Genomic DNA, 118260 nt, shown 5'->3' with positions numbered 1-118260 from the left:
CACGTATTTTTGTTTCATTTTTCAGAATAATTTAAACTTGTTACTTAATGTCCAACAGCTCTGGATTACAATGTTAGGCAGTATGCCAACATTCACAGGAAGGCCCCTTAACGTTTTGCAGGCAGTAAGATTTTGCCAAAACATAAAACATCGAAAAATCATTGACATAAGCAAGTACATCACTTTCATGAAACCTTTCTGATTACACATGCAAATGATGCTTATCCCAACAGATCACAAAATGGGCAATGCTAAAAATACAAACCATGAAAGTTTAAAGAAACAATGCTATAGAAATAGAAAAAAACGACACCTGTTACTGTGTATGTAAGTTTCAAAACCCTTTGTAAAAGCAAAATATACAAAGAAAAAGTGATACAAAGACAGTTTCCAGAGGCAAAGGGTGAATTCACAAAAGGTTGGAAAAGTTCTTCATGACTAAGTTGGGAAAATAGAGTGTGTTGGCAGATAGTCCTCCAACAGTCTGGATGCATTAGTTTTGCTCAACGACATGCTCGTTACTATGTCTCATCATACTAACATACAACCACAACAGCAGGAAATTGACACTTGTTCTGTTCATGATAACATTATTAGTGTTTAATTTAGATTTAAAGCACTTACAGTAACAGCAGTCAGAGGGACAAACCATCTGCTGCTTTTTTTTCCCAAGCTTTTGTGAGGTCAACTAATAAGCGTTCAACGGAAATGGCAAGAGCTTGGAAACCCGTGTGCTTGTGGAGAACTGCATTCCTGTTGTCTCTCATCACAGCAATTTGATTGTGAGCTGCTAGCTTCCAAGTGGGATGCAGGGATACTTAAACACAGTGACACAGAGTCCCAGAAGAACAGCTATGTCTGAAGGAAGTGGGGTACTGGCGGACTCACTCTGCTATAGATTTCATGGAATCCATTCCACCTTTTAATTTGCAGCGTCCTGCATCAGATAGTAGCCCTGTCATATGGTAGAGTTTATGAGTAAAGCATTAAAATTACAAAGAGGAAAAATACTGTGTAGTATTTAGTTTCCAGCAGTCAGCAGTGATCAATAGGCATAACAACCAGTAAGTAGAGAAATTACACTTGTCTTCAATAAATCATAGCCTTTAAGACCCCTGTATAATAAAAATGTTACGTATGGCATAATAAGTATGCTGGGGTGGGCAACACTTGAATCTAAAGACATGCTCGTTATATCCCAAGATTACCAGACTTTAGACCACCAAGGTAGAGATGACAGGCAGCAGACGCACTGAAAGTCCTCTTTCCCCATAAAACATTCTACACTTTTCAGACATTTCCGGCTTCATTTAGAGAAAATAAATCATTTAAAATGTTTTATCTTCTATGCACCCCAAAAGTTCAATATCCAAATACTTTGCTGTGTTATGAATAAGTCTGCACTATCGCCTGTAAAGGAACTTTTTAAATATACATATTAAGATGATTGTATCAAGAAGTATCTCAAACATTTTTGTAAATCTGTACTACAACAAACACATTTTTCATTTACGAGCTCCACCTCAGCTTGTTCAATTTTTTAAAAGTTCATAGTTGCCAGACTTTATGGGGACCCACAGGGACTCAAACCCTACATTGTCCTTGCACTCTTGTGTGTTAGGTAAGAAAACCAGTTGGAAGCAGTTTAATCACTCATCAGAGACCCCTACTGACCAGGTGCCCATAAGGCAGCAGGCAAGGTGAGGCAACATTAAAATTGGGTGAAAAACAGGGGTCATCTTGATTTAAAGAGTTGATCAAACATGTTAATTAAAACACCATAATGGAGCAATCAGGGATTTTTTTTTTTATTCTCCCCCTTTGAAAAATGTCCCAGACTTAAACATGAAGGTGGAGCAAAATACTGTACAAAGAGTTGTACTAAAAATTATAAAGCTGAATAAACCAGATGACTTAAATCAGACACTGACTGTTTTGTGTTTTGCTCCAAGATTTTTAAGGGAGCTGAACTAATTCAAGTGATCCCTAGTAATTAAAAAGCCTGAATGCATGATCACAGATTCCAAAATAATGTATGATTTCACTTGAGCAAGACAAAATGAGAAAACTGCAATCATCTTGTTTATTTAGAATTCCTTTCATAAACAGGGTAGTCATTAAAAAAAAAAAACATTGCAATCCTCATCATAAAGCCATCCTGTGAACACTACACAAGGTAGCTTGAGCCAGGATCAGTTAATCAATTCATTAATAATGCATTCTGTAAACCAGCAACATCATGAGTACGGCAGGTCATCAAGTGTGAGGTGCGATTATATGGAGAATTAGCCTACAAAGGATACATTAATGTGTATTTATGTCCAACACTATTGTGGTACTTTCATATAGATAAATACATACATTTGGAGTACATGACTTGATATCCTAGCTCTGTAACAATACTACTACATTATAACTTTAGACACTGGCATTATTGCAATCATTCCTGTCAAACTTCCATAAATATTATGAAAAACGACATATACATGTAGCAGCATTGAAAAAATACATCCAATAATAAACTATGAATGCTATATTAATGCTGAAGACAGGCTGTTACTCCAAAATGAGACATCAAATGCTTCTCTTGTTGTTCAGTCTTTTGCTTAACCAGTGAGTAGAACATTTTGAACCAGTTGTAAAAAAAAAAAAAAAATTACATCCATGGCTTCACCTGAAAGAAAACACTGGCGTGACAATTTTAATTATGTTTCACAATTAAAAAATACAGGGTCCTAACCTAGTTTAATCAACTTTCTATAGTGTGCAGCTTTGGGTGTGGACAACACATTGAAGTAAAAACTTGCTCACATGCCTTTCACCACTCCACTGTAGAGGGCAGGGGGGGGGGGGGGGGGGGGGGGGGTTTACACATTTTATAGTAAGTGTTGACATATATTACTAATTGAAGAATACATAAACTTTGTTTCACACAGTACACTTTCTCTTTTGCCTCTCACCTATGGTAAGGTACACCTCTGTGTCACTAACCAGAGCGCAATTCCCGGCTCCATTTTGAGTGTCTTTTAACTTCTTACGATCTGCTTCGCTTGTGTCGCAGACTTTTCTTGGCTGTCCGTCGTATGAGTGTGACTGCCTGTGCAGTATTGGTGTGTCTGTGTGTGTGTGTGTGAGTGTATTGTCTTTCAGCCTACACCTTCAGGGAAAGCACTGGGGCACAGCTTGCCGCCCTGTTGTTGAGTGGCTCTGCCAACCGTCATTCACGCAGCTTAGGCAAAAAAAAACCCAAAAGAGTCAAAGCCAACTGTCTGTTCCTCCATCAGGGCTCTGATCTAGCCTTCCCCGCTGTTGAGTGGACATTGTCAGCTGCCTTGGCCCGCCCACCTCTGTGCTTTGGGCCTTGAAAAAAAAAAGAGGCTTTCCACCCACCTTCCTTTGATTTGGAAGATAGGAAACTGAATTCTCTCTGCCCAATGAGGGCACCGAGCAGAGTATATGGATATGATGAAGGTGCTGTGTCAGTCTGACCAGCTCTCCATTTGCCATGGTGCAAGGACCCTAGGGCAAGCACTCTTGAAGCAGCAACTGGCCCAATGGATTGTGGATACAGTATCGACTGCTTATAATGAGGTTGGCCTACCCCCGCCAGGGTGGCCAAGTCATGGGTGCTCTTTCGAGGCACATCATTGACTGACACTTGTAGTGCGGCTAACTGGGCATACATTCACCGGGTTCTACCAAATCAATGTGGTACATCCCTCTACGCCTTCATTAGGCACAGGGGTTCTTGAGGGTGCACACTACCAACACTAGCTGGCAGTAGTGCGGTGTCCCTCGTATGCTGTCCGCTTACGCATCAGTAGCATTCGCAGGTTTGATGCAAACGAGAAAGTGAGCTCTGCAGAAATACTGCTTATTCCCTCGGCAGACAGAACCAAGGACATCATTCCTCGGAGGGGCCTATCGGCAGCTCTGACATAAAATGCTCAGTGAACACCTACCTAATGTAGGCATATCCCAAAAGTATTGGTGTCGTCTTCTCTTTCAGGGAACCAGGGTTACGGTAAGTAACCTAACTATTTGTGTCCATGCCAGCTCAATAGAGGAAAGTCTTCCTGACAATCTTTCTAGTTTAAGTCATTTGAGCTTGTACAGGCTTTCCCTTTTATGGTTAACAGTTTCACAGCATAGGCAGTATTTCAGTCTCACTGGTCTAAAAATATTATAACAATACTGCCAAAGAATTCAAGCATGTAAGGCAACATAATTGCCTTTCTGTATGCTCTGTGTCATGATACTTTCTGAATTTTTGCAAAACTATTGTGCTTAGCAGGTTTCCAAATAACTTTAATGCTGCAGAAGATCCGTATGACACAAGAACAACAACAGCCTATACAAACAGATTTAATAAACTTGATACTAGACTCAAACATACCCTCCCATGGCAGTAAATGTAAACTAACAGTAACATGACCTGCATACACATTATGCTCATAGTATAAGCTTATTTTTTGTAGTTTAACAATTAAAAAAAATAAAAACTGTCACAGACATATCTACCTTAAACCAGGGAAAAAGTAGGAAGCACACTGTGCAGTAATATTTGGCAAATATCAACATAAGACCACAAGGAAAAGGTTGGTATGGTTGAAACCTTGACTGAAAACAAGTTGTAGCTGGAAAATATAATTCATTCACACAGCATAATTACAAAACACACAGGTTTTACTAACAATTCAATTTAATAAAAACTAACAGTTTTCCTCACACAGGACAAGCACACACACACACACACACACAAACACACACACATCACTACTAAACACACACAAAAAAGAAATGATTGTATTTTAGGCATTCAAAAGTAAGTTTTATTTTTTGTAATCGCTTTTTATGGGAAAAAAAACAATCCACTTTTAAACTATATGCCTAAAAACATGGTAGAAAATGTGTGAGTGTACAAAATGTTGCAAAAATGTTCACCAGATGTAATCGCTTCTTCCAGGCATTCTTTTTTGAAGAACAAAGAAAAAAACCAAAACATAAGAAACTATTCCTGGTATAAAGATAACATGTATATTACTTTAGAAGCATAAAATAACACTAGACAATTAAATATACAAAAAACACTGGGGTTTCCAGTTTTAAATATCTGAATAACTTCTTTTTGTATTTGTTATCATATTTAAAAATGTCCATAGATTTGCTATTGCTTTTGATGACCTATTTGGCTTAAGACTTTCTCTTCCTTTTCACCACACTGTCACTGGTTTCTGATTCAGAAGTCAAATGCAGTTTTTTCACCGGAGGGGAAATCCACTCATCTGAGCTGTGGATGGAAAAACAAAGTTTTTTTTTTTTTTTTTTTTTTTTTTTTACCACTAAAAAAACAAAACAGATTTACCAGATATAAATTCATATTAAACCAAATCTACCTCAATATAATTTAATTAAAACAGTTATACTTTACATACAGTAGTTCCTTCCTTTAGTACAATGGCCCCATTAACTAAAACACTCAATTATACAGTATACCTGCGTCAATAAACACCCATAAAAAATTAATGGCATGCCTATGGTCTTTCCACTGTGTACTTTTTTTCACACTTGTCATGTCTATTTATAGCATCTGTTTGCTATTTCAACAGTTTTTTTTTTTATTGATTTATTATTTTTAAGACTCCTGCAAAAATGTTTTGAAAATACCCACCTAAATGTTTTTCGTGAATTGTCTCGTCTTGTTCTTTTTGTACAGACTGGAGAACCATCAGCCATGTCCAATACTGTTGGTTTGAATCCAGAGCCATTGGTTCCCCTTGCTGGTGTCATACCTAAAATAAAAAATAAATAAATAAATAAATAAATAAATATTGTGGCTCTATACATGTTTTATAGGTACAAACAGAAACACAAGGTTTAGTGAACACAAACAAGCATCCTTGATGACATCCATATAAGCATCCATCCATATATGACAGAATGGTTTATAAAGACGAGAACCTAATTATTTTATTTTGAGGCAGGGGTTATACATAGGGCTTGTTTTCCGGTGTTTATAAAAAAAATAAATAAATAAAACCCCACAAAACATTGGTGTTTATTTTTTAGCTATTTTAGAGTTTCATGTAAATGCCTTAATTGTTTTTTTTCGGGGTTTTCACTTTTAACATACTTTATTAAGATTGCTTTTCGGTCACTTCCCCAAATTCTCTTAACACTAATTTTTCTAACATGAGTGATTATATGTAGAACACATACTTTCATTTCTGTCAAAGCTTTCTTAAAGCAGCTAATGTTTTATAATTAAAAAAAACAAAAAAAACAAACACTAACCATTAACTGAAGAAACATGTTCCCTTTCCTTCACACTAATATTCCAAGGCAATGTAGTCAAAAAGTACAATGGTTTATGAAGTTAACAACTGTCAATATTCTCGATCTAACTGTAACACGGCTTTAAACCTTGCGAGTGTTTACAAGCATTTACTTCTTTATCACGCAAGCGTGTAATGTTGGGGGTGAAAATTAGAAGCCCTAATTATACATTATAAAGTGAAGTAGATTATTCATGGTAATTAGGGGTTTTCTCAAGAGTAATTCAAGAATGTATAATAACATTTACAAATCTTTTGAAGACTGAACATTTAATACTTTTATAATACTTGTACATTTAAAAGTCTAATAAAAAAAATACCATGTACGTGAGGTTTATACAATGAAGTACTATATGTTCTTGTTATTGTCTGAATGTGCCAAACAGTATGAAAACAGGGTATTACTTGATTTTGAGTATTTAAGCCTGTAAAATGAACAATTCAACCCTGTCAGAGAAATGAAGATTTTTTTTTTTCCCTGGTTGATTAAAAAGCACGGAGGCATGAATTCTGGTCTGAAAGTCATTAAAAAAAAAAAAAAAATCTCCAGCCTGTTCTATACAGCTTTTTGCCTTGGTGTACAAAATCCTGAAGATTTTTTTTCTTAAGCCTCACACTCGCATGCCCCTTGCGAGTTATGAAACATGATGAACTCCAGATGCACTGAGTACAATACTGCTGCCCCACCCTCCCAAAAAAAGAAAAGAAAAAACAGACAATTTCTATTATTGGAAAATGACAACATACCTAATTTTTTTTCAATATCTTTGAGTTGTTTCTCTTGCGAGTTAAGTTCATCTCGTTTCTGAAGCATTTCTGGTGAACGGAGGTAGTTCAGCTGCAGATCTAGTTCTTCTTTCACATTACCAAGTTTAATTACTGCACTGCGGTACTGCTGAAGCAGATCTGTAGAGAAAAAAAAGTATGTGTGACAGTGATGTCAACAGCATTGCCAATATGTACAGCACTAAGCGACACAGACATCCCTACAGAAACAGCAGTATTTTAGGGCTGGGCAACAACAAAAGCCATGCAAAATTAAAGCCATCTGAATCACTAAAGTAGATCACCAGGACCTACATCCACTACAAACAACCTGCAATGTAAATTAGTATCAGAAAAAAAAAATTACAGTAAAAATTACTGAGTTATAGGGTTAAAAAAAGTGCAGTGTACTTTGAGTCACGGTAGTTACTACTGACAGGCTGAAATCAAAGGGATCAACCACATACAGATGTAATAGCTTAAAAAAAAATGTACTGTGACACTCTATACATGACCAAACACTATGGAAAAGCTTGGGCATAGCCACAAATACTATGAATAAGTACTGAAGGATATTTTGACAACAATTACTTCTGACAATTCAATTATTATTATTTATTGTCAGTCCAGTAAGCTAGTTTGTAATTGTTAGAATTTTATATATATATATATATATATATATATATATATATATTAGATATATATTATATATATATATATACACACACACACACACACACACACACACACACACACACGTGCTCAAATTTGTTGGTACCCTTACAGCTCATTGAAATAATGCTTCATTCCTCCTGAAAAGTGATGAAATTGAAAGCTATTTTATCATGTATACTTGCATGCCTTTGGTATGTCATAGAATAAAGCAAAGAAGCTGTGAAAAGAGATGAATTATTGCTTATTCTACAAAGATATTCTAAAATGGCCTGGACACATTTGTTGGTACCCCTTAGAAAAGATAATAAATAATTGGATTATAGTGGTATTTCAAACTAATTAGTTTCTTTAATTAGTATCACACATGTCTCCAATCTTGTAATCAGTCATTCAGCCTATTTAAATGGAGAAAAGTAGTCAATGTGCTGTTTGGTATCATTGTGTGCACCACACTGAACATGGACCAGAGAAAGCAAAGGAGAGAGTTGTCTGAGGAGATCAGAAAGAAAATAATAGACAATCATGGTAAAGGTAAAGGCCACAAGACCATCTCCAAGCAGCTTGATGTTCCTGTGACAACAGTTGAAAATATTATTAAGTTTAAGGTCCATGGAACTGTAGGCAACCTCCCTGAGCGCGGCCGCAAGAAGAAAATCGACCCCAGATTGAACAGAAGGATAGTGCAAATGGTAGAAAAAGTACCAAGGATAACTGCCAAAGTGAAACAAGCTGAACTCCAAGGTGAAGGTACGTCAGTTTCTGATCGCACCATCCGTCGCTTTTTGAGCAAAAGTGGGCTCCATGGAAGAAGACCCAGGAGGACTCCACTTTTGAAAGAAAAACATAAAAAAGGCAGACTGGAATTTGTTAAAATGCATATTGACAAGCCACAATCCTTCTGGGAGAATGTCCTTTGGACAGATGAGTCAAAACTGGAGCTTTTTGGCAAGTCACATCCGCTCTATGTTCACAGATGAAAATATTAAGCTTTCACAGAAAACACCACCATACCTACAGTGAAACATGGAGGAGGCTCTGTTATGTTTTGGGGCTGCTTTGCTGCACCTGCACAGGGTGCCTTGAATCTGTGCCGGGCACAATGAAATCTCAAGACTATCAAGGCATTCTAGAGCGAAACGTACTGCCCAGTGTCAAAAAGCTCCGTCTCAGTCGCAGGTCATGGGTCCTCCAACAGGATAATGACCCAAATCACACAGCTAAAAGCACCCAAGAATGGATAAGAACAAAACATTGGACTATTCTGAAGTGGCCTTCTATGAGTCCTGATCTGAATCCTATCGAACATCTATGGAAAGAGCTGAAACATGCAGTCTGGAGAAGGCACCCATCAAACCCAAGACAGCTGGAGCAGTTTGCTCAGGAAGAGTGGGCCAAACTACCTGTTAACAGGTGCAGAAGTCTCATTGAGAGCTACAGAAAATATTTGATTGCAGTGATTGCCTCTAAAGGTTGTGCAACAAAATATTAGGCTAGCGGTCCCATCATTTTTGTCCATGCCATTTTCATTTGTTTTATTATTTACAATATTATGTTGAATAAAAAATCAAAAGCAAAGTGTGATTTCTATTAAATATGGAATAAACAACGGTGGATGCCAATTACTTTTGTCAGTCTCAAGTTATTTCAGAGAAAATTGTGCATTCTTCGTTTTTTGTGGAAAGGTACCAACAAACTTGAGCACGTCTGTGTGTGTGTGTGTGTGTGTGTGTGTGTGTGTATATATATATATATATATATATATATATATATAATATTATTTGTAAAATCACTGCATTTGCAATCCCCCCCCCCCCCCACAATTAATTCTGAATTTGTGTAAAAACTTTTTTTTTTTTTTTTTTACACATTCCATACTAACCAATTTGTTTCCCCAAAGTATAGTATATGGGTGGCAGTGGCGATCCAAAAACCATTCCCCTAAGCTTGTCCATTGAAGGCGCTTTGTTCTGAAGACCTCCAAACTTTCCATTGCTGCGAATACGGTCCCCTTGCCTTGTCAGTAAGGTAGGACAATGCGTTATTTTAACAACCTGGGAGGGTTGAAGATATAACAAAGAAAAAAATATATATTAAATGCAAATTTAGGATCTACTGCTTCAGGATGAGGCATGCTTGCATTTTAATATCAATATTTTATTAACCTTCTGCTTGGCGTATTCATAGGGCTGTGTTTTGTTCATAGTATAAAACTGCTTATTTCACCGTGTAAAAATAGGTATTTCAAGATATTTCACTATTAAACACAATATTTATTAAAACAGAAAAAAGTTCATGGTCACATTAAAAAATCAGTTATTATACAACAAATGTTCCCAAATGTTCTTAAAAAATGCTTTCCTGAAAGAGTAAATACTAGAAATTTTAGATTTTGTTTTATGTCCATGTTTTAAAAGACTTTTTACAATCAGTCAATTATCAAACAATGTAAAAACAACAGACACAAGACATGTCCCCTTCTTGTACTGGATAGTGATCTTTAGCAGAAATATTTCTGAATTAATGCAGCTGGTGTCATTTTTTAAAAATTGTGCAGCTGTAGGCTTCTAAATGCAGTGTAACAGGTAGTGCGTTAATAAGGCAAACGTTTGCTGTAGTTCTTCATAAAAAAAACCTAAAAAACTATTGGCCTATTTACAATATTATTTCAGAAATGGGGATTTTCACAGATAACTAATGTTTTCTATGTCAAATTTTATACCATCAGCAAAGCAGCTTGAACTATTTTTATCCTATTTACAGCAAATATGTTTTACATACCTCTTTCCTATAACTGTTTGAAGCATCCAAGTCATCAAGAATAATGGTGTCTCCAAGGAGCATTCCAAAGACTAAAACAGCAGGAAATAGGGCTTCATTAAACAAAGCAAACAAAAACTCCAATCCACAACAGAAAGTTAGACAATAATAATTTGTCTGTATAAAGGTAATTAGTATGTTAACAATTGTATGCAACCACAATATAATAATGCTTGGATTTCTCTGAAGTTTCTGTTTTCTTGAAGATCTATTACACTATGTAACACAATTTTTGTTCCTGGGTAGTAAGTGTTATTTCCTAATTGCTTATGCCTCAAAAGTATAGAAAATGGCTATTATTCCCCACAAACTTTGCTTTTGTGACCAGGACAGTGATATTTCAAAATATCACTATTTCTAATGGGAAAATGGGCAAATGTGTGTCTCTTTGTAAATACAGTATAATCGTAAATCTCGAAAAACTACTCACTTCTAAATCTTTTGTAGTCATTTTTGTATTACTTTAGTATAAATACATGTTAATTTGGATTCATATGTTGTTTTTTTCTGACTTTATGTGAACTAAAAGACACACATTTGCCTGTTTTCCCATTGGAAATAGTGATATTTTGAAATATCACTGTCCTGGTCACAAAAGCAAAGTTTGTGGGGAATAATAGCCATTTTCTATACTTTTGAGGCATAAGAAAGAAAGAAAGAAACAGTCTGGAAATATTTAGACTAAATTTTAATTGAGCCTCACTTTGACTGAAAACATTTAGAAAAACGTTTTTTTTTTTTTTTTTTTTTTTTTAAATTAAATTAAGCATCAACACAACTTCAATTGTGAATACATCTGCATTCACATCTTTCTTTCACTACAAAAAAAAAAAAATAAATATAAATTTTTTGTCTTCACTATACACTGGGAACTGAGGACAGACCCCAGAACACGTTTTGCTCTCTAAACATCCTTTAGGGGAAGATCTCTAAACATCCTTTAGGGGAAAGGTGTCCTTTATCTGTCAAGACCGTCACTAAACTGAACCCCAAGGCAAAACTTTGATCCCACAGACATTTCTTATGTAATAAAAAAAATATATATATATATATATTGAAAGCCAGCTCACAAGTTTACCACCAGGAAATGGCAGTCTTGAAATGAGCCCACAGAGGTTGCCAGAAATGATCAGATGGACCTGTGGGCAGCATTTTTTTTGTCAAGGAGTTAACGGACCGACAGGCTGCAGGTGTGGTTAGGTAGGCAATTAGGGTTTGACTATTGTTAGACTATCATTGGCCTTTTACACCTGTAGCCTGTAACGGCCAAATGCCTGGCTGGTAAAAGGGAGCATGTGCCATTTAGTCTGTTGGGTTTTTTGTTTTTTTTGCCTGCCTGAGAACTTCTGAGGACTATCTACAATAAGATCGGAACGGGATAACGTCTGGCATTCACATCTTTCTTTTTTGTCTTCACTATACACTGGGAACTGAGGACAGACCCCAGAACACGTTTTGCTCTCTAAACATCCTTTAGGGGAAGATCTCTAAACATCCTTTAGGGGAAAGGTGTCCTTTATCTGTCAAGACCGTCACTAAACTGAACCCCAAGGCAAAACTTTGATCCCACAGACATTTCTTATGTACTTTGGTTTTTTTTGTTTGAAACCTTGTTTGAACTGTTTATTTTCTTTTGGACATTGCAATATAAGAGCCAGCTATATATATATAAAGATTTATGGAAATATCGTGTGCATATATATATATATATATATATATATATATATATAATATATATATATATATATATATATATATATATATATATATATATATTTGTTGTTATTCATTACACAGAAACAGTAAAACCAGATTAATGCAAACAGAGTAACCACATCACACGTTTTTACATTTAGTGTGCATATGCATGTGTATGTAAAAATTGTATATGTAAAGAAAAATTAAAATGCAACCAAAAAGTAAATGAAAACAAGTCAAAATGTTAGATATTTCAATTAACTTTCAATGGTAACTAGCTTCATTACCTGTCTGACAGTGTTTCACATTTTCTGGAAAAATAAGGAGATCTCGAGCAAACACAGGGTTCCCCATGGGTTCAAAGTGACATTTCCCATTCCTTAGATGTGGTAACGGTCTAGTAGAAAATGACAGAAATATGTAAAAATAAAAATAATATTCACAAGTACTTATTCTCATTTAGAATTGGCAAACAATTATCTAAAATCTAGTATGTGTGCATTAAGTCTAATATATTAATGTCTGTAGTTTAAAACTTAAATTTTAATTTAATAAATCAATAAAACAGTAGTCAGGGAGCAGCAGCTAATAAGGGTTCCCTTCCTTTTATTTTGTATTCCCCACTAATGTCCTCATCCAAAAAGCCAAAACTTAAAAAAGCAAGTTTTGAACTTAATGATTCAGTTACGTGTTTATAAATGGCATTTGAACTACAGACATCAAGAAGGGTTTTGAACTGTAACTATGAAAACAGCTATCCCATACTTCCATACTTAACCTTTAGTGAGAAAAGTGAAAATAAAGATTTTCAAAAATAAATTACAAGATGTATAGTGTTTTAAAATAACGATACAAGCAAAGAATCAAACTATAAGCAGTGTTATGTCCAAAATTATCATGGGTTTCTTTTAATATGGCCCACGGGATGCAGACACATATTGTAAATTACAGAAGCATGAATCCTATTTCCAATCAACACTGAAAAGCCTATCCACTGAAAATGTAGTAGCTGGATAGGATTAAACTCTGAACTTACAAAACCAATCGTTACTGATTAAACAGAATGCTGAAGTTTGGGAACAATACACATACGAGAGGCAATATATTTGTTTTCCCCTGCCATCGAAAAGGTTTCAGATGTAATTATATACATGGCTACTGCCCAATTCCTGCTGTCAGATATCATAACGACAATTACATGACGACAGCCATTACATATTGTACAACTATACACATATCGGGGTATATGTCTGTACAATGCATACAAGCCCCGGCATTTTACTTCAAAGTGATTAATTAACCAAAAAATAAAGTAAAACATTTTTCTTCACCAATTATGTGTTTTTTTTTTTTTATTTATTTTTGAAACACTGCAACTATGAAGTCAGTACCACAAATGGTCTTGCTTAGCAGTGGCTTTGTAAAATTACTGCCACAAAACCATATGGAAGCCTTATCAGGTCACAGGTCAAACTGATAGGTACTGTTACATTAACAACATCGGCATCTCAAGCTGTTTGAGTAGTTGAAAGTGACATCCCCTTCCAGTGACGCTGAATTAGCTAGCCAGAAGAGCAAATGGATCACATCAATGATGCAGAGAAAGATTACACCTTGAGGGTAAGGTTGACAAACACCAACACCTCCTGTAGTGGGGATGAGTAAAATATATTTTGGTATGATGAATCAATTAGTGTAAATGTCAAAACCTAGTGCAAGTATCAAAACCTGCAGAGGGTAGATGGAAACTTAAACAAATGTATCTTTCCTCCTTACCTGTTCCACAGTGGGAGGTTCTTCATGTAGATTGAGTCAAGTGGGAGCACTTGCTGCCGTCCCTGTGTGTCCTTAAAGATTTGACGTGCTGAATCTGTGGTCAAAGTAACCACACAGTCCATATCACTTGCTAAGTGCCAGGAGATGACCTTTGCTGCCTCATTGTTTTCAATTTGTGCCAAGTGTGCAATCTGAAAGTTAAACAAACATTTGCAATTTCTTTCTTTCTTTTTTTTTTTTTAAACTTATTTCCTCAAAATGTGAGCTATCCAATTATGCTTGAATTCTGTTTAGATAGAGCTGCCTTACCATTATGTTTGTGTTAAACATTTGTGTTACATACAAACCCCACAAAGCTCTGAATGCAAACAACCTAGCAAACAATAGTTGGCTATAAAAAGCTACATATAGATTAGAACAAAAATAAGTCAAAGTTACTTGTAAACCACATGTCTGCTGCATCTACTGCAGTTTGAACATGTGGTAATGCAAATGGGCTTACATGAGATTTTATTTATTGATGGTGAAATACAAACACAAACAAAAATTCCATCTGCCTTTTCAGTGCACTGCAATAATATGTAAATATTCTATTCATTTCAAAATGTAGTATTTTCTACAAGGGAGTTTTATAAACCAATGACTTTGAAAAATACAGTATTTTTTCTTCAACATTGGGCCAAAAGAGACAACAGTATCCACTGGTTCCCCTTCTGCTAAAATCAGACTGTGTTCTAAAGGGATATAATTCACTTAAAACAACTAAAAGAGTAAGCAGCAGGGTTCAGAAAATTATAGCATAATACATCCCCACGTGTTGCTACAACTGTTTAAATAACCTACCTGTAATTTTCTTTTCAATGAACACATACATTTTAAAGTCTGTTTCAAAGTTGTTTTCAAAATGTGTGCTCTAGTGCACCGGGGTTTAAGATCTGTCCTCTAGATCACCGCAGGAAGAGCAATTAAAATAAATAAAAAGTGCTCTGGCTTTTGTGTTCTGTACCACTTCTTGGATCGTTAATGCTGTTTGACAATGTCGGCAATATACTCCTTACATGATGTTAAAAACTAGTGTCTTACTCTACCTCAACAACTGAAATACCCAAAACATGCCAGAGAAATACATAGATAATTTAGGAAAGTGTGTTTCTGGAAGTTTCTGGCAGTTAACTACATGAAGCAAACACTCCAGGGAAATCAAAATACAGAAGAAAACCCTTATTGCCCTTAAATGATCAGTTTTACACAGCATTCCACTTCAGTTAGTCAATCCATGTGTAAACTAATTATAGAAAATGTTGAGTCCTTCATATAAATGATTTCCATTTTCTACACTAAATAAGCAAGTGGTTATGTGGCGGATATGAAGGTTTTCAAATAAGGATTTTTTTCATTAGCTATAAAACAAAGTACACAGATATTAGAACCAATTTTAACCTTTCAAAAACAAAATGTGGTCTGCATCAATCAAAACCATGCCAGTTTATGGTCATTAAGGGAACTACTGAAGAAAACAAACATTTACAGAATTTAGGTGACTCGTATGGAAATACCAACAAAGGGAGCTTTCATGCATTCCTTAATCTGTCTGTTCTTGTTTTAGTGGTTGATTCAGTCAACCTATACCCCGACTGGATAAACCACAGCTGGATTTTAAGCCTTTTATAGCCCTGGGCACACCACTCTTGATTGCATCAACCACCTATCCATGGTTATCTTGGGATTACCACTAAAAATAAATGGCTAAAGCAATACAGGTGGATTCCCTGGCACTAACATGCTTTAAGAAAATGAGGCTGTAGTTTATTCCAGAGGGCTATAGGGCAATCAAATAAAATCCTAAGCTAAAACATGATTACAAAAAGTTGGCAGTGATGGGGGCTAAAACATTTGAGAGCAGAGACTAAAACATATAAAAAGGCAAATTCTCTTTTACAAACAACAAACCTTTCCAAGTACATCAGGGTTTCCTTTAGGAGCCATGGGGATGGTGCATGTTCTTCTAGGTTCCTTCAATATCTGTTCTCTTTCTGCACTCTTTTGTTTTATCATTTCTTCAATGTGTTGGACCTGCAAAATAATTATTGCACTTATAGAGGTGGTGCAAATAATTGCAACAAAAAAGAGCTACATACTCTTTTCACCCTGGACAAAAACAACCCCCCTCCCCCCAGGGTACATTGTAAGATGAACAGTATATCTGATTGAATGGTATTTATTTTATTGAGACAATCCTAGAATATAGCTTTTAAAGATATGGCACTGGAAAGTTCAATGTTCACAGGACACCACCTGTAATTGAACTGGATTGATAGAATTACAGAATACAACTGTGAACCAACTATAAAGTCCCTACGTCAAAAAGCATGTGATCTTTATCATTAAATTAGCGGCAGAGGATTTATTTAAATCAGGGATGGGCATGTGTAAACATTTATTCAAGTAATCGATTAGAAAATTAAAATTGCAAATTGTATAAATCTATCTTGTATTGCAAAAAATATAAAATGATCTGACCAGACACATTAAACATGTTAAAATTAACAAACATATCTATAAACACATATTAAATAAATCATTATTTCCACGGATCAAAATTTTCCAGCACTTGAGAGTATATTTAAATATTTAATGCAATTAAAACGAATTATTGTATTTATACTTCTGTGGTTAACAGGGTTCTCACCAGGAATTTTTCACAGTGGGGTGGTGAGGGGGAGGGGGGGGGGGGGGGGGGGGGGAAGCATCAAGGACCCCGCTGTTCCGCGCGAAAGAAACGGAGATCCTCTCAACCCCCTGCAGGCGAGGCAAGACAAGTCATGCACATGCTTACGCTTTGAGGGAGTAGTTGTCAGCATATATAATATTCTACATCTATGCACTTCAACCACAATTTGTGTATGGACATGCAATTCTATCATGTTCATTATTATTATATTACTGTACTACAAAGAACAACGAAGCATAACTGTTAAAATGTACAGCAGAATAATAAATCGGTCAAGCAGTCCACAAATTCTTCATTAATATTATCAGCTACTAGTATTCTTCTTTAAAAATACATTTTAAATAGTTTAGCTACACTTTACAAATAAATTATAATAAAATCCAAGCATAAATTTAGCAAGAAGCTTGCTTTGACATCGTAGGTTTGAAACTGTTTTGGTTTTCAAGGCACCAAGTGTACCATCACACACAAATGATTGTTAATTCCGATTTGAAAGAGTTTTCTCCACTTAATTAATTTTTTAAAAAGCCTATGCAGAAAACAAATGACAGCGCTGTCACAGGCTGGCAAGTGGATAAAGGCCCAGAGACAGACTGCAGGTCAAAAAAATAATACTTTTATTAACAAGTAAACACAAAACAAAAGGGCATAAGGGCCAAAACAAAGATATTTAAAACACAGCTACCAAAACACAAAGCAAAATTTACAAAAATAAAGGTTTCCAGGCTGGGTGATGCCTTCACTGGATCAGAAAATTCAAAAACCCCCAAAATCAAAAACAGCAAGCACAACCATCTGCTTGCTTCCTCTCCCTAAATGGGAAGCTGAGGACGCCTTTTATTTCAGGAGGCTGGGTGCTGATTGATCGTTAATTACTCTAATCAACCCTAGCCACCTGAACACAATAAACCCAGGCAGGTAGGGGAATTTAACCCCATCTCTGCCAATCTATAAAGGGCAGAGCTCTGCTCTGCCATACACCCCCCCCCCCCCCCTTTTTTTTTTTTTTTAAACCCAAGCCCTCCTCCCAAGAGTCCCATTATGTCCCTTGGGTGGGCTATTTCGGTGGGCGGTGGCAGGCGGGGTTGATGTCGGAGCCCCTAAGCCTTTTTTGGTTGAGGGGGCCCCAGTTCTCCAAGGAAGTAAGGTGATGTTGTCATGGGACCTGGATCCTCCAGCAGATGCAGAGTTGGCGGGCAGGCAGCACCTCTGGACAGTGTGGGTGTGGCATCCTTGGACAGTGTGGGTCCCCCTAGCAGTGTCAGACCCTCCGGTGGTGTCGGAATCTCCAGTGGCACTGGACCAGCGGCCTGGCTCCCTCCGTTGGCGGAGGTGGGGATGGCGGTCCGGCTCCCTCTGGTGGCCGAGGCGGGAAGGGTGGCCCGGCTCCCTCTGGAACAGCAGGTGGGACCGGCAGACCCTCGGGAACAGCAGACAAGGCTTGTGGCCACACCGGTAGCGCCAGTTCCAGCTCCTCTGGTGGCAACGGCTGCAGCCCCTCCACCACCGGCGGTGGGGGCTGTGGCCATTCTAGTGGCCTCTGAGGAAGGGCTGGTACCTACCGTAACGATCGGGTGCGCCTCCGCTGGGCTCCTCTCAGCAACACATGTAGAGGCTGCTGTAGAGCGTCAGCCTTCTCCCCTTATGGCTCCCTGGTCCATGGCTCCTCCCCTCTGGGCTCTTGGGGGCGGGAGATCCTCCCCTCTGGGCTCTGGGAGCCGTGGCTCCTCCCCTCTGGGCTCTATTTCTTGTCGATCCCCATTTAGTCACTGCCTCTGTTGATCAGTGGCATCTCACTGCCTCGCCAGTGTTTAAAAAAATGTAGGATTGTGGCGCCTGTTCCCTAAAATTAATTGTGTCTTCGACTTCATCTTCTGTTTTCAGCGGCAGTAGCACATGTTTACCTTTTCATACGTCACTTCCAATTTTATTCTGGCCAGCATGATTTTTGAGTAGGTGTGGCCATACATCACACAAAATTAATCATATCTTTGTTGTTTATTAATATTTAACCGCATAAAAACGGTTATTTTATTTCTATTGATGAAATCTACTCAGAAGTGTATTGGTGTGTTTGACCTGCAACACACACTTTAACGATTACCTCATTAGCATAAAGTTTTCATCGGTCTTGAGCGTCAACCTGCTATTCATAAGAGTGAACGACAGCAAAATCCTGACAATAACTAGGTGTTATTGAACGCTTTATATAGTCAAGTCTAAACTAACGACAGCCTCGGCAGACTATTTTTTTTAAAGACATATTTTATTGCTACACTTGCTGCATTATACAGTTTGACATACCCGTGATTAACACTGTCTATTTTTAAAAAATATATAAAAATCTGTAGCTTTTATATGAAGGTACTAGGCAGTCCGAGGCTCGATTAGTGTTCCAAAGGGAGTCTTTTTTGCACGCCACAAAACGATCCCTTTTGTGTACAGTATGGCGTGAAACTCCCACTGATTCATAAACAAATTCGCCCAATTGATTCCCTGCTTTAAGCAAGGTTTATTATTATTACTAAGAATTTGTAAGATTAATAAATTTTCAAAATAATACTAATTATTATTATTACTACTAGAATTACAGTATTATTCAAACATCCTCCTACAGTGATTTTTGTTCATTTTTTTTTTTTTTTTGGTCCTGCAGATAAGAATGAAAATCTTATGTGTGCGTATGGAAATGTGTTTACCAGCATTGCCAAACAAAACGAAAATACAAAGTATTTATTTTAAAAATACCTTTTTTCTTCTAAATTATGACATGTCCTGGATTTTTGGCAGACATGACAGGGGCATCGGAATCAGGTTTTGCAAACTGCCCGTGACTGGTAGCTGCCGACAGGTTTCAGTAGTAAGCTACTGTCAGTGGATTCCGTTTTGTTTTTTGCAACCACTACCGACGCCACCCAGGGAACATTAATAATGCTGATGTCATCAAAGAGAGGCGGATTTCGTTCTTGAACAATTGTATACCTCATTTATAAAGTATTTTGCGACACAGTGTCTAAATTAGTAAATTACTCAATGCCCCAAAACCTTACCTGGAGTGCTAAGTACCGCTATATACTTGAATTCTAGTATTATGTAAGCATTATCTTTTGCCAATAGCATGTTGATGTAAAGTATAATAGTGTAATGGTTTAATCACTAATAAATTAAGTGTATACGTTCATTAAAAAATATGGAAATGCCCATCTCCAACTAAAACATATACGTTGCATAACTATGCTTGACTTTAGCAAAGCATTTCTGTTCTTTAACGACTTTGCTTCATAAAACTGTGTTGCAATGTACTTTTTCATTAAGGGAATACTTACAACATTCACTTGTGGTATTTCTACTTTAAGTTTGTTCAGCTCAGTTTTCAGTTGGAGTTCCTTGACTGAGGCATCCTGAGCCTGACCTGAAAAAATAAACAAACAAAAAATAGAAAAACACAATACTATACATAGAAGACACAGTTCTCTGAATACAAAAATGTTTCCATAAACTTTAACAGTATTTTGTTCAAATTTAATTTCAAAACTGGTCAAACTTGAAGTACAGCTTCTATAAAATAAAGCAAGTTGAGGTTCCAGTTTAAGAAGCTTATGTCACACAAGGCTGTTATTGATATAGCTGCTGCCTCATATGAACTTCATATTCTTTCAACATTTGCTTTTAAAAACACAAATCACAACATTGTATAAATAACTTACATTTCATCTCACTGACAAGTTGATTGGTGGTGTCAAATAAACTCTTGTAAGCAACAATTGATTGGGATATCTGGTCTTTTTCCCTTGTTAGGGCTGTCATTTGCTGTTGCTTTTTGAAATCTAAAACAAAAGAAATGTATATAATATAAAAATCATATTTTATATGTTTTCAGGTCAGTCATTCAGTTTACCAAAGGCTACATTTTATATTATATTATATGTTTATACTGGAAAATTAATTTAAAAAAAAAAAGTTTGGTTAATGCCTGGCCTGACAGAATTGTGGTGTGCATATGCTGACACAAGGTTGTTTTGAACAGTGTACCATACAATCCTAGAAAAGTAATATGTCTTATTCTTTGTATCACAACTGAAATTACAAAAAAGTGTCCACTTCAGTCTAAATATATTTATTTAGTTACAGAGCCACAGGCAGAAGGGCTATTTATCCAGCAAATGCAATGACCAATTTAGAATATCTCAGCTGGTATTGTCAGAACAAATCCCATAGTTTACACATGTTAATTCCATTTAATTTACAATACTATGACTTGTCACCTGACCTCAATATGGAAGCCACTTTAGGTCTGAGTTAAATGTCATGTTCAGCAACACATTTAGCATGCAGTTTTTATATAACATCGCAAATATGAAGTCACAACCTCAATTGGTTTCTGAGATAGGCAGAAGCTTTCCAAATAAACTCACAGGAAACAGTTCATCCTTCTTCAATAACACCCATGACTGAACTTGATCTACTCTAGGTCCTAGAGAATCACATAATACAGCTCTGCATGAGTTTGAGGCCTAGAGTTAGGTCTTTATCAACACCGAAAATATGAAGTTACCACTTAAACAGTTTTAAAGGGATATTGCCTTGGTTGACCTTGTAATATTCAACTGTTCGGCAGCAGCAAGGTCTTTACACCTCTGGAATAAAGCCCCACACATTAGTATAAAAAGGTGAAAGTACTCTGTATAGCTAGTTTGTTTCTCATTTTAAATTTTTGTTTTGCCCTTTCAGAAAAGTTTGGCAACTATAGCAATAAAATTAAACTCACCATTTGAAAACATGAAACACAGCTGAAATGCTGCCAATGTGGCTTCTTTCAGGTCTGGAATAACTGGGTCAAAATGAAGGATATATTCAGTGCCATCAACACCAAGGCTATTTTCTGCAAGAATAAGGTTCTGAAAGGACATGGACATTACATTAGATTATAGGACCATTGTTTACGCACGAACTACAATTTTGCCAAACAGTGTAAAATGTTTCATTATCATGGCATATACTAAAGTGAGTAATGTATGGGGGAGAAAAAAAGATTCTAGCTCCATTTATGGAAAAGTGTTCAGCCTCCATGGAAATAGCTTGCTTGTTTAAACAGTCAGATTCTGAAAACTGTTTGCTTCAAGTACTAACATTACAACTGAAATAATTCTTAAAAGTACATGGTGCTCACAAAACAATTCCATTAAACACATGTATTACCGATTACATATTTCCATTATTTTATAGGTCTCGAATTTTCTTAAATAAAAAATGAACACATTATGGTAAAAGTGAATTTGAGTTTTTCATGGTAATTTATTTGAAGCAGTAGGTATCAAAATCACTCCTTGCAAATACTTCAAAATGTCACAACTTAAAGTCAGCATTTAAAAGAGATCAGTTATGGGAAAGAAGTGCTTGGTACTCAAATGTAAAGCCTGGGATTATTGTTCCTTTACAGCAAATAAGAAAAAATGTAGCATTATTTCCTATTAGTGGGACACAGGCAGTCCCTGATGTTTTGTTTAATATGTTTTCTGCTCTATTTTGCCACCTGGTGGTAGGTGCCAGAACTAATGAAGTGCAGCAGATCCAATGTTGGTCAGAAAACACAGGATTGCAAAGCTGCTTCATTTTTGCGTTATCACATTGCAACAGGTGAAAGGCTGTATTTATCTACGTATGTATGTATGTATGACTAAATAAATAAAAATAAATCAATCAATAAATAAAAAAACAAATAAATACACTGGCTATAAAATAACTGAAGTGTGCCACCTGTGTTCCTTCAACTGTCCAAATAAATACAATTACAACCAGAGCCCATGCAGTCCAACAGTTCTATGCTGGTTCCTCATAGCTGACTGACCTCAAACTTTTGTCAGGTTGGCTCTTAAAGGATCCCAATACTCCAGCATCAACAACCCTATACCTAACCCTAATCTGTATCTGTACAAACAGTATACATACAACTATGTGTGCTCTTGTTCTCAATTATTCACTAAAATATTGTATTGTTTAGTTCTATAATATCAGATATTAATTCTAAGTAAAATAAATAAATAAATGGTGCATGCAAAAATCACAAGTTTTGGCATACAACGACCACAACACAGTAGCACTGAAGCCGAGAAAATAATCTTTCAAACAATAAAATGTGCCTTTGTGTATAAATCTAGGGTTAAATTCCTAAAATAAGCCATTGATTACTTTGTTTACAAACACTATGGAAAACATAATTAAAATACAAAATGCATGTTTACCATAATCTGTGCATCATTCATATAGGAAACTATGAGATCATTCAAAGTTATGGTAATACATATCAGATAACATTTGCTGAAATTATATTGTTAGCCCATGTGTACTTAACCACTCATTCACAACATGCACCCACAAAAACATCCTGTTCTGAGATATGTATCTTTATACAGATACTTACATTTTCTATCTGCTCTGTCTTGATGATGTGCCTGTTGATGTCATTTTCAAGGAAAATGGAATGTGTACATGCAAAAATGTGACAGTGTGCTGCATAAGGGGTATAAGGCAGTTGAATGTCTTTTTTTAAATGTTATTTAGCTTAGTACCATGCGTTCCACAAGAATATCAATTTGTACATTAGGATGAACTCCTGAAAAGGGGCTGAAAGATTCTTTCTAAAATTACAGAATCGTAACTGGTAATTGGTACTTTTTTCATATTCACTACAAGTTTAATACGTCACACAGGCTCAGAGGATTTGAGCAACAAATGTTTAGTTTTTCATCAGATGTACACTTGCCAAAAAAACAATTATATTTCGGGTGTGAGATAATGCGGATGGTATCCCCATTAAACACAACAAGGCAGCAAATGATTTACATTGTTCTACATAAAGTACACGTTTTTTCCTCTTTTTAATTGTACTGACTCTATACAAGGATCCCATCTACGTTTACATGTGACAGTAGCAACTGAAACATTTATTTTATTTTATTTATTTTTTTTAAATGGGAACAGGGTTATACTTACCGAAATCTCAGCGCAACCTTTCAAGAGTTTAAATTCCACAGATTTAACTTTCCCCTGAAACTGGGGAATCTCCTTGACATTCCGATTTGGGCTTTTAATGGTAACTACCACTTTCCCATCCAGGTCTGTACAGGTGGGGTTGTTATATTCATCCTGAAATAGTTTAAAAAAAAAAAAAAAAAAGGCATGCTCATGATATAATTTTACTGCTGTATTTGCAGAAACTGATCAAGTGAACATCACAAAGAATAACAGTGATGGCATATGAGTGAATTAGTATTGTTAGTACAGTATGTATTTGTGATTTTTAGAAACATTAGTGATTGACGACAAGAAAACGCATGTGCTTTTATGTTATACAACAGTAAAATGCCATTCTGAGGTCCATCTGCCTTCGTGCAGCTTTTTTGGCTCCAGAGATTCCTGCTATTTTCCCCCGAGAGGGGTTTGTGTTATACTAGTTGGGGGCAGAAGAAAATAAGATGAGGCCCATCAAATGTTACAGGTGGCAGGAGAAACTATCCTTGGGCCTGGTTATCCTTACCCTGCACTATACCTAGACTGAAAAAGTATAAAAGTATAATATTGTCCGTGTTAACAGTGGTCGCACATCACTAGAAGTGGAGTTGTTACCTGTGATGTTTTTGTTAAATTTATTAAAAGTTCAGAACTGTTGCTGTATTTTAGCAACACGTTACAATATATCTGTGACAGAGAAAGAATGAATCTTGGTTATAAATCTCCCTCCCAACCTGTGAGGGCGCTCTGTAAAGGGAACAGTGTACCCCAGACTGGATGGTTCGACAGTTCATTCCAGGGTCAGTCGGAAGTCGGCCATCCAGGAAGGGAGTGGAGCCACAGTACATCAAGACATCGCCCCAGACGGGAAGCGATATGGCAATTGTGGATTGGAGGAAAAACGACTGCACTCACTAACCAAGGGGGCGTGGCTGAAGGTACAAAAGGGGATGTGGCAGAGCAAACTACTCCTTTCTTATGGTTACGAGAGAACCGCTGAAGGACTGTGATATACTGTGAGTGTTTAGTGTTTGTTTGTTGTACGAATTGTAAACGTTTGTTCTTGTTAGAGGGCTAACACGAACCAAGAGCTGTCGCTAAAGGCCAGCACTAACTTGGACAACACTGCACCGCTGTTAACAAATGTATTTCATAACTCGCACTTCAAAAGCACTCACTTTGGACTAGTGACCATGTTTGTGTTCTGTGTGTGTATTTACTGTGATTATTATTTTGGGACTGAACACTGTGGGGGTTTTACTGAGCAGTACAAATAGCTGTGTGTTGCCAGTGATTATTACTTATAGTTGTCAAGTGACTTTGGATTATAAATAAACCATCACTGCACTGTGAATGTTGTTTGTCATTACTTGAGCACTGCATAACCTCTACACCTGCGCATTGCAAACCACTTTGCCACAATATCCTATGAATTAATTAAACCAGAACCCCTTTAACCTAACTCAACTATATGTATGTGCAGTCTGTCCTGGAAAAAAAAACAAAAAAACACAAGAATGAAATTACCATGATTTTAAGAGTCAAGTTTTGAACCAAAGTCCGACTGGCAATGGAACGGATATTTGAAACAACTGGAGTTGGCGGCTGTTCATCTGGTATTAATTTCACAGGCTCATTAGGTACCACATTTAGCGAAATCTGAAAAAAGCAGGAGTTGAATAACTGTTATTAGTACTATCATGTTCTACTTAATGTACAAGATATTAGAACTGAACCTTTTATAAACTGCTCATTTTCCTGTTTTATTAAAAACGATAAAAAATACTGAATAAAACAATCTAAACTTAACTATTCAAAGAAAGCAAGCCAGTTAAAACTAAAGAATTTAAATACAAAACCTATTTATGTTTCATTGTTTTATGTATTATTTGCTGCTATAATTTTGATAAATACCATAGATGTAACAAGCTTTTGATCTTAAGGGGTGACTTAATCAGGATAAGACGACAGATTTTTCTAGAGCATGGTATAGTTCCAGCGAATCGACTTAACTTATTTTATTAGTGTCCTAGTTAATGGATCTTTGTTCGATTGTTTATTAAATGAAAAACTTTTTAAATCCCTGAAAAGAGATTAGAGAAAGGATATAAACATACCTGGTCACTGCACAGCATATTAATTTTGTCTACCATATACACAAACTGAATGGTGTAGACCCCAACTCGATCAGGAATTACTTTGTCCCTAACAATAAAATACAAAAGGTTATGGAGTTAGTAACTAGTTTCAACATTTCAGAACTTTTTAACAAGTTCATTATTATATGATGATGCTGCAGTAAAAAGTGGCATCTTGTTGATTTCCCAACAATTTGCATCTTTATATATATAAATAAATAATTGCAGATGCAAAATTCAAATTGCACTGCAGCCATGCAATTATTTTGCACTACGCTCTATGTTAGATTAAGGGAAATGCAAATTACTCAAACATGCAAAAATAATGATCACAATTATGACAATGAAGGTCTCAATAAAGTGCATCGGTCTATTTAGCGGCCACACTTGCAGAGTTAGGAGTACAGAGAGCAGTAGTCACTGTATGACATTTGTGGAATATGGAAATACAAACCAAAAGAAAATGTCACAAAAAGGGCAGCAAAGTCCTTGGAGCATTGAAGAGAGAAGTTTTCTGAGAAGGAGCTGAGATTCCTTATGGCTGAGGTCATTCAGCATGAAATTGAGTTGTTTGGAAAAGCCTCAGCCAACATCAGTTATGCTAGTATTCTTACAAAATTATATGTATTGGCCTGCCCTTTTTAGCATGACATCCGGAAATTTGCCCTGCAATCTAGAAAAGGTGGATTGGGCTATCCTTCCAGACATTCCAACTGTGGTCTGAAAAAAAACAGAGGCTAAGTAGTGCAGACAACATGTGCAGGGATAGCTGGGGTCTAGCTCACCCCTCAATTCAGCTATTAGGTCTAGGATGACCTGTGGAGTGAGACGATAACGCTTTAGCAATGCATTCTTTAGCATCCCAAACAAAGTGACCTGATTGAATATGCAAGGCCTTATTCGTCTTGCCCTTCTCCGAACATGTTCCTGCCTCTCCTCAACAAGAGCGAAATAGTGCAGTATCAGGAAGTGTACCACGGCAGCCATTCTGAAGCCAATGACAGGTTTTTGCAGGTGTGTGCTTTTAAACATCTCTTCGTTGCTCGCTTCTACAATGGTTTGCACATTGTAAGAGAGGCGTAAAGTTTCTGGAGGGTAAGCAATTGCCCCAGTGCAAGGCAAAATCCTTACATCACATTATAATGTTGGCGCCCGCTTAGTATCCAGATCCCGTCCAATTCCACGCTCTTTTCTTCATTTGAATGCATTTCAATATAATTGTAATGGATTAATGATGGCAAAGTGCACTTTTGACAGTGGGTGCAGAACACCATTCTTTACATATGCAACATTTGTAGCGGCTGGTAAAATCAGAATTTACGGCAGCAAAACACTACGACAGCATTATGGGGGTTTTGCAACTGCAAATCACTTTGCGCGTATCCTTACCCCACAGTACGCTGTAGCCAGGAGCCATATTTTCAAGCCTGTGCTTTTTGCGTTCCACCTTATGAGAATAAAAGTGTTTGTTCACAGGTTCTCAACCGGGGGTACACATTCAGCACAGCAAAAATTATAAAAGGGGTAGAGTTTAACAAATAAATAAATAAACAGGTTTAAAACCACTGTGTTAGTGGAATGGCATTATGGGACAAATACGAGCCATGGTCATGTTGTCTTATAACGCAGATTCCGCAGTATAAAGGGCACTTTATAGTACACTGGACAACAAATTAGTACCCAGCTTGAGACCATAATGTGCAAGATAAGTTTGCAGAGCATGACCTTACACAACTTCCTTTGGAAGACCAAAGGTGATCCTTCTCATTATTAGGCCAAAGGGGATCCTACTCAACAGAAAAAGGTATGCTGTTGTAGACAATCTATACCTCAACCACCCGAAAAATGGGCTGTCACAGTACAACCGCACACCAAGTGTGATACTGGGCTTATATAATGGAGACTCCGATCTGTGCAGTTACGCCAAGACAATTGAATTTTTGTTCAGGCCATCTTGAAATGGTATTCAAACACAAGGCTATATCAATCATCAGCTATCTGGTCAGCTGGACCAAAACAAAATGTACAAAAAAAATGTGTACATTATAAACAAACAAACAAACAAATAAATAAATAAATAAATAAACAAACAAACATACACATGCTAGCACTAGTTGGACATGTTATTGAAAGTAGCACATGGCTTTACTACAACAGAAACAAAAACTCCACACTGCATTGACAAACAGATGTAAATTATCTATATGATGTAATACATGTGCAAAGAGAGGAATTTTTATGTGTTTAAAAAGCTACCCTCTGACAGTGCTAGTATTTATTGCACTTCATCATGCTTGACTTTCCTTTCCCATGGGCCTTACACTTTATGAGATTCAATAAAATAAATGTTTCCTTTGCCAGGAAGTTAAGCCCCTTTGCAATTATTTTCCTCCCTGCTCACTAGATTTTAAGAACCCAAACTAAGATTATTATTTTTGCAACCTGCAAGCAGACCTAATTGTAAACAAAATGAGTGTGTTAAAACATGAAGATGACATATTAATTTCCATCTACAGAAACATAAACAGTGATAAACAAACGCAATCAACACAGCAGGCAGTACATCCATGTGTCTCTCTTTACACGTGTAATAGTACCTGAAGTAAAAACAGTCCTCTTTTTCATTCTCCTTTGGTTTGTTACAGTTGAACACTGTAGCCTAAGTAAGGAAAGAAAGCAACAAGTTATAACAAAGACAGTGATTTCAGATGGTAACAAAGAATTAAAATATATATATATATATATTATATATATATTGTATTTCATGAAAATGGTACGTTTAGTATACTGATAAGTAATTCATAGGCTAATTGCAACTTTTATGGTGATCCTATTGTAATCCAGAGGTTTGCAAACATGGGTTTGACAGAAGTCTGCTATTGATAACCCATCCAATGTAACAAACAATAAGCTGCATTTTTTATGTAATGGTGCTGTAGCTTTGTTAGCAATTTTAGTTTGACAATTTTGGGTCATGCCAATCAAAATCTGATATTCGTTAATAGCACTTTGCATGTCTCTGGGAATTATTCTGGCAGCAGGGGTTGGTTCAGAAGTAATTAGGGGTGTGAACATGGTTTTAAATATAGCATGAAATCCCTAAACAAACAGATATGCAAGTTTAACCCTTTGCAGCCCTATGTCGGACCAGGTCTGACATTACAATTTTCCCTTTCCAGTCCGATATCACTAAAAAGACATAAAGCACAAGTCTCTAGTAATTTTTTCTCTGGAAAAATCTGAGTCAAACCTTTCAACAGCCGAGTGAAACCAATAGGAGCCAAATGAAGCCAAAAAAAAAGGGCGTATCTCATAGACTCATGCAGTACAGAGATAACATGGACATACTGCAGCTTCTGCACCCAGCGCTCAAAGAATATCACAGACATTTGCAGAGCTTTTTGAGATGTTATAGTGACAAAATAATGACTTGGATCGCATTATTGGGGAGTTTGGTGATAAAACGAGTAATCAGGAGAGGATTTATCAGCATGCACGTCTATAAAAAGGTTTGTGAAAAACACAGCGAACAAGAGGTGGGGCTTGGCTGGAGATACAGTACTGAGTGTCCTTTTGTGATTCAATGCCTTTTAAACCTGACAAGCGCTGAATAATGGACTGCAAAGGGTTAACAATGAACTTTAGGGCACCAATAAAACTAATTTTATACAGTTTCACAACATTCAACAAGATCATGCAAGTCCTGCAGCAACAAAACATTGTCTATCACAGTCTATTTCCCCCCTGGGCATATTTCCCATCAAATGAATATGGGATGAGCTTGGTAGAAAAGGGTTGTTCTTGACTGCCCCATAAAAGTATAATGCCTTGGTAGAAGTGCAAAACAACTGCAAAAGCAAGCATAGAGATTTTGCAATTTTGACACACCACATTTAAATGGTTACAAACTTTGTTTATGAAGTAGTGCTTTCAGAGATGGGATCATATACAGCAGGGGTAATCAAATTATTTAATGTGAAGGTCAAGAATTCTTGGTTACAGCAAGGCAAGGTCCGGAACAACATTTCCACACTGACTCCTTTTGCAATATCCATAAAAAAACACATACTGTAGCTACACAAATACAGTTATTACTAGGGGTGCATTGATATACTAATGTTGCAACAAGATGTATCGCGATACAGGTGATGGTCCCGAATGGCTGCTGGTATGATACATAGCAAGATCAAATCATCATTTAACAATGGACAATTTAGTTAAAAATCCCCTCTAAAATTAGGGCCGTTCACACTGCAGCACTGCCGCGTGGCTAAAGCAATTGTTTTCAATGAAGGTGGTCACGCGCAGTGGCAGAGGGAAGAGGCACTCAAGCGGCACAGCAGAGCGATGTGCAGGAGATAAAATATTTTCAACTTTCGCAGCGCCGCGCCATGACGTAAACTACCAGCAAACGATCTGGGGAAAGTAAAAAAAATGTAATATATACAGTCAGAAGTTTTAGACTAGGCTAATACTCAGTCATTGGGAGAAGTGGCAGGTTATGAAGGGCCTCTAGTAATGGAGGCGCTGCATGTGAACTGCAGACAGGCACATTTTTAATGGCAAATGTTGCAAGGCTGACCTGGATCACAAAATTTGCCAATTTTGATCACCATTACATCACCAGATAGCATGTTTTGGTGGATCATAGAATTATACAATATCAAAGTTAGGTTATTGGTCATGGCCGGAGTTCTAGCCATTGTGCTTCCATTTCTTGCAAGTGAAGTATCATACAACACTAGCAGTACACTAAGTACAATATTGGGTGCTATCCCGTGTCAGGAATAAGTAACCGAATAACAGATACAAGTGGACTTGTACATGTTATTAAAAAGATCACAATATTATGTTTTAACAGTGATATTTATTTTAAATCTACTTAGAAAAGATACTTAACAATATGGGCTTTACTTTGTCTCTGTGATTGGTTTGAGTTCAAGATAATCCATACACAGGGTTCGGTGTTAAGGCTTGTCCGTATGTCCGGGAGAGTAACAAAATTGTACGAACAAGTACTTCCAATGTATTCAGTAGTGTGTAGGACAAGTGTTTTACAAATACATCCTTTTTGTCTTTTATTATTTCTAGTAGCACACTTTATGGTAAATACTGTATTTCATGTTTGAAAGGTTAAACAGCCTTAAGTATGTAACAGATCTTAGAGAAATTATTTCTTTTTTTTTGCCATTAAGTTCCCTGATGTTACTTTATTTCCAAATTCACCTCAAATGCTGTAGCATTAACTACCACCTCCTTAGTTATTTTACACATTGACTGCTGAGCTGGTGAATCTACACATATACTGGTTATTTTATAGATTGACCACTTAGCTGGCAAATCTACACATTTACTGGTTATTTTATAGATTGACCACTTAGCTGGCAAATCTACACATTTACTGGTTAATCTAGATTGAATGATTTTATACCTGAACCACAACATGCATACATGCATATACGTACCAGTCACAGCTGTATACAAAATTAGAACAATTAGTTCCATCACAAATACTTGTTTCACCTTCTGACTAGCAATTAAAAAGACAAGCAGAAGGACTTTTTAAAATCATAGCTTTTCAGAATCTTTATATTTTTTGTAAATAACTTACACTAGCTGGCAGTCGAGATCCATGCCCCTGTCCCTTCCACATCCGCATTGTTATAGCAGCCGGGTTCACATGTCTCATTGGCTTGCCATCTTCTGAAAGAACGCTTACCATAAACACTGCAAGTAAATAAATACATGAATAAATAAATAAATACATATATTTATTAAACTTTGTCTTGCCTAAACAGTAGAATAGGAATTCATGCAAAAAATGTTAAAAGAAATAACTACAATAACTTGGAATACCATGAATTAGACACTTGTACTCTTCAGTGTACCTGTTAAAAATCCCCCTGCAGGAAATGATGCCTTTTTGTCATAATCAACAGAAAGACCAACAGGTTTGTTTTGATCTGGAATGACATTCAGTTTTACGACAGGTCCCTCCAACACAACTTTGTTGTAAGTGGCTCTAATTTGAAATTGGTTTTCTCCCCTAAAATAAACAGAGAATATTTATTAAACATACAAATAATAATACATTTGTGTAGATTTAAACAAACTATTTGCAGTTTGTGTTGGTACTATGCTAAATTCATTGTGAATCTGCAGCAGTCAAAAACAATGACACAAAATAATAATGGTTAATGGTTAAAACAGAAGGTGGTTATTTTAGCTTTTGGTACGTGTATTTTATTGGGGTGCAATTTATGAGTGTCATGATGCAATTTGCTTATTGCATCCTTGTGTCGCCATTTTTAAAAGGTAAACCTGGTGCATTCCTGGAATTGTTCTCTATGATATTTGATTATCCTCCTTACCGTGATTATTTTGCAGTACTTACCTAGGTGCAACGATTGTAAACACCCCAAAGTCTGCTCTCCCATTTGGATCTGTTTTAAGTACTGGTGGTAATGGCATAATCTGTGAGCATCAAAAAGAGCAAGTAAGCCAAATTTACGAGAGAGAATGAGAGAGCACACCAATGCAGGCAGTTAACGGTTTGTATCTGTGACAGAGAGAGAAGGAATCTGAGATGCAAATCTCCCTCCTCACCAGAAAGGGTGCTGTGTAAGGTTGGTTTTATGCTTTCCCATAGACAGGGCATCTCTATGGTTGGTGGCAACCAGAAGTCGGGCATTTTGGATAAAGCGCGTAGCTGCGAGTTTACTAAACAAATCCACTATGATCAGCTGCGGGGCATACAGTGATTGGACAGAGCGTGGCGCTGGGATGATCACAGGGAGGAGTTTGGCAGTACAAAGGGGACGCAGCTACGCGAGTACAGCCCCTTACACTGAAAGTTACTAAAGTGCCGGAACGCTGTGTCTGTTTTTGTTTTGCATTGCAAAAGAACAATAGCCAGGGAGCTGCAGCCACGGATTGTATACAAAGAAATACTGCATGGTACAGTATTGGCCCTTGCATCTTGAGTGTTACTGAACCATTCTCACTTTTGTAAGTTAAAAGCCATCATAGCTGATCAACAATGCACTGTAATCCAAAATATTAGAGTCAGCACTCTCATATCCGACCCTATAAAATTTTAACTTCAGTGACGGTTAAACAAGTGCGATACATATCTAATTATTTCATTCTGGCCCGTTTCACGGAACACATAAAAGATACAATATTAAATATATATATATATCTGACAAGACTGTTTTAAAAGTAGTAGGTTTCCATTTCGATGTACTGTATTGGTTTTGTTGATTTCAACAGAAGTATTTTAATTCAGAACGATGTGATTCTAAAAACTTCACTTGCCAAAAGAGACGACACGTGGATTGTAATACAGTACATACTTTTACATCTCATACGTATTGTAGTGGTATGTTCACTTGTAAATGAAAAAAACACATCACAGTATCAAAAACTGTTTAACGATTAACCGTTACATTACCGTAGCTTAGTTTTGGCTGCATTTTCGTCAGGTGAAACTGGAGGAAGCGCTGTTTTACTGCACAGACTGATGCAGAGAGAGAAAAAAAACGGGGCTGCGACGGATATTCAAATAAATTGTAACACTGAAGAGATGGGCTTTGTATCAGAAAAATAGTGACAGAGTCGGAAATTGTGTGCGACAGGCAAGTGCATTAATTTGTTACATATATATATAACGGGGATTGATTTTATTCTTAATACAAGGGCGGTAAATCGCGACTGACGTGTATCTATGTAACGCATATCCGAGTGCTGACTAATTCATTATTAAAGCATAAAAAATTACCTTCATGTTGTTACCCTTCACCAATGAGACTTTGACAAGTGGTTCAGGTGATGGATTGCCCCATTGATCACACAGCTGGACAATGAATGGCTTATCCAGTTCTTTTCCATTAACTACCACTACAAGCTGTAAAAAATAAGTAAAAAGATCAAACTAAAACCTATAGTCAAAAAATGAATTTTAATCCGATTTACCTGCAACAAATTTTGACGTTTGTTTTCAGTAATAGATGGTATGGATGAAAAAAAGTTACATTAAAAAGGTGTTAATGCAGATTTCCTGTTCCACAAATAAATAAATGCAAACAATTTAACCACCAAACACCTAAAAATATGGATTACATATATATATATATATATATATATATATATATATATATATATATATATATATATATATATATATATTACACAAATTTGGTTTAATGTGGACAGCTATTTGAATAATGTGTTTCTTTTTTAATCCAATGTTAGCAATTATAGTTTTATTACTGTTGCAAAATTACTGTAAATACAAGCCATCATTATCTATGCATTTGGAAAGTAAAAAGCTTTGTTTTCTCTATCTCGTGATTTATTTGTCAAGGAATACAGCCTTGCTAAAGTTAGGAAATCCCACAAGAGGAAGTTACCTCATCTTCTGGCCAGTCAACAAGACTGATCTGTGCTGGGGGTCCTGCCATCAAATTGACTCGAATATACTCTGCAAACTCTCTCCAAGCAAAGCACAATTCTTTGGAACCAGGAGCCCCAGGAATAAATTTTATTCCTTGAACCAGTATTGTTTTTGTGTTCTCCTAGTTTCCAAAAGATAAATAACATAAGAAATGCTTGACAACCATAAAAAAAAAAAAAACATCAATATATTTGCTTCATATACTAATTTAGAAACACATGACATCAGACAAAATACTGTATATACAGTACTACTACAATATACTTTAAATAAAATAACATTTTAATGAGACTGAAATAGAACACTTTACCTGCCAGGAAACCTTTAAGCTAGACTTGTCAAGTCCGTCCGATGAGATTCCCAGGGAATTCACACAAGTTGATGTCAATGTCTGAATTTTATTTCCAAACTGATCCGTAATGTCTAATTCTGGGTTAAAAAAAAAAAATAATAAAAAAATACACAACGTTATCTGTATTTTGTTCAGCAGTTTTCTGAAGCATAACTAATTACATTGATTGAAAACAAGCAATAAAGGAAAGCTGTTTAAATACATATTAATTGCAAAGCAGATGAAGTACCAACACCTACCATTGTTAAAAATAAATAAATAAACAGAAGTGCAGTTTTGATACAGTCCTGATAATGAAGTGGCAAAGACAACACAAATTCAAACACACACTGTATATTCTTTAATGTACTTACGAATTTCCCCTTGTAACTCTTCACCCATTCGAACGTTGTAAACACCTTTCAGTGAAGCTTTTAGTAGCTTTGGCTCGTCTGCAATGGGCCTAAAATATAAGATATAAGCTTAATTTAAAAGAATTGTGCCCATTAAAAACAAAACAAAATTAAATCACGTTTTTGTGTGTTCTTTTATTGTTTTACATACTTTATGCTAAAAGCACTATCCAGTGATGCATGGTCATCCTGGAAGGACACTTGGCAGTAACGGACATCTTTTACAGCAGTTGGTACCTTTACATCAGGCAAAAGTCCCTTAACCAGTTGTTCCTTATTAATATTGGGGGTCCAGTTAACCTAAGACAAAACGTATTGGAATTAAGCATTAGACAAGTGCAATTTACTTGGCACTGCCAGGATTGTAATTTAGAACCAAATAAAGTAGCCTTTGCATTAAAATGGCTGTATGGGTTATAGGAAGCCACTGGGGTAGATAACTAAGGATTTACATTTACTGTAAACCAAACCCCTTTTTATTAGCATACAATTCCTCATTTCACCAACTTAACAGCTGCTTGAATGAAACACAATAAACCTGTATGTGCTACACACCTTAATCTTTTCTGCTAAAGCAGGTGTCACTATGATTTCTCTATCCCCCTCATCATACATTTTGAAGATAAGATTCTGCAGACTGTCCCCAGCTGTCCAGCTGATTTCATCCTGGTGTTTGATTTCAATGGCTTTCTGTCCCTCAAGACAGAAGATCTGTAGCTTGGCTGCTCGAGTACTGGGAAGCAGCTTGATTGTCTTTTCTATTGGAACTACAGCTTTGCAGCTCTGTAAAAAAAAATGTTCATAAAAATAGTCAACAGAAATAATTTTGTATAGAATGAAAAAAACAAAACAAACAAACAATAAAAAAAACACAGATTCCATCAAGAAAGGTTAGGTAAAGTGAAACATCTACTTACCGGTATTTCAAATATTGCAGTTACATACTGGTCCTTCTCTAGTTTCAATGCATGCACAACTGGACCAGTTAATATTCCAGTGCCAGTATTGCTGCAATCCACTGTGTAGACAGGCAAGTTAGGTGCACCTAGGAACTGGGAAAAAGCCACACACCAAAGCACATTCCTTTGTAATATGATGTCAGTTTATTCTTCAGATTATAGTAATACAGTACATGGTAATTTACTGAGAAATTGCAAATAAAAATAGCTAAAAAATATTGTTTATTCAGTACTCATGAATACTGCATGGTTACCAAATGTATGATTATTAATAGACTGCTTTTACCTGTGAGGCAGCCTGAAACATGAACATGTTGCATTGCCCCTCTGAGAGGCTCCTTGTTTGAAAGTTGAAAGTAGAATTGTATGTGGCGAGTGATAAAAAAAAAAAAAAATTTTGACAATAATAAGTATAGGATTGCTATCATGCTGAGAGACCAGGGTCAAGGTTTTATGCAGATCGCTTCAGCCAATTCGTCCCTAAATTAACACATTGTGCGTACAAGTACACGACCTATATGACTAATATCACGACTACATTTCTAAAAGATAATGTGCTGTAGTTTGTTCAAAGCACAGATGCCACAGACAGTTACAACTGAAATAAACCCCTGAAATAAAACAATTTTACAAGTAAATCATTAGTAGATTAATTACTAGACTATTTCAATTTGCATAAACAAGTCTGTGAGAATAATGGATTTTGGATGAGTAGTCCTGTGCAAAAGTACTAAGGGGTTCATAAAAATGTAGCCACATTGTATACACAATCAAAAGGCTTTCAGTATTACAGAGTTTTTTAAGTCTAAAACATACAATAGAAGTACACTACTTGCTAAAATCAAGTCAGTGAACTGGATTTTCACTGTTTTCAAATCAAATTAAAACACTAGATTTGGTACACAGGCTAGTGTATATGCAGTGCCGTGAAAAAGTAATTGCCCCCTGTCTGATTTTCTGCATTTTTCACATTTAATTTGGTCAGATCTTTTTGGGGGTTGTAGTAGTATATAGAGAGAGTCTGAGAAAAAAAAATGACACCAAAGTTTGGTGCTTCTTTCATTTGTTTGGCGTGCAAGGTAATCAAATATGCAATCTTCAGGTGTGAAAAAGTTATTGCCCCCCCCCCCTATTTAACTTAACCCAATTAAAGGAATAATTAGGGTCAGCTGTTTGAATACTTTGGTTAACAATCAGGTCTGATTTGGGTCAGCCCTGCCCAATATAAATCTGACTAACTTTGGCCCTTACCATCACAGTGAAGTTGTCAGCACACAGGTTCTAGAGGTACATCATGCCACGATAAAAAGTAATTCCTGAAGACCTCCAGGAAAAAAAAGTTGTTGCTGCCTACCAGTCTGGAAATGGTTACAAAGCCATTTCTAAGGCCCTGGGGCTCGACCAAACCACAGTCAGAGCCATATTGTCAAAATGGAGAAAGTTTGGGACAGTAGTGAGTCTTCCCAGGAATGGCCGTCCTGCCAAAATCTCTCCAAGAGCAAGGCGTAAAATCGTCACAAAGAACCCTAGAACAACATCCAGGGATCTGCAGACCTCACTTGCCTCCGCTAAGGTCAGTGTTCATGACTCCACCATCAGAAAGACACTGGGCAAAAATGGGATTCACGGCAGAGTGGCAAAGCTGAAACAACTGTTCACTAAGAAGAACATGAATGCTCATCTCAAGTTTTCCAAAAAGCACCTGGATGATCCTCAAGAGTTCTGGAAAATGTTCTATGGGCAGATGAGTCAAAATGGAACTTTTTGGCCAACATGGGCCCCATTATGTCTGGCAAAAACCAAACACTGCATTCCATAGTAAGAACCTCATACCAACAGTCAAGCATGGTGGTGGTGTCATGAGTTGGGGATGCTTTGCTGCATCAGGACCTGGATGACTTGCCATCATTGAAGGAACCATGAATTCTGTTCTGTAGCAGAGAATTCTACAGGAGAACGTCAGGCCATCCATTCGTGAGCTGAAGCTGAAGCGCAGCTGGGTCTTGCAACAAGACAATGATCCGAAACACACAAGCAAGTCTACATCAGAATGTTGAAGAACAAGAAATTTAAAGTTTTGGAATGGCCTAGTTAAAGTCCAGACCTAAACCCCATTGAGATGTTGTGGCAGGACCTGAAACAAGCAGTTTATGCTCGAAAACCCACAAATGTCACTGAGTTGAAGCAGTACTGCATGAAAGAGTGGGCCAAAAATCCTCCACGGCGCTATGAGAGACTGATCATTAAGTACAGGAAATGTTTTGTTGCAGTTATTGCTGCTAAAGGTGGCGTAACCAGTTACTGAGTCTAAGGGAGCGATTACTTTTTCACACGGGGGCATTGGGTGCTGCATAACCTTCTTTAACAAATAAATTAAATTAGTATCAAAATTTTGTGTTATTTGTTCACTCAGGGTCCCTTTTATCTAATATTAGATTTTGGTTGAAGATCTGATAACACTGAGTGTCAAAAAAATGCAGAAAATCAGGACAGGGGGAAAATACTTTTTCACAGCACTGTAACCTGAGCAGGCTACAGATTTGATTTATATATATATATATATATATATATATATATATATATATATATATATATATATATATATATATATATATATATATATATATATATAAAAAATACAGAGAGAGAGAGAGAATCTGTATCCTGCTCAGGTTTGTAATTAATAAGCAAACTGGGGATGCAGATTTTATATGGTAGCTGGAAAACAGTGTTTCTAGCGCTAGGACAAATCTACGAATATTCAAATTAACAAAAATAAAATGTCTGTGTGCGCCAAAAATTACATAATTGATAGAAGATAGAAATACAATTTGAATCTGTTCTCTGTTAATATGCCATTAACTTACATAAACCACCAACTTTCATATGCATTGAGTATTAGGCATCAACTTTGCCATCAACTGTGTGAACTAGTCTGAAGCAATGAAATTTGGTTAAAAGCAATTCCTATTAAATGTTTTACATAAAGTACTCAAAGGTGTGGCAGTGTACAAAATGAACACATGTATAAAGATAGTTAGGCATATGTTCTAGATTGTTAAATTAAGCTTTAGCTCACTTCAAATGAAATGAATGCTCCTTTTTTATCACCCTGCATTTTCATTCACATGTGACCACCCCTTTTCCTTAACTTCATATTTTCCATCGATTGCATAGCTAGTTGGAGCATAAGACTTGTAGCCAAGTGTTACCGAATTCTCAGCAGATGTAGAACATGAACCCATTTCATTATTCAATCATTTGTTAAAAAATCTTGCATCCAAAAAGAGACACAAGCTTGATCAGGCAACTGAGAATGTCTGTTGTGCTTTATAAAACACATACAATATATAAGTCCTGTAAAATGCACATTTAACTTCCAAGACAATCAAGGTTCAGTAATGTACTTTTGTACTATTGAGCCCCCCTCCTCCCATGTCATTTAAGCCACTATTAATTTAGAGCAAAACTAAATTATACAGTAAATGCTGGTGCACGCAAATACAAAATGTAAAGACATTTACCTTACAATTCACCACCAATTTTGGCTGAACTGTGGTATTTCCTGCTTCATCCAGCACCTCAACTTGAAAAGGAAAAGCTGTTCCATTTTCAAAAATTAGCTTTTCAGAATCAGGTTTTACTTTCAGTGTATGAGGAGGACCTAAAAAAAACAACACACAAAAAAAAAAGTTATTTTGGCAAATTAAGATTCACGGTAGTCACTCCAGCCATAACTACCTTACAGGACCGAACTTTATGGGAAATCTTGGATATCGCCAGAGTTTTCCAAGTTGTTTCAGCACTTTTCAAATTACTGTATTTTGCTGGACAGCTCATAAAACAATGTGTACAATGCAGCAGCATGATTTATTTTTTGTTAACGGTAACCTATAGGCACCAGGCAGTCACTTGATTTTACCTCTGTACTGTATACTATACAGGCCTACTGTTCTATTTTTACATAATGTAATGAGTACAGAAAACATTTGAACGTTATTTCAACACAATTTTTTTATATATTTAAAATAAACTGAGCACTATAAATGAGTGTGTGCGATAATTTTTTTATTAAAAAAACAGACACCTCTTATTCTGGACAATCTGTGTCTCCCGACATGTCTGTTTTAGCGAGGGACTACTGTATCAAGAGGGTCAGTCAAAGAGGCAACACATATAGTAAAGGAAGATGGATCTTCATGAAACTGCACATTTCTGGGGAATTATATAATTTTGTATTTTCTGTGATCACATTATGTTAAATAAGATATCTAAATGATGTTCATATAGTTTTTTATTGTTTCAATCCTAAAAAAAAAAAAAAAGCTGTCTAACAAGGATGAGCAATATTTGAAGATAACATCCTTAAGGACTAGAAAAAAGACAAGCGTTGAATTAACAACAGAACTGGCAGAAGGCACTACAGGAATTACTAAATTATGAACAATAAATCAATCTGTATCTTAGAAATAATAAAAAATTGCAAATACAACTTTATTTAGCGATGCCCGGCCTAAATTTACTTCCTTGCCAGTACTTTGTCTTGAATCATAAAAACTCAAAAATCAAGATTACTACACACATGTGGAATGTTGGTAGTCTTTCACAAGTACAAACTAGTTTCTTATTTAATCATTTATTTGTAAGCGACAGTCGTGTACACTACTATGAATTGATCAATAAAACTGTCAAATGATCACATTTTTAACAGCTTTGTTAACTAAAGATTTAAAAGGTCATTGCATGTCAATACATTTATCTAGTGCATTTAATTACTGTACATTAAAAGCACTGTACCAGAAGTAAACAGAATACAACTTACCCTGCGAATTAACTTACAGCTTAGTTTAATGGTTTGCTTCTGTAACTGCTTGAGCGAAAAGTAGATGCCCCCACAATATTTTAATTAATAATTATAAGTGTACTGTGTGCTAAGAAGTCATATTGCTAGCAAAAAAAAAAAAATAAAAAAAAAAGTCTGGGCCACCCAGATATGTACTGTATAATCTAATGCATCACACAACATCAGGTGTTGCTAATTTGCAGATTACCAAATGCTAGCAGGTATAAAAAGGTCACAGATCTGGTAGCTCTTAATAACAAACGGTTGTCATTTGCATAAAAGGAGCTATACTTACAGCAAGGTTGCATGTGTACTGTAAAACGACAAGGGCTTGCATTGGCTTCAAATAAAACAACCAATCAAGTAATGCACTGTAACATTATGCACACATGCCACACAAAGGAAACCAAATATTTAAGATACAGATATTTAAGATTCACCTGCAGCATTGTAAATAGTGACCACAGAACCTTCCCAGTTTAATGATTAAATGTAAATGTTGGTACAGTATTAAGAATCTACTTGATTGCAAATGTATTTTAATATAGTTAATTCAACTTTAAAACTGTTATTTTACAAAAGTAATGATGACATCTAGTGGTCGTTTAATGACTAACATGGTAATACAACAATAAATCAAGGCAGCTCTTACTTTTGTTTAATTTTGATTCTGCATCAATAGCCCCAGACAGACATACAGACAAAAGAACAAACAGCAAGTGAAAGTAAAATGAGCCGAAGAAACTAAGCCTGTCAAAGATATTTTATTTGGGCTTAAAAATAAATGTTTGGCAAAAGTACTGAAAACTGAAAAGACTGTGTACAACTAAAATCGATAACATCTACACGACACAAATACTGTACTTACTTTGCCAATTTTGGTCAACTGTTACTAGTGAGAAAAGTGGCACTTACTCCGTACTACTTTGTTAAAATGTGACCAGTGAAGGCAGCCCCCAAAATATTAATTTGTAAGCCTGTTTTGAGTATCATTCTTGATGACATTCATGAATGAAAAAGCTGGACTAACACATGTACGTTGATACGAACATTGAGAGCACAAGGAGGCGGAGTTTAAGGTTTGGATACTTCTCTGTGTTCAGATGTTCCCGAATGTTATGATTTCTGTATTTTGTCAACAAAGCTATATATTTTAAACCAATACGGTGATCATGAAATATTGCTATTTTCGCATCGACAGACTCAACAAAAAACAAGGTACACAGAAAGGACAAGTACACAGAAAAGGATTAAAATGTATTTTTTGTGTGCCTGCACAAAGTGGGGTGTAGCCCCCTCAATTTGTTTTGTTCTGCCTGCGCCACCACTGATTGATGTACTTTTATACAAAAAGAAGGGAAATTAGATGTCCATTTTAATTTTATAGTTTTAACACTAGAAGCACCTATAATTTTTATCTACATTTGAGTAACACATATGGGGGCTGCACGTTCATATACCTTTCTGTGCATATGTATTACATATTCTCACAAAGCATCAAACAGTGCAGAAATAAAGGAAATATAATACATTATACCTAAAAGCCCAGAGACCAGTCACATTGATTGCCACACAGAAAACAACTGTATTTTGATTATACAGAATGGTATTCTACTTTATTATTTTTATGTACCAGTATGCAATGTGTTTAGCTGTAATTAGAACCATTTACAAATGCAAGCCATCAAAAAATGTACTCCTGCTCAGTAGTGAAAATGATCGCCCTGTGGCCCCCCCAACATTTGGACACTGCCTTATCTGGCCCTCCAGTGAATATACCACTGCATTAGGGTGTGCAAAACCAATAAATATATTAAGTGGTAAATTTAAGTTTATTGAAAAGTTGTCTTGGCAGTAAAACAGTGAATTGGTCACGGAATCTAAATTTACGCAAAGTCTGAATCATGAGACTATACTGGTAAAATTCAGTTTATTTGTACAAAAGTCTCTCTGACACGGGGATCACACACTGCACTGAGACATACAACTCCAACATGAAAGTTATTCCTTCACACAAATGAAACTAAATATCTCATGGGACCCATCAACTCACTCAAAAAACACACCGCTCGCAATGATTACATGTAAGCAATTCAGTTACCTGGAATCAACAAAATCAAACACATAATAAAATGTAATTTACACAAGTTGAATATAAACTTTCTGGCACACAATTATATTGTCCTTACCAGGCATCAGTCTCATTTTCAACATCTGTGTGTCTTCTTTCAATCCAGGCAAGATGACTTTTACAATGTAGTTCTGTAATAACCAAACAAATTATATACAATATTACAAAAAAAAAAAAAAAAAAAAAAAAAAACACAGTACTAATTAACTGTACAGCAGTTATTCAAATTAAAATTAAATACGTTCCTACAAGGGGCCAAGATATAGCGACAAGGTATTTGTACTTTACTTTTACCTGTGGTTTCACAGACCCCGATTAGCACTAATCTTGGACTACCTTATGTTACCTTAGTCAAGGTAGTCTAACATTAGTGTTAATCAAGGCCTATGAGACCACCCCTTAATGTCTGCAAAGCAGAAGTAAATCAGAAGTTCACACACACCTTTCCCTGATAGTTGTTCACGGGACCCTTTGCTTTCACACCTTTAATGATGAAGTTATTTTTTTTTGTCATTGTCCCATTGTGACTAAGATCCAGAGCACTGCAAGAAAGGTCAAGCAATTATTAAAACACTGAACACAGTATACGGTCTACAAAAGAAGCTTACCTTCAGAACTTCACAGTTATACTGATATTGATAAATATGTACTGAAGATCTACTTTGTGGTTCTTATGGAACTCCCTCATCTTCAGTAGTTCTGTTTTAGCCAGATCTTGTTGTACAGATCTAAAGTAGATTTAGACATTGTGCGCGTAGGTGTTGTCTAAAGTAGAACAATTCATAATACAGAAGCCCTAAAACTGTGTGCAACAGTAGCTTATGGGATATTCAGAAATTATCAATATACAGTCTATACAATGCAAATCAACTAGGGACAAAGTTTGGTAGAGTTTTTCTAGCATTTAGCATCAGATGGAGGTTATAACTGAGATATTGTAAAATATGTATACCTGCACTCTAGGACTGGCTTGATATCCAAGGTTGGGTGTGTGGGATGCCCAAATTCATCAAGCAGCTCCAATGGAATGTTAAAAGGTACACCTACACGAACAGGAGGGTCCAAAGTACCAATAGAAAACTGTTCTGCTTTGCCCTCTTAAAAGAGAAAATGAAAAAGCAAGAAAAGTTTATTTTCATTTCAATCCACTTAACACCAGCATGCTGATCATCATACTGTTCAAGAACAGTAAAATGCAAATAGCTGTTTTTTGCAAAACATCTTCTACCCAGTCTCCACCGGCACAGCCGACCTGTGAGGGCTCAGTACGGTATGGGTACTGTTGGTTCTCCATTGGATATTTGTCGAGCCGAGCGAGAACCAAACCGTGAAACTCTGGCCTCAAAACACATCTGACTCTAGCTTGGAGCCAAGCCAGGCCAGGGGCGGGGTTAAGGATTTTCGTCATTAAGTTGCATCAGTCAGTACACTCCAGTAGAAAAACAACAAACATGGCGGGCAGCGAGTGTGATGAGAGAAAACTAAGCCTCGGACGCTGAGGTAGTGCAGGCTAGTTTCTCTGTGGGCAGATATAAATGTTTAGGAAGATCTGGAGTCGTGTCTCAGAAATGAGAACGTTTGCGTCCACATTTGTGACGATTTGAAGCAAATGGACAAACCTCAGGTACATACACTTAACTCACACACTGAAAAAAACACAAAATTCTACCCAATTTCTCATCCTTGACCTTTACTATGTTAATATTAAAAAAAAATAAATCAATAAAAAAATGAAATTCTACACTTAAATTTACAAAAACCTAGTCAAACAAAATACTGTACAGCTGTACCATACATACAACTACAGCTCTAGCTGCAGTCGCAGCTTTTTTTTTTTTTTTTTTTAAATAGCCAAACAAAAAACACTTATCCTGAAATATATCTTTGGCAAATCATACTTTTAAACACCCCCACCCCCCTTTCAACAGAACTAATTGAATTTTAGTAAGTCGATGTAAAATCAGTAAAATTTGTGGATTATAAAGAAATTCCTAAATATATTTACAAAATATAACGATACAAGATACTGCTGTACCGTCGGTCTATTAATTAACACCATTTGTTTGAGTATTTTTTGGTAAATTGAGTTAACTAATAACAACTGTCTTTCGTTGCGTGTGAGCAACACAGCTCAGCTCTGCAGTGGAAAAACAACCTAGGCTCACTTAACTGCACCATGAGGGCTCGGTATGGCCCTGGAGTGATTAGGCTGTACAGTGGAAAAGACAGTGTAGCATGTGTTTAACATGTGTAGCAAGTACAGAATAGTCATCCTATAAAACAAGTTTTAAGTTTGTTTAAACAATGCCTTTATGAATAAAAGCATGAAAACTTCAACAGTCTAGAACAGTTTCAGGAATCTCAAACTGGATTTTACTCATGAAAAAAACACTCTATAAGCAACTCAAATCTAAGTTAAAGATTTGTGAATAGAGGCTGTAGTGATATATAAAAAAAACATATACAATCACATATTAGTTGGAGCAGAAATACACTGTACATTCGCATTGTTCCATTTGTGCAACCCACAAACAAGTTCAAATAATATCAAACTTCAAATTGCTTAAAATAAATATAAAAATTACCAATCACTGAGAATTCAAACTTCAGAGAAGGGAGAGGCCTTCCAGCATATGTGTCAGCATTGCTCTCATTTAATACAGTCTGTAGATTCAAAGTATACTTTCCAAGTTTGTTGATATTTTCTGAAGAAAAAAAAAAGTTTGACAAACAAATGGACAATGAGAGACAACACTTTCTTTCCCTCTAGACACAAGGTTCTTTAGACATACAGAGATTGGCACAGAGTGCATATAACACAGTGCAATGGGAAAACAAAACCCTACAGGGGCTCTGCTGAGTCCAAAATGTGCATTTTCTGGTTAACAAGCAGAATATTTTGCTCCAGTGTCACAGGAAATAAGTTAGCTGGGAAATAAGTTAGCGTTTGCCTTTTTGAGCCTTTCTACGCATGCGCAAATCTTAGAACTTAAAGGCAAGATTCATTATAGAGACTCATCCAAAGTGACAGGACACCATATTGTTTAAATATGTTGTCGAAATGAATTGCAGACAGTATTTTTTTGTTTAAAACATGTATCATAATGTATATTTACATTTAATTTGTATTATAAATATATTTTTCTTATCTTCAGGAAATTGCTCACCATTTCATTTTTTTAAAAAATTTTTTACAAATAAATATTTTAAAAACATTATTTTGTTGGTATAATTTATGTCTATGCACAGTTAAAATCACTACTTGCCAAATGTGCATTTCCTTTCAAAAATGTTGCTTGTGGACATGTCATATACTGTCCAGCAAATAAGTGTCAATAACTGTTTATGTAGGCTCACTTTAACAAAGTTATATTATTTTCATTGTAAATTGCTTGGTGACTTTGCACCTTTTCAATAAATTGAGTGGGAAAGTGGGTACAAACACTTTTCTTCATGTAGAGAAGAATGTTTTTGATGTTGTAATCAAGTCTACATAGGGTATCTCTAACATCTGTAATCCTAGCTGACATGGTGGATATACTTGCACAGCACCAAATACTGTAATAATTCAGACAGCTCTCCAATTTAATGTGGTACCCTGTGCAAATCTCTCATCCTCACTTCTACAATGAATGTCCCCACTCACCTGTCGTTATATTTCAAGAAAGATAAAACATCATATCACAGGTTATATTTTTTACTTGCAGATTATGTGAAACTGTGTAAGAAAAAAAAAATATATAAGTTTATGTAATCCATATTTTTAGGTGTTTGGTGGTTAAATTGTTTGCATTTATTTATTTGTGGAACAGGAAATCTGCATTAACAACTTTTTAATTTAACTTATTTTCATCCATACCATCTATTACTGAAAACAAACGTCAAGATTTGTTGCAGGTAAATCAGATTAAAATTCATTTTTTGACTACACACACACACAGTGTCTTGCAAAAGTATTCAGACCCCTGACCAATTCTCTCATATTACTGAATTACAAATGGTACATTGAAATTTCGTTCTGTTCGAGATATATATATATATATATATATATATATATATATATATATATATATATATATATATATATATATATATATATATATTTTTTTTTTTTTAAACACTGAAACTCAAAATCAATTATTGTAAGGTGACATTGGTTTTATGTTGGGAAATATTTTTAAGAAAAAAAAAGACTGAAATATCTTGCTTGCATAAGTATTCAACTACCCACACATTAATATTTGGTAGAGCCACCTTTTGCTGCAATAACAGCTTTAAGTCTTTTGTGGTAAGTATGTACCAGCTTTGCACACAGTGTCGGAGTGATTTTGGCCCATTCTTCTTGGCAGATTTGCTCCAGGTTGTTCAGGTTGGTTGGACGACGCTTGTGGACCGCAATTTTGAAATAGTGCCACAGATTCTCAATGGGATTGAGATCAGGACTTTGACTGGGCCACTGTAGGACATTCACCTTTTTGTTCTTGAGCCACTCCAATGTTGCTTTGGCCTTGTGCTTGGGATCATTGTCCTGCTGAAAGGTGAATTTCCTCCCAAGCTTCAGTTTTTTAGCGGACTGAAGCAGATTCTCTTGCAGTATTTCCCTGTATTTTGCTCCATCCATTCTTCCTTCAATTGTAACAAGATGCCCAGTCCCTGCTGATGAGAAGCATCCCCACAGCATGATGCTGCCACCACCATACTTCACTGTAGGGATGGTGTGTCTTGAGGAATGGGCAGTGTTAGGTTTACGCCACACATAGCGCTTTGAGTTTTGGCCAAAAAGCTCTATCTTGGTCTCATCTGACCACAAAACCTTTTCCCACATCGCAGCTGAGTCACTCTCATGCTTTCTGGCAAACTCCAGACATGCTTTCAGATGGTACTTTTTGAGTAACGGCTCCTTTCTTGCCACCCTCCCATACAGGCCAGTGTTATGCAGAGCTCTTGATATGGTTGACTGGTGCACCATTACTCCACTCCCAGCCACTGAACTCTGTAGCTCCTTCAAAGTGATTGTTGGCCTCTCTGTGGCTTCTCTCACAAGTCTCCTTCTTGTTTGAGCACTGAGTTTTGAGGGACGGCCTTTTCTTGGCAGTGCCTGGGTGGTGTGATGCAGCTTCCACTTCCTGATTATTGATCCAACTGTGCTCACTGGGATATCCAAACACTTGGATATTATTTTGTACCCTTTCCCTAATCTATGCATTTGTATTACTTTATCTCTAACTTCTGTAGAATGCTGTTTGGTCTTAATTTTCCTTCAGATTCACAGCCTTACCAATGATCATTCAACAGTGGGGTTTTTATCCAGAAAATGTGACAGCAACTTTAATGGTTCACAGGTGGAGGCCAATGGTAAGTTAATTGTGTCCTCGTTAGGCCAATTTCTTTCATCGGTGCAAACTGGGAGCTTCCACAGCACAGGGGTTGAATACTTATGCAAGCAAGATATTTCAGTTTTATATTTTTCTTAAAAATATCTCCCAACATAAAACCAATGTCACCTTACAATAACTGATTCTGAGTTTCAGTGTTTAAAAATAAAATATCGAACAGAACAAAATTTCAATGTACCATTTGTAATTCAGTAATATGAGAGAATTGGTGAGGGGTCTGAATACTTTTGCAAGGCACTGTGTGTGTGTGTGTGTGTGTGTGTGTGTGTGTGTGTGTATGTATTATATGTATATATATATATATATATATATATATATATATATATATATATATATATATATATATATATATATATATATACACATATACACACACATATACACATATATATATATATATATATATATACACACACACACATATATATATATACACACACACACACACACCACACACCAAATATTACCAATATATCTATATATATATATATATTTTTGGCAAATATTTTTAATATGTAGATAATTTTTTAAAAAATATTACATTGTAAAATGCATTCTTGTTTGACCTAATTCAATATGTATGGCCACAACATGATAACATATTTATTTAAGAGAATGACAGGAGAGCGCAAGGAATAACCCTCCTATAAGATAAGGCCTGACAGCTGTCACAGATCAATCAGGCCGGGTGATGGGAGCCATCGTCCCATGAAAGGGAGATAGACAGAGATATATATATCTATCTATCTATCTATCTATCTATCTATCTATCTATATCTATCTATCTATCTATCTATCTATCTATCTATATATATATATATATATATATATACACACACACACACACACACACATACTGGTAAGCTTACACACACACACACAATGTTTTTGGTCATATGCATTTTAATAGTAAGCAACAAAAATGTCTGTTCTCAATAACTGTAAACATGGAATTGTCCTTTGACTGTGTTACAATAAGCTAGTAGTGACATTTCTTATATATTTATTAAATATTACATTTTTCATTATTTTTGAAAATGTATGAAAGTGTATTTACATCGCTCGTTTTATTCCAGTGCAGTTCTAAATCTTGGAGTGAAGAATTTCACTACTTGAAACAGGGAAACCTCCTATACAAGTTAAGTTTCTGATAGCTTGACCGGCATTTCAAAACTGGCTGATAGCTTGACCGCAGTATATAGCTGTACATCAAAATAAATCACAAAACAAATGCATAATGATTTCTGATACAGTATGTCAACACATACAAATTATACACGTATTTATCTTTCTCTTTATTATTTGTACGAAGAAAACCTAATATAAATATATGCAGTGATTACAAATTTAAAATGACAAATCTGGGGAGAGTTTGCCACGTCTTTGTAAACTGGGAATTAAACTTAACAGCTATTATTAAATAATAGCTAATATGTCGTATTAGAAACGGTTATTTTAAACACAAACATAATTGCTCATAAAAATAAATTGCACGACAAATGATTAATTATTTCTGCTTATGTCATAACCCATATACAAAATAATGCTTGTAGTGTATTTATTTCTCATTTCGCCAATACTTGCAAACATATTGCAAGTACATGTACAAAGAAAACCTATAATATAAAATTACCAGCGATTAAATGTAATCTTTGTAAACTATGTAGCCTAAAGCCTAAACAACTTGTTTTCGATTTTTACCACATATAATGTAGCTTTTAATAAAGATCCTGACAACATTTTTAAGAGTAAAACAATTAACTAGACACATTGGAAAGATTGCAATAACAGTCTTCTTAAAGTTCAAATATAGAAAAACTTGACGGCTTACCCTGCCTTTACATTCTAAGATTTGCGCATGCGTAGAAACGATCAAAAAGGCAAACGCTAACTTATTTCCCAGCATACTTATTTCCTGTGACATCGATATTAACATCACAGAGTGATGAGATGCAGAGTGAATTAGCCGGGGCTTCAAACAAGCAACACATTTCTGTGCTGTACACACTGTGTTGGGTTGCCTCCAATTAATCTTTTCCAGGGATACAAAGGAACATAAAGGAACATGAATCCCCAGCAGGAGGTAATTATATTGCCAAATTATGAAACTGACAGAAAAAATGTGATCCTATTTTTAGAAATTATTTCAAAACAGATATTACAGATATGTTAAAGAACTACTAACCCATCTTTTTAAACCAATATGGCCACTTTCCACCATGTTGACTGATGTGTGAAGTTATTTCCTTGTCTCCACTGGAAGCTGCAATAAACAAACATTTGTTTAAAACAATACAGAAGTTGTCATCGGCCGGAATGCAACAGAGGCTTTCTGTATCTATTCCTGATGTGTGTAACATAACAGAGCAGTGTCTTTTAACCCTTTGCCGTCGGACCATTTTAATTTCGTGCATTTTTCACCGATGACGCGCACTGTGTTCTGTGATGTCTCACAACAATAATAAGCCGTGTGGTAATCAAACCAGTCTTTCTGAAGCTTGCTACTGAGTAAACCTAAGCTCTAGAAACAAAAAAAAAACATTTTTCCCTCTGTGCATTTTTAATGACACACTTCAAGAAAGTCGTGTACAGGAAATGCGATCGGCAGCGCTGACTTTGAAGCAGAGTTACATAGGAAGTTCAAGATATGCCATATAAACACAGCACGAAGATAACACAGACATCTCATCTACGCCTGTTTTTGAAGGTAAATATCTCATGAATTTATAATTCAATACGTGTTTCAATTCAATATGTAATACTGAATTTTGTTTGTGTTATACACAATTTTTTCTTTTTTTTTTTTTTTATAGACACTTGAAAGCGGATGAGCTGCCTGTGTTTGATGGTGACGGTACATTATTTGCTTGCAAAATTGGTTTGTATTTACTTTGTATTACATGTATTGCTTTTATCATCAATTATTTTTTTCTATCTACTTTTTTTTCTTCGGCTGAACATATACTTTATTTTTACTTGCCATGGTCGCAACATGTAAGCTACGTTATTCTGCTTTACACAAAACAACTTGTTTTCATAATTGTTTTTACTATTTGTGGTTGTATTGAACTTTTTTCTACAATGTTTGCATATAATATAGTAATACGATTAGTGCTTGCTGCATGCTTATTTATTTTACAGTATATGTTGAAATGTGCTTTTCGTGCACTTTGGTAAGTGTAAGAAAAATACTTTTAATAATAATAAAACATAAAAAAACAACTGCATTTTCACTTGTGTGTATTTGCATATTTTCAGTGTAAAAGGTTCTGCATAAGACTTGACAGAGTACTTTTGATATTTTGCTTAGTCAGGTCAACTTCCCTAAGATGGCACTATTTGGGGCATTTTTACATACAGTAGGGTTTGTCTGAACCGTTGCAGCTTGTCAACGGTAAAAAGTATTTGAAAACTGTTTTTATTTGTAATCCTCATAACATTTCGCAACTGATACCCAGGATTTTTTTTTCTATCCAACATGGAAAGTGGTCGATATTAGCAGTTTATTATTATTATTTTTTTTTTTTAATTTATTAATAATTTTTCGTTTTTTATGGGGGACGTGGCTTACATATATTTTTTTTTATATTCCACTAGTTAACAAATTATATCATTGGAAACAGCTACTTCAGACCTTTCTACTAATATATTGCGTTTTAAATTCTGATTTAAGTTTACCAAACAATAAGCAATAAAACACAACACGTTCATGTGCATGTCCAAATATGGGAATTCTGATTAGGCGGCAAAGGGTTAAAGCGCAAACACTTTTTTTGATTGACATCACCTGCCCTTTTCAATGGGGAGAAATATACAGTACAAAAGCACATATGTATGTCACTGAGTAAACCATAAAATAACTACACTTACAATGCCAGATGACCTTTAGTTCTACCAGCAGTTTCTTTGATCCACTGTGACTTGTGCCAGGGAGCTTTTGCATTGCTTCTCCTTTCTTGTTCAAGATCTCAATCCTAATTGCACCTATGTACAAAAAACAAAACAAGATAAAAACATAACCAGTCAAGGATATACATATTTGTGTCAGAACTAGTTTTTATTTATTATAAAAAGCAGAGAAAAAATAGTAGTTCAAGCCACTGAAATTAAATCAAACTAATTAGTATAATAGTCTTTTTTTCTATTCCTACAGTGGGTGACCAGCTTAATCGTGGTAACTAAAATATAAGCTAGCTCATTTTAAAACAAACAATCTCAAAACTCTTAAAATGATTGTGATGTGTTACCAAAAAAAAAGTACCTATAGGAGTTCCAGCAGAACGGATGTCATTTTGATTCAACTCCTCTCCTTCAGGCCATGTCACAGACAGCCTATCTGGGAGCCTGTTAAACAATTCAATACATATTTCAAAGTTTTAAAAACAGTCAAACACAAAATCAGAAGAAAAATAAAATGTAATAATGAATACAGGATCGTTTTATTGTTCACCTTGCCATTTCGTCCTCTACATACTTCTTGATAACGCTCGCAACAGCATTCCTGTCCAGTTTAGATATCGGAATAGTTTTTACTTCATCATACAAAGCCTGGGGCTCCTGGAAAAGCAAACCACAGAATAAGAGTCAAACTTTCTTTTTTTCTGTAATATGACAACTGATCGGTAGATTGAAGTTTTGTATGTGGGATGTGCCAGTATTTGCAAAATAGACAGATCAAGGTTATTGTCCACCCTGAAATAGACAGAGGCCGCAGGGCGCTTTTGGAGAATCTCTTAAAATAGAGTGGTTCTGCTTTTTACTATAGTTATAAAGTGTAAACGCATATATTACAACAGTCTTTAGAAATGCATTATTTAGAATCAAGGGTAAATGCAAAAATCAAACTACTGTATAATTTACAGTATTTAAAAAACAAATTCTTAAGTATTAATCCTTCCAAACTGTACTTTTCACAGCAATTTTTACCACAGCAATCTGAACAACTCCTCCAGTCGCATATACATCTCCATCATGATCCCCATAAAGAAGGAACCGGACTATACTGCCATACAATATGGGTGCAGTTTTGGTTGTTTTCACCTGGAAATACAAAATATAAATAATGTGGATAGTCAGAGTACTTAACATTGTGTATCATACTGCATCTATAACCTTAGATATGACATCTAACTCTACATCACAGACCAAGTTTAAGAACTGTAATCTAGTACATCAAATAAAAGTAGATTGCTTTACGTTGCAATTGATAACATCTGAAGTAACTAGTATTTAGTTCTAGATCAGGGGTGTCCAATCGGGGTCCTGGAGGGCAATTCCACTCTAGGTTTAACAGGTAAAATGTTATAAGAAGTACTTAACGGTCTGAATTGTTTTACTTGGTTCACTTAAACAATTTAGAATAGGTTTGGGACACAGACCAGGGCTTATATTATCAATCTTGTGTGCGCATCCACATTCAAACAGAAAGTGTGTGATTTATCAACACAGAGGCTTGTGTGAGAATGTGCGTGAGTCTACAAACACTCTGGACCATGCGTAGGATAGTTTCCTAAGTTTCATAAGTTCCTAATAAGCACAAGTTAATGTTTTTGTGACTCCCTTGTTTCAGTTGTGCACTGGTAATTACAGATGACATTAATATGATAAGTTGTAGCAGGTGTATAAGTTAGTAAGAAAATCACAAACGTTAACACGTCAAAATATAATTTTGAAAATGGTTGATATCGCACTTCTGGGAGACCTTGTTAATGCTTTTCACGAGAAAGAGTGTTTCGAGAGCGATATGACTTATTTGCAGCACATACAAAGTAACCTTTCTCAAGATACATGTAGCAATTAAATGCACCAAGAGTGAATTAATTTTATTTTGTGAAAAGAACACAGTACTATTCAATTAAAAAACAATTAGCGGAATTCCGAAAAGTACAGCGTTATACGTCCTCACATGTTGCTACAACTGTTTAAATAACGTACCTGTAATTTTTCTTTTCATTGTTAATATCCTGACAACTTTTTACACATACAAGTTTAGTCGGTTTCAAAGGTCTTTCAAAAGGTCAGTTCCAGTGCTCTGGGGTTTGAGATCATGGGTGTGTCCTCTGATCACTACCTTTGCCTCTCACCTCTCTCGACTTTCTAGCTCTCGATTAAACTTGGATCTCCCCTGATAACACTACTACTATGGCCACCCTTTCCTCTCTCTATGTCCTCTCCCGCTCTCCTTGCCCCTCTGGATGGAGTTGCAGAGCAGGACTTCTCTCTCCCTCCCTGCTCTTTTCTGTTACCCATCCTCTCTGTAGCACCTTTGAGTTTCATGCTTCTGAAATTGTCTCCCCTTGTCATCTCCTCCTCATTGTTCTCTAGCGCCTTCCTAGACCCCTTACTTTCTTGATGAGCTTGACCTCCTCCCCCACCCCCCACCTTCCCTCTCCCTCCACCCATATTGTTCTATTTGGTGACTTCAACATCCACCTCTCTAACCCTAACCACTCTGCTGGATTACTTCCCCTTCACTCCTTCACCTTCCATCTCCCCCACCCCGACTCACACACCGCGTTGTCAACTGGACCTTGTCTTCACCGGGGACTGCGTGCCCTCCGCCCTCTCGGTTACTCCTCGACATCTCTGACCACTATATCTCCATCTCTGTCTGTCGCTCCCATCCACTCCCACTCCGCCAACCCCCGCTGTTACCTGTACAGTACAGTAACCTGCAACTCATGGCTTATTTTTTAACTCTAGAAGTCCCTGCCTCCCTGGTTCTGCTTTCTTAATGTCAGTGTCACGGTACTTTGTGCTCTTTCTTGATACTGCCAACAGCTGATAAGCAGCTTGGTTTGAATATTGTTTCTGCTATTTTAAACAAATGGCCGGTAAGCATTGCGTTTATGAAGCTTGCTTTGTTTAACTCAAGTGCATTTAAAAGCTACAACACGCTGCCAATATCTGCAACTGTGCATTCCATCAAAAAAAGTAAAACACAAAGCTTTGTCAACTGCTGTATTGAAACGACACTGCTACACACAGCTGACTGACACAAGCATACAGCCCCTCTCAAAGGGGAACGCACCAAATGGCTGACTGCTAAAACGCTTTCTTTCTGTTTCCGCTTTCATTCCTAATTTTAATATTTATTTATTTACTTGTTTATTTAGCGAGGCAGTTAATTGATCAGGGCGGTTATGTGACGGTCGGATATCTGACGTTCCACTGTACTTTATAACTGCTCTTAATGTAATATTCTGTAATGTGATATCTTACATAATACCTTGTAATGTGATACTCTGAACTGTGATATTTTGTCTCCTTAGATAAGGGTGTCTGCTAAGAAATTAATATTAACAACAGTAATAATAATAATAATAATAATAATAATAAGCAGTTCTTATTACCCCCTGCCCAATCGCTCTTCTGGCAACAATTACCCTTTAATATACAGGTTATATCTGATGCCCATCTCTGTCTACCAAATGCTGTGGTTAAATAGCCAGATGAAACCCACAAGTAATTTATTACTCAAAAAACAGCAGTATTCCATTATCTCGCCTAGAAAATGAAGCAGTGACAGAGCATTAACTATATATAGTATGGCTATATAGGCATGTTTTAAATGCAAATTTCCATGTGTGAACAACTTTAGCAATATTTAGATTTATTAAAACCTATTTAAAAACTTGCATAGGAGTGCCTTGCACAACATTGATAAATCAGGATTTAATTATGCATATGACAATTTAAAAAACTTTTTGTGTACAAATTAATCTAGTCCTCTTTTACGGACGCACCAATGATAAATATAGGCACAGGTCTGGAAAGGATGACATTGGCCACCACCTGCTACTGCCAGAATGTGTTAAAAGCTTAAAAACTCAAGTTTATCGATTAACCTTCAAACCTGAAAAGCATTAAGAGAAATGTATTTAAATTAAACTTTAAACTATTCATATTTGATTGTTTCTTCCTTTGATTTTGATGTTCCTATGTGGGGAATAAAACTGAGCCAAGCTTACCATTACATCTGTAATTTATACTCACCATTTGTCCAGCTTTGTACGTTTTGCCATCCCACTCCACAGATGTAAATATTGCCCACGGGCTCTGCATTCTTTTTGCTGCAATATCAGTCCTTGTCATTATTCCTTTGAAACCAGAAAACTTTATCTGTTTATCAAACTTCTCATGGCATTCCTTCAGCCAAAGAGCAAATTCTCTGTAAATCTTCACTCTTTGTTCCTGTAAGAAAATATTTGTAATAACTTTGACTTTTCAGATATTGTAATATTTAGAATGTGCAAATGTATTACATGGTTGACCCTGCAACATATTAAGGGTGTATAGTAATGTTAAATCATGTCAAATTTAAGTAGCACATACAAAACTCTGCAAACTCTTTTTTCTCTACAAATTGCAATTACAATACGCACATATGGAAGGCAAGCCAAATGCTTGGATACAGAATAGTGAACAAGTTTATTTTCTGTTGTGTATATCTGAAAACCCTAGCTGTCAGTTTTCAACAGGGAAATTATATATAATTATATATAAATAATATGGTGGCTTGTGACCATCCGTCTTCCTCTTGATCACATTCCAGAGGTTTTCAATGGGGTTCAGGTCTGGAGATTGGGCTGGCCATGACAGGGTCTTGATCTGGTGGTCCTCCATCCACACCTTGATTGACCTGGCTGTGTGGCATGGAGCATTGTCCTGCTGGAAAAACCAATCCTCAGAGTTGGGGAACATTGTCAGAGCAGAAGGAAGCAAGTTTTCTTCCAGGACAACCTTGTACTTGGCTTGATTCATGCATCCTTCACAAAGACAAATCTGCCCGATTCCCGCCTTGCTGAAGCACCCCCAGATGAGTCCAATTTTCAGCTTTGCCCAACATCTGGTCATCTAATGGTTAGACGGAGACCTGGAGAGGCCTACAAGCCACAGTGTCTCGCATCCACTGTGAAATGTGGTGGAGGATCGGTGATGATCTGGAGGTGCTTCAGCAAGGCTGGAATCGGGCAGCTTTGGCATGAAAACGATTACACAGATGGAAGAGATGGTCCAGGGCCGGTGTGGTGACCTTCCAGAATGTTGCCTGTCCCTCACAGAGTCTGGACTAGTCGGCTGATTGTTGAAGTAGAACATCTCATTCTCCAGGCAACTTCTCTCACAGACAGACCGCCTTCAAATCATGCCAATAGCAACTTGGTAATCTTCATTATTCAAGCGGGGCATGGTCTTATCTACAGTAATCGCTCGCTATACAAACTACGATCTACGAGATTTCAATTATATGAGACACAGAAATGAATACCTGTTCTTCCACTAAACAAGCATATTTTCGATCTTACGAGAAGGGAGCTCGCAAAGTGGCCGATCGTATTGCGTCTGCGCAAGGCGTACGTCACAGCATTCACCACCACCACCCCCATCCCAGCATGCGCTGTGAGCCGACTCCTTGTTGACATACTTTATTAGCAAGTCACTACAATATATTTAACTTATATTTTGAATAAAAACCATTTCCAGGCCCGGACCGGCCATCTGGCAGTTCTGGCAAATGCCAGAGGGGCCTGTGCACTCAAGGGCAGGTAGGCCGGTCCTTGTGAGAAAAAAAAAATAAAAATCTATATATAATGAATAAATAAAAGCAAAAGTAATCAATGTCAAAATAACATGCACACTAACCACTTCTTGTTTAATTTTTTTTTTTTATTATTATTTGTATTCGCTGTTTTGCATGTTATTTAGTCACTCAGTTGCCACTTTCCTGCCTGCGTTGCGTTCTCTTCCTGATTTGTCAGCCTGTGTTGTTTTTCAAACGAGCCTTCATCTGTCGATTTCCGTTATAAACAAATGTGCGATGTCGGCTGATAAACACAACAACTGCTAACTTTGAACACCTTCACAAATATGGAGAATAAACTCCACAAAAAACGAAAAGGGGGAGCTGAGAAAATCAGAGAAAAAAAACAAAAGACTCTAGAAGCCAATGCCGAAAAATGTAAAAAAATTACTGATTTGTTCTGTTGTCCTCATGGTCCACTGAGTCAGAATATTCTTGGGCCTAGTGAAGAGAAAATATCCGCTCAAGAAAATGACTCAAATACAGATTGGTCACGTAAGTGAAAAAGAGTTACCGATTTCTGAGCGAAAATCGGCAGAGTTAACAGGTGATCCAGCGCCTAAACAAAATGTGAGTATTATTGTTGAGGAAAGCTTGCCAGAACAGGGGGTAAAATAACGCAGGATTTAAATGAAACCAGCTCTCCATCTTGTTTATCATCTATTAGTACATTCAACTACTTTGCTCGTCCTAATGCAAGTGAACTCACTTTGTTTTTTAGTTACCACCCAAATCAAAACATCAGTGATCTTGTAATAAAGAAAGCTGTCAATTGTAATAATGGAACAAACCGCAAGTGGCAGACATACTGCGAGGAACAAAGTGACATATTTTGCTCAGTCTGCCTGGCATTTTCTAAGAGTTCTGTATCAAATCTGTTCATTGAAGGAATGAAAGACTGGAGACATGTCCACCAGAGAATAGAAGAACACAAAAAAGTGTGATGCACAGAGGATGTGCAGAAGTGTACTTTTTCAATGCCAGCAGCGCAGATATCAACAGTTTATTGCTTCATAACCAAATGTCTGTCCACCGAGAACAAGTACAAAAGAGACAGCAGGTACTGGAGCGGGTAACAGACATTGTGAAAGTGATAGGGAAGGGTGGACTCATTTATAGGGGAAACAAATCAGAGGCTGCGTACACTTTAGAGGACAGTTCTGTAGATCATGGCAATTTTTTGGAGTTTGTCCTGCTTCTTAGCAAGTACAACGTTTGTCTGCAAGAACACGTAAACGACTGCATATAAAAAAGCAAGATGTTGCATTCCTCAGGAGGAAAGGGCAGAGGATCGTTAATAACTTTGCTCTCTAAAATAACAGTTAATATAGTTATAGATATAATTCGACTGCTTATTCAAGAGCATGTCGCAAGTGAGGTGACGGAAGCTGGAATGTTTTCAGTACAAATTGACACAACTCAGGATATTACATCAAAAGATCGGTGCTCTGTTATCGTTCGGTATGTAACAGATCGCATTCATGAGAGGCTCCTTGCGCTGGTTGATTGCGAATCTTCAGATGGGAAATACTTGCTTCACTTGCTAATGCGGGTTCTCAACTCTTGCAAAATCGAAATAAGAAAATGCATTGGCAATTCAAATGATGGGGCAGCAAATATGCAAGGACACTATAAAGTCTTCTCTGCGTGGCTATCAACAGAGTCTCCAGACCAAATTCATATCTGGTGCTATGCACATGTAATATATTTAGTACCGGCAGATACTACAAAGGTTGTGATTGCTACTGCATCGCTATTCGCTTTAATGAATGACATCGCAGTGTTTATTCGGGAGTCATATCAACGTATGAATACATTGGAAAGTCAGGACAGTCACCATCGAAGACTCTCTATGATTGGCGAAACTCGCTGGTGGTCTAAAGATGCAGCACTGAGAAAAGTATTTGGATCATTTTCAAATCTGGATTCTGCTTTGTATATTGACCTTATATTACATATTATACCTTATACACTGGCAAAGATTCAAGAGAACTAAACCTGAGGTGCAGTAAAGGCGAACGCATATACACAATTGCTGCTTAAATACGAGACAGTTCTCACAGCTCAAATCTTTCTGCGCATATTCGAATTGACATCACCATTGTCAAAATATCTATAAACAAGCAGAATGGACATCTTAATAGCTCATCACATGGTGTCTGTAGCACAGGAGAAACTCAAAAAGTGTGTAAGAGATTACGATGTTGTTAAGAAAACAGCAGATCATTTTGTAGAGTGGGCAAATGACAAGCTGCAAGAACTGGAAGACAGTGAACTTGAAGTGCAGGCCGCTCTGTCTGAAAAAAAAGGTTAAGGAAAAAGAAAACCATGGCAGGCGAGTCAGCTCAAAATGAAAACATATCTGCCGCTATTACAGCCTATAAAATACATGTCCACAACATAATCCTCGACACAAATCACCGAGAGCATGCACCGCCGTTTTCTCGTCAGCGGAACATTATATGCCAACTGCTTGTCTGGACCCTAGGAACTTCTCCGACATAAGAGATTGTGGACTTAAGACACCAGTGATGGAAGAATTAAGCAAACGCTTGCTCAAAATTTGATAAAAGTGTATTAACTAATCTAGCTTTGCACTGGGACAAGCTGAAGACATCAGCACTAGAAGAATACACAGTCAGGGTGGCAAGAGAAACACCTGTGGAAGACAAGAAGAGTAAGGAAAGTGATGACATGGAAATGGAGCTGGTGAATAAGCCATGCTCAGCATGTAAGAGCTGCACTATTTGTTGCTATCAAATTCTACAGCGACACAATTTATTAACAGATGCCTACAACGCGATTGGCCTAGGTTACAAATTCCCACTGACTATCTTTCACGCAAGTTGCCTGTGAGAGAAGCTTCTCCACCTTGAAGTTTATCAAGAAGACTGAGGAGCACTGTATCACAGGAACACTTGGAGACTTTCATGCTGATGGCAACAGAAAAAGACATTCTTATGAATCTTGATTTGGATGCAGTAAAATCGACAGTTGCAGAAAGGAGTGAACTCCTGCGACATCTGCTCATTGCGTAAGGTAAGATACAATTACTTTCTTATTTGTATAGCTTTATACAAGAACAATTATATTGAGTTTAATATCTGAATAATGAAGCAGGCGTTATTTAAAAGTATATTACCTCATCCTAGTAATGCATACAGGTTAAGCCCCGTTAAAAAAAAAAAAATTACTTAACTTTTTTTTATTATTTTTTTTTTTTTAAATCGATATTACATACATGTATGTACGATGTATAATAAGTAATTAATTATTATATTTAAATACAATAAAACTGTATATATAGTGTTTTAACTAAAAACATTATATGCTTGCTAAAAAAAAAAAAAAAAGTTTGATAGGAGTACATAAAAATAAATTTGGCTTAGAGCCACAGGCCTGAACGCAGGCCAGTGTGCTTTAAATGCCAGGGTTGATTTTTAGTCCCAGTCCGTCACTGCACATTTCTAATTATTTATGTCTAGTCCCACTGTCGGCAAGGTGACACACAAAAAAAGTTAATAAAACATAAAAAATACTACTGTCTCACCTTAAGATGTCTTGACAGCAACCGGATTAGAGAAAAAAAAAAAACTCCAAAAAACGGGGAACACAAGAATAACTACACTGAACAAAAATATAAATGTAACATGTAAAGTGTTGGTCCCATGTTTCATGAGCTGAAATAAAAGATCCCAGAAATGTTCCATACGCACAAAAAGCTTATTTCTCTCAAATTTTGTGCACAAATTTGTTTACATCCCTGTTAGTGAGCATTTCTCCTTTGCCAAGATAATCCATCCACCTGACAGGTGTGGCATATCAAGAAGCTGATTAAACTGCATGATCATTACACAGATGCACCTTGTGCTGGGGACAATAAAAGGCCACTCTAAAATGTGCAGTTTTGTCACACAACACAATGCCACAGATCTCATGTTTTGAGATAGCGTGCAATTGGCATGCTGACTGCATTAATGCCCACCACAGCTGTTGCCAGAGAATTGAATGCTCATTTCTCTACCATAAGCCACCTCCAATGTTGTTTTAGAGAATGTGGCAGTATGTCCCAACCGGCCTCACAACCGCAGACCAAGTGTAACCTCACCAGCCCAGGACCTCCACATCCGGCTTCTTCACCTGCACGATCGTCTGAGAACAGCCACTCGGACAGCTGATGAAACTGTGGGTTTGCACAAACGAAGAATTTCTGCACAAACTGTCAGAAACAGTCTCAGGGAAACTCATCTGCGTGCTCGTTGTCCTCACCAGGGTCTTGACCTGACTGCAGTTCGGCGGTGGGGTTATGGTATGGGCAGGCATAAGCTACGGACAACGAACACAATTGCATTTTATCGATGGCAATTTGAATGCACAGATACTGTGACGAGATCCTGAGGCCCAATGTCGTGCCATTCATCCCCCGCCATCACCTCATGTTTCAGCATGATAATGCACAGCCCCATGTCGCAAGAATCTGTACATAATTCCTGGAAGCTGAAAATGTCCCAGTTCTTCCATGGCCTGCACACTCACCAGACATGTCACCCATTGAGCATGTTTGGGATGCTCTGGATTGACGTGTACGACAGCGTGTTTCAGTTCCCGCCAATATCCAGCAACTTCGCACAGCCATTGAAGAGGAGTGGGACAACATTCCATAGGACACAATCAACAGCCTGATCAACTCTATGCGAAGGAGATGTGTCGCGCTGCATGAGGCAAATGGTATTCTGTGGCAAAGTGCCCGCCCGTGTGTATTTTGTGTTGTGTGTTAATGTTGGTGTATAGTCATTGGTACACAGGATATAACTGGGTCTGTGTAACACAAGTGTTTAAAATGTATATTTGTATTTAGGCATGAGGATTGCACAGCACTTCACGTGCAAGTAAAATGTAATAATATGTGAGCACGGGGAATTGCACTTTATTCATTCACGTGCAGTTGTACTGCGACTCCAATTGAATGATTGATTGCTAATTGAGTCTCGGTACAGCTGCATAAAAGCTGCATGTTTTCACCCACTCTGGGTTGTGTGTTCGGTGAGTGGAGAACGGGATTGGAGACGAAGGTAATAATAAGAATAAGAATCATTAAATCAGCTCACCGTGTTTGTTTGTTTAGTCTGTTTTGTTTGTCTCTTGTTTTGGCGAATGTGCTGTGTCCTGTGTTTTTTGTTTGTTACAACCTTTTTATTTTCTGTTCTGTTTATTTATTAAATGCTGAGCGAGACCATTCGCTCAGCTCCACCAAACTCCACCTCTCTCTGTCGTTTATTTCCTGTTTATGGTCTGACGTCACCCACTGCAGCCGTCTTTGTGACATGGTCACACTAGATACTGACTGGTTTTCTGATCCACGCCCTTACATTTTATTTATTTTTTTTTTTTAAAGTATCTGTGACCAACAGATGCATATCTGTATTCCCAGCCATGTGAAATCCATAGATTAGGGCCTAATGAATTTATTTCAATTGACTGATTTCCTTATATAAACTGTAACTCAGTAAAATCTTTTAAATTGTTGCATGTTGCGTTTATATTTTTGTTCAGTGTATTTACAAAGTCTGTGCTCTCTCCAGAGCTTTTTTCTGTTTATTCTGAAATATTATTGCATCCACATTTTCCAGTTTCAAAGAAGAACAGAGTTTGTTCACAAGAATCCCTGCTTTGCTGAACACGCGCTCGCTCGGGACTGATGTTGCAGGGATACTTTGCATGCTCTTTGCCAAGGCTGCTAAGTTGGGAAAGCGTGTCTGGTTATTTTTCCACCAAATCTGGGGATCTTCGCTGATGTTTAATGGAGTTTCAGAAGCATACATCGTCATCTCTTGTTGGATTAAGGTTTCCTTGGAAGTAGTGTGTGTTTGTTGCCGTCCACAAAGTAACAATTACATTGCTTGTTTGGTCTTCGTTTTCTTTTTAACAGGTAAGTCCTCTGTGCTGCACTCACTTGTACAGGCACGATTTGTCATTTTTGAGGTTGTCCTCCACCAGCCTCACTAGTTTGGAAGACAGTGCTTCAGACACGCGGGCTTTGGTCTGTTCGGCTAGGAAATCCAGATGGTGAAATAGTGGGGTCAAGCAATGACACAAAAAGCAGTGGTATAATCACATTACCTGGGTCATTCAGCTGACGTAAACAAAATCGCTGAGACAAATTACTTACTAGCTTATCTCTCAAACTCGAGCTAACTGGAATTAGCAAATCAGTTCAATTTGAAGAAGACACTGTCTCCCCCTCAGGAACTTCAGTCAGTCTATTTTAACCCTGTTGCAAGTGGGTACCAAGAATTAGCCGTAATGTTTTTCTCTGCACTCAAAAGCACTTTAGCCAGTTCGAATGGCTGTAGTAGGGTGCTGTCTTACTAAATGATCCCGCAGGTTGGTGGTATTGCCACAAAAGCTTATTAAAACGCCACAAACAGTGCATTTTACTTTTCCATTTTGTTCTTTTGTAAAAAAAAAAAAAAAAAAAAAAAAAAAAAAAAAAAAAAAAACTTCCAAATGTCTGAAGATATTATTGAAAATGTAATTAAACTGACAGTTAACTAGCAAAATCTGATCCTGAAATGCCGCCTACCTCTAGTCCAGTGGTCTGCAAAGTAATTTTGGCATGGGCATAAACTGATCTTACTTGGACGTTTGTGGACACGCTGACTATTGCATAGGTTCTTATCTTATGCAGTGCCCTCTCATGAGAAGGTACGGTGTAAGATTTCTAAGAGTTTTACTGTGGTTATTCTTGGCTCACTCTAATAAGGCCAAGTCTCAGGCAGTAATTGTGTGTGCTGCGCTTATTCTTTAAATAATTGACATCAAATACGCAATACAAATATTTTTATGATATTTGACTCTCCTATTGGTTAAACTTACTGTCAGTACCTGCACATGAAACAGTTTATGTCCCACCCAGCTAACTTATGATTGGGCTTCCGAGAGACAATGGTTGATCATATCGCAGAAGCCATTCAGGAAAATAAAATGTTGCGTAGGTACAAGCACAGCATAAGTGAGCTGCACTGTCAATACACTTTTTTTTTTTTTTGTCATGTTTACCCTGAAAACATACGTGTTGCGTAGTGGGCGTGGGTTATTATTATTATTATTTAGACGAACCAAAGGAGAGCCAAGGAATAAGAGTGTAGATTTAAATTTTTCCAGTGCCTTTTTTTTTGTGGTTATTTTATCCATCAATGGTTATTCCAATGATTTGTCCCAGCCCTAATTTACAGTAAATACTGGCCATGACTTCCATAAAAATAAAATAAGGTAAAAAATTATATTAGATAGAAGTTTAGAAAGACAGATATTAAATAAACCTCCCAATTTACAAATGTCATTCTATGTTTGCTTTATAATGATTTTTCATTTTGTATTTGAATTTTGTTTTATATGTTACATTTCATATTTAGAAAAAACACAGTGCTCTAGTTATAATGCTCGAGTATTCCAACTGTCAATCTGTCAGCAAAAGTCTAGTCTTGCCAAGTTTAAAGAGAGAGTAACATACTTTTACCTTCATAGTGTTAACCCCTTTTTAAATTATGAACATGTTTAACCTTACTTGAAAAAGTTTGTACTGTGTTTTGGCATCATTCCTTAATTTAATACAATAGCAAACATTCAACCTGCATAGAAGCAGAATGAAATAAATACCTGTCCATTGATCACCCGAGTGAAGATTGTGTCCTTGTCCTTTAACCTCAGCTCCAGGTCCATGAATGTGAGCTTGTTAGTGCTAACCTCAAACTTGTCATTGGTGAAGAGAACACCCGATATACGGTTCAAACACTCTTCTGAAATCGTGCCTCTCTTCTTTGAAGTGGAGCACCATTCAAAACTTAATTAAAATGGGAAAGAATTTTTTTGTTTGTTTGTTTTGTGTTTTAATATTGAATATAAACTCAAAGTCAAATTCTTAAACTCACTAACTAAACCAGTCGTACTCAACTCTAGCCCTCGAGATCTATTCCAGTCCTGGTCTTTACTCCAGCCAGGTCCTAAATTAGTTAATTGCCTCTTAACAGCTTCAAATAAGTACAATAGAACCTGCTTGGAGTGAAAATCTGGACTGGATTAGATCTCGGGGGCCAGAGTAGTGTACAAATCAACTAAACCACTGTTCCAACTCTGTTTACCTAGACTTTCCATAAATATCTGAATACCTGCGTTTTTAATGCATTTCATTATACAGTACACCCTCGCTACAACGCCCTTCATTATAACAAACCTTAAGCGACAATGAACCTGGACCCCAAATTAAAAAAACAAAACAAAAAAAATATATAAAACAAATACTGACAACATCCCAGTCTGTATGCACGGGATGCCACCTCTGCACTGAAGTCAACTCTTTTGTCTTAAATTTCCAGTTTTGCTTCATGTTGCAACAAAACTGGAAATTATACTGATTGTTTAAAAAAAAAGAGTAACACATGCATATCTCTGCATATGGGTTGTCAAAAAACACTCTTTTTTTGGCTTGTTCAGCAACCATGAGGCAAAGCAACAACAAAAAAACTTGAGGAACTCTGTTAATCTTTTCTGTTGGGTTGATTTGGAATAAAGTGTGAGATTCTTGCATGTAGCATTAAGATTTGTTGCACTTTGAAATGATTTATGTGAGATTGATTTTGAATAAAAGTTCAGCTTCAAATTAGGTTATTTTTGCTTTTTACACTGAATTTTAATTATTTAACGAATAGGATAAAGCAAAAGGCAGAATAGTTCATACATGAGATGAACAGGTACATGTAATTCTACTTTTATTCAGAATCTCATCTCATTAACTTACTCCAAGAGTTTATCTTTCATTTTGATTGTGCTTTTGCTATAATGAACTTCGATACAACGAACAAAAGGTTTGGACCCCAACAGGTTTGTTAGAGAGGGTGTACTGTATTAGCAATCACTAAATACTTTGATACTGAACATTTTTATGATAACGCTCTATCGCATGGTCTCCGAAAATGTTACATTGATCCCACGTCTAGTAAACATTATCTTACTCTTCCACAGTTGTGTAAGGTATCAAGCGTCCATTCCAAAAACATTCAAATATGGGCCTTTTGCCCCTTCCTCCTTTTTCACTCAGCATGGAGTCTTCGTCATCATCGTCAGATTTACCTAATTAATGAGGGGAACAAAAATATCACCCTCAGAACATGTATCTCATCTCTGATGTAGACAAACACTGCTAACAAACAGGGGACTTTCCTTCATTTCCAAGCTAATCTCTAATGGCAAGGACAGATTATTATCTGTATTACTGAGGATGTGCAGTAGAGGTGCATGCAACTTATTTTTCATGTACTTCATATTTTCAGATCTTCAGAGATAGAAAATAAATAAATATATATATATATATATATATATATATATATATATATATATATATATATATATATATATATATATATATATATATATAATTTGTTTCCCTAACCCCAAATCAGGATACAAGGAAGAACAAAACTGATCTTTTCAAGAACCCATGTGTTTTACTTTTAACAAGAACATTTCGATTCTAAAAATCATTCTAAAGTATATAATACATTTTTTAAAAGAAGTAAAACTAGCAAATTAATAGTGGCAGGGAGTTACAAATCCTAAGCCTAGGAGTCTAGTGATTACGGCAATTCCTACAGGTCCGACTTACTTGACAGGCCAACTGGGTCTTCAGGATAGGTTTCCCTGTCATAAAGGAAAGGATGATACCGGATGAGTCCTTCTACAACTCCATCTCCATCAACATGTGTCACGAACTCAAAGCTGTCTGCTGATGAACTGTTGTATAGAGTCTGCATATCATCCTTTATGTCTCTCAGGTTAATCACCTTTGGAACCTTTCCCTTCTCAAACATTGAGATCTAACATGAAGAGAACAAAAATCAATTTGAATGACCAAATAACCAACCATCAGTTAAAGAGCCAGCAAAAATGAATTGCTAGTTATTCATAAAGGTTAATGTTGATTGGTAAAACAAAGGGAAAAATGTTCCCCAGAAAAATAATTCACCAACAGTGTTGAAAAATGTTAAAAGCATCTTTAAGCAGTAATATGTCCTGGTGTAAGATTACCTGAATATCAATTTTCTGGACGGGGCCTGTGTTTTTAATTGAAGCTTTCGCATCACTCCCTTTTGGCCCATGAATGTAATAGTGATAAACATGCCTAAAAAAACGAAAAAAAAAACCTGGGCGTGAGGCGATATGAATTTTACACATCTGGAGTGCATTATTAAAACATATATATATATTAAAAAAAAAAATATATATATATATATATATATATATATAATATATATATATATATATATATATATATATATATATATATATATATATAAAAAATACATCCCACAACCTTCTAAACACATCATGTGGCCTGTTGTAACACAGAGAGCATCAGGATTAAAAAAAAAAAAAATGTTTTTTGCAAATATTACAATTTAAGGAACAGGAGTTTTTTTTAGGCTAGGACACTTACGCCAACTCTCTAGTCCACAGATGAAAGTTGTTTTTCAGATACTGCATATGATCTGTGTGGATCCCAGTAATCACAACAGCAGTAAAGCTTTCCTTGTTTTTCTCTTCCTTCACAAGACTGTGCAGGAACCTCTCATCATCACTGGTTATGTGGGATGAATCGCCAGGCTAGGAAGAAACATTCACCATAAACACAACTTGAATGGTCATAAAAATGCTTATAAAACAAGTCTTAATTATAACACTGCTATGGAGTACTTTTGGCAAGTACCCTACAACGATAAACATACCTTTCTGTTCCTGATGAAACCACTGTATATAGCCTCTTTATTCTTTTCCTTTTTTTCAAAGTCTTCTTTAGATAGAAGTAGTTCATGAGCATCTACAGAACTCGCCGGCTTGCTTATCATCTATAAATAAAGAAATATTTACATTTGGTTGATAATCCATTTCTTAATTCTTGCATATTTAAGTGAGCTATAAATCACACTGTCAAAAACAAACGAGAGGAAAGGATTGTTCCCAGTGAACACAGTGGGGTCTTGTTCAAATCTAATAGACAACTGCCAATTACAAAGTGGGCTCCAACTGTGCTACAGGTGGTTATAAAAAATATATATTTTTCTGTACTTACTCTAGTTGCTTGCCCAATGTAGAAAACAGCTTGCTTTCCGCCTACTCCAAAATAGGATATATCACTATTTAAACTGCGGGCCACTGGAGCGGGACGTACATACCCTGAATGATCACTATTTTAAAAAGGGGGGGGAAAAAAGAAAGTCTCTCTCAGTGATCACTGTACTACAATAAACAAATCATCCTTAGGTCATGTATAAGCAGCTTTAAAGACATAATGTAATAACTTACAACATTGGAGACACAAAAACCAGTAAATCAGAGACTGCAAACTCCATAAAAAAAGTAAAGGAAACAAAATTCAATTAACCCTTTCGCTACTGTGCTGCTAGAAATCGTTCACATATGAAGGACGATGTAACGGTGACATTAAACGCCAATTTTAAGCCTTTTTAAACAACCACTGGTTGCTTACCAAATGACCGACATCTCCAAAGGCTCCAACAACTAATCGGGGATGGTTTTATATACTTTCAAAATGAAAGTAAAAGTTAGACAGACAGAAAACTAGACAAGTGAGTTTTATAAGTAGAGGGAGAGAGAGAGGTGAAAATTGAAAGACTTGGGGAATATTACTTTTGTTGCAGTGTTTTATTGTACTCCACAATAAAAAAAAACATTTGATCACAAAAAAAAGATGATAGATAGATAGACAGATAGATAGATAGATAGATACCACTACAGTACTTGCATGCTTAAGTTGTACCTTCTTTCTTTTGCTGTCCTCCACAATGAAATCCTTATGGTCATGCTCACTTTATTCTGGGGTTTTGTGTGTAGGCATTTTTTTAATTTTGCCACAATTTGCAATTCTGTTTTAAATCATCCATTTCTTAACCGTAATACAGCTTTAAATCCTGCAAACAAGCCTCCACTCTTAATTATAATCTTGTTTTAAATCTTGCAAGCAGAGTTTCCAATAGAAATGTAGGAATGCGCTGCCACTCAATAGTTGGGGTCAGGAAGGAGGGATGTTGCCCAGCTGCACTTGGAAAAGTAGACTGCTTTTGAGGGTTTTTTTTTTTTTTTTTTTTAATGGGAAAGGTGTGGTCAGCTTGAACTGAGTAACCATTTCCACAGTTTTTCTGGTGTTTATTGGCTATACACCGATCTTTTTTTATCGGTTAAAACCAAAAATCAGAAAGCCTAGGTATATTTCATCAGAGTGAAAACTTTATTCTCTTAAAAATCTTCTCTCAGCTGTTTAGAAAGGTACTAGAAAGTTTTGGTAGATATTTATCGCCGATACACAAGCCAAAAGTTATGTCAGTCAGACCTCAAACAAGTAGAATGTTCACCATAGAGAAAGGGTTAAAATGAAACTTGAAATAGTGTATAAGTTTACCATAGTGTGTGCACCTTTATTATAGAAAAACATGAGACCCAAGATGATAAAATTAGGTAATATTTCAAGTAATCCTTCATTAGCTTAATGTCCTTTAACTTATAAACAAACCTTTCAAATTCTTGATCTCTTCTTGTAAACTTTGACAATCTGTAGACAGCCCAGTTGTTGAGCTGTTTAGAGGTCATACCTCTTCCGTTATCAATGACAGCTACAGCAGGTTTACCTTGCGATTCATCAAATAACTGAAAAGAAACAACATATTAATTACCTTTCCTCAAAGATCATATTTAACAAATGTTTGAAATATTAAAAATTACTGTACTCACAAATCTAAGGTCTATAGTTCTGACTCCACTAATGTGTGATGTTGCCGATAGTGAATTGTCTATCAATTCTGCAAAGGCAAAAGCTGCAGGAGGAAAAACATAGAAACAGAAAGACCTGTAATGTTAAGCTGCATCTCTTTAAGGCAAGGTCGTTTCAATATTGGCGGGCAACACAACAGTTAAGTGCCATTCAGGGCAATAGTCATTGCTCAGATTTCCTCACCCAACACGTATCCTATGTTTCTGGAATGGTACCAAGATACTTGTTGAGCAATGGATTTGATTTCATTAAAATGGGCAACATATGCCCAAAGTCAGTCATTAGGCATTGAAGAAAATTAACCCCTTTTTGGGGTCCCACTATACTGGTGAGACAAATGTATTCAGAGATACCAATATATTTAGTAAGAAAATATTTATTCAGTTTTCCAAATATTTGGTTGATGAATATTATGCGCAGTCCACCAAATACAGAATGTATGACCACTCTGCTATCCTTACCATTTTAAACTACATTGAATTTGTAGACAGAGTAGTTTAGCACTTACGTAGAGACTTTTGGCCTTCACTGGCATAATACTCATACATTCCACTCTTAACGAGCGTGTCATAGTGTGGAAGGAATTCAATACGCTCTCTTATTGCTGATGGCAAAATCTGATCAACAGACTGAAGCAGGTATAATGTACTTCCATCTTGAATCTCACCTGTAAAACAGGAAAAAAATAGATATTTCAGATCCACAAATCTAAAATAACTATCTTAAATATTGAACTGTCATTAAATGTGGCTTAAATAAGTGTTCACCAAATGAAATGTGTAATTGATAGATAATTATGTACATTAAAATGTACCAAGTACCACATTTTGCACTTTAGGTCCATTTTAGACCCTTAAGACTAAGTAGCGGGGTTTCCAAAACTTATAGTGTTACACTTCCCCACGTACAACACAACTGTCTAATTAAAGGGGAACCCAAACACCTCTATCTAACTTTATGCCAAATTACTCTTTTATACATCTAAATACAGAATTGACAAGTAGTTTTCAGATTTAGTAATAAGGAATAAGAAATGGTTCGTTTTGAGGTTAAAAGTACATTTTTCACATTTGGGCATTTCCGTGACCAATCGGCTCGATGACGTCATAGTGAACATATTTTCATACTTGTGACTGTGACCATTGGTTTTGCAGTGTAGAGCGTGCGAGACAGTTAATTAAATTGATCATTATGCCCTGCCGATGTGTTGCACATGGTTGTAGCAACACAAACGAAGGCAGAATTAAACTGCACAAGTGGCCAAGGGTTGCCAGGGTTTGGACAGTATTTGTCCAGAAAACGAGCGCCTTCTGGAGGAAGCCGACAAAATGGTCGCACTTGTGGTTGGCCCATTTTGAGTAGCAGTGCTACAAAACAGCGATTGCTTGGTCCTGTGGTATCCAGCCTCAACTGAGAGTCGATGCGTATCCCACAATTAGACCGAAGATGGAATAAGTGGTAGCGAAATCAATACCATCTCATTATAAATGTGTCTGATTTCAATACCAGTGAGGGCTTGTCTGCGGGTATGCCTGCTTCTGTTACCATTAGATTTACTGGCGTCAGCTGCCGTTTCTTTGACCCACGAAGAGGAAGACAGTGTGAATCTGGACCCCAGTTATTCCACAGTATTCACTTCAACCCCCAAATTAAAGAAACGGTTACTAGATGGAAGATCTTTGAAAGAGAGATAATAAAAGGGTGAGTAGCCGTGTCACATTGCCCCTGCTTTACATATATTTATGTAATGCGCACTTTAAATATTATATATTATTGTAGCCTATATTCATTTTTATTTATTTTTTAAATGTGCGTTTATTTACAATATTTGTCAGCAGACCCTGCGCGTATATTATATTAATATCATTAGATAAGGATATGGTATACAATGCAAAACGTTAGAAAACAAACAAGCAGAAGTACAGTGCACTGCATCCTGATTGCAATGTAAAATGTACTATTTTAATGGAAAAGCATCATTCATTACACCATTTTTTCTTCTATTTCTGCATTTGCTAAGTTTAAAAAGGTTTGTCTCCAGACAGAACGTGTTTTACGAAATATGTGTTTGTACTTCTCTCAAAATATGTGATTATTCAGTGCAGAGTGCAGTGCTTGCGTCCTTCACCACAAGAGTGAAGGAGTAAAGAAAAAACGGACTGTTTCGACATCACCAGATATCCTTGATTTAATTAAGAAAAGGACATGGATTAACAATGTTAGTTACAGTTTTAAAAGGGAGGTAGAGGGAACAGAAATAAACGTTGAAAAGTAACAAGCCTATAACAAGAGTATTTAAAAGAATGACATTTAACGAACCATGAAACAAAATAATAATAATTTGTTTTGTAATACAACGTAATAGGAAGGGTTTTATCCAAAGCGACTTAGATTTGTACCAAGTTATATAGTTGGGCATTTTTTACATACTGAGCAATCTGACTCAGTGAAGGCTACCCGTAGTGTATTTTTTTTTTTTTGTTTGTTTTTAAGTAACATTTAATAAAAAAAATTACTTCAGATCAATTGGTATTCAGTTAGTTTATACACGTTGTAGTATTAATACAAATAAAAATAAAAAATTTACCAGTCTGTGTTATGTAGGCGATCGCCTTCATCGATGTCTGACTCGCTTGTCAGATGCATTGCTTTCTATGATATGATATGGCTGTATGCCACACACATCAACAATGAGCCCACCGTCATCAAGCAAACTGCCCTCCCTTACACTCAATTTCATTAACTTCTGAAGTAGTCAGTGAAATCATAGCTTCTCTCCAGTATTTTCAATAATATTCACCATCTTTTCCACCACTGATTTCACTCTGTGACATCACAAGTCAGACCTACTGAAACGCTGTTTGTAACCCAGAAAGGAGTTGTACAAAATCCAATATTTACATTTTCATATCAAATCAGAACAGGAAGAACATATTTTTGTGTTTAATAGAACAAAAAATGCATTTTGGTTCCCCTTTAACGTACTTGTCATTTTTCTTTTCACTGTTAACATCCTGACAGCTTGCGCTTAAAGATTTTTTTTTTTTTTAGTAAAAATAACCATTCATTCATCAGCAGACGAATACTCATGCATCAGGTATATGAAGCGAGGTGCAAATGACCCCCACATACATATACACTGTAAACTTAATGTAAGCAAAAAAACAAAACACAAAAATGGTTTATATTATTTAAATGATGTATTGAATGTTGTTTTATTTAAATAAAAATCAATACTGTGCAGCGACCAACAGTAAATGGCATTAAAATCGAAACAAATAAAATATGATATTGTACATGGAAATTCAAATTCAGTACAAAATCTAGTAATACATAACCAAATCAAACAATTTGTCAACACACACTTGTGTTTCAATAGGACATTGCAGTATGCTTAAAAAAATAAAACAATACTTTTAAAAGGATCTTGGGGGTATAGTGAAGTCATCAATAAAAGTACCCCATCAATTTGGTGAGGCAATTAAAGAGGCAAACAGAATGGTAGGTTGTATTGCAGAAAGTGAGGAATACAAGTCTAGAGGTTATGCTCAGGTTATGCAATGCCCTAGTTAGACCCCACCTAGAATACAGTGCAGTTTTGGTAACTTCACAAAAAAAAAAAAAAAAAAAGCACTCCAAATTAGAGAAAGACAACCAGGCTGATCCCAGGACTTAATGACAAGCTATGATGGAAGGTTAAAATAATTAAATCTCTTCAGCCTAGAAAAAAAGAAGGTAAAGAGGAGATTTGACTGAACTCCATAAAATCATAAATGGTAAGTTAACCCAAGACACTTCTTCAAATGAACACCAAGAGTAGAATATGTGGGCATAAAAGGAGTAAAAGTTTACAGCGGAACGGAGGAAGCACTTGTAAAGTTATAAATGCATGGAATAACCTACCATGTGATGTAGTAGGATCTAAAACTTTGAAAATAAAAAAAGATAATATTCTGTCTTTTTAATTTAGATCCCCCTAGCAGGAGCGAATGGTGTGCCAACAAGGGACGGCCCTTGATGGGCCGAACAGCCTTTTCTCGTTATCAGTCTTTCTTATGTTATCAGTTTCAAAAGTCTGATAGATGGGGGGCACATTTACCCCAAATTTACTCTCCGAGTCATCCATTTAACAGAAGCTTTTTTGCAATTCACGAAAAATATTTGTATCATTCTAAAACTAAAAGTGTTCTCCATAGGGCTAAAAATTTATATGACAAGCTAAATCAATAATTTTAGAAACACACCCTTCTACATTTCTCCATGTATCTCTCTGCAATCTGCTCTGCAAGTGTACAAAGCTGCACTATAGTGGTAGGTAGAGATGCAAGTAGGACTACCCAAAACAGAGGGTAAAAAAAAAAAAAAAAGAGATTGGATTTCTACATCAGCAGTCCATACCAGTGTTTCTCCATTAAGTGCCCAGGGCGGCAATAAACCGCAGATCAGGGGCTGGTTGTACAAAGGTATTCGATCCTGATGCTTCGAGATGTGGGTTTTACCAAAAGGATCAGCACTGATCCTGCGCTCAGTTTTGGGTCAAGATCTGATCCTGCTCCAGAGCGGATCAGTTTGATCAGCGCTTGATCTAATGATTTTTTTTTTTTTTTTTAATAAATTCAGGAATTTTAGCTACAAAGGCATATTTCATTATTTTTATTATACAAACCTACTGTTTACTGTCAAACACAGACAGAACGCAAGTAGGAGTAGGAGATGTTATGAATTATTAATATTTTTCTTTGTACTTTCTACATAAGCATAATTTTATTTCATTATTTTATACATTTAGGTCATAATTAGAATAACAATGTAAATGTATTTACTGAATGATTAGGAAGTAGAGGGTGACACTATATACAGTGCCATGAAAAAGTATCTGCCCTGTCTTATATTCTGCATTTTCACATATTTTTGACACTGAATGTTATAAGATCTTCAACACAAATCTAATATTAGATAAAAGGGACCCTGAGTGAACAAAAAAAACACAACATTCTGATACTTATTTATTAAAGAAAGTTATGCAGCACCCAATGCCCCTGTGTGAAAAAGTAAATCGCCTCCTTAGACTCAGTAACTGGTTACACCACCTTTAGCAGCAATAACTGCAACCAAATGCTTCTGTAGTTATTGATCAGTCTCTCAGCACCGTGGAGGAATTTTGGCCCACTCCTTCATGCAGAACTGCCTCAACATTTGTGGGTTTGAGCATAAACTGCTCGTTTCAGGTCCTGCCATAACATTTAAATGGGATTTAGGTCTTGACTTTGACTAGGCCATTAAAAAATGTAAATTTCTTGTTCTTCAACCACTCTGATGTAGACTTGCTTGTGTGTTTTGGATCATTGTCTTGCTGCATGACCCAGATGCGCTTCAGCTTCAGCTCACGGACGGACGGCCCGACATTCTCCTACAGAATTCTCTGATACAGAGCAGAATTCATGGTTCCTTCAATGATGGCAAGTCGTCCAGGTCCTGATGCAGCAAAGCATCCCCAAATCATGACACTACCACCACCATGCTTGACCGTTGGTATGAGATTCTTACTGTGGAATGCAGCGTTTGGTTTTCGGGGCCCATGTTGGCCAAAAAAGTTCCATGTTGACTCATCTGTCCTCAACTCTTGAGGAACACCCATTGCTTTCTGGCAAACTTGAGACGAGCATTCATGTTCTTCTTAGTCAGCAGTGGTTTCTGCCTTGCTACTCTGCCATGAATCCCATTTTTGCCCAGTGTCTTTCTGATGGTAGAGTCATGAATACTGACCTTAGCCGAGGCGTGAGAGGCCTGCAGATCCTTGGATGTTGTTCTAGGGTTCTTTGTGACTTCCTGGACAATTTTATGCCTTGCTCTTGGAAAGATTTTGACAGGACGGCCACTCCTGGGAAGATTTACTACTGTCCAAAACTTAGCCATTACAAAGCCATTTCTAAGGCTCTGGGGCTCCACCAAACCAGTCAGGGCCATACAGTTGTATGCAAAAGTTTGGGCACTCCTGGAAAAAATGTATGTTACAATGAATCTTTCAGTGAACAGAAGTTGACCTGACCTCTACATAGTACAAAGTTAAACATGACACCTCTCTGCAAATTTTAATACAGGACTACCATTTATTTGCATTTACTACAGATTCAAAATAATAAACAAAAGTGAACAGGGCACATGGAAAAGTTTGGGCACCCTGTCACTTAGTACTTGGTAACACCTCCTTTGGCAGATACCTTCCACACCTTTCCTGTAGCCAGCTAAGAGTCTTTCTATTCTTGCCTTTGGAATTTTTACCCACTCTTCCTTGCAGAACTCCTCCAGCTCAGAAAGATTCTTCGGTTTCCTTCCATGCACTGCACATTTGAGACCTCCCCACAGATTTTCAATAAAATATGTTGATCAAAAAAAAAAAAAAAAAAAAAAAAAAAAAAAAAAGAGTTAAAAACTGATTAACACTAGCCCAACAGTATTAGAGCATCCAGATTGCCGTAATGAACTGGGTTAGTTTAACCCAGCTGTTGAAAAAAGTGGATGACGGTATCCCAGAAACCACTGTAACATATATACATTCTTTCTTTTTTCCCCCATGGTAAATGTTGTTTATTTTCATTTAACACTGGAGCAGAACGGAGGAGATACGAGAAAGTGCCTACTAATTCATAAGGGAGAAAAAAAAAAAGCCCAGGCCATAGTAAACAAATTAGATGGGCATTTAGACAAAGGGAAAGGGAAAACCTGGTGCAGATAAGACGTTCTTTAATTTAATTAAAAGTAGAAATAAAGACCTTTAACTTGCTAATACGTGAGGTGATCTAAGAATTTAAAGTGTTTTGGACACTGTGACGGAAACATGAGTTCTGGTGATGAATCTTCCTCTCTACCTGTGAGGGTGCTAAAGAACGAGAGGAGAAGTATCTGGAACGGCTGGCCTGACAGTTAGTTTCTGGGTCAGGGAAGTGGGTCAACCTGGAAAGAAGCGCGACTCTGTTGTAAGACCGTATTGATTTGAAAGGTAAACGAGAGTCAGCTGCAACCGTTTACCTAGATATCATGCGGGATTACATACAGGGGCCAGGGTAACACTGATCTTTTCCTTCATTTGGGTAACGTGAGGAGAGAAGGACTGAGAGAGGAGCTCTCAGAGCGTATTACGTGTCATGTGTTGTCCTTGTTTGTTTATAATTGCCTGTCTTTTTCGCACCACTAGACAGTTAACGCAAACCTCCGGAGCTGTCGCCACGTAAAGCACTATCCGGAGCACGACTGCACAGAGCACCTGCACGTTTGAATATCACCCAGGACTGGTGACTGTGCCTTTGTTTGTGTGTGAGACTGTACTGTGTTCTTCACCATCCCCGCGCTTTACACATTGTTGTGTACTGCCGGGGATTTATTGTTTGACGGTCGCCAGACCTGGAAACAGCACAAATAAACACTTGTTCACTGAATCACTGTTGTCTGTTCATCACTCCTGCATCACATCACCGCTACACCTGTTCCCCTTACCAACCACTTTGCCACAGACACATAAAGTACACATATGTGTACTACAGACATTCGCATATCTGACTGCCAATGGAATATGACAAGAATAAATCCTCCTGTATTTTAATTCAGGTTTGTCTTTTCTTTATTCTACTACCGCAAAGCACTAGGGGATACAGTGTAATCAAGCTCGAACACGGTTCACCTCCAAGATTGCAGTTAAACCAGTTTATGTAACCCAGTTATGCCGACAACCATGTTTGAGACTACCTCCCGAGTAGGTTTCAAACTCGGTTGTTGAACCGTGTTTAGTGTGGATGCAAATAGATTTAAGCACTTTTAAAACAGGTTTGAACCCTTAACTCCGTTCTAAAATGCTAATGTGGACTAGGCTTAAAAGACTTCTTAAAATAGCATACAGGCAAGGATTACTGTACTATACCGGAACGGTATGGTAATGTTTATTGACTTGTATATTATTTTTATTATTAAGTTTTATTATTTCTACAATTTATTATTACTGTACGGTTTATTTTACCAATTACAGTACAGTATTATTCAGTACATTAATTACATATTTTTTGTTATTTTTTCTAATTCATTTAGCTGACTATCTTTATCCAACGCAACGTAGAATTACTGTATTAAATAATTAAAATACAGAATGTTACATATTGTTTAGTAATGTACAGTACTAGTTACATTGTTTCTTCTGTAATAAACCTTTGAGAGAAATGGTAGTTCCTCGTACAAGTTAGAAAGACTTCTCTGAAACTACCATGAGTGTCTCTATACAGCTCCAAGAGTTTTGCTGTTTTCACCATGTTGTAGCAGCAAAACTAAATCACCTAGAATTACGATCTGTACCAGTACCAAAAGTCTGAAACTTTCTTGCATCAAATGTGGGGGGAAAAAAAAAAAAAAAACATAAATACCTGTTTTACACAATGAGATATAAATTATCAAACTAAGATAAAATTATTATTCTCCTCCTTCTTCCTCTTTCTTTAAAAAAAAAAAAAAGTGTGTGTAGCGACTATTCAAACAGAAAAGCTAAATAACTGGACATCTACCAATCATGTGATTCCACCTGTTGGTCAACGTCAAAATAAACCAGGGAACGCAAGCAGTTTGATATCCACACCATTTATATTAAACAATCTATGTTTTAAAACAGCACATATCGCAGAAACAAAATAACAAAAAAATATTACCATGGTTTGAACTTGCAACATGAAGTGCTTGAAGAGGCCTTAGCCCGCTGCGCCACCTGGCAGTTGTTGAAATGCGTTATTTTTTTAAGCTTACATCCATGTCTGATCAGCTTTTGCTAAAAACACAAGTTTCTGCTCTATTCTAGAAATGCTCTATTTACGGTTTAAAAATTTCTGGTTTCCTGTTTGGTAGAATGTGCTCGGAGCAGATTGTTCCCCCAAGAACTGATCTAGGATCAGTGAGAGAAACAAAAAACGAAAAATACCTTGTCATTAAGTCCTGATAGCGGAAAAGCAAACTGTACCTAACCCTAACCTTAGTCATAACCTTGTACTACTATATTCTGAAAATTGTTTTCTGTGGCTCTCTCACTGATCCTTGGTCAGGGGGGGGGGGGGGGGGGGGGGGGGGGGGGGGGGGGAATCTTGCCTCGTTTAACACTAGAACTGCCGGGTTTATGCCAGCAGTAGTCATTTTGACAGATACATTTTAAACAGCTTTGATATAAAAATGAAACGGAAACTATCAGATACAACTTAAAATATTTATTTATGAACATCATATCTAACATTTGCATAGCAGAAACATTGTATTTAAATGTATTTTCGAAATTCACGCATATAATGCATGACGTAAAAAAATTTAAAACTATAATAAAATACATTTCAAAAGAAGATTGTGTAAACTGAGATATGTACATACAAAATTATAAAAATGAATTATTTACAAAAATAACATAAAAGGCTTTTTATCACATTAGCCTACTGCACGACTTCAAAAAACAAAAACTAATAAAATAAACATTTCAAAAGAAAATATTGTTTAACCAGCTGTAAACTGGTTATAAGTAGGCCTACATACAGAACTGTAAAATCAAAATCATTACTATTATAAAAAAAGAAAATAACTTAGTTCACAGTTTGTAACGGAATGGGCATTCAAGGAATCATAGCTCAAAATTGCCTCCACATTAGCACAATCCACACAGATGTAATGCTTATCATGTGCATTTACCACATACTGCTCTTTCACACTGGGTACAGATAGCTGTTATTTGTTATTGTTTTCTGTTGCATGTGTCATTTGATGTGCACTGTATCCAGGTTGAGCTGCATTTCTCTGCCGCTTTGCAGCTTTCTGATTGAAATGTTTCTGCCAAAGCTCCGTAGCTAGCATCATAAGATGATATTTTCCCCTGTGTTTTTTTCTTCAACTGTTTTGCTAATTACAGTGAAATAAAACTTGTCATTGGTAACATTCATCCCTTTACCTAAGCACGGTTACACCAGCCTAAGTAACACATTGCCACCCAGTCTGAATGTTGGGGTCCTCAGAGGGGAGGCATGAGAGGCTTGGTAAGTTTTTATCTTTTATTTCTTTTTTTCATATCTATGTAACGTAACCTTCATAACCATAACATGTCAACTTGGTCCTTCGTCTCAATTTGACAAAAGTTGTTTAATATATTCAAACTGTACAGAAAAGGCAAAATATTATTTGTGTATTTTGGTCTAACATTACAGTGAGATGGGGCCTTTTCTGTAACTGTCATTTTTTGGTGGGAAATTTGTCAACTTGGTCACAGTTTATCATACAAATCTGTGTGACCAAGTTGACATGGCTTGACAAGGGCTGCAAACTATTTTTTAGTGTTATTATTAGTAGTGGAACTAGTATTATTATTTAGGGTGGCATGGTGGCGTGTTGGTTAGTGCTGCTGCCTCACAGCGGCAGAGTCCTATGTTCGAATCTAGCCTAGGGGACTGTCTGTGTGGAGTTTGCATGTTCTCCCTGTGTTTGTGTGTTTTCTCCCCCAGTCCAAGGTTGACTGGTCACTCTAAATTGCACTCTGTGTGAGTGTGGTGCCCTGTGATGGACTTGTGTCCTGCCTAGGGTGTAGTTGTGCTTTGTGCCCTTTGGGCATGGTTAAGGAGTCCCAGGTGGCATGGGTGGAACTGTTAAAAGAACTGCAGCCAGGCTTGTTAATCAGGGAGAAGATATTTTGCCACCAATAGAGTTTTGTGAGAACATTGGCACCCATCTGAAGTCTGTAGTCTTACATTTCATTGAAGAAAAAATAGCAGGAATCTTTGAACTTCCTGAGCTGGAAGCAATAGTTGGAACAATGAAGATGCACCAGGTTGTATGCTCTCAAGGAACCTCTGGGCCTACCACAGCACACAGAATCTTGGCTTGCATTTCCAGGGAGCACAGTACAAGTGTTTCAATCCCCAGGTGTATTATGCCACAAAAAGTTCAGAATTGAAGGCTCTCAAAGTTCAAGGAAAAGGAAAAAAGAAAATCTACACAAAATAGTGTTCAAGTGGTTGAAACGAGAAGACGGAAAAAAAGAAAAAGAGCAAGAAAATGATGCTCTAGCAGGAGTGATTTCTTCCAGTAGTACACAGTTAGCTTTGGCTTTTGGGGACTGGTTGTAGTCGTGTACAAAAGTTCCTGGTAGGTAGTGAAAATAAACGAAGTCACCAATCAGAATGATGTTATGGTACAGTTCTTACACCCATCAGGCCCCTCAACAAAGTTTCACGAACTAACAAAATGAAGAAAAGTGCTACTGCCCAGTGTCTAATGTGTTGGCTAAGCCACATAACACAAGTGTACCTTCATACACCAGTGCTACATTAATAATTTACACAGTAACCCAAGAAGTTATGGACTATATTGAAAATCTTCATGTTAAACATCTGAAAAATCCCATGTTCGTGTCTGGTTTAAAAAAAAAAAAAAAAAAAAAAAGGGGGGGGGGGGTATGGCGGGGAGAACCAAAACTGTATATATAAAAAAAAAAAAAAATGAACTGACACTATGAATTGTTGTTAACTTCTTTTTTGCATTGTGTAATTACTGTTAAGTTTTGTTTTTGACAAAATATCAATATGCATTAGACTTTTATATTTTTCTTGAAATATTGCACTTGTTTGCACTGTTACATTTAAAAATATTATATTTGATAAATACTTTTTTTTAATTATATATTGTTTATTTAAAAATCATTAAACACTTTCAAAGAATACTAGTCACTAGTCAAGTCTTATTGTCAACTTGGTCACAGTATTGTCACAATATTAAATTGCAACTGCTCAACATTTTTTTAAATTGTTCTATGTTATGCTTATCCACTGTACTAAAGATCATCAGTAGCATAGTTTTAAAAAAAATATCTTATTTGTAAAATCAAACAAGAAATACCAATGTATTATACTTGTCTCCATTTAATTGTGTACATTTCTAGGCAGAAAATAGAAAAAAAAATTAAAAATTTGCATCACTAACAAGATCAGTCTACCATTTTAAAAGTGTTTGTGATATTTTCACAAACAATATAAAATGGTTTGAATATATATATATATATATATATATATATATATATATATATATATATATATATATATATATATATATATATATATATATATATATATCTATTTTTTTATTTAAATGTTTTTGCGTGACCAAGTTGACATTTCTTGAGGGACCACAACGTTTATCGTGTTGCCATAGCAACACAAATTTGGTGGTAGCTTGGCAACTTCAGTTCCATGTACTCTAGGGGTAGCAAAACATTTTGGGATGGAACATTTGACACTGCATTGAATTTTTTTTTTTTTTTTTTAATTTTACCTGAGACAAGTAGCAGTGGTGATGAGTAACCCTGTAGTAACAATGAAATTTCAATGATCACACCTAAGCCTGTTTGTGACAGTCAGCATTATTTTACAGACGTTGTGTCAGGAAATAACACTTACTACCCAGGAACAAAAAAAAATAAAATTTGTTACACGGTGTAATTAATCACGATTAATCACATGATTTTCTGTAGTTAATCACGATTGATCGTAATTTTTGAATGTGCTCAAATTTGGCCCTAAATAAAAAATTTTCCATTTAAAAAGCAATGTGTTATGTTAAAGGCATACTGTGTTTTATTGTGAGGGAAAGAAACACAAAATAATCTGTGTCAGAAAGTTTTAAAGCATTTATTTTAGAACCAAAGTTCACTGTAATTTACAGCATTTCATGCCCCCAATGTTAATAGGCCTACTTCCTTCCTACTTCATGTGAGCGTGTTGTCGGCTACAGTTTAAATCCTCAACATATATATTTATATTTACACACAAAGGGGGGATTTATTCTCTCTCTCTCTGTCATTAATTGGCCTGCAAGTTGCAGCTATCCACTTCGCTACTGCGTTTGTTAGCTTGCTGCTCGTTGACTTGTCCGTTTGCCTCCTGCGCACGAACTCTAAAAGAGTAGGCTGCTGCTGCCCTGCATTGCTAGCCCTCTCACTACTACTGCCAGCGTCAGCTCTGTGTTTTGCTTGTAAATGATACTTCAAGCTCGATGTACTTCGGTGATACACAAATTCACCCTTACTGAAGCTGCAAATAACTTTGCTTTTATCCAAAGACCCATCCGTGAGGGTTTTGTAATAAAACTGGCCGTTTAAAAGCTCTTTAGCAGCTTTCTCCACCATTCAAGATTGTTTGGCCAGCAAAATTAAATTCAAACAGTCGATTGAAAAACAAGCGCGAGAGCGTGGAGTTGTGTTTTAACTATGGATGATTCTAAGGCTCAAAAAAATGTGTTAATTGTGGCAAAAAAATTAACACCGTTTAGCATTTGAAATTAATCGCACACGTTAACTCTGACAGCCCTAAAAAAAAAACATTCAAATACATGTTTACTTAATGAAATGTGTCTGCTAAAATAGTATCTAGTTTACAGTAACTAGTTATAACATCTACAATTTCACTGCATCAACGTGAACAACAACAAAACCTTCAAAAAATGAGTTACAATATTTATCGTTCTTATATGACCCTCCAATTTTAAGATATCAGTAATTGGAAAGGATTTCTAACTGCAGTACACTTTAACAATAGGCATTTACTAACGCTCAGGTTTTAAAATGTAGCTATGGTTCATTAACATCACACAGTGGAATGATCAGTGTCATGTAGTAATTGTAGGCCAGTACTGCATGTGTGAAAACTTTAACAATAATGCTGAAACTACAACACTTTAAATTTAAAACTGGTTAATAGACTGGCAAGCACTGGCAAAAATCAGCTTTTTTATACGGTGCAAAACTAATTTATTTTAGCATACTGTTTATGGACTTTGCGATACCTGCACTGTGGATATAGTAGTATCTACACGTATCGACAATAACAATCCAAAGCAAGTTTGCACCATTATTACAATTTTTGGCATAAACAATTTTGGCTGCTACTTAATTAACCCCTTGTAGAAATAATAAATAACACAAAACTGCTTAACCTCAAAAAGAACCGTCCTACAGGTGCCAGAGGTAGCTGATGCTGTTTACACAGCCTCAGGAGTTTCTCATCACATCTTAAACTTCAGATTTTCCAAATCCATTGATGGAAACATCCGGTCTACTTTAAAAAATTAAGCAAATTAGCATCATCGCTCACTGCCATTCTTATATTCACTTTGACATCTGTCTCATTCTTTCCCTTGTCCACAAGCGCTTCTTTAACCTGTGCTGCATACCACCAGTCTGTCAGAGGGTGGAATCGCACACAGCATGCTACACTTCGATTGATGGAAATACTACTGGAGATCCAATCCAAACTGCCAATAAAGCCAAAATAAATTCCACTCCAAAATGTCTTGTTACAAAATATGTCAAAGGAAACATTAAAGGAAGGGTGGTGTTTCTTATGCGTTTCACTAAAAACCGGATATTAGGGCATCCGGTTTTGTTAATTCCTGTCACCCGGACACAACTGCATTCCTGGACTGTCCAGGTCAAACCCGAATAGGTGGCAACCCTAGTCACAGCTGAGCTAAACATTTAAAAATGGTCTCAAACAAACCGTAGTAAACTCAGCATATAAAAGTGTATTACACACACCTTTACAGCACAAATTTATAATAAAAATAATATGCACAGAACAAAAGACAGTTGAACAGAACTAACTTGCACTTACTATTCGGAGTCTGAGCTCCCCCTCTCCTGCTTTAGCACAGCCGGACTCAGAGACGCTGGAAGGCAGATGGGCCTGCTTTGTCCTGCCGTGGAGACTTCAGCCATCGGCAGGGTATTGTGCACAACATTCATTAAGTGTTTCTCTTGCGCCCCACTTTCAAATTAAACTAGTAACTGTCACCGTATACCTATAGCAAACGCTTACCTGCACCTTAACCCATTAATTTCAAAGTAGGCGCTTTGAATGGCAGGAGCTGTAGCTGTCAGAACAGGGTGAAACTACAGTACTAACAGACCACTGGTATGACTCCCAGCTATTCAGAGCAGAACGGAGATGGGACAGACAACAAGAACAAAAACTACACAAACTAGAGAAGATTTCTAAATGATTATTTTTGGTAAGAAGATAAAATATAGCAAGTGGTTTTACATTTATATATGTATATACATTTATTTCAGTCAAACAAATTTTTTTGGGAATTCTAAAACTTTGGAATACCTCCATTGGCGGCAGCACAGGGGGGAAATCCCCCAGCACACAAAAATGAAATTCAAGCCTGCAATCTAGATTTAAGTATAAACAGAGATGCAAGCTAAATGTAGCTGTGCATTTGTGACTACCAAAGTAGAACCATTATTTTACCTTGTCATATCAGTGACACTGTTGTACTTTACCTGCACTCCAGTGGTACCTATATAGTATTTTCCGATGGCAATATTATTAGTACAGAAAGTAGAAACTATCTCTGCATGGAGTCCTGTTACTAATGGAATTATTTTAATCATACTGTGTGTGTGTGTGTCTGTGTGTGTGTGTGTATGTATATATATATGTATATATATATATATATATATATATATATATATATATATATATATATATATATATACACATATATACACACACACACACACAGTACTGTGGAAAAGTTTTAGGCAGGTGTGAAAAAATGCTGTAACGTAAGAATGCTTTCAAAAATAAACATGTTAATAGTTTATATTTATCAATTAACAAAATGCAAAGCAAGTGAACAGAAGGAAAATCTACATCAAATCAATATTTGGTATGACCACCCTTTGCCTTCAAAACAGCATCAATTCTCAGCAGGTAGGTTAGCCCAAACATCTTGGAGAACTAACCACAGTTCTTCTGTGGATTTAGGCAGCCTCGGTTGCTTCTCTCTCTTCATGTAATCCCAGACAGACTCGATGATGTTGAGATCAGGGCTCTGTGGGGGCTATACCATCACTTCCAGGACTCTTGTTCTTCTTTACGCTGAAAATAGTTAATGACTTTTGCTGTATGTTTGGGGTCGTTGTCATGCTGCAGAATAAATTTGGGGCCAATCAGATGCCTCCCTGATGGTACTGCATGATGGATAAGTACCTGCCTGTACTTCTCAGCATTGAGGAGACCATTAATTCTGACCAAATCCCCAACTCCATTTTCAGAAATGCAGCCCCAACCGTACAAGGAACCTCCACCATGCTTTACTGTTGCCTGCAGACACTCATTCGTGTACTGCTCTCCAGCCCTTCGACTAACAAACACCTGCTGCCATTTTTCTGCACCCCAGTTCCTGTGTTTTCGTGCATTGTTTCGATTGGCATTGTTTCCATGTCGGAGGTATGGCTTTTAGGCCACAAGTCTTCCATGAAGGCCACTTCTGACCAGACTTCTCCGGACAGTAGATGGGTGTACCAGGGTCCCACTGTTTTCTGCCAATTCTGAGCTAACGGCATTGCTGGACATCTTACAATTGCAAAGGGAAGTAAGCATGATGTGTCTCATCTGCTGCAGTAAGTTTCCTTGGCCGACCACTGCGTCTACATTCCTCAACATTGCCCGTTTCTTTGTGCTTCTTCAAAAGAGCTTGGACAGCACATCTGGAAACCCCTGTCTGCCTTAATTTCTGCCTGGGAGAGACCTTGCTGATGTAGAATAACTACCTTGTGTCTTGTTGCTGTGCTCAGTCTTGCCATGGTGTATGACTTTTGACAGTAAACTGTCTTCAGCAACCTCACCTTGTTAGCTGAGTTTGGCTGTTCCTCACCCAGTTTTATTCCTCCTACACAGCTGTTTCTGTTTCAGTTAATGATTGTGTTTCAACCTACATACTGAATTGATGATCATTAGCACCTGTTTGGTATAATTGTTTAATCATACACCTGACTGCCTACAAAATCCCTGACTTTGTGCAAGTGTACCTAGAAGAATTGATGCTGTTTTGAAGGCAAAGGGTCAAACAATCAGGCAGTAGTCCTGACTAGTTGTTTGATTGTAAATGTTGTATTTAAAATCATGCTTACCAAAACTGTGGTCTGTGATTGACTTTCTGGCTGTTGTTGTAATAACAAAGTTTTCTTCTGGAGCTATACCAAATACCTACAGTGGGGTGAAAAAAAAAAAAAAAAAAAGCATTGGACGTATGTATATTAGTATCCTCTGCTGGTGGCACATTACATATCCTAGGTGACAGAGAAATTGTGGAAGCGATCATCCTTATGTCACACTTAATTACACATATCTAGATAACTGCTAATCTAACTGAAAACATAATCTGGGAATTGTACTACAGCAGTGGTCCTCATAGCCAAGCCATCATGCCCGCGGTAGCTGTTCTTAAATTATGGGTCGTGAACAAATTTCTGGCAGGTCATAGCAAGGGAAAATAAATAAAGATTTAAATACGTTTTCCAACAAAGGTGCCACAGCAGTCTGTTGACAGTGCTGCTCTCTTATGCTGTGCTTGTACGTACTCGACATTTATTTATTTTTTTTCTCTGAATGGCTTTTGCGATACGATCAACCAAATGAAGATCTGCATTGAATTTGTGGTAGCCCAATCATAAGTTAGCTGGGTGGGACATAAACCTTGTCCGATTCAGGTGCAGGTACCGACTGCAAGTTTAACCAATAGGAGGGTCAAATATCTGCCAAGTTTGTAGCAGCTGTCCAATCATAAGCAAGCAGAGACCGATCATAGTATTCTGCATGAAAATTGAAGGTGAGCGAGTACCCAATGGGAAAGTAAAAGATCTGACAGCTGTCCAATCATTCGTGAGCAGAGGCGGGTGTTAATATTCCGGGTAAGTACTGAATTTCGACGACTGTTATTGAGAAAAATAATACATTTCAGTATTCAGAATTTAATTTCCGATCTCTATTTTTTTTTTATTAAACCAGACAAGGGGAACACCATAGTAGATTTAGTTACGAATCCACTTTGTCTGAATAATTGTACTGCAGATGAGCGATCTTTAAAACAAAGTAGTGTTGACATTTGTCAAATTGAAACAAAACGAGACCCTATCTGCACCTTTATTCACAGTTATCTGTGTAAACATGCTATTTACAAATATTTGCATTGCGTATTTTACATAAATTTAAAGAATAAGCGCAGCACACACAATTACTGCCTGATGCATGGCTTTATCAGAGTGAGCCAAGAATAACCCAAAAAAACTCTTAAAGGAAATTATAATATATTTATATATATATATATATATATATATATATATATATATATATATATATATATATATATATATATATATATATATGTTATATGTCGCGAGAAGGCAGTGTTTAATATAAGAACCTATGCAATAGTCAGCGTGCCCGCAAACAGCCAAGTATGCTCAATTTATGCCCGAGCCCAAATTATTTTGAGGACCACTGTACTACAGGTTGGTCCAACCGCAATTAGGGTTGCAACCAGGCCCCATAATTCAATACAGACAGGATTTTGAAGTTGCCTTTAAACTGAAGGAAATCAACATGTGAATTGAGAGTTAAACCTTTGCTAAATTGATGTTGATTAATTGATTAATTAACTCGAGGCAGCATGACAATACAATAGCTTTTAACTAAAAATTAATAAATAAGTACCATCATCAATATTTATTTATTTTATTAACAGTTCTAAAAATAGATATTTAAGTTTCTTTATAGTTTCTAATGGTATATCGCCTTCTCCAGCTCCAATCATTAATACTGACCAGATGTTCAATATTCTTGACACCAGTGTGAACACCTGATCAGTGTTATTCCCCTCTCACATTTGTGTATATATATATATATATATATATATATATATATATATATATATATATATATATACATACACACACACACACACACACACACACACACATAACAAGATATAAATATCAACCTTTAAATATTAAAAACAGAAACACTAAATTTACTAAGTAAAAAAGCATCTGAATAAACCTACATACACATTTATTCAAGATTTTTTTTTTTATTATTATTATTTTGTAAGATTTGTATTATCACGATGATGTGGATAATTAACAAGCAGTATAAATTAAGCAAGTTCACATGTTTATTTCTTTCAGTTTAAGAGCAATTGAAAATCCCTTTCCCCGAATTATGGCGGTAGGTGCAACACTAGCTAGCAATGACATTTGTAGGCATGTATAGTTGTATTGAGGACCGCTGATAATCCAGTTGTGAAGAACATTTCTATAACACTCGTTTTTACAACATTCTACCGATGGCATCAGTCCATCGCAAGGTTGCCACATGGCCCTATAATTACGGGACACGGACAGTTTTTTTTTTTTTTTTTTTGTAAATGTATTATGGCATTTAAGAAATAAATGCGAAACAATTATTTTTTTTTTTTTTTTTTTTTTTTTTATTGGTTTATTTCTAGAGACTATTTGAACTTTCATCTATTTTGTGTTTGTCAGTAAAAGCAAATTTCACCTGGATTTCTGCTGTTATAAGGAAGTCATATTAAAAGCACCAGTATGTTGACATAAACCTAAGAAGCTGTAACTACTGTTGCAAATGGGGGATTTTTGAGATTAGTATCTGGCAACCCCGGCAGGGACCGTAAAACTACTAACGTGGTTACGACAGTGATGTAGCACTGCAATGTTCTAACTTAAAACTGTTTGTTGTCATGAAAAGCAAAGCCGAACATGACCATGCATAATATTAATTTAAAAAAAAAATTAAAAACGAGATAATATTCCTTCACACAAAATTATACTGTTTGAGATGATACAAAAAATATAACTGAAAACAGTTTCCGGTTTACCTGGCATACTATTTTCCTGAACTCCAGGAAGGAGATACCTCCACTCTCCACTTTCTTCTCGTTACTATCAGCATTATTGCGTTCCAGGCGGCAGTCAAACACAAAAACTGTTCGCCTGAGAAGCGAAGGGCCGGCCCCGTCTGTGGATACCACAGGGATGGGAGAAGGCTTATTCATGCTGTTTTTGCTGCTATGCTTCCCGCTGCCCGCCTCCATGTTTGTACCGAGTACGGGGCAGAAGCAAATATCTGTGCTCAATTTGCTGTTATCGACCGCAGCAAATAATAAGGTTAATCAAGAGCACCGCTGTTGAATGTTTCAGTTAAAAAAACACACTTGAACTCAGCGCCGCGAAATTCCAAAACAAAGCGATTCTCGTGTAGCCCCGGAACTGATTCGTATAGTTCAAGTTGCGTCACATTTCAGCATCATTACAATTGAAACACGTGTTTATCGAAAATATGCAAATCTTAAGACGAGTCTCTGGTTGTGTTCTTCACCGTAGACTTTGACCAGCCTTCGCAGATTCCGCGCAAAAAGCGTCGCTGCGTAACCTCATGCGGAAAAGACGTCACGTCACGCAGCCTTAGACATCAGCGGCTGCACAGATCGCGCAGATTCTAAGAGGTGCTGCGTTGGAGCAGCAGCGGCTGCAAAACAAGAGAAGTGCTGACAGACAGAGAGGGCTATAGGCAAGGATATGCCATCACACAACCACCATTACAAACGACTGAGGCCTTTTCTTTAAGCCAAAGGTTCCAGTAGCACTAGTAATACAGACGTAGATATGTTCATGTAATTAAGTCATATTTAACGGGGCTGTTGTGCCTAGCTTATATTGAATAAAATACATTTCTATTTCATTTGAAATATTTTATATATATATATATATATATATATATATATATATATATATATATATATATATATATATATATATATATATGTAATAACACCTGGTCCTATAATTACAGGACACAAATCAACTGATTTTAAAATCAACATGTAAAGTGAGTGTGACTACAGAATGTTTTACATTTACATCAATTACATATGCATTAGATCTATAAATGTATTATGGCTTTTTAAGAAATAAAGGCAAAACAAACAAGACAAATCAATTTTTTATTGGCTTGTTTCTTGTTTAACTTTGAACTATTTTTGTGTTTCTGTCAGTAAAAGCAAATTTCACCTGAATTTCTGCTTTTGTTATAAGAAAATCATATTAAAAGCACCAGTATGTTGACATAGAATCTAAGCACCCGCAGATCATCACCAATCCTCCACCACATTTCACAGTGGATGCGAGACACTGTGGCTTGTAGGCCTCTCCAGGTCTCCGTCTAACCATTAGACGACCAGGTGTTGGGCAAAGCTGAAAATTGGACTCATCTGGGGGTGCTTCAGCAAGGCTGGAATCAGGCAGATTTGTCTTTGTGAAGGATGCATGAATCAAGCCAAGTACAAGGTTGTCCTGGAAGAAAACTTGCTTCCTTCTGCTCTGACAATGTTCCCCAACTCTGAGGATGGGTTTTTCCAGCAGACAATGCTCCATGCCACACAGCCAGGTCAATCAAGGTGTGGATGGAGGACCACCAGATCAAGACCCTGTCATGGCCAGCCCAATCTCCAGACCTGAACCCCATTGAAAACCTCTGGAATGTGATCAAGAGGAAGACGGATGGTCACAAGCCATCAAACAAAGCCGAGCTGCTTGAATTTTTGCGCCAGGAGTGGCATAAAGTCACCCAACATCAATGTGAAAGACTGGTGGAGAGCATGCCAAGACACATGAAAGCTGTGCTTGAAAATCAGGGTTATTCCACCAAATATAGATTTCTGAACTCTTCCTAAGTTAAAACATTAGTATTGTGTTGTTTAAAAATGAATATGAACTTATTTTATTTGCATTATTTGAGGTCTGACAGCACTGCATCTTTTTTGTTATTTTGATCAGTTGTCATTTTCTGCAAATAAATGACAATATTTTTATTTGGAATTTGGGAGAAATGTTGTCAGTAGTTTATAGAATAAAACAAAAATGTTCATTTTACCCAAACACATACCTATAAATAGTAAAACCAGAGAAACTGATAATTTTGCAGTGGTCTCTTAATTTTTTCCAAAGCTATATATATATATATATATATATATATATATATATATATATATATATATATATATATATATATAACATTCTCAGTTCCTGCAGACAGGCGTGTCACACTGGGCAAGGCAATGCACACACAGGCGGAGGCGAAACTGGGACCTCTTGCACTCCCACATAGCATCGATACCGCTGTACAAAAGAGCCGGCTCCTTTGCAAGTAGCGTGTATCAGGCTTATATCTTTGTATGTGATTACGCCACCTACCAGCCCTGCTGCTTCCTTCCCCTGTGGATGCTACACTCTCCCCTGTCAGCCTCAAGTCCGCCCCGGAATTGCTCACCAGGCTACAGTCCGACTAGTGCGTTCCGGGGTACCTGCATAACACCAATGTAATGATGTCAAGGAGACAAAACAGAGCTTCTCGAAGTACAACACTTGGCTTTATTTCGCACACAAAACACTGACCAAAATAACAAGTTTAAACAACTTCCAGATTCTTGTAACAGTTCCTTCTTCTCCAGGCTAACCCCAAGGTCCTGCTTACAGCCCCTTTTATAGGGGAACTAGAGGGAGGAAGTGCCAACCTCAGCCAATCCGCACATGGCTGGAAATGACAGTTGGTGAGGAAAAGTAGAGGCAGATGGTGATGGGAAATTCCCCAGCCCAGAGATTCTGGAAAGTCAATGCCTGGCAGCTGTGGGGAAACTCTCCAGCTCAGGGATCCTGGAAAGTCCCTGCTAGGAGAAATGGGCAGCACCAGCTGTCACACAGCCCCCGTTCTAGTACTTGCTGTAGCGAGAGACTTCTCAATCTAGAAAACTGCGGGTTCTGGTTCTCACTCTCTGTGGCCTTGGTGCAACAGCTCCTTGCAGGGTAGCCTTTGGACTGGGAAAGTCCGCAGGTGGGGTGGCTCCAGGAGGCAGGCCACAGGGTTGACCATCAGGTGCGTCCAGGGTTCCCTGCACATCGCTGGCCGGTCCATGGTAGGGACCAAGCTGGTCGCGATGGAGCACCACCCTCTCCTCTCCCAGAGGCTCCAACTACCGAAGGAGCCCATTCCAGATGCTGTCCAGTTTTGGGCAACGGCCCCAGCTACGTTGGGGCTGGAATACCAAAACCAGGTCCCCTGCCCGAAATGGCCTCCCTTTCACCCGAGTGTCATAGTTCCGTTTCTGGCGGCAGCCTGCTGCCTTGAGTTGCACTTGGGCAAAGTTGTGGGTAGTGTCCAGCTGGTCCTGGAGCCTCTGGGCATACTCAGTCCAGGGGATAGTAACTCTCTGTCAGGTAGCCAGCCGAACTCCAACGTGGCTGGGGTCCTGAGCTCCCTACCCATCATCAGCAGGGCCAGGGTGCAGTTGGTGGATTCCTGCACTGCGGACCGGCATACCAGGATGACCAGGTGCAGCTGCGAGTCCCAATCCAGCTGGTGCATGGTGGTGGTACTGGCTAACTAGGATGCCAACGTCCGGTTAAACTGCTCCACCAATCCATTGCTTTGAGGTTGTAGTGGAGTGGTCCGAGTTTTGTGGATCCCCAGCCGAAGGCACATCTCTGCCATGACCTGGGGCTCGAAGTTCCGCCCCTGGTCCGAGTGGATCTCCAGGACTCCGAACCAACATACAAACCCCTCCAGCAGTGCATCTGCTACTGTCACTGCCTCATGGTTTGGCAGGGCGTACAACTCGGGCCGCGAAGTAGTCCATGGTGACCAATACGAAGAGACTTCCTCTCTCGGAACTGGGAAAGGGGCCCAGGATGTCGACCCCAACCCGCTCTATAGGGCTGCCAGTGAGAAACTGCTGGAAGGGAGCATGGGACTGATCCACTTATCCCTTCTTAGCAGTGCAGCTGTCACAACGGCGGCAGTAGTCCTCCACATCGCGGCAGCATCGCCCCCAGTAAAAGCCCTGTTGGAGTCGCTGCAATGTTTTGTTGACTAGAAAGTGTCCTGTACCAGGGGTGCCATGGTGCGCCTGCAGCATGGTGATCTGAAGGCCCCGGGTCACGATCACCTGCCAGTGAGACCACTGTCCCGTCGGAGCCTTCCATAGGCGCTGCAGCACTCCGTCTCGGACCGTGATGCGGGGCCACTGCGACCAGAGCCCCTTGGTGGCCATGGAATGCAAGGCAATGGCTTCCCAAGGAGGGTGCCGCCGTTGTTCGACCCACTGCAACACAGGGATGTTGTCGGGATCCTGTTCCTGGAGCTGCTGCCATTATGTTGCCTCGGTGATGGTTAACTGCCTGCAGGTAGGTCCCAAGCCACCGCCAGATGAGCCAGGAAACAACAGGACAGCAGCTCCTGTTCCGGTCCTCCTTCCTATGGCAGTGCTGGCAGCCTTCCTCCGCACAGGGTGGTCGCGACAGGGAATCCGCATTTGTTTGGTGGATCCCAGCACTGTGCTGCACCGTGAAGTCAAAGGGCTGCAGATTTTCAATCCACCGAGCAACCTTGCCCTCCGGCTCCTAGAATGTTAGTAACAATTGCAGTGCAGCATGGTCTGTGCAGATGGTGAATGGAAGGACACAGAGGTAATGGCAGAACTTGTGTCCCCCCGCCACCATAGCTAGCAACTCCTGCTGGGTGACACAGTATCGCCTCATGGCTTTGGACAAGCCCCGACTATAGTAGGCTAAGACCTGCTCTCCATCTGGCCCCTGCTGGCACAGGACCGCCCCAATCGTCAAGTTGCTGGTGTCCGTATCCACCAGATCATGCGGGGAGAGCATGGGAGTACTGGTCAGGGTGTCCTGCAGCCGCCTGAATGCATCCTGAAAGTCAGGGCTCCAGCAGAAGGCCAATTCAGGGGAGCTGCAATGTCCGTGAAATGTGCCATGAATCGCTGGTAGTAGGACGCCAGTCCCAGGAACACCTGCAGCTGCTGCTGGTTAGTGGGAGTGGGCCAATTCTGGACCGCGCTGACCTTGTCTGCCTCGGTGCTGAAGCGTTGCCCCCTACCTGGTGTCACAAGAAGGTAACTTCCTGCCTGAGGAAGCTACACTTGTCCAGGTTCAGCTTTAGCCCCGCTATCTCAAGCACTGCAGCACCAGATGCAGAGAGGCGATGGCTTCTTCGAAGCTGGGGCTGTGCACAAGCAGTCGTCCAGGCAGCGCTGCCGGCCAATGCCATTCAGGGCTGTTTCCATCAGCCATTCAAAAGTAGCAGGGGCATTGCAAGGCCCGTACGGCATCATGTGGAACTGCCACAGGCAATGCCCAGTGGAAAAGGCAGTCTTTGGCCAGGCTTCAGGGGTAAGGACGTCCTGCCAGTAGCCACTTCGCAGGTCTAGGGACGTAAACCAGGACGATCCAGCCACCAGGTCCAGGGACTCGTCAATGCGGGAAAGGGAGTAAGGGTCCTTCCTAGTCACCCCGTTCAACCGCTGGTACTCAACACAAAACCTCTACTCACCATTTTTTTTACGCACCATGACTATTGGGGCCGTCCAAGGGTTTTCAAAAGGCTCCACCAAGCCAACGTCCACCATTCCCTGCAGAATTTTTTACGCCTCCGGTTGCTGAGCCAACGGTGTCTCCCGTGTTGATATTGTGCAGGACCAGGTGTGTCCGCCTCGCTTGCTTGGCTTTGGTGGTGAAGTTGTGGCAGAAGCGCATCAACAGCTCCCGCAGCCGGCTTCGTTGCTCCGGGCAATGCCCCTCACAGTTGTGTTGCCACACTGTAGTTGTTGTCTCACATGCCACTTCCTCCCCTCTTCGTAGCCTAGGAACTGGTGGCGGTGACTGGTGACAGGAATTCGGCAGGAGGCTGCTCCTGTTGAGGGGGAGAAGTCGGGGTACCCTTTTTCTGGAGCGATCATCGGGGAAGCCGCTTCCTCTTGCTGCACACTGCTGGAGCCAGAACAGGGATTAGCCACAGTTGACGAGTCGGGGGGGGGGGGGGGGGGGGGGGGGGGGAATAGGCGTTTCGGCTGTGGATGCGCTCCTTGGGCTGACTGACCCAATGTTCTAGGTCCAGCCAGGATAAGGGCTGGACCTGCAGAAAGACGCAACACTCCCGCCCATAAGTTCACCTGGGCCCCGATGTGACGGAGAAAATCCAGTCCAAGAATGCAAGAGTCTTAGACTGGAGCAATCTACACGGGGTGCTTTAGCAACTGCCCCCCAATGCGGATTACACTATGTAACACAATTTTTGTTCCTGGGTAGTAAGTGTTATTTCCTAATTGCTTACACCTCAAAAGTATAGAACATGGCTATTATTCCCTAAAAATTTTGTTTTTGTGACCAGGACAGGTAAATTTCAAAATATCACTATTTCCAATGAGAAAACGGGAGCTTTTGTGTCTTTTTGTTCACATAAAGTCAGAAAAAAAAACAACATATGAATCCAAATTAACATGTATTTACACAAAAGTAATACCAAAATGATTACAAAAGATTCAGAAGTGAGTAGTTTTTCGAGATTTATGATTATACTGTAAATTTACAGAGGGAAAAAGAAAACACACACTACATCCAACGACCCCAAGGACACCGACCCTGAAGATTGAGCTCCAACATCAGACAGCACAACACCTGACACCAACCAGCTCACCCCCATGACCCCCAGCGACGAGCAAGATGAAGGACCTACAACAGGGAAACGAGAGTCTAAGGACCCAGCTGACCAGCGCCAAGAAGAGAAGACAATCATCAAGGAGCTGCAGGGACTGAGGGAGCAGCTCCACAGATACACAACACCGCCCACCCACTGAGACGGGTGGTGCGATGGGGGTTGGTGAGGGTGTGGGTAGGGGTGGGGGCCTATGGGAGTGAGGGTGACGGTGGGGGGCGAGGGTGAGGGTGGATGTGGGTGTGACGGGGGGGGTTTGTGCCCACTAACCCCCCCCCCCCACACACACACACACCCACTCCCACCCCCGCTACCCGAACCGAATATGAATATAATATTTGTGGGTATACATTGTATAGGAAAGACAGGCAGGACAGAAGAGCCGTACATAAGAAACAGTCTTGAAGCCCAGGTGTTAAATCTGGACGAAGAAAACAATGCCGAATCAATATGGGTCCGAATAATGGTAAAAAATTCAAAGGGCATAATAATAGGAGCATACTATAGACCACCAGATTCAGACGGCAAGCAAAATACTCTGTTATATAATGACAATAGAAATGAGTGTAGCAAAGGAGAAGCCATACTAATGGGGGATTTCAACTTCCCCCATATAAAATGGGAAAACCCGGTGTGGAGCACGACGGACAAAATTGAAATGGTGGAAATGACAAATGACTGCTTCCTATCGTACTTTGTCAAGGAACTGACTAGAGGGGAGGCATGCCTTGATTTAGTCTTTTCAAATAAGGAAGACTAAATCAAGTTAACAGAGGTCAGAGAACCACTGGCAAACTCAGACCACAACATGGTCTCATTTGAAGTGATTTAATCAAAAAATAATGACTAAAGCTAAGGTTTACAATTTGATAAAGGCAAACTATGAAGGTATGAAACATAGACTAACAGAGGTAGTATCTGTAAATCATTTGGTGCTGTTTCCACATCAACTAAAAATGGATCAGCAAACTGGAAGCTTACTCTTTGCTTTCTGAAATCTGCAAACTGCTGATCAAATTTGTCTAAAAACATGTCAGGTTTAAAAGTGTATTCAGCACCACTGAACTACATTTCAATGTCCAGCTCTTCCAGAAGTGACTTGCAAGATGGGAAATGAGTGTGATTACTCTGAGAAATCAGATTTTTCCACAGTTTCAGTTTAGTTATGAATTCTTTCACATCATCAAACACTGCTGTTATAAGCTGACCAGGACCTTGTAGCTTCAGGTTTAGGTTATTCAACTCGTGGGTGATATCAACAAGGAAAGCAAGATCCATCATCCATTTTGTGTCTTCAAACTCTGACAGAGACATATTAATTTCCTCCATTAACCTTTTCACCTCTGTTTTTAACTCAAAGAATCTCTATAAAACAGTACCCCTGTTTAGCCAACGCATCTCTGTGAAGTACAGCAAGTCACCATATTTGGATTCAATTTCCTCCAAGAACGCTTGAAACTGTATGTGCTGCAAGCCCCTGGAGCGAATGTAGTTCACAAATTTCACAACAACGGGCATAACGTTGTCGAGCTTCAGAGATTTACTGCGCAGTGCCTGCTGGTGAATGATGCAGTGTAATGCTACTGGTTACTCTGAGTTTTGTTCTTCCATCTTTTTTTTGCACAAGCGCTACCAACCCGTTCTTTTTCCCAATCATTGCTGGGGCTCCATCTGTTGTTAAGCCTGCTAGACCAACGTGTTCTAGTGCGTCTTTAAGGTTTTGAAATATCTCACTTGCTGTTGTTCTACCACGCATTGTAGACAAGCTTAGCAGTTCTTCTGTAACTTGAAAGTTATCATCAACACCTCCCACAAATATCGCCAGTTGCGCACTATCAACCAAATCGGTGCTCTCATCAAGCGCGATAGAGTATGCACTGAATGCTTTGCCTTTCTCGCAGAGCTGCTCCTCAAGATCTTTAGAAAGCTCAACAACACTCTGGTTCTGTATTTGCAGACAGGCTAATATTGCTAAAAACATTTCTCCTGTCAGGACACACGACCTCAGACACTTTGATTATACAGTCTTTAATAAATTCACCACCAGTGAACGGCTTCCCAGACTTAGCAATCATTTCACTCACCACATAACTCGCCAAAGCTGCTGCCTCTGACTCTTTTTTCACTTTCTGAAAAAGCTGTTGCTGCAACACTAATCCTTTCTTTAACTGCAAAGCTGTCTTCTCTCTCTCCTCCCCGATATTTATCATACTGCTCTGCATGCTGTGTTGTTTCGTGCCGTTTAATATTGTACTCTTTTAAAACTGCAACTCTTTCCTTGCATTTTTCTTTTAAACTGAGACATTTCTTTGCTCATTTATGTTTGTTGGGGATCCCTGTACGATATATTTTCGAGTGACTACTACGATGAGTAGTTCATATAGTCTCAGTGCCATGCTTATTTTTTGTACTGATGCTGACTCAACCTAAAAAAAAAAAAAAAAAAAAAAAAAAGTTCTGATCAATTATCTTTAGTCAATTGTTATGGCACAAGATGTTGGACTTTTACTGTCACCAAGCTAACAGTTCAGTTGCTCCTCCCGAACACATCGGTCTTTATGTTTTCTTATCTCTGCTGTAAACCAGGACTGTGTCAATTTACAGTAGCTAATGCGACAGTTCTTAAAGTGGTAGCAACATATTACAACAGAACTAACCATAAGCAATGCACAACACCGCCTACACACGTTTTACAAATGTTTACGCGAGTTTTACGCATGCAGCTCCGTGCGGGCCAGATTAAATTATTTTTGTGTTTGAGGCCCCTGGTTTAATAGATCAATTAAAAAAAAAAATATTCACCAAAAAAAGTCACTTTACAGAGTGTTTAAAAGGGACCAAAAACAAAGAGTAAATGGAACTGCAAACACAAGTCAAAAAGGAAATTAGAAAGGCAAAGAGAGAGGTAGAAATGAACATTGCTAAGGGGGCTAAAACCAATTCCAAAATTGTTTTCCAATATTACAACAGCAAGAGAACATCCAAAGAGGAGATTAAATGTCTAAGAAATACAAATGGCAAAATCATAGATGAAAAAATAAAAATAGCAAATATAATAAATGATTACTTTTCACAAGTTTTTACAAAGGAGGATACGGACAACACGCCCCACATGTCAAACCTGTTCCTATGCAGTTGTAAATAACTTTAGCATAACCGAGGCAGAAGTGTTAAAGGGACTAGGAGCTATTAAAATAAACAAATCCCCATAGTACTCAAAGAAATGAAAGACGTTATTTACAAACCGCTAACCAAGATCATGCAACAGTCTCTTGACTCAGGGGTTGTACCGACAGACTGGAAAATTGCAAACCTAATACCGATCCACAAAAAGGGAAACAAAACCAAACCAGGTAACTACAGACCAATAAGCCTGACTTCTATTATATGGAAACTTATGGAAACTATAATAAGATCCAAGACGGAAAATTACCTATATGGTAACAGGGTCCTGGGAGACAGTCAACATGGTTTTAGGAAAGGGAGATCGTGTCTAACTAACCTGCTTGATTTTTTTGAGGATGCAACATCGATAATGGATAATTGCAAAGCATATGACATGGTTTATTTAAATTTCCAGAAAGCTTTTGACAAAGTCCTGCATGAAAGATTAATTCTCAAACTGAACACAGTAGGGATTCAAGGAAATGCATGTACATGGATTAGGGAGTGGTTAACAGAAAGAAAACAGAAAGTACCGATTAGAGGAGGAGGAGTATTTTAACAACCTCCATACAGAGATCAGCCATTTTCAGGCACAGGGAAATGTGCTGCTCTGTGGGGATTTCAATGCTAGGACATGCTCAGAGCCTAACTGTAGAAACACTCAGGGAAACAGCCATATGTTTGGACAGACCCCTTTGTACCTCACACCTACTACAACACAGAGAAACTGTCAGGCAACAAACCCCTGTCAGATCCAGTCAATCAAATCACTGTGTTCCTGAAAAGAAGAGGTCAGCCTAACAACACACAAACACAGCCCAGTAAGCTGTAAATCTGAATCAAACATACAGATGGGCTCCAAACAGTACAGAGGAATTTAACAAAGCAATCAGTTCTATGGAAATGACTAACCTCATTAACAATTTCCTAAACACACAGTACCAACCAAATGTGACAGAACTAAATCTGGCAGTTAAACACATGAATAACATATTTGAAAATGCAGCCATAATGGAAAATCTCAAAAAAACAAAAACAAAAAGAAAATAAACCAGAAACAAAAACTCACACAAAAATGGTTTGATGATGAATGTAAATCCATCCAAACAAATCTAAGACATTTATCTAATCAAAAACACCATCAACCACAAAACCCAGATTTACGACTGAGATACTGTGAAACCCTAAAACACTACAAATACATCCTCAAACAGAAAAAACAAAAATACATAAACAAAACCCTCACAGATATAGAAAAATCTATCGACCAAAACCAGTTCTGGGAAATGTGGAAAAATTTAAACTCAACAAAACAACAAGAATTAACAATACAATTTGGAAAAATTATTTTGAAACCCTTTATAAAGATATACAACAAAAATATCTAACAAATAAACAAAATTTAACTAGAGAAAAACTGAAATTACTAGAACAAACAATTAAAGATAACCAAAATACAAGTGATGATCCAATCATCCTACAAGAGTTAACTGAGAAGCTCCAGGCACTTAAACCTAGAAAAGCCTGCGGCCCTGACAGAATCAGTACTGAGATACTCAAACACAGCAGCCCTAGGTTACAAGAGGTAATGTTTAAATTATTCAACATGGTACTAAGTACTGGTTACTTCCCTGACATCTGGAACCAAGGGCTTATATACCTAATTCACAAGACTGGAGACAAATTCAACACCAATAACTACCGAGGCATCTGTGTGAGCAGTAATCTGGGGAAGGTATTCTGTAGTATAATCAATGCCCGCATAATAGCCTACCTTATCGAACACAGTGTCTTGAGTAAGAGTCAGACTGGCTTCCTACCAAATCACCGCACCTCTGACCATATGTACACCCTACACACCCTATCAGACAAACATGTACACCAAAAAAGTAAAGGCAAAATCCTTGCCTGTTTCACTGACTTTAAAAAAGCATTTGATTCCATTTGGCATGAGGGTTTATATTATAGAATTCTTCAAAGTGGTGTAGGGGGTAATGTCTATGATATAATAAAATCCATGTACACAGAAAAGTGCGCAGTAACAATTGGCAATAAAAGAACAGAATTCTTCACTCAGGGGCGTGGTGTGAGACAGGGCTGCAGTTGGAGTCCAACACTGTTCAATATTTACATCAATGAGTTAGCAATGATGCTGGAACAGTCTGCAGCCCCTGGCCTCACTCTACGTGACACAGAAGTCAAGTTCCTGCTCTACACAGATGACCTGGTCCTGCTGTCGCCCACAGAGCAGGGGCTGCAGCTGAACCTGGCTCTGCTGCAGCAGTACTGGCAGTTCTGGGCCTTGGCAGTAAACATTAAAAAGACCAATATAATGATTTCTCAAAAAAAGGCCAGATCTCAGGGAAACACATACCACTTCACCCTAGGCCAAACCACCCTAGAATACACCACAAACTACACTTACCTGGGCCTGACTATCAGTGCGTCAGGGAGCTTTAACCTGGCAGTAAATGCACTAAAGGAAAAAGCCAGAAGAGCTTTTTATGTTATCACAAGAAGAGTCTATAAAATTAATATACCTGTCAAAATATGGCTAAAATTAATTGACAGTGTCATTCAGCCCATTGCGCTGTATGGTAGTGAGGTATGGAGTCCAGTCAGTCAACATGATTACACTAAATGGAACAAACACCCACTTGAAACCCTGCATGCTGAACTCTACAAAAACATACTACAGGTGCAAAGAAAAACACCAAATCACGCATGTAGGGCAAAATTAGGCCACTGCCCAACACTTATAAATATTAAGAAAAGAGCACTCAAATTTTGGATGCACCTAAAGAAAAGTGAATCAGACTCCAATATAAGGCCCTCCAAACCCAAGAGCTCAGCCCTGAAAAGAGTTCCCTAAGTCTGCTGGCCCTGAAGCTCACTGCACTGACCCCCGCTAACACTAACACAAACCAGCTTCAGGTCAACACTGCTTATCAGCCCCCAGTCAGAGTTTACCAAATTATAAAACAAACCAGAAACTCCTATCTGAAACACTGGGACATAGAAACAAAATCCCCAAATAAACTTGATTCTTATGGGGCCCTAAAAAGAAACTATACCCTGGCAGAGTATCTCTCACTCTCAGAGATACAAAGCAGAGACAGATCCTGACCAAGTACAGGCTCAGTGACCCCAACCTGGCCATAGAAAAAGGCTAACACAGGCAGACCTGGCTGGCCAGAGAGAACAGGCTCTGTGGTTACTGTGAGACAGGAGAGGTCGAGACAGAGATGCATTTTCTCCTACACTGCAAGAAATACAACCAAACAAGGGAAGTATTCTTTAATAAAATAGGAAATGCCCATCCATCCACTACCCAGAAAAGCTAGCTGTACTCTTAGGGGAGGGACATACAGCCCCACTGGTAGTCCAATACATAGCCACCTGCCACAACCAAAGAGGCACGCAATGACACTCTGCATAAAGAGCACAAATTGGGAGGAGAGGAAATTAATTACTTAGTAGCCACTGTATTATTTATTTTGTATTTATATTATATATACTGTATATCTATCATTATCCATTATCATCAACCGCTTAATCCTTTTACAGGGTCGTGGTGAGCCGGAGCCTAACCCGGCAGACACAGGGTGCAAGGCAGGACTACACCCTGGATGGGACGCCAGCCCATAGCAGGGCACCACACACACACAAACACTCACACAGAGGGCAATTTAAACTGACCAATCAACCTGAACAGCATGTCCTTGGACTGTGGGAGGAAACCGGAGTACCTGGAGAAAACCCACGCAGACATGGAGAGAACATGCAAACTCCACACAGACAGACCCCTAGGCTGGAATTGGACCCAGAACCCTGTGAGGCAGCAGCACTAACCAGAGACATGTGTTTACAAATGTGTTCTTAATTAAAACATTTTTTTAAATAGAAATAGACAACAGGAAACAATTTCATAATTTTTAATTATTATTACATATATTACAGTAGAGTGTAACAGCAAAAAATATACAGATTTTCTCTAGTCAAAAAGTCCTATTGGATTTTCTATTTTTTTTTCCCCCCAGTACAATCCTGCAAGATTTCTATTATTTCTATTCTGATATATTTGATATATATTGATATATCAATTGGCTCCTGGATTTTTATCTTTTTTCTTTTATATGATTCCGTTGTCCAAAGTTTCCGTTAACAATGTCCGATTAAATTACAGGGTTACCAAAGCGTTCTGTGTTTATTTTAAATAAATAAACATTATAAAATAATGCAGACATAGGCTGCCCTTATGGAAAACTCACATGGGAAATTTAAAAAAAAATCTCATGGGATTCCCATGGTGAATTCAGACCCATGAAAATCCCATGATTTTAAATTTCAATTACCCAGTGGGATTTTAATGGGGTTCTCATGGGATTTTAATTGGATTTCCATGAGATTTTAATGGGATTCTCATGGGATTTCATGGGGTTTCCATGAGATTTTAATAGGGTCCATGTGGGTTTTCAACAGGATTTTAATGGGGATTTCAATGGAGTTTCCAAGGGTTTCTCATGGGATTTTAATGGTGTTTCTGTGTGTCTTGAGACTAATGGGGTTCATGAGGGTTTATTACCTATACACTAAAAACAACTTTAAAACAGCTAATTATACAATAGAAAAATAAATACTCATTCAACATCTTTCAGTTTAATTATATTTAACTGTAAAATGAACATCTATTTAAATAATATTTTATTCTGACAAAAAAAAAAGTAAACAAGAAAAAAATGCATTTTGGATTATTATGAGTTAGTTTATATAGTTTTTCTTTTTATTTAACATTAAAAAAGATGATTCCATTTTTATTTACAAGATTAGTGGACTGTAGCGTTGCAATGAGTGGCCACGTCTTTTACTTTGTATGCCATTGTGGTCTTTATGGCAGTTTTCTCCACAGTCGGAAACTGTTGCTGCACTTTTACTGAAATAAAAAACAAAGAAATGGTAAGGTTGAATGGTCTATATATTTATTTATAAATGGCTACTTCATTTTATTTTAATGTTTTTGTTATTTGAATGCTCCATGTCAGTTTAATAACGTTCCTGAACTAAATGGCACTCTTAATAGATAATATGGCCACTGCCTTAACTTTACAGGTCTTTTGTTTCAGGTTTTGATTTGCATGAATAGCTATAGTGGGGCAGGTAGTGTTCTTTGTACAGCAGCACTGTGTCTTATTTTTTTTCAACAAAGTAAAAATACTTAGTAAGTGAAAAATAGAAAATAGTCATTTGAATTTTTTAAATGATTAACTCACCAACAATTGCAAAAACTATTTTTTTGCACAAAGGGGCATTTAGTACTTTAGTGTTTGACTTCTGCCCAGTCACTGAAGAAGTAGCCATTTCCTCTTTTGAAAAGATAACTTCCATCATCTCGTGTCAATTTACCATGATTAGAAAGGTTAACCATGGCAAACTTCTCTTTAGGAAGAGATCCGAAATCATAGATCAATCTGAAAAAAACACATTTGACTTAATTAAAAAAAATCTAGAAACAGTATCTTGAACCATTACAGAAGTATATTCTGACTGTCAACCTCTGATTGTGTTCAAAGTAATGGCAACTTTTAAGCTTAAGATTAAACTAATGACACCACATACAATATACTTTACAATGACTATGGCAGCACCTTATTTTTTTTATCTAGGCTGTAGATTCAATATAACATTTCAAATGAAACTTTGGCACAATTAAATAAAATTAATATTATTATTTTCCACCCTTAAAGAATGAAAGTGTATTCTAAAAATTGAACTATTAAAACAAAAACAAAGAAAAGCTAAATAATAGTTTAATGTAATCAGCTGTTTGTGTGTGTGTGTGTGTGTGTGTGTGTGTGTGTGTGTGTGTGTGTGTGTGTGTGTTTTGTGTGTGTTTTGCAGCGATGTCAAGAAGGACACAAAATAGTGTTGCTTAAGTAAACACTTGGTTTATTCTCACACAAATCAATCAAACAAAATTTCGTACACAAAACACTGACCAAAATAACAAGTTTAAACAACTTCCAGTAACAGTTCATTCTTCTCCGGGCTAACCCCGAGGTCCTGCTCACAGCCTCACTGGAGGGAGGCAGTGACCGACCCAGCCAATCCTCACATGGCTGGAAATACCTTGCCTGACAGTTGGTGAGGGAAAGTACAGGTAGACGGTGATGGGAAGATCCCCAGCCCAGAGATCCTGGAAAGTCCCTGCCTGGCAGTTGTGGGGAAACTCCCCAGCCCAGGGATCCTGGAAAGTCCCTGCTAGGAGAAGTGGGCGGCACCTGCTGTTACAATATATAATGATTTCCATTGCATGAGAGTAGATGTTGAACTTCATGCTGATTTGAACTCGGCTCTCGCCAAGATAAGCACCAACTAAGAGGTAGCTTTGCATTAAACTAATGTGATCCATCTGCATCTCCATCCATTTGCGTTGCTTTCCATCTTATGATGTAGATATCCTTCTGTCTGGTGTTGATTGCTGAAGTGTAATGCTGGCTCCAGGGATCAGCTCATTTTGCCTCCCCAGCTCATCAGCAAACACAATCGTTGCGATGCTGGCCCCGGGGATCAACCCAGTGCGGTCTCCCCAGCGCATCAGCATGACAACCGTCTGGATTGAGCTAAGTAGGGTACATCTCTGGGGTCTTCAAGTGGGCACCTTCCACCTTCTGTGTTTCGTTGACTAGCCCACGACACCTCAAGAGGGCTCAACAGTGATTCTGGCACCCCAGCATCACCCCACTCCATGTTAGTAGGTGTGAATGTTTACTCATGCAAACAAGATTGCTGTATCTGTCATGTACATAAAGGTAAAAAAAAAAAAGTTTAAAAATTATTCAAGTTAATTATTATTTAATATTAATGGTGAAACAGATTAAGTGAACTTGCTTCATTCCCCTTATTAGACCCAGCTTCAGAAATAGATTCAGAAGGAGATGGAAAGGGTTGTTTTTTCCTTGTGCTGGATGTGGCTGGTAGAAATCGTTGAGATTTAAAATAAACATTTCCACTTATTGTTGATATGGCCTTGTCAATTTTTTCTGCCACTGCTGAAAGACCTTAAAACAAAAAAAGAAAATGTTGGAAGATTAATTATTTTCAACATGTTATAGTTCAATATGCATACAGAATAGCAGTATCAAAATTATGAACATAGTTCTATTTGGCAATAATTTGGATGTATTTACATAGGACTAATTTAGGGATTCCTCATTTTAAATCTTACTGTAACCTCACACATGTTTGGTACACATTAAAGTCATTTAATATCTAGTAGTGGTTTGCCTGTTGCCACTTATCTACTTATAACATTCTACTAAATCTCTACAGACAAACCTTTCTGTAGCTCAATCACAATTGTTCTTTGACTTCTATTCTCATTTTGCAGACTTTCACTGCTTGCCTTTAGTTCCAAAATCTCCTTTTCCATAGTTTTATTTTGTTTGTTGATTTATGTTTTAGTGTTTCTTTTATCTGCAAAAAAGTAATACAGTATTTAACGTTGAGGTTTAATTTAGGCAAAACAAAGACTAGAAGAACTTTCTTTGATCCAATTGTGTGTTCTAAAACATAAGCATAACTGTATTGTTTTTAAAACATTATGATGCATGTTAAATTCTAATTTAAAATGACAAAAAGGCAATTATACACTGTTTTGCTGAAATGATAAACATTGTTTTACACTGTGTTTGAGATTTGAATTTGTAAATTGACTGGTTCGTTTAAACATACTGGGATGTTTGAGAAGCCTTTAGAACTGCTGAAAAACAAACTAGTATACAGCAGCTAACTAGTTGAGCCAATAAATAATCTTACTCTTTTATCCTCCATACTACTGAAAGAGCTGCCAGTCATCTTCATTGGACCGAAGGGACAACACTTCCCTATATTCCTGCACCCTGGCTATGCGTTCGAGCAGACGCAAAGGGAATCGTAATCATAATTTTCTGCAGCTGAAGACTGAGCTTAATGCTATGCAACTGCGTTTCTTGTTAAAAAAATTTATTTTATTATAGATATATAATAGATATATATATATATATATATATATATATATATATATATATATAAAAAAAAATTGAGTTAACTAGGGGGGGCAATAACTTTTTCACACCTGAAGATTGCATGTTTGATTACCTTGCACACCAAACAAATGAAAGAAGCACCAAACTTTGGTGTCATTTTTTCTCTCAGACTCCCTCTATATACTACTACAACCCACAAAAAGATCTGACCAAATTCAATGTGAAAAATGTGCAAAAATGCAGAAAATCAGACAGGGGGCTGCAAAAATATATATATATATATATATATATATATATATATATATATATATATATATATATATATAATATATTTAAAGTCAACACATTTTAACACAAACATAATTACTGCCATCACCCAGTTTTTAAATGCCGGTCAAGCTATCAGACACTTATCTCGCAATCAGACACTTAACTTGTATAGATAGTTTTCCTGTTTCAAGCAGTGCAATTCTTCACTCCAAGAGATTTAGAACTGCACTGGAATAAAACGAGCGATAAAATACACTTTCATACATTTTCCAAAAGAATGAAAAACTTAATATTTAATAAGTATAAAATAAATCTCACTAATAGCTTATTGCAACACAGTCCTTTTATTGGACCTCACTAATTTCACTGCAGATGTGTTGTACACATGCCCCTTTCTCATATGTCAAAGTATGATGTACTTTATTGTAGCTTTTTTATTTTCAGTAAGCCCAATATCAGCCCTATAGTCATTATATGCTATTTATGCAGATTGTCACCTATAGTAGTACAGAAACCTTCCACTGGGCCTCACTAATTTCACTAAAGATGGGTTGTACACATGTCCCTCTCCAATATATCACAGTATGAAGTTGTTTGCTATTGCTTCTTGAAAGTAAATAAAAACAAACACACAATAATAATTTGCTCAAAAGAGCCAACTTCCCTATATATATATATATATATATATATATATATATATATATATATATATATATATATATATACACACACTGCTGTGCAAAAGTCAATGTCAAAACACATTCAAGAGTTACAATATACAATGGTTTGCAGAAGTTTTCACCCCTTGCAAAGTTTTCACATTTTGTTGGCACCTGAGCGTATTCCACAACACTTTCAAATTAGACTTTACATGTAGAATCTACACAAACTACTCCACATTGATAAAGTAAAACAATGCATATAGAATATAAATAAGTAAGTGTAGCAGGGTGGTAGGAAAGCCCTGGTTAAATGTAATGTTTGTTTATTTTTAGAACAGGGTCCCCCCCTCTGCCCCTGTGTTATTTTGTATTTATGGATTAAGATTTATTTATTGTATTTAAATATGATGACGTAGCTGTGCGTTTTAGTTTTTGGTATTTTTATTTTGCAACGTGTTCTGGCAGAGGTGAGGTTAATAAACTCATCCTCTGCCAGGAATGATTAGAAACCTCGTGCAGAAGGTGGCCATCTCCCGAATTAATTAAGTGATTCATTTTTTGCTAAATCGGGAGATGGTCACCGGTATATAAACCTGCAGCGCTCTGCAGTCGTGGGGTGTTCGAGTGGCGGAACGAGAGCAATGAGCGAGAGAGAAATTAAATAAGATGTAAGAACAGTGAAGGCAATTGCACAGCCTGACCTATTATGTGTTTGAGACTTTATTTTTGTTTAACCTTTTATTAAGTCATCTCAGGTGCAAATTATTTGCTTGAAAGGTCACAAAATTAGTGAAATGGTTTCAGCCTGTGTGTACTCAAAGTGGTTTAACTTGTAGATTATTTCCCTCAGATATATAGAGACTTTCAAGCTGCAACTCACATAGTGATCCAGCAAAGCTACCATGAAGACCAAGGAGCTTTCGAAACAAGTCAGGGATAAAGTGATAGAGTGACACAGAGCAGGAGAAGGGTACAAGAAAATTTCAAAGGCACTGATTGTCCCTCTCAGCACAGTGAAGTCCATCATTAAGAAGTGGAAGATGCATCATACCACCCAGACACTACCCAGATCAGGTCAGCCTCCCAAACTGAGCAGCTGGGCAAGCAGGAAACTGGTTCGGGGTGTCCAACAATGACCTTGAGAGATCTGCAAAGTTCTGTTTCTGAGGTGGGAGTCAATGTTCACACATCAACAATAAGCCGGTCCCTACACAAAGCTGGCCTGTATGGACGGGTGGCAAGAAAGAAGCCATTACTCAAAAATCCTCATCTTAAAGCATTTACAGAGTTTGTGAAAAAGCATGCAGATGGTACTACAGACATGTGGAAAAAGGTTTTGTGGTGAAAAATTTAACTTTTCAGTCTAAATTTCAAGTGTTACGTCTGATGCAAGCCTAACACTGCCCATCACCCAGTCAACACTATGCCAACTGTCAAGCATGGTGGTTGCAGCATCATGTTATGGGGATGCTTCTCTTCAGCAGGGCTTGTCAGGATAGAAAGAAGAATGGATGGTGCAAAGTACAGGCAAATCCTTGAGGAAAACGTGTTTGAGTGAGCCAAGACTCTATAACTGTGGAGGAAATTCACATTTCAGCAGGACAATGAACCGAAGCACAAGCCAAAGCCACACTGGAGTGGTTGAACAAGAAGATAATTAATGTTCTTAAGTGGTCCAGTCAAAGTCCTGACTTTAATCCAATCGAAAATTTATGGTGAGACTTGAAGATTGCAGTTCATCGACGATCCCCAACAAACTTATCAGAACATGAGCAATTTTCCCATGAAGAATGGACAAAAATTTCACCATCGTACTGTGCAAAGCTAGTAGAGACCTATCCAAAAAGACTCATAGCAGTAATTGCTGCAAAAGGTGTTTCTACCAAGTACTGACTTAAGGGGCTGAATACTTATACAACCAGTAAATTTCATTCTGTACATTTTCTTTGCAGGTTTTGCTGACATTTAACCTGCTCCTCATATAACAGTGTTCAGTTTAACCACTACAGCTTTAAATAAAAAAAAGTTTGTTTGAAGAACTGTGCATACATTGTTCGTAATTCAGCAAAATGTGACATTATTGGTAGGGGGTGAATACTTCTGCAAACCACTGTATATCGATGTTAGAAACAATTTACTCAAAACCTCCACTAGTCTTTTCCACTATTATAACAACTTTGACTGTTATTAATTGGGTGAAAAGAAGCCAAGCTTGTCATTTAGCAACCTTTAACGCACATTGATCAGAATCTTCAAAATCTTGTGATCGCAACAACTCAAAGTAAACTATACATGAGCAGCTAATCTGAATTATGGTAGTAGCTAATCTATCACATTTACCCAGTTGTTCTCAACAGGGGGACAGGGGACGGGGGACCTGAAGCAATCCATGAATATGTGACATGAGGTTCTGTTGATGGTGTGGATTGATTCTATAATAGTATTAAAGCATGTTGATATTATGGTAGTATAATCCAATCCCTCCACCCCCACACCCTCTCCCCCCAATACTTTAGCAAACAATTAGGATATTTGTCAATCAGTTTTTAGCATAATTCTAAAGTGATTTTTGACCATTCAACGCAAAGTTGTTCCAATTCATTCAAATTCCGAGAACTTCTCTTGTTCACAGCCTTCTTCAACTCATACCAAAGATTTGGTCGGATTTAGATCAGGACTTTGACTAGGACATTGTAGAACCTTGACTGCATTCTTCTTTAACCATGCTGAAAGTAGATTTTGTGTTCTTTGGATCATTGACTTGTTGAAACATCCAGTGGTGCTTTAGATTTAGTTTTGTAGCGGAGGGTTTCAGATGATTGCCCAATATATTTTGGTATGCTATGAAATCCATTTTACCATGTGTTGGAATTGAATTTCCTATGACATTAAAGAAAAAACAACCCATAGAAGGATATCACCACCTCCATGCTTGGCAGTAGGTATGGTGTTCTTTTCTTTGTACACCTCACCAGACTCTCCAAATGTAACGGCTATTAGCATGACCAGATTAATTGATTTTTGTTTCAGCACTTGACAAAACCTTTGACCAGAACTCATATCCATCGTTCAAATACGGTTTTGCAAACTGTAAGTGATTGTCCTTGTGATGTTTTCCTAAGAGTGGCTTTTTCCTTGGCTTGTGACCATTGAGACCTTCCCCATGCAATACTCGACCTGTGGTTGAAATGCAAACCCCAGTCACACTTGCAACCAATTCTCTTTGAATATCTTTGGCAGTCAATCCCGGATTGTTCTTAACCTTCCTCACAATTCATTTACTTGTTTTTGGTGTGTAGTATTCAAGTATTCAAGTGTATGAATACTTTTAAATTAGCATTTTTGGAGTTTTGCAAAAATGTTGCTGAAATAATTGTAGACATCTATTTCTTGTAACTTTTTTTCCTCATCCACAAGCATAAAACATTTGCTGCAAAAGATTTTTCCTAGAGCCCACCCGTGTCCAATCACAGTAGTTCAACTGATTCAAATACTCCTGGATGAAAAATCAAGCTATTTCTGTTGTATGAAGTGAATATGAAGCAAATGGCAAAACATGCCAAACAAAGAGCTGCCAAAAGTTATTGAAAGGTACAGATTGGAGGAAGGCTGTAAAAAACTTTAAACTTTCAACTTTCTTTAAATATCCTTTGGGGCACTGTCATGTCTATCATTGTAAAATAGAAACAGTTTGGCACCACCAAGACACTGCCTCGATCAGGCCGTCCCTGCAAAGTCAGTAGCCGTGGCTTAAGGAAACTGCTGAGGGAGGTCACTGTGAGGCTTAAGATTACTTTAAAAGAACTACAGAGCTCACTGGCTGAGATTGGGGAAAATGTTGACTGTTCAACAATTTCAAGAGTATACCACAAACATGGTTTGTATGGCAGGGTGGCAAGAAGGAAGCCACTGCTGAATAAAAGCCATATGGTGTGCTGAATAGCTTTTGCAGAGAAACACTTAGGGGACGCTGCATGCATGTGGGAGAAGGTTTTGTGGCCTGATGAGACCAAGGTGGAACTTTTTGTCTCAATGCTAAGCAATGTGTGGCATAAACCAAACACAGCACATCACCCTGCTAACACCATCCCTACAGTAAAGCATGGTGGTGGCAGCATTATGTTTTGGGGATGCTTTGCAGCAGCAGGGACAGAGAGGCTTGTGAAGATCAAGGGAAAGATGAATGGTGGAAAGTACAGGCAGATCCTAGAGAAAAACCTGTTCCAGTCTGCCACCTGGGACTGGGGAGAAGATTCACCTTTCAGCAGGACAATGATCCTAAGCACAAAGCAAAAGCAACAATGGAGTGGCTCAGCAAGAAGAAAGTGAATGTCCTCGAGTGGCCTAGTCAAAGACCTAAATCCTATAGAAAATCTGTGGCAAGACTTGAAGACTGCAGTCCACAGACGATCCCCAGCCAACTTGAAAGAGCTTGAGCTATTCTGCCAAGAATAATGGGCAAAAACTGCACCATCCCGCTGTGCTAAGGTGGTACACACTTACCCAAAACAACCCACGGCTGTTATTGCTGCAAAAGGGGCTTGCACCAAGTATTGACTCAAGGTGTGTGAAGACTTATGCAATCAAGACTTTTTTTATTACTTTTTGAATATTTCTATAATTGTTCTTTCACGTTGAAAGTGTAGATGATGTTGTGTAGATCAATGAAACAAACTCCTGTTTTAATCCATTTTTAATTGTATTTTTTAGATATATAAAACATTTTACTTTTCTTTTTTCTTTTTTTTTTTGCTTCTGTGCACTGCCTGCCCCTTCCGTAGTTGCTACACCTGCTCCAGCCTCCTACAAGCCACGATTGGCAGGACCACCACAGCGTTTCACCCCCACTACCCATGGACCAGCATTGCAGCGTCACCCCATGGGCGGCCTCCCTCCAACACAATGGAGATCAAGGGCGACCCCCAGCGGGGTAAGAGCAGAGTACCCCTCCCCGTTGTCAAACCGGCAGCGGGACATGCAAGCTTCATGGGCACCCTTTCGCCCCACCTGTTACCGGTGCCAGGAGGTCGGTCACCTCGCCAGGAATTGCCCAGCAGGAACTGACCTCCCACTATGTCCTGAGAGCACCAGGTATGACGAGGGGTAATGATTGGGAAAGGCCTTGTATTGTTAATGAACGGGTTGGTGATGTTAGCACCCACACGTTAGTGGACTCAAGATGTGGGCAAACTTTAATTCACGCAAAGTTGTGATCATTTCCTGTAACCATGGGGATAACAAGGACTACCGGCTCACTAAATTAGATTTGACAAATGGATGTCATACCCGCCTTGTAATCATGGCTGTGGCTGAGAAGTTGCCCTATCCAGTCATTTTAGGTCGAGAGTGGCCGCATTTTGATGGCATGATTAATAAAACGGTAAGACCCTGGGAGCAGCGGACGAAACTATTGGGAATATTTTTCCGCTGTGCACGGATTTGTTCCATTTTACCCAAAAAAAACAAAAAGAGAGCGAAGGTTTGAAAAATGGGAAGGAACTTTAATGAAACAAGGCTGGGGTTTGGTGGGTGAAACTTTAGGATCTGTCAAATGTAAGGGAAAGGGGATCGGGACTCAGTGTGACCTGCAGGGGTGGGTTACTGAGGCCCCCAGCTACTTTAGCTCTGCTTGATATCCCGAAATTCTGGGACCGAGATGTGGTCCTAACGTTGGAACAAAAGAACGATCCTTCGCACACATCTGGGGGCAGGTTCGGTCTATCGAGTGGAAGGTTGTAGAGGATAACCAGCCGCTAACATATCCTTACCACATTATTGTCGGGCACTTGCTATATAGGGTATCCCAAGCCATGAGCACAAGTCAGGTTGTAACACAACTGCTCGTTCCCCAGTCTTTTTGATGTGAAATCATGAGGTTGACTCACGATGTCCCACGTTTGGGCCATTTAGGTAACGATAAGACTTGGGAACGAATATTGGCTCGGTTTTATTGGATGGGAGTGTTTAGTGAGGTGATGTGATATGTGGCGGAGTGTCTGGAATGCTAGCAAGTAGCTCCGGGGCGGGTTCTCCCGGCTCTACTGGTCCCACTCTCCCTGATCTCAGTTCCCTTTTAACACATTGGTATGGACATAGTGGGTCCATTGAGCCAGTCTGACTCTGGATATACGCACATTTTGGTAGTGGTGGACTACGCAACTGGATAGCCAGAGGCAATACCATTGAGATCCACTAGTGCAGATTATAGTGAGAGTAGGTATTCCAAAAGAAATCCTCACTGATCATGTCACAGTGTTTGAAAGAATTGTATAAATTGTTACAAATTAAGTCCATCCGAACCTCCATTTATCACCTGCAGATGAACAGTTTGGTGGAATGTTTTCACCAGATCTTAAAACAGATGCTGAAGCGGTTTGTCAATCAAGAGCAGAAACATTGGGCTAAGTTCCTCCCCTACCTGATGTTTGCTGTGAGAGAGGTGCCCCAGAGCTCGACCGGGTTCTCTCCCTTTGAGCTGCTGTATGGGAGGCAACCACAAGGTATCCTTGATCTTGTGAAAGAAGGGTGGGAGGAGCAAACAAAAACTTCCAAAAACATAGTCAAGTGTGTAATCATGTTAAGAGACCGCCTAGCATTGGTTGGTTGTTTGGCGCAAGAAAATCTAAAACTAGCTCAGCATCACCAAGAGCAGCAGTACAACAAACAAGCACGAATTCATACTTTTCGGCCAGGTGATAAAGTACTGTTGCTGCTTCCTTCATCAGAATCTAAGTTGTATGCAAAGTGGCAGGGGCCATATGAGGTGATACGGGGAACTGGTAATGTGAATTATGAAACTAGACAACCTGATCGCTGAAATAAGATCGAAATTTATCACATTAACTTGCTGAAACCCTGGAGTGAAAGGGAAGCCCTATTTATAGCTTGTGACAGTTTAGAAGAGGAGGTCCCATTGTCAATCCACTGGCTACAACTAACATTCCGATGGGGGAACAGTTACTTCTGGATCAGAAACGTGAGCTCCACCAGTTGGTGGAATGGTTTAGTGATGTTTTTTCTGACTTGCCCGGCAGAACTAATGTTATTTCTCATGCTAATATTACTCTGCCAGGTGTCAGGGTCCGAGAGAGACAGTACCGGATCCAGGAGAGTCTCAGCGGTCCCATTTGCAGGTAGGTGGAGGATATGCTTGGGCTTGGATTCATTGAGCCTTCCCAGAGCGAGTGGTGCAGTCCTATTGTGATGGTGGGCAAGAAGGACGGCTCCACTTGGCTCTGTGTGGATTACCAAAAGGTTAATGCCATCTCCAAGTTCAATGCATATCCAATGCCCCAGGTGGATGTGCTCCTCGACCAGCTGGGTAAGGACTGGTTAATCTCGACTTTGGATCTGATGAAGGGATACTGGCAGTTTCCACTCACTCAGAGCTCTAGAGAGAAAACTACTTTCTCTATCCCAAATGGCTTGTTCCATTTCCGGACCATGCCCTTTGGGTTGCATGGAGCTCCCGCTACCTTTCAGAAACTGATGGACCAGGTCTTAGCTCCCCATCATCAGTAAGTGTACATTGATGATGTGGTGATTTTTAGCTCCACCTGGAAGGAACATATTATTAGGCTTTCAGCTGTCCTACAGTCTCTAATGGAGGAGGGCCTAACAGCCAAGCTGGGCAAGTGTGCATTTGGCAAACAGGAGACCCAATATCTTGGGTACATTATGGATAATGGTTGGGTAAAGCCGATCACCTCCAAAGTCCAGGCGCTGTTGGAGAATGCAATCCCGAGAACCAAGTCACAGGTGAGATCACTATTGGGGTTAGCTGGCTATTATCTCTGTTTTATCCCCGAGTATGCCACCATAGTCAACCCCCTGGTCTATCTCACCCGAAACATAATTAATTAAATGGACAGGGCAGTGTCAGGAGGCATTTGATATGATTAAGAAGTGACTCTGTCAAGCTCCCGCTCTAATTTCACCAGATTTCAGCAAAGAGTTCATCTTTCAGACTGATGCCTCCCACGTTGGTCTGGGGGCGGTCCTGTCCCAACAAGTTGACGGGGTAGAACACCCTATCATTTATTTGAGCAAAAAAATGGCTCCTAGGGAAATTAACTACTCGGTGTTTAGCTATCAAATGTGCTACTTACGCTCTTCGCTATTACTTGTTGGGGCGTTCTTTCTCTGTTGTCACTGATCATGCTCCTTTAAGGTGGTAACACAGGATGAAGGACAATAACGCCAGGATAACTCAGTAGTATCTGGTGCTGCAACCCTTCCACTACACTGTGAAGCATTGTGCGGGTAAGGAGCATCAAAATGCAGATTTATTTTCATGGGAAGGAGGCCCATTAGGGAATGTAGAGTTGGCCAAGTGTTCCTTCGGCATCACTCTGAGGGGTGAGATATGTAATAAAGAGAGAAAGGATTGATGTGGTAAATCTCCTTCCCCATCAGAAAGGGCATTGTGTAAAGACGGTGGTACACTGCCTCCTAGATGGACCACCTTGATGATAGGTGGAAACCAGAAGGTGACCATATTAGGGGGAGTGCGTAGTTGCACGTACATGGAACAACTCCATTGCAAGCAGCTGCGGAACGGCCCTCTATTGGAGAAACCATGGTGACGAGTTGATTGCAGGGAGGAGGTCATGGGTACAAAGGGGAAGCAGCTACGTCAGTACGCAGCTTTGTGCTGAACAAATGTAAACTGACGGCCAGAGCCTGTAGTTTGTTGTTTTTTGTTACATGTTGTTTTGTTGTGTATTGCAGAGGAGGAGTACGGAGCCACTGCTGCAGCCATGGAGCCAGCCCGCATCACCAGAGCACTACCCTCACTACACGACACCAGCACCACTCTACGGAT

At 37.9% G+C, this 118260-nt stretch overlaps 1 protein-coding gene across 1 annotated transcript; it reads right to left on the bottom strand.

Annotated features, from left to right (window-relative positions):
• Positions 1-4804: 4804 nt before the first annotated feature.
• On the bottom strand, positions 4805-91349 carry smchd1 (structural maintenance of chromosomes flexible hinge domain containing 1). Its single transcript, XM_041245386.1, has 48 exons — positions 90633-91349; positions 87868-87943; positions 71404-71562; positions 70856-70938; positions 70638-70771; positions 69180-69294; positions 68836-68955; positions 68547-68713; positions 68138-68231; positions 67716-67926; positions 67066-67183; positions 65714-65897; positions 56470-56667; positions 53401-53514; positions 52925-53031; positions 52736-52818; positions 52345-52458; positions 50660-50737; positions 45664-45783; positions 44031-44175; positions 43521-43620; positions 43137-43209; positions 39629-39768; positions 36063-36197; positions 35701-35928; positions 35297-35445; positions 35107-35195; positions 34712-34830; positions 34358-34522; positions 33727-33852; positions 32341-32420; positions 31835-31992; positions 31558-31673; positions 28544-28605; positions 25926-26013; positions 25336-25467; positions 23791-23943; positions 21566-21695; positions 20505-20624; positions 20124-20209; positions 16017-16139; positions 14067-14257; positions 12578-12687; positions 10554-10624; positions 9655-9826; positions 7083-7241; positions 5672-5792; positions 4805-5290 (listed from the first exon to the last, which is right to left on the bottom strand). Exons 1-48 carry the CDS (start codon positions 90846-90848, stop codon positions 5194-5196), a joined length of 6129 nt encoding a protein of 2042 aa, XP_041101320.1. The 5' UTR covers positions 90849-91349; the 3' UTR covers positions 4805-5193.
• Between the last annotated feature and the right edge of the window lie 26911 nt (positions 91350-118260).

This window comes from Polyodon spathula, chromosome 3 (assembly GCF_017654505.1).
Source record: "Polyodon spathula isolate WHYD16114869_AA chromosome 3, ASM1765450v1, whole genome shotgun sequence".
NCBI lineage: Eukaryota > Metazoa > Chordata > Actinopteri > Acipenseriformes > Polyodontidae > Polyodon > Polyodon spathula.
This window is presented reverse-complemented; position numbering and strand designations above follow the sequence as displayed.

Bases quoted from the DNA above. Each gene is read 5' to 3' on its own strand.
- smchd1 (XM_041245386.1), bottom strand. From the start codon at position 90,848: ATGGAGGCGGGCAGCGGGAAGCATAGCAGCAAAAACAGCATGAATAAG. The intron at 35,929-36,062 runs GTAAGTAGATGT...TTTTTTTTACAG, and splicing joins CTGCAATATTTGAAATACCG to AGCTGCAAAGCTGTAGTTCC. The intron at 33,853-34,357 runs GTAACTTCCTCT...TATTTTTTACAG, and splicing joins TTGACTGGCCAGAAGATGAG to CTTGTAGTGGTAGTTAATGG.